We start from the raw sequence: 144,179 nt of genomic DNA on the forward strand, positions 1-144,179 counted from the left end.
GAGAAAGTGTATTCTGTATACACATGGTATTTATACCATTTAGAGACCTCAGCAAAACTATAAGGAGTATATTTGCTTCACCCAAGCCCTTAGTAAATTATCATCAAAATAACAAAAATATTCTGAAAGGTTTAGGTACAGCGTTTGGTGATTACACTTCTTTCCTATAAGTATATAATGAATATCTCACTAACCTTACATTTACCACATGAAAAATGACACTTATTTTTCAGATCAGTTTGTAGAAGAAGGCAACTGATGGTTTTCTAGAAGTCATAGGCAGCTTTCTATGTTGCAGTCCCAGACTCTGTCTGTATCTAGACTCAGACTGGGGACTGCGCTCCAGTTGCTGAGTTTGATTTTGTTGCAGCATGTTGGGAAAAGAGCTGAAAAGCATTCACCTCCTATTCCTGTTCCCTGCCACCTCTGTTTGGAAAAATTTTGAGCATGAAAACTGGAGAGCATCATGGAAGGCCAGACCTCATTGCAGAGTCTACAGGACACGTATATTCCCAAGGATATCATCTAAAGTAGCTTGTTTGGTTTGTGTCTTCTCTGCTACATTGTGCTTCATGCAGGTTGTCACCCATATTGAAGAACATATAAATAAATGAAGCAAGCTTTTTTAGGGAATATTAATTCATCTTTCATACTAGTTTGCAAATGAGAGAGAACAGCAGGAAATAGAGCTTCTGCAATTTTGACTAACACCAGTTTGGCTGTTAGTTTGGATGAGAATGTTGTTCAATGTATGCTTAATTGAATGAATTTTTTTCCAAGGAATGATGATACATAAATGTATCAACTTAACAGGATAATGACTGGTGGAAACCTCTAGGTCTGACTGAGCAAGATGTTCTCTCAGGTGAAAAGTTTCAAAAGGACTGTTTTGGACCAGGTGAGGACTATTCAGTGGGCTTCCTTGAAGGCAGTTCAAAGTCTAAATGGGGTTTTACCTCACTAATCTGCGCTTGTGCCCCTCTACCCCACTTCTGGCTTCTCCAGTTTTTAGTGAACACTTTTAAAAATATCTGTGAAACAGGAAAAGAGACATTTCACAGTATTTTATATTTTAAGAAGAGTTTAGCCTTGAGAGTTGGAGAACTATTCTGAAAATTAGCAATCATTTCTGGAGGACTTATCTTTCATAATGTGTTTATCAGCATGAATAGCTGTCATATCTCAGTAATAGTAAGGGAAAAGTCCTGCCTTGCAAAACAGAGGAATTTGCTCAAACATGATCCAACTGGTAAAAAATTCCTTGACATTGTTTTACCCTTATCTTATCTTGTTGATATATTTCAAAATTATTGCATCTTTAAAGTTCAGAGGATACTAATTATCATAATGTTTAGTCCTGGAGCAACCTCAGCTCACCATTAGAAGGCTTTAAATCATTGTTGGCATTACTGTTTCAACATCTCATGCACTTGTGCCACTGTGATGACTTTAGAGTAATTTTAACTGAAATAATTTGTTCCTAACATTTTATCTCTGCCACCAAAAAATCATATTCATAACCAAGAAGTACTTGAAATATATATCTTTATTCTTCCAAAATAATACATTTCTTTCCAAATTTTTCATATGTATTGTATTACTAAGTGGCAATCTAAAATATCCCCCCATGACCTAGTGATAATGCTTTTGTGTCCTTATCATTAACAAGGATTGGGAAGGAGTTTAAAAATCTATTGAAATTATTTATAACTGTTTCTTCCAAGCAGGAATTTCACCCAAAGTGAAGTCTGGCAGTACAATTTTACAGCTCTGGGATTTACCTCTTATAAGCGGTTGTAAAGGACATATCCTACTGGGCACAAAACAAGTGTATCACTCACTTTTAGTGTGTTTATACCACGCCTAGTAAGGTAGGCAATGTAATGCATGTTCTGCTCAGAATTGTTAGTAGGTCCAGCAATGTTTGTCACATTTTTATGCCCATTATTTCACTGGTCCTAGAGTACAAAGAGCAGTAATTTGGTCAGGAAACACTAGAACTTTAAAATGGATATATTATACCTACCTAGTCAGTAGAATGTATGACAGTAATTTTAATATTATTATTGAATTGACTTCCCTTTCTCATTCAGTGACAGAGCCATATGTGGCCACGTGGGCAAAATAAATTTTGTACTGAGTGCCAGAAGGTTTTCCTTTGTTATTCTAATCCATTTCTGGTTCCACACTGGTGGTATCTAGAGCATGAGGGCTCACTTGGTATTCAGTCCATGCAGTCTGAAAAAATCAGACTGCTGTGGGGGACTAACGTGATTACAGCAGAATGGTCTCTGCTCTCTCTTTGACATAATTGTCTCTGTGTAGCCAGAAAGGTATCCACACTTGAGACAGAATTGCTAGCTAAAGTTTACTGGCCTTGAAATAAATGCTTTTATATTAAGTAAAACACTGTTCTTTCAATTTTGATTAAATAATAATCAGTACATCTTTTGGCTTTTTTGCTGTTTTTTTCTTTGTTTGCTTGTTTTTATGTGTGGACGATTTTGGTTTTTTTTTTTCTGAAAATCTCAAGCAAAGTTTGCACCCTTACTGTTACACAAAAATCATGGAATATCCTTGAGCATTTATTGGTGACTACTTAAAAAATTGAGTGTGACACCAAGGAGGTAGCTTTTTCTGGGTTAAAAAGAAATTGTGACCATAAAATGCTGGCTATAGGATATACTTAAGTGTTAGAGAAGTTTCCCTGTCTGACCATCCAGGAACCATTCTGGCAGACACACTCACACCAGCTGAGCTGGAATCGAGGTCCATTCACAGCTACACAGGCCACACTCAGAGTCACGTCAGGCTTCCTCACCGGCTCAGCCCCAGGTGTCCAATAGCAGAGTCTCAGACATCCAGATCCTTCAGATGATTTAATCTTGGTCCAATAACTAAATAACAAAATAGCAAAATAACAACTTGATCTGGTGCCTCTGAGGAAGGACACAGAACAAAGGAACCCCTGGGCTTTTCTACCCTCACAGTCCAAGGGTGGAAAATTCTTTGGGTCTTTGGTCCTGCAGTCCCTCAGTGTCCAGTGCCCTGGCTGGGCCAAGGGTCCCCAGGCCCTTTGTTCTGCCAGGGGTCAGCTCATCTTCCTGCCTGGGGCTCCCACACAGAGCTCAACTTGCTGCTCCCACTTCAGCTGCAGCCCCAGCTACCTGCACTGAAGAGGTCATGCATGCTCCTCACAGAATTTTGTCTCTGTATAAAACATATAGACTTCCTTTGGCTGACTAATTTCTTGTATATTTGATAGCTACACAGTGAGGCAAATTCAATGGGTTCTGCCAACTTACTGCAACATTTTCATATTTTTATGAATGACAAAATCTGTTTTGTTTTTATTACATTCATATTAAAAGGAAGTTTAAATATCTGAACTTTTAGATTTATAATGCATTTACAATACATTAATGAGAACAATTTTTAAATATATACTTGTAATTAGTAACTGATAACATTTTACCTTTGGTTTAATAGCTGATACAAGGAGGAATTAAGAGCAGAAGCTACTTGAATGTATCCTGCAGATCATTTATAGAACTTGAAAGTGTATATGCATATGCCCTTTTGGATTTTGTTGCCTTTTTGTTTTTTTTGTTTTTTTTTTTTTTTTAATTTTATTTTGAAAGTAGTATATTTATCAGTTTTATAAATACAGAAATGCTGACACATACGTTTAAAAATATTTGTAGTGCTTTGAAAAACTGAGACTGCAGATGGCTGGATTTGTGAATTTTAAGTGATATGGATATGAATTATAGTACATATTGTGCAAAAGATCTTCAAAACCACTGTTTTGAAGATGACTGCAAAAAAGAGAGTGAAATATAATATTGAGAATGTAATTTATTTTCTGCAATACCAGTTAAAGATGGGGAGGGCCAGAAAACACAGAATGTCTTCAATGAAGACATTGGCACTGGGAGTATAGCAAGATGCTTTAGCTCCAGTAGGCTCTCAATAGTAAGAGAGTTTTACTCATAGGTTTTTATTTTCTAAATATTTAGGGTTTATTCCAAACTAGCTCAGACCTCCAAACACTATTCTGACTGTTCAGTTTGATCAGCTGGAACATTTCTATCTGCACATTTGCACATACAGTTATTTAAACTCATATATTTTAATCAACAAAATATTAAATAATTCAACAGAAGAAGGTATCTTTCTTAGCTTTAATAGGTGTCTAGAGAAAGAGAGACAACATTAGAAAAAATTCTCCATCTCTTCTCTCCAGATTTACCCTGTGTAAGATATGTCATTTATATGCTTTTGTCAAAGTGTGTGAAACTGTAAGCTGTGTCTGGAAATTAAGCAAGGTTCTTTTACAAATGTGGTAGAAACATCAGAACTGAATCTTCTTTACAGAGCACGATCTACTGCTTATTGTACTCATTTCAGCATAACATACCACCCACCACTTGACAGGGTGCCTTGCTTGTGCTCTTCTGTGTGCCACATATCTTTTCCTCCTTGCTGAGCCCAGTCGTGCGCTACTGTGCTGAAACTTCACCTTGACATTTGCCAAAATGCTGTGTCAGGTCACTGTGCAGCTGTTCTCTTCCTCATGTACAGATATCCTCCCTTGCTGCCTGAACCATCCACATTTGGCTGAGCCTGAGCTGCTAATCTCCCCTTGCTGCTACAGGATCTGATTTTCAGTATGTCCTTGTTGTGTTTTTAAGGTGGTCTTCTCAGTCTGCTCTGGGAGTGGTGCGCCCAAGATGTGGTGTTCAGGCTTGCAGTTGCTTTACAATTTTAGCTTCAGTTATGCTGCTTCTGTCCCTCTCTGTGAACTGTAATGGATTTCTTTGGTACTGCCTGGTAATTGTTTTGTCTGTCTGTACTACAACACCCATCAAAATAACACAGTGCAACAGGCTGTCCTAAGCCTGCATACGGGTAACTGGCAAGATCAGTCCAACCTTATGCAAGTCTCTTTCACTTAGAAAAAATAGAGGAAATAGAAGATGACACTTTCTTTTTTTTTCTCCTGGGAGAGATCACTTGGAAAGATGAAAAGCAGAACTAAGTTGCTGTACTACCCCGTGAATTATTATGGTGGCAACAGGTCTCATTCTTTAGTTGAATGTTCATGGAACAATTTTGGGTTACAAAGAGGTTCCAAGGGACCGAGATTGGACAAAAAGCGATGCGCAAATGGAACTGCTATGAAATTGAATGTCAATGAAGAATGTTTTCTTGCAAAATCTGGGACTTCCTCCAGCTTATAAATATAGCAGTTTTAGGACATGTTACCATTTCTATTATGGTATGTTTTGCTTATTAAATGTTAATATTTTCAGAACCTGGTCATTTGATAGATGAAAAGTATAACTTACAAATTGCTGGCTGTGCAAGGATGATTTGTGCCTTCCATTCTGAGCTTTACTGTAACAATACAGCTTTGACTGAAACTTTTCTATATTATCTGTTTAACTTTTCTCTTTAATGCTTCAAATTGCTTCAAAAGCAACATTATTTTTCTTCTATTGTGCACTTTGATTTCAGCTTTCTGCACAGGCAGCACCTGTGATTAATTACAGGATAGCACAATGTGTGTAAGTTTGTGTCAATAAATAGAGCAGATACTGCTGTGGTGTACCCTGATGTGGCTGCTCCTTCAGGTGAACAGGCAATATTAGTAGTAAGGGCTTGTCTAGAAAAGGCCAGCTAGGGAAGTATAATATGTAGGACATAATGTGGATCATGTCTCAGGCCTCTTGAGAGAGGGGTTAACATGGTGAGAGGAATATCACAAAACTACAACTTGCATTGCTATAATCATGTGCTATAAATCCACACAGAGCAAAGTAACTTGTGAGGTGATTTGGTCTTCCTGTAGGTCTGTTAGACTCAGGACTACAAAAGCTGCCTTCACTTAACATCCATCACCTAATAAAGTTCTGCTGCATAATTCACAATTTCTTTTATTTCTGTATTGAATTGTATTTCAGTATATGTGAACTTTATAAAATATAACAAAATGTTTCAAAGTCATATTCCCAAAATATAGAAGCCTTACCAAAGAATTCTCACTAGCTTGAAGAAGATGCCTTATTAGGTATCTCAAGAACTTACAAAACATGAATATCAAAATTTCTTCAAATGCTGCTTAAGCCAGCACTTTTTAAAAACACATTTTGGTATAATATAGCTTCAGGACATGTAACTGCAGAACTGTAATAAATTGTATTATTTCAAATGTCTTTGTTTTCCTGAAAAATTCTTTGTGGGGCCATGTTTTACCCTAGAGTGTCTCAACTTGGTGTACTTAGAGAAATTACACTGATTTGTTTCTTTACAAGAAACTTTGTGCTCAAGCCTTCTACATTTCATTATAGATTGGCAGTTTAAACAGGAAAAGGAAATTTACTGAAGAGATCTAGATCTCATTCCATCATTGTAAGCAAAAGAGACAGGGTATGCACTCAAACAAATATTACATATTCTAATCCTGATTTTCCTGAATAAACCAAGTGCTGTACTGCGAAACGTGTTGTTGGGTTTTTTAAAACCTAGATCATATCAGATAATGAATTTTATACTTCATGACAGCAGGCCCTTTTTTCTTTTTCCAGGTGACAAAAGGAAAATTAAAGTTTGATTTCTTTAGTGCTTAGACATTCCAGACAATGCATTTTTTATTGTGCCAGCTACATAAGTGATTTTCTGTGTCACCTTTTTTATATCTCAGTACAAATACAGAGAAGAAACAACTGTATTTGTAATAGTGAGAAGTCATTTTATTTTCCTCTACCCTTTCTGTAGTTGAAGGCAAGGAGGCAATAATGCTACAACAGAAAAGGCCTTTGTAGATGTACACAGATGGATTACATGGTTGAATTGGTCTCTCAGAAAGTTGGAGGCTGAGTGATAATGAAGTTGATGGAAATGGATCTTATGTTGTCTTTCATTAATTTGTGGTTGATAAGCTACTCAATAACTTACAAGGAGTGATTTAGCCACTTACAAACAAATTCCATCCTCCCTCCCAAGCTAAAGCAAACAAGCCCTCGAGATAAATGTACGAAGGAAGAAGTATTTTGCGGGGAGGGATGGGGAGGTTGTGTTTTTTATTTTGTTTTGTGGGTTGGTTTGTTGGGGGTTTTTGGTTGGGATTTTTTTGTTGTTTTGTTTTGTTGGTGGGATTTGTGTTGTTTTTGTTTGTTTTGTGTGGGTTTTTGTTGTTTGTTTGTTTTTTGTTTGGACTTTTCTCAGTATGACTGTTAACTGAAGATGAATTCTGTGATCTCCAAATCCACTTGAAACTTCTTTTGGTATAAATTGGCTCCATTTCACCTCTATCCTGTATCAACTCCAAAATCCCCCATGTGTCTTTTGATGTTCTCAGAAGGGAAAAGATACAAGACTGAGACTTTTGGGGAGCTAAGCCAGGTATTTTATGACAGGCTGACTGTTAGCCACAGGTTAACTCATTAGCTCGATACTAAGAGTATTAAACAGTTGTGGTTTTCCCACCTTTCCTCAGTAAGGACAGTGATTTGTATCTCTCTTCAATATGTAACTACTAAGCAGTTTTTCAAACAAAGTCTGGGATTTGAATTATCTACCCACCCTTAAAGTTGACTGATAATCACCTGAAGGATCAAAAACTATTCAGTAACTTAAAAATCCTGTATATTTAATTTATTTGAGAATCTAGGCTAAGAGAAAGATACCATTCTGCCTTCTCACGCTGCTGCACAATAGAAATAATAGTCAGATTTTTTTTCATCTTTCATTTCACCTGTCCTGGCACTGCCAGTGATTTTTCATGTCAGTAAAGCAAGGCTTGACAAAGCAGTAGACTGCACCTTTCGTTTGCATGTTTGGTGTGAAGCAGAAGTATTCTGTTATACTCTCACAAGTGAAACTTAAATTGATTCCTACAGATTTGAACTTTACTGATGTATATATCACTGCTATTTTTTTTTTGGTCAGAAAAACTTTGTAATACATAATATTGTAGTGATATTTATGGTGCAAGTCTGATTCTATGAAAATTACTAACTTAGTCTGTTGAAGATCACATAAGGATATGGGGTTTAGCAGAATACATAGTTGATAGCTCATCAGTATAAGAGGCAAGGATGAGAGACAGAATAAGTAATAAATGAGATACCCAGACAGGTAAACCAGAAGGGAGAGGACATAACAGAGAAAGTAACAAAGATCATATCTCTGGCCACTGATCAAGGGAAAACTGAAGAAATCACTTGGGCCTTTGAAGAAGTTAAACCAGAACTTTGTAGTTGAGAAGTAACTAGGGAAACAAGATCATTATTGGACCTCCAGGAAAAGAGTTTTTATTGGAATTTTGAGGATGTTTGCGGGATTTTAAAAACCTTCTATGGATATTCTGAGGGCATTGTGTGCACGTGGAGAACTATTACAGGGTCTTTAGAAGGGCAAAGGCAGGGAAGGGTAGGAACTGAGCTGGATCAGAGAGGAGCAAGCAAAGGAAAGGAGATTAGTGAAAAAGTTGGAGCTGCATATAAGCTGCTGATCAGTCTGCTTGTGAGGCCAAGTACTGTGCCTGACTACTGTAGTCTGTCCTCCCTTCTTACTAATTTTTTTCCTGTCTATTTTCTATGTGACCTTGTTCTCGATTCTGTATCTAGCAGAGATAGGACCTGCTAACAAATTTCAAGCCAGGATAGCTAGGGAGGAAGAGGGCATCTTCAAAGACCCAAGATCTAAACTGGTGAATGGATAAGGTATGTAGGATCCTGACAGGAATATTTGACTAACTTAGGCCATTCCAATATTTAGTGGTTCTATGAATATCAGTGTGCTTGTGAGGTGAAAATATGTGTCCTGCTAAATAGGCTTTGGTGCAGGTATTTACATTCATCTTGAATTTAAAGGTATTTGGAAGAATTAATTTCTATTCAGGTATTTCTATTCTTGAATAAAAAGAATAATTTACTTGAGGGTTTTTACTTGCAATTACCTTCTTTGCAAATGTTTGCTTGGTTTGTAAAAGAGAAAAGACATGTATGTAGTTTTCCAAAACCGATGATAAAACTTTGTCAGCTTTATGAAATGCCAGAAAAAAAGACATTTATAATATTTTGTGATTTATTATATTTTGTAGCAATATAATAGCTAGTAAATCCCTAGTAAATATTGAAAACACACATTGGAGTCTTGTTGATAACACTTTCTTAGCCGACATTCATGTTGGGTTTTGGAGTTGGTTTACATTTTAATCCTAATTTTTAATTCAGTCCATGAACTGTAGTATCTGAGACATATGAATAAAATTATATCAGAGGTTATTGGTGTTAGTCACTAAAAATCAATTCTGAACAGCCAGGTTACCTGATGAAAGTCTGGGGGCAATGAGATCTGCTCTTGGGGGCTGACTGTATCAGCCTTATGTCACACTACCTGGTAGAGAAAGGAGCAGTGCTCATCCCAGCCTGTCACGATCCGCTTAATGCGGGGTGTCGTGATGGTTCTTTTCACCGATCCCAAAAGTGCAACAAAGGCAAACAACAAGGGACTATCAGTTAATCACAACAAATGCACCTTTATTAGGGGCCAAAACAGTAAATGCGATAGTGGGGATCAGAAAGGAGATAGAAGAATAGAGAGAGAGAAGAGGAAGGATATGGGAATAGCTACCAACACAGGCGAGATCCTCAGTGGTCCGGACGATGGGGATCCGTCTGTCGTGTCGGGGAAGTCTTCGAAGTTCTGGTCAACTCGGGGCTCCAATTATAGTCCACAGAGGAAAGAGGGGGGAACAAGTGTAACAATGAAAGTCCATTGTAATCGCCCTGAGGGAACAGGTGAGTCCACAGAAACCACCAAAGCAAGACGAATACAATGAAGAATAAGTCCATTTGAATCACTGAAGGGAAACAGGTCATGTCATTAGTGGTCAGACCACCAATTTCCCCTCCTCCCTATAGCAGGGGTCTCAGTCCTTGGGAGGAGGGTTCTCATTCTTTGTTTGTCACAGTGGTAACGAGGCAGATGAGGGGTCTTCAATGAAGGACCACGGGAGTCACCCCAAAAGTTCATTTGGCTTAAGAACGGAGATTAGAAGCAGGCTGCGCATCAGGCTGTCCCGTGCTGGGTCCGTGTCAGGTCTTTGCCAAGTCCTTGCCAACTCCTTGCCAAGTTCTTGCCAGGCCTTGTTCGGAACAGCCAGCATGACGGTTCAGTGGTTGCACCTGCACTGTGTCCTGTTCTAAGCCGGAACTGCAGTGGAGGAAGGGATTCTTTCTCGTGGCAATCGGAAGGCAGAATGGAGAATGAGGGGCTTCAGACGGGCTCTTACACCACCCCGTGACTGACGATTGCCCTCGAAAGATCTTCATCAGTAGGATTTCATGGGGTCGTTGTGGAGTCTTCAGGACTCGTCAAGTGTTGGCAGCACATCCCAGGGGAAAAGGGAAGAGAAAAAGGAAAGGAAAGAGAAAACAGGAAAACTAAAACAATCACAACATATTAGTAATTAAATAATAAGCAGAAATACAATAAGTATTAATTAAATCAATAATAGTTGAACAATAAATTGTTCAGATAATAATCAATATTCATCAATTAAACAATAGATTGATCAAATAATAAACCAGTATAATCAATATTAAACAATAAAGTAATAAACCTAGTATAATCAATATTACTGAGTACAATTTTATAATCAATAAACAAAAAATAAATAAAACAATGATTAAAACATATCTTCTAAGCTTATAATCTTCTTGTGTCTACAGTTTTGGGAACATCTATAGTGTAAAGGATGTCGGCCAAGTGGTGTGCATTAATTATAGATGTTAATTTTGTTAATCGTTTCATCATTCTCCAATTTACAATAAGCAAGATTACTGATAAAACAAAACCAATCATAACTAAAATCAGAAGGACAACAATGGGATGGCACAATTTGTTCAGGATACCGGTGGCGGTGGGTGACTACCCGAAAAGGGTATCCCACCACTTGTGCTCGGCATCACTTTTCACCCTTTCTACAACACAATGTATTTCTTGCACATCATGATGAACAGTTACCAGAGTTTTCTGTCCATTCCCCTTGATTTTTCCTAGGATCTCTATTAGATCTTGATGAAGTAATAATTGCTTTACCAGAGTAAGGTTCATCCCAATGGGAGTAGGCAATAGCTTGTGAATCAACGTGAGATTGGATTCTAAAAGTTCATGTGAAGTAACTGGAGCTACAAAAGAAAAATCACATCCTGCAATTTTAGTAAAGTTGCAAGCACAATAATTTGAATGATTTTTAGTATCTACTACTGTACTTTCTATAAATACAGTATCACAAGCGGTTCTGAAGCAGGCACACCCATTGCCTGTATATACAAGGACTGTTTCAGAAGTCATGTTAGGATGGATGTCAAAATGACAGATATTTTGTTCTGTGTCTAAACAGATATCTTAAGCTATAATTGCATTACCTTTACAGATAAACCCTAGTTGTTCTCGGATAGTACAGGACTCTAAATTGACAGTTTGCCATTTGTCATTAATTTGATGGGCCCATTCTCTATGTTCAGAGGGATAGAAAATGGCTCCGTCATGATTTAATCCTAGTGCAATGATAGGGAATATCAAATGCACCGAGGCATTTCTTATGGTCAACACAAATGCTGTGGCTGTGTTTGTGCTGGGGTCATAGGTAAAATTCACTAAATTCCACCAGGATTGGAAATCTCTTTCAAAGTCAGTGGCACTGTCCCAGACTATTTTCCTAATTTCAGTAGGAAAAGTGCCTTCTTCACCTTCTCTTATAATTGAGGCAGCAACTGACTGCATCCATAATCGAGCCTGGATACAGCTAAGAGCTAAGGTGTCTTTTCCCAATTTGGTAGCAACCACTGATGTGTTCTCAAGGCCGATAAGGACGATTGCAGTGGTTGTTGTATTTTGGTTAAATCTTTAGTCATAGAAGCCAATTTATTCATTAATATGTCTGAATTGATTCCCAATCCTGTTCCCACAACACCAGTTATGTCTCTTGGCACCCGTTTTTTAGGAGGGTTCCACTGTCGCAGCCAGGTTGTCCAGCCCTGAAAAGAGGTTTGCAAAAAGGGTGAACAAGCTGGTTGTATTTCTGAGACATTGTTTTGCATCAGCAATTTGACTTGTTTAAGAGACCATAACAGATTAAACAATATCTGTTGTTGGCCAGTTTTCCTGATTATATATGGTCCAACTTCAAAACTTTTCGGGGTAAGCATAACTGGTGGCTGGGCTCGAGTGGTGGTAGTGGTGGTGGTATAAACCGTAGTAGATTGGGCTACAGCATTTATTATAAACTTAAAAGAAAGCCCTTTGGTGTTTTTTTTTTTTTTTTTTTTTTTTTTCCCATAAGCAAACCACTTCTGCAGTCTGTGTTAGTGTAAAATTGTGCCAACAATCCTGTACGCTTGGGTGCGTGCAGACCTTTTTGTGCTTAAAGAGATCCTTTCACTTTTTCTGCATGCTACCACAATTATTTCAGACCACAGCCACTCAGCTGGTTTCTGGCCATGGGGTTGTGGTAGGATGCAGAAAAATATTACCAGTTTTATCATGGATTAGGTGGTCTTCATGTCCCTCGGAGTTCTTCTGGAAAAGTAAACTCAACAGAATTCTGCCGCCGAGAGGCAGAAAAGTTAGAATGATGGAATTATCCAGCATGTATTTGTCCAATGCTCTTTCCCTAGAGCACCAGAGGCTTCCCATGCATATTTATTCAGAGGGGGTTTTAGCACAAGTGGTACTAGTCCTATAGTAAGAGAGGTCCACCAGAACAGGTTGGCCAGGGTAATGAGCTGGATTATTAGGATCATTTGGTACAGAGCATAGGAGTCAGTGTAGATGCAGACCAAAGAGGAATTCTGTGCTTCTTGTTGAAAAATACTCCAGACAGCTATCAGCTCCCCACTGTGTGTACTACCTTCTCCCTCTGTAATAATTTGCTCACCAGAGGAAAAGTGGAGGGCTTCTGCCCTATATTTCCATCCTTTTCCTTCCCCTTTAGCAGAAGCATCAGTAAACCAAGAGTTTGCTGATTGTTCGGGGCAGAAAGGAGGGGTTACTTTGATTACAGAGGCAAGTTTGTCCAAGCTCTCAGTTTCTTGGACTGCTAAAGTTTTTACAGGTCCTTCTGTCATTGAGAAGAAGTTACAGTAATGTTCAACCTGAGCATACCACTTTCTCACTGAGGCCCTCTGGGCCACCCCGTCAGGAGGGGGAGTCCCACTAGTGACTGTCTTAATAACCTTGAAGGGGCCTCTCAATACAATTGGTTGTTTTTGTGCAATTTTTTCTACTTCTATGAAAACTAAGATAACCATAAACAATCCTTTTTCCCAGGTAGTGTATCTTTTCTCAGCATCTTTGGAACCACGGGAGTAAAAACCAACAGGTCTTGTCAGACCCTCAGGACCCCGCTGCCATATGTGTACTGACAGCCCTGAGGAGGCAAATCCCCATTCCACCTGGAAAGGATCTGTAGGATGGATAGGGGTCACTGCTTGATGAGCTGTTGCTTCAAAAATCAGCAATTGCAATGCTGACTCCTGAGAAAGACTCCAATCCCATTTCACCCCTTTCCTCAACAAGTCATAAAGGGGAACAAATGGGTCGTTCTGGTTACTGGGAAATCTATCTGGTCTTTCTACAGGAGATACAGCTGCTATAGTTTTTTGAAGGAGAATTGCTGTAGGTTTGAGTGATTCTGGAAGCCCACAAATTAAAGGGGTCATTATCTTGGGCTTCACAGATAATTGCATCAGGGATTCAAAGTCAGGAATTAATTTCTTTTTGTGAGTCATTTGCAGGCAAGCAGCTTTGTGCACATTTTCCAAGAGTTGATCGGGGGTACTGATTATAGCTATGGGATCTCCCCTTTCCAAGGGGCTTGTTCCCCCGGCCCAAAAAGCTGCACGCTGTGTCAGGGACCATGTGTCACGTTTATCTCCTGTTGTTAAGAAGATACCATGTCCCCAATACCCACTGGCTTCCTGTTCAGTGAATTGAATTTGATCACCACCAGTGAGGGACACCCAGAAAACATATTCTGTTTCTGATTCATGTGGAAGGTGTCCATATTCCCTTTTAAGCTTAGCTAGCTCGGTGGCAGTGTTTAGTTGTGATGGTATGTGTTTGGTTGTGATGTGAGGTTCGAGATCATCATCACTGAGATAGCTAGACACTGAGATAGTTTTAATCAAGGGTCTCAAGTGATGGCAGCAATGTTCCCCACAATTACTTGCTGCTTCAAGTTCTTTATGAGGATAGATTTGTTTAATGTGAGGAGTTTCCTTCTCCTCAGGCTCTGTAGAGGAATCAGCATTATGTGATTTGTTAACATGTTCCTCTGTTAAGGCAGCTCGCAATGCATAGATCACATTTTTTGCTTCATATAACTGTTTTTGCAAAATTTCAACTAGATTTTGAAGGGAGTCTATTATAGCATGTTCCTCACTTCTTCGCTCGAAGCGATTTTCTATAGCTGCCATAAGACAAGCTCCTAAAACTGAGCATAAGATAGTTTTATTTTTGCCCAGTTTGAATTTTGTTTCATGTTGTAATGAACACACTCTATCAATAACATTTTCTAAGTTAAACCAATTACTCTGTGCCCATTTTTCTCCTTCCGTAGAAGGTTTGGCATTGTGTTTGGCTAGTAGTGCATAAAATTCAGCTTTAATTTCAACGCTAAGATTGTCACTCATTTTGTGAAGGGACCAAAACCACGACAGGGAGGTACAACTTAAGTTCCACAAAATTACACAGCCCTCGCTGTGTCGCCCTTCGCTTCCCTGGGTGGGTGAAAGGACAATAATCTGCCTGGGAGGCTCTGCTTAGTTTCTTCAAGTTGTCCCTTCCTTCCCAGACCAGATACACACAACAACAACAAAACAACAGTGTCCCGCCTTTTGCACTAAGGGATCCTTTATGAATTTCCAAAGACAGTATGGGTGCCTTTTCAGCTGCAACCCTTCTGTCTAGACAGAAATCCTGTCCGTGACGCCAATTTTAATGTCACGATCCGCTTAATGCGGGGTGTCGTGATGGTTCTTTTCACCGATCCCAAAAGTGCAACAAAGGCAAACAACAAGGGACTATCAGTTAATCACAACAAATGCACCTTTATTAGGGGCCAAAACAGTAAATGCGATAGTGGGGATCAGAAAGGAGATAGAAGAATAGAGAGAGAGAAGAGGAAGGATATGGGAATAGCTACCAACACAGGCGAGATCCTCAGTGGTCCGGACGATGGGGATCCGTCTGTCGTGTCGGGGAAGTCTTCGAAGTTCTGGTCAACTCGGGGCTCCAATTATAGTCCACAGAGGAAAGAGGGGGGAACAAGTGTAACAATGAAAGTCCATTGTAATCGCCCTGAGGGAACAGGTGAGTCCACAGAAACCACCAAAGCAAGACGAATACAATGAAGAATAAGTCCATTTGAATCACTGAAGGGAAACAGGTCATGTCATTAGTGGTCAGACCACCAATTTCCCCTCCTCCCTATAGCAGGGGTCTCAGTCCTTGGGAGGAGGGTTCTCATTCTTTGTTTGTCACAGTGGTAACGAGGCAGATGAGGGGTCTTCAATGAAGGACCACGGGAGTCACCCCAAAAGTTCATTTGGCTTAAGAACGGAGATTAGAAGCAGGCTGCGCATCAGGCTGTCCCGTGCTGGGTCCGTGTCAGGTCTTTGCCAAGTCCTTGCCAACTCCTTGCCAAGTTCTTGCCAGGCCTTGTTCGGAACAGCCAGCATGACGGTTCAGTGGTTGCACCTGCACTGTGTCCTGTTCTAAGCCGGAACTGCAGTGGAGGAAGGGATTCTTTCTCGTGGCAATCGGAAGGCAGAATGGAGAATGAGGGGCTTCAGACGGGCTCTTACACAGCCCCTAGAAAAAGCACTTGGATTAAGCTTTCTGCTTGAAAAATGGTAATGAGAAATTAGATATTGTGTTCATAGCAGGGAAGAGGGAGTTTGTGTGACATAAACAACAATGGGAATTTTGCTGACAAGATCAATGTTATATTTCAAAGTTCAGAGGGGGAGGTGTTTTTTGATGCATTTCCCTCCCTGTTGCTGTTTTTATTAGAGAACCTGAAACTCCAGGCATATTTTTCTTCACTTTCCCATCCCTAGTGGTCATTTATTTAATGGTAACATGTGATTTCTTCCTTTTTTTTTTTTTTTAATCCTCATTATACTGTTAGTATGAGTACATCTTTTATTCTTCTGACTTTTGTCATGTGACTTTCTTTTTCCAGGTGCCTCCAAAAATAGAAATAAGCTGGCCCATACATGAAACTGTCATACTTAAAGTTTTCTTGTTCTAAACGAAGAGAAGGTATAACAAGGACTGTTGGCCCTTCTTTTCCCTCCTTCATACCATGTCTGTCATTAGCACATAGACATCTGGTGTGATCTCCCTCTCTGGAGACATTGAAAACCCACCTGGATGCTTCTCTGTGTAACCTGCTATTAGTGTCCCTGCCTTGGCAAAGGGATTAAACTAGATAATCTCCAGAGATCATCCAAGTGAGGAAGACATTCAAACTCTGCAAAGTATTGCTAAAAATGCCATTTATTAGCGATAAAACTATAAAGACAGAATAGTATCAATAACATTACATCCCTTCAGATGCTGGTAGCCCTAATTTGTGCTGCCTAGAAAGGGCTTCCCATCAGGAACTGAAATCACTGGTACTAACAGGGAGCTGTGAACAGGTTCCCTTGTAATCATCAAAGCTAAAATTTATATTGTGCACATGGGATACGGCCTCAATGCCAGGCTGTGCATATAGCACAGCATGAGCCAGGGATGACTTAAATGGTATCTTGATCACAACTCCTTGGTGTGCAATGGTCTTCCAGCCATGGTTGCTGTAGTGCTCAAAAAGGAAGACACTCAGAGTGACTGTAGCATTCCCACTCACCTAGAAGCTGTTGTCCTGGGGGAACTGAAGGCACTATTAATGTAATAAATAACAAAATGAGCTTTCTTCTCCACAACCCTGTCTAAATAAAGAGAATTAAAACAAATTAAAGATACTCTTGTTATAAGATAACCCAATGGTAGTTACTTGAATGATAACCCAAATTATGTATTTTAGGCAGTTTTTAAAAATGAAGAGGAGAATCTAAATTAATAATGAAGTAGACTTGAGACAGTGGGTGCTGATTTCATATTAGAATTTCAAAAGACACTTATGCTTGTTGACTGATAAAAGTATTTGTTCGTACAATTCACTGTTGCCATATAGTGGTGCTCCAGCAAAAAAATGATAACTCTTACTCTGACCTCACATTCCTTAAAATTGTGCTTGTTCAGAGGTTATCTGGTTTCTTTTTTTTTCCTTATTCCTTACCTTCTCTGGAGACCTAAGTCTATGCTGAGAGCTGAGGGTCACAGCTTGTTAATTATTACAATTAACTGACTTCTGCTGACTCAGTTCAAGAAGTCTATTACAAAAGAGATGAATTCAGCAGGATTCCAAAGTTAAACTTTCATTGTGTTAATATTATACTGACAATGTCCAGGTACCTTATAATTCATACTGATTTATGAACAACATGTAATGGGAATTCTCAAAGTTACAATTTTTTTGAATGAAAGAGAAAAGTCAAATTTTTGAAATATTTATGCAAATCTTTATGATCATTCAGCATATATGAATTTTAAAAAAATATTCAGGTTGAGATAAAACTGCTGTCTGCAAAATATCAATCATAAAATTAAACAGTTATCTTCAAAGAAAAAGATTTTTTGTTTGTTTTGTTTTTGATGGGTTGTTTTGTTTCTTTCTTTTTATTTGGTTTGTCTTTTTAGTTTTTTACTTGTTGGAAGAAGTGGAAAATATAATAGAGGGCTTTTTTTCCTCAAAAATAAAATTTTAAAGTCAGTAACACTGCTATATAGGGGAAACCCTGATTCTTATAAATAAAAAAAAAGTCTGCAAAAGATAATGTAGAAATAGTGGAGCTTATATTTCTCAAAATGGTTGGACTTTACATGTGAGTATTTAGGAAGAACAGAAAGGATGTTATGATGTTTTACAAAGGGTGGAAATGTTGCCTATTTCTAACCTGTGCTCCTTTAAGCCTTATTGATCCTTCAGGCTAGCAAATACTTTCTAAAACTGTTTCACCAGTTACAAGGGTGAAAATTACAAAAAGCAGTACATCCCTCCATAGTGAATTCATGTCACAAGACAAAACCATGTACAGTGTTATTGATACTGAAACTAGATGAAATGTTTGGCTTAAAAAGGGCAAGTCTACACAATTTTCCATGATTACAGAAAAGAACCCTTCTTAGGAAAGAAATCTGTAAAATACAGTGCTGTAGCAAATACCAGTTTGATATCATTACTATGCAATGGAGGAGAATGCAAGGAATGGGCATTCATTCAATCTTCATTCTGATTGCACATTTAAAACCTAAGTCTAAGAACACTTGTGATTTTGAGCAGAAATAAAGAAGATTTCTGTTGGAAATTCATATTACTTTATTCTCCCTCAGGTGATATCACGGAACAGTTAATTATTCCAGTTTTATGGACAGGAGAGTAAAAAAAGAATTAAAACTAAAGACATCGCATTATTCCTTTTGTCTTCTATTCAAGTGTACACCAGCTGCAAATTTAGTAGTTGACATTAAATCCAAGCAGAGCCTGAAAAGTGAATTGTATTTCTTCTGTCACAATAACAGACTGGTAGATGGTTCTACTCTGAACTACCTGAAGGGAGAATTCTCTTCTACTCTATGTTCTTTTCTATCTGATTTCCTTTTTCCTATGAAAAAGTTAACACTGATTTTCTTGGTGAAGATAAATTGTGGCCATTCCCATCAACTCAAAAAGTAAATATCATAGTGTTTTGCTGTATTTATGCCCAGTGTTAATACTGAGATGGGCAAAAAATCCAAACTTCCAAAAAGTCTGGAAGCTGTAATAATGTCTTTGGATTTTGTTTGTTTCTTGGGAAAAAAATGAGCAAATTTTTCTGTTGTGGGATAATTTACTTTAGTTTTGATTTTTGTATTTTCTAAGTGAATAATCATAATGTATACCTATATCCAGCGTGCAAACTACATCAAAGAAGTATTTTTCCACATGTATGCAAAAACTCACATCCAGAAAAAATTCTGATGAGACTGAGTAAGATTGGAAGGGACCCTACTGGGTCATCTGATCCAACCTCCCAGATCAAGTAGGGTCATCCTAGAGCACATGGCATAGGATTGTGGCCAGATGGCTCTTGAATATCTCCAGTGAGGGAGACTCCACAACCTCTCAGGGAAATCTGCTCCAGCACACACGTACCTGCACAGTAATGAAGATCTTTTTCTTATTCCAGTGGAATCGCCTCCATGTCAGTTTCTGCCTGTTGATTCTCATGCTATTGCTAGGCTGAACCAAGAGGAGGCTGGCTTCATCCTCTTGACACTGTCCCTTCAGATTCTTATAGTCATTTATAAGCTCCTCTCTCTGCTGTCTGTCCTCAGGGCTGAACAGGCCCAGCTCCCTCAACCTTTCCTTGTACGAGTGATGTTGCAATCTCTTAAACACCTTTGTCACCCAACGCTGGACCTGTTACAGGAGCTCCATGTCTCTCTTGTATTGAACTCATTGAGATACACCATTCTTGAGTCTGGAGGAAGTGATCCTTGAATATCAAAAAATTTTCTTGCATCCCTCTTCCCTGCAGGGCCTGTTCCCATGGAATTCTTCCAAGAAGAGCCTCAAAGGGCTTAAATTTAGCTCTTCTGAAACCCAGATTTATTATGGATGTACAAGATACTATATCACTGTTCCTAAGAACCTCACAGATTTTTTTCCTTCACGGCAATGTCTGCCTCATAAAATTAAGTAGTACTAGTAGCTGCTGTTAAGTGAATCAAGTATGTCTTCTAATAAGACAGGAATATGCCTACTGAGAAATTTCTGTGCAGTATAAAATGAAGGCACTCTGAAATGTATTATAGTCTTTTTTATACCTTCATATCTTCACCCTGAAAGACATCACACACTTTGAGGACAGATAAAACGCAACAAAAAATTCTTGATTCTGGAGTGGAATAAAGATGAAAATGCAGACAACGAGAATGGAAGGTCACATTTATCTAGAAGATCTCCTAAATTCTTAGACAGGTGTCAACTTCTGTAATTTTTTCCTATTTGCAGGAAAATGTTAGCAAGGTATTATCTCTTTCCATTCTTTCAAATTACAAGAGAAACTGAGGAATAGACTTACATCTTAGAAACATGTAAGATGGTGATTTTTTTTTAAAATATGATTATTGGACTATTTTAAGAACTGCACAATTGTAGTTGTCTTGCCACAGATTAGACTCAACAAATCCTTGCAAACCAGCCAACTGACAAACCAACCAAAAAATCCCTAAAACATATCTCATCTAGCCAGAGTGGAAAGAGTCCTGTGGGATAAGAACACTAAATAGTTGAGTGCATGGGATTCAAAAGGTAGAATATTCTGATTTTAAGTTTACCTGGAAAATGTCAATGTCAGATTTGAAATAAGTGGAATGGAAGTCAGTCAAGGGATCAGTTGAGAAGTGAGAAACACACTTTTGCTCCCACTGCAGTTTAATGAGGTAGCTGCTCATACACAATGTCAAAGTATCTTGACTTAAAACCAATCAGGGAGTCTTCAGGTGAAATGGAAACTATTTTAAAGGTATTATGTGATTATTTAGTTGAATTGAAAAAATAGTATTATACTATATTTTGCTTCATCATTTAATTTGCTTTGCAGTGTATCTTTGTACCTGAATTGTTAGTCTGAAACCAGGCAATTACATGCTAAGTAGTTGTACTTTGTGGCTTTTTCTAAGCTGACAGTAAAAGTATTGATTGTTTTTATGTGAATCAGGCTTTTCATATGTTAACAGTGAAACCAAAATTGAGAAAGAATCTTTCTATATAAAGAGAAAAAATTTACCACTTTTCAGTAAGATTTGTTTAGTTAATTATTTTAACCAAACATTAGTATATGATTCAGAAAGCATAAAAATGCTGTGAATCTGAGCCAAAGCCACTGTAATCCACAAGAGGATTTCTATTGACCTCAGCTGGATTTCACTGTAAATTAAATGGACTAAAAGATATTTTAAAATTTAGTCTTCTTGCAAGAGTAACCCTAACCTAGTGGTTTATTAAATATCTAATAAAAGCTGTAATTCATTTTTTGTGAAATCTAGCACTGTTCCTGTTTTTAAAGAATAAGAAGTGTTTGCTAATTCTGTCTCTCCCAATCCACATGAACCCTTTTTTAATTCCTACTATTTGATGCAGGTCCTTCTCAGAGATACCAGAAAAAAATACATAATTTCAATGTGTTGCATCCTGGGTTTGGGTTCAGATTAGGGGTTCTGATCTTTGTTAAGTTTGCCAGTTCTGTGTACTCTCGTGCATCCCCCATGTTTCCACCCTGCCCCGCCCACAGTGGTTAGCTCCAGGCTGCCTGACATTGCAGTTTCCCCCTGTCACTCTTGTAACCATTCCCTGCCAACTCCTGAGGCTTCCATGTCCATCACCCCATTCCCGTGATCCCACTGGCCCCAAAGCCCCGTGTCCACCCCCGCCGTGTTCCTGCTGTTTGCTGTGGCACACGTCACTGCCACGGTGTCTATATTCATTGGGCGGGAGGACTCCCCATCCTCCCTGTGCCACCCCTATATCATCCCACTTCCCCCCGGTCCCAGGGCCACTTTCGTCCACACAAGGTTGGGAGCAGGCTGCAGCTTTTCCATCACGGCTCCCACGGCCAATAAAGCATCCAGCCGCCACGCGGATGGATTTGGACATTTTCCCTGCCTCTTTGTTTCCTCCCTCGCGCTGATGGCAAAGCACAACCAGCCTACCTGGGAGTATGGCAGCAGAAGTGCCCAGAAGTAGTGACAAGCGCCAACCCCAACGAGAAGCTGAGGCGCCCAAGCCGGGCACTCAGGAGCTGCTCAGGGCCAAGAAAAACAACACACAGTCACTTCCATGCTGCGGCGGCTACCTGCCATGACCTCAAGCAGATGAAATGCGCCCAGCTAGCTCAGTTGGTAGAGCATGAGACTTAATCTCAGGATTGTGGGTTTGAGCCTCACATTGGGTGCTGCCTGCGGTGGCTACCTGCCATGACCTCAAGCAGATGAAATGAGGCAGCTAGCACTGTCCATGTGAGGCTGGGTGGCACCACGTGAGAGGGCACCCCAGGGGAACGGTGTCTGCCACCCTGGTAGTACTGCGGTGTGGGTCATGCAGCTTTGGTAGCTTCATACACCGAGAGGAGATGAAGAGATGAGACACTTGTTTGCTAGCCCAAAGAGCTTTTATTCCCCCAGGCGTGGTAGGAACAAAGTGCTCTCGGAGCGGATGCAGTGACAAAATGCCGAAGAACAAAGAATGGCAACAGGTTAAGTAGGGGGTGGGCGGACAGGGGTGGAAACCTGGCTCGCCCAATGGGGACAAACGATAGAGAAATGACATTGATTATAACAACCAATGGTAACATAATAGAGGTGGGTACAGTGTCCTGGGGCAAATAGAAGGGCTAAGGTGGGGTGATTAAAATACAGAATTTTCTTGAAAAAGCTGGGGGTGGTTACAAGATTGCCACTCAACAGGGAGTGACAAACCTTTACTGATGGGACTAAATAAGGAGAAAACAGGGAGAGGTGAGAAGATTGACAGGTAACTGTGTCTCCGAGTGGCAGGAACTCTCAGGGTAAACAACTTAGAACAAACCACTGTGAGGGGGAAAATAGGAAAGTGCAAGGAAGAAACCATACTAACATTAACGAAACACCTAACTAAATAAAACCAACCCACAACACCATGCTTTTATATGAATTTGAGAGTGAGGATTATAAAGAAGAGACATTTCAGTAGGGTGACAGAAAACACTTGAGAATGTGAGTTAATAAATTAGGAATTTGTAGTAGGATGATAGGGGCAGAACCAACACAGAATAGGTCTGTGAAAATTATCTCCCTAGCTTTTTCACTGTTTCCCAGTACCTGGAGAAGACTTCAAAGTAGGCATAGCTTCACTGATCTTAAAAAAGTTACAGGATGAATTTTTTAAATATTTGTTAAACAATTTTGGCCAGTATTGAAATTTACTGATGATGACATACTATCTATCTTCTGAATAATGAAGCCAAGACTGAGGTTTCAACATTTCTCAAGTAATCTCGTGTATCCCAGGGTCCAACTGGAGGTACCCTCAAGTAGGGTGAATTTCTGTATTAGAATCTATCAGTTCATGATCAGAACACTTTATCATCTCTTTCTTGACAGTGCTTGAAATGTTGCTTTCTTCTTGTTTCTGTATGGGCTTCTGATTTATGGGACTTGTTTTTGTGCAGTACAAATAAATTGCTACTGAAGACTCTGGTTTTGATCTGGCTTTTATTTCACTGAAGTCAATAAGAAATTGTCACTAGCTTTAAACAATAAATGTCTGTTTCATGATTATCTTTTGTGTGTATATACTTCATAGTCGAATGTTAGACTGCTTCATATTAGGCATTTCTAACTCTGTCCTTCTACCAGTGCCTCTGGATTATTTTAAATTTGCTTTCTCAAAGTGATGTTGAATTGCTGTCAAAAATAATTTTTCAGAATGATGCCCTTGTCACTATCAGTAGTTCTAGTGAAAATACTTTTATATTAGTTTAAGAGAGTGCAATTACCTGCAAGTCATTTTGAATAAAAGATAAATGGAAAGTGTCTCTGACATGCTTGATGGAGGTTAGCAACCCTTTCAGATCTAATGAAATGTTGTGGATATTTTCATTCTTGATGCAATTTTCTTTACTTCTAATTAGAAGGAAACAGATGTTTAAATGAAGGTAATACAATTAAATTGGCTGTGGGTGAAATACACATGCCATTGTTCCCTGCTTGGAGGCTTGCTCTGTGTATGCTTGGTGGAAGTATGTAGATGTGTCTAACATGTATGCCAGCTGGAATGAAAGGACTCAAGGTCTGGGTTTTCTCAGAGGACTGTGACTGTGTTAAGGCCTTTTCAAGTACATGAAAAGCATGGGATCAGATTGATAGTGACTACAATTCATTGACACTTTAGACTAGCCTTTAAATATTTATTCAATTAGAGGTGTGTCTCTAGCAATATATAGAGGATGGATAACCTGCTGATCAGCCTTTTATGTGGCATTTAGAGGTCAGTTCTCCTTTCTGCCTGCATAGAGTCTGTAGAAAATTATATAAACCACAATTTTCAAATTGTGAAACACAGTTATTAATACTGCCACATTTATATCACTCTTGCGCATGCTTATTTATTGTTCTGAGACGCTCAAGTCCCAAAGAAGAAGAGGTCATGTAAATGGCTAAAATACATAAACCAGATAATCCTGATTAAAGGGCAGAAATAAACTTGACAACAGAGATTTGATCCTATTCAGTGTCTAGTTTATCCCTTAATACAGGGAATGAGTATCTTCTTTTGGCTTATATTTTGGAAGATATTGCTCCTATTAATTTTATTTAGCCTGTGGCTAACTGGAAAATTTACCAAAGCTACTAATTTTTTCTTCCCCCTGCTTCCCTTTCACCCTGTCCTCCACCTCTCCTTCGTTCCATGAGTGAGACAGTTCAACTAGGGAAAGTGATGGATTCTAAACCCAGAATGAGGTAACCAATGGGATATATGTACAGACATGGGATATGCACAGACCAGGGAATGAGAGGTTGGAGAGCAGTACTGCTGAAAGGGACCTAGGAGACCTGATCAATCACAAGTTAAATGTGTGTCAGCAGTGCTCTGGCAGCCAGGAGACCCAACCCAGTCCTGGGGTGCATCAGGCACAGCATCATCAGCTGGGCAAGGGAGGGAATTGTCCTGCTCTGCTCTGCACTGGGGCAGCCTCACCTTGAGTGCTGGGGGCAGTTTTGGATGTCACAATATAAGAAAAACATTAAATTATTAGAGACTGTGCCAAGGAAGGCAATGAGGATGGTGAAGGGCATTGAGGGGAAACTGTATGGGGAGCAGCTGAGCTCATTTGGTCTGTTCAGCCTGGAGAAGAGGAGACTCAGGGGAGACCTCATTGCAGTCAACAATTTTCTTATGAGGGGAAGAGGATGGGCAGACATTGATCTCTACTCTGTGGTGGCTGGTGATAAGACCCAAAGGAATGGCCTGAAGTTGTGTCATAGGAGATTTAGGCTGTATATTAGGAAAGGGTTCTTCACCTAGAGGGTGGTTGGGCACCAGAACAAGCTCCCCAGGGAAGTGGTCAGAGCTGGCAAGCTTGACAGAGCTCAAGAAGCATTTGGCCAATGCTCTCAGGTACATAGTGGGACTCTTGGGTTGTCCCGTGTAGAGCCAGGAGCTGGATTCAATGATCCTTGTGGTTCCCTTCCAAGTCAGCATGTTCTATGATTCTGTGTGAGTCTGTGCTGTCTTCCTATGTTTTAAACTGTCCTGAGGGGGAATTATTTTCTCTTTATACATATCCATGACAAAAAAAATAATTTGAAACAATCCAGTTGTAGTTAGTATTTGGAACTTGGCATGTCAGATTATTATTAAATAAAACGAAAATTAAAATATATTAGAAATTTAAGGAACAGAATAACATCTGAAGCCATGAGTAAAAATTATGAGATTATCAACTCTGTGTTCCTGAGATTAACCTAGGCTTTATTCCCCAAACCACAGTCAATGAATAATTCCTGCTCAAATAGGTATGTGTTGTTAATTATGGTGGCAGATAGTTCCATCCCAGGGTGGAGTTAAAAACAACATCTCCTATTATCTAAAACTACTTAACTATTCTAACAGCAGCTCAACTATTCTAACAGGTGGGAGCAACACTGTTCCAAATGAACAGTGGTAACAGGACTGGGTATTTGGTCTGAACATTGCACATGTGGTTGAAATAAGCAGTGGGATAGGACAGGCACAGGTAGTTCTTTGCAGAACTTATAAGAAGGTATATATATACATATATATGTGTGTATATATATATATATATGTATGTGTGCATATTTGTATATATAATATTTTATCATTATTTCTACATTTCCTTAATGGTGTAGGAAGTAGTAGGTGGGGAAGGTGAGATTGCAACTGATCGTTCTATGAACATTTTGTATTTGCAAAGATGCTTCTATCTAGTTGAGTCAAGCTGTCATAAATAACATAACAAATCACACTGCAGTCACTCTAAAATGTTTGCTCACACATTAACTAATGGGGCAGCAGTTGGAAGATGAATCCCAGCTGCATACTCTGAGGAAAGTGTTGGACTGAAGTAGGCTAGATGGGACCCAGTAGCCACTGGTGACTTCTGGGGTAGATATTCATAACGACCCTTAATCAGTCCTCTATTTCATCATAGGTATATAGACTCCTGTAGTCTTTATATGCATATGGAAGCTACTATCTTCCTGAATGTGGTCTCAAGTAGTCAACCTATTGCTGGTACTGGGTATGCTGTGGTCCTCGGGGTTCAGCAGGTTATTGGTGCCAGATTATTGTTATGAGTAGAATCAACAGTTACAGATTCACAGAATATGTTGACTTGCAAGGGCCCCACAAAGATCATTGAGTCCAACTCTTGTCCTGCACAGGACAGCTCCTAGAGTCATGCCATGTGCCTGGGAGCATTGGCCAAATGCTTCTTGAGCTCTGTCAAGCTTGCCAGCTCTGACCACTTCCCTGGGGAGCTTGTTCTGGTGCCCAACCACCCTCTAGGTGAAGAACCCTTTCCTAATATACAGCCTAAATCTCCTATGACACAACTTCAGGCCATTCCCTTGGGTCTTATCACCAGCCACCACAGAGTAGAGATCAATGTCTGCCCATCCTCTTCCCCTCATAAGAAAATTGTTGACTGCAATGAGGTCTCCCCTGAGTCTCCTCTTCTCCAGGCTGAACAGACCAAATGAGCTCAGCTGCTCCCCATACAGTTTCCCCTCAATGCCCTTCACCATCCTCATTGCCTTCCTTGGCACAGTCTCTAATAATTTAATGTTTTTCTTATATTGTGACATCCAAAACTGCCCCCAGCACTCAAGGTGAGGCTGCCCCAGTGCAGAGCAGAGCAGGACAATTCCCTCCCTTGCCCAGCTGATGATGCTGTGCCTGATGCACCCCAGAACTGGGTTGGGTCTCCTGGCTGCCAGAGCACTGCTGACACACATTTAACTTGTGATCAATCAGGACTCCCAGGTCCCTTTCTGCAGTACTGCTCTCCAGTGCTACCCTGCAGAATTTATCAGTCATTGGCCAACTACCTTTTCAGGTTATATTTTTCCTACGAAGGCTTTTCCATCCAAATATCTAGGAACACATTCATAGGACATTCACAGCAATGAAGCCTTTTGGCATCACCACTGCTCATCCCCATCAAAGTTTTTTGACATTATTTTCCCTTTTTCTGACCACAGGCACTTGATTAGATCTGTAATCATTGCATTTACTCATACATTTTTATGCTACACTGTGACCGGGATTATCATTAATAATAAAGCACTATATACAAATGTAATTAGATACAGTGAAAGGTACACTAAGAGGGGTAAAATAAAATCCCCCTTTGGGTTCCATTCCTTAAAAGCACAAGTCTGAAGTCTCCCCATGAAATACTAATAATGGTAATATGTTTTCAAGTCTTTATGCAAGTGTTCTTTTATCCAGTATGTTCTCTTTTCTCTATTAATTTGCAGAATATTAGTAGATGTACAATAGATGTCCAGTTCTTTTATACGAGTACGTATGTTAAATAACATGGTATCAGTGTCCTGTAACTTAGCTTAAGGAAATTACTAGCCATTACTGACCATCATATCATACATATGATAATGTTTGCCAAAGCATCCTCATGCCAGTCTCATTTTTCAATACTGATGACTTGATCTGACTGAAAAGTCTCAGCTAAGCAAAACTGCTTTCAAAGTTATATCTGCTTTAAATGTTTTAAAAACCTTTCAGTAAACATTACCAGATCATTTTGTACCAAGCTCCAGGAATCATCACATTTGCAAACAAAAGAATAACACAAAAAAAAAAAAAAAAACACAAACACATTTTCCAATTAAACCGCATTTTACAAAAATTTTGTACTATATATAGTATACATATACAGTATATTCAATTACTGTAGCCGTTTTTTATATTACACAACGACCTAAAATCAACATTTTCCTTCAGAGGAAAAAGACTTGTCCGCTATGGAAATAGATAGGGTCATATTCATCTCCTCTATCCTAAGGCTGGCAGTGGCTAATTTTTTCAGTCTCTGGTTACATAAATTACAGAAGGAACACTAATTTAATACTTTTTGTGCCAGTCTAAATCTATGTCAATGCCAAAACTGGTGCTACTATGGAGGGATCACCATTGCTGCTGCAGTCATTTATGAGATGCTTGACTCAGAATTCTAGCTACCCTATATTCATGACAGTAGTTTATTCCTTCCTGTGTTAATGGTTTTCAGAAAATTGCCTACCTTTGACTGTATAAAGACCTCACTTTATTTAGTATGTAAGCAATTTTTAAAAAAATCATATGGAAACATCTCCAATTTGTTTACACATGTACTCTTAAAAATTGAAAGTAAGATTTATTTTTTTTCACTGTGATTGCATGATCAAATAACTTCTTGGTGAAAATGTTCTATTGTATTACTTTACACAGCATGAGCCAATTTTAGCTCTAATTATGAAGAATAATTTAGCTGGTATTACCTCAAGACAATGCTTTCAATTTTTCATGAGTACTGTCCTGAGGTAGAAAATATATTTTATATGAGTTTGGTTAGTAGCTAATGAAGCTGAAAATTTAATGTGTAGGTAGCACTATCATTCAAACACCTGACAAAACAATTCTGAGAAAGTTCAACAGTACAGGAAAAAAACAAAAAGAGTGTGTCTGTTTTGTTTTTTTCTTTCCTGGAAAAGGAGAAGACAAGGACATCAACAATTCATCCATCAACAGCTCCAGCAAGGGGTCCCTCCCACAGGAGACAGTCCTCTATTTACTTCTCCAACATGAGTCCTTCCCATAAGCTGCAGTTTTCCCCAAACTGCTCCAGCATTTGTCTCTTCCACAGGGTACAGTCCTTCAGGAAGAGACTGTTTCTGCATAGGACCCCATGGAGAAGTCTTGCCAGCAAAGCTGCTTCAGCGTGGGGTCCTCTTTCCATTGGTCTGCAGGTCCTGCCAGGAGCCTGCTCTAACACTGGCTGCTCACAGGGTCACAGCTGCCTTTGGGCATCCATCTGCGCCTGTGTGGGCTCCTCCAGGGTCTGTAGGTGGATCTCTGCTCCGCTCTGGACCTCTATGGGCTGCAGGAGAACAGCCAGTCCCACCACAGTCTTCACCACAAGCTTCATGGGAATCTGCTCCAACATCTTTAGCACCTTCTCCCTCTCATTCCCCACTGACCCTGGTGTCTGCAGAGTTATTTCTCCCAAATGTTCTCATTCCTCTCTTCTCTGGCTGCAACTGCTTCTGCCCTAACTTCCTTCTCTTTCTTAAAGAAGTTTTCCCAGTACCACTGTCACAGGTGAGCTCAGCCTCAGCCAGTGGCAGGCTCATCTTAGAGCTGGCTGGCATTGGCCCTTTCAGACATGGGAGAAGGTCCCACCTATCAGGTGTTGGCTGTGGGGCAGAGGTATGCTCCTGCCACAAAACTACATTAATTCTGCCCTCTTTCATGGATCTTATCTACTAGTATTCATCTGCTTTTTCCTTATTAGATTAATTCAATGTGTTAGCTGTTTGTTAGCAAAGGATATTTTGTAGCATCATTTCAACTGTAGTTTTAATGGGCTATACAGATGTGGGTGATTCACAAAGTTCAGTGTGAACTTGAATTGTATTTTTAGAGCAACATACAATGCAGGGATGAAAAACATATGTTAAAAATATAGTCTCTGTGCAGACAGTTGATGGGCAGAAAAATAATCATTTTCCAAGAGTCTTGAGGTTTATTTATTTTTTTTTTTTTCCTTTGCACTGCTTTGGATTTGTAGCATTCACAGTGTAGGGCTGAAGTACCTTAATAAATTATTGACTGTTTGCATCCAACTGAATTTTTTCCCAAGGCATTCTGAAGCTGTAGGTTTTAGGAAGTTGTTTTCTTTAGGAAAAACTAAAGAAACAAAATAAGACACAGTGTATGTTCCAGACACATTCTCTAAAATTAGAATGTGCCATGCACAGTAACTTATTTTGGGTATTCTTTTTTGTTTGTTTTGGATTTTTGGTTTTGTTTTATTTGGGTTGTTTTTAAACACAGTGAATATAGAAAAGTAATTTAGTGTTTTCTCACAAATTATCTTCTCATTTCTCAGTTGGAGTAGTCACACTGAGATTGCAATTCTCAGAGCTACTGTGATTCATTCAGAGAATGGACCTCCCATGTGGGTTTCTACCCAGACAAAAACCCTTGAATTACAAAGTCAGTGTTCCAAATCCGTTTCAGTAAAGGAATTATTGCAGAGAGAAGTCACTAACAAACATTATGGCCACAGATAATTTTCTAGCAGATAAAAAGAAAGATTTGTTCTGTAACATATAATTTATTAATTTTAGCCTTCTGTATTAAACTTAGCTTAATTTTACTTTGCTCAATATGAGTAATAACTAAGGTCTATTTAAAGAATCAAATAACTTTCAACTCACTGCAAGGAAGTTACTCTTGTTTGTCATGTTTGCTGAATTGAAACAAAAGCAAGCTGAACTAATTTTTTCCATTCATTTAAGAGTTTTATTGAAAGAAAACAGGATGAAGAGTTATGTTTGTATACTACCTGTGAGAATGGAAAGGAAGGAGTTTTGGTTTGTTGTTCTGGTTGGTTAAGTTTTTTTCCTTTTGTTGCTTTTTATTTAATTTTAAGATTTAGAATCTCAGCAAGTGGTGAAAAGTAGTTTATTTTTTCTCCCTAATAAACTTTAAATCCACACTCAAGTCACCACATCTAACTGAGACGCTGTAACTGCTTGTTCTGTCTTGGTCCCTTAGGAAGGACCAAGAAAAGGGGTGGGACTCAGACTTGCACCTTTCTGCCACTGGTCTATAGAATATAACATTTGGTCATATCTCTCTCTCTCTCTGTATGTGGCATTGCACAGAATCTGAGCTACAAAATGGTACTGTATTTCTGGTAGCCTGTATTTATGTTTTTGCATCTGTAGACAATTAATACCTCTATACTCTTCCCTTATGGTATACAAAGATATAATACCGAGCAAGAAGGGCTTCCATATGAAATCTTTTAATCTGATGACCCTGAAATTACTTGTAATAAATTTATTAGAGAATGCTAGTCTGAGATGTAAATTTGGTTCCCTTTAAAGGAAATAAGGAAGCCTATCTGATTTATTAGCATTTGTCACAACTCACTGGTAGAGGATGTGATATTCGTTATGATCTTCTCAGGCTGAACAAAAACACCAGATATGTGTCAGTCTTTTATTGTAGTCTCCATAACCCCATCAGCCAGTCCACAAGGTGCTGGCTAACAAGCCCCTAAATGTATACAGTATACATCAATAAGTTCGTAACTCTCACAACACACAACCAAAGGTGCTCACAAGCCACAAACACTTGAAAATAGAGTATGGAGTAGAATATGGTATCTATTTTTTTTTTTCTTTTTGTCAATTCTTTTTTTTTTTTTTTTAGTTTTCTTTTAAACTGGCTTATATCACAAAAGAAACTAAAACCAAACCCCAAAACCAATCTAAACCAAAAACCCCACAACATTAGGGTCTTCTGGAAAAGGTTTTGAGGCTAGAAAGCTGATATTCTCTATCTTCATCAAACCTCTCAGAATGACCTCAAAATGAACTGTGTTTAAGCTAAACACATTAAAATTAGTAATTGAGCTTGAATACTTTCTATTTTAAGAGCCTGAATCTTTGCAGTTCTGTAAATATGTAAGTATTGAAATGCACAATTGCTCAGTGTGGTTAGTAATGAAAATACAGTGCACAGTCTTGTAACTGTTACAGAGATTGAATTCATTCCAAGTCATTGAAGACCTAGGATGTTCTTGATTTGCAACTTCAAAAAGCAGTGTGCTAACTGTTCTTTTTCTGGGATGCCTGTAAGGCTGCCTGATATTATCCCCCACCTTCTGTGCTGCTATGGTATTGTGTTCCCAGACAAATAAAAAGAGAATGGGCAGCAAGTGTAGCTGTGAAACAACATTTGAGTGAACCAGAACAGGAATTTTGCTAAGTGCATGGATGATGGATTCAGGCATTGTCTTGGCTCACCAGCATCTTCAGTGTCAAAAAAACGATAGGAATTGCTGATACAAGGACAGAACTAGCACCTGACTGCATTCACACTTGTCTGCTATCATTTGTGATTTAGTGAGACAGTGATTAGCATATTTACAATGCACCTTTTGCATTTAGTATGCCCATAGGATGAGTGAATATAATGAAATTCATATGAGACAGTTTGCAAGAGGTTGGAATGTACAACTGCTAAAATGACAATGGGTGATATGTATGCAACGGTATTGATGGAATTTACATGTAATTTACTTAAGTTGTAATAAGTGAGAAATCATTATCTTGAAGTTATGTATGTTAAACAGTAAAGTCTTATGCTGTCTCGTAATAATTACAAGTGTGTCACTCCTTTCTGAAGAGATACTGTATCTCTTCTACAGGGTTTGAGGAATAAAAGGGAAGACCAGATAGTTGAGAAGATGGGCAACCATTTTTTTCATATATAAATTGGTTGTAATTTATTTATTTTTATGTGCATAACAAGGTGCTTCCTGTGTCTTTTCAATATAGGCTTTTATTTTCTTCAGCCCATCATTAACAATGTTTTCTCCTTATTCTCACTTATTGGAGTGGCTTTATGGTATGTACATAATTGCAGGTATTTATAAAACCAAAATAAGGTTGATTCCTGTAGATTCATATAGGGGAGACATAGTACAACTTCAGGATATTTAAGATTATCCTGATTGAAAAAGTATACATAAAGGTCACCAATTATGTCTGTAGACAGGAAACAGATGCATACATACATTATTTTTCCACTTCATTCCCATCTTTATATTTTAAACTCAATGTGAACACGGAAGCTTTTCAATGCACCATATGGGTCACATGAATTGAACAGTCCCCAGAGAACAAGGCAGTTTAGATAAGGATGTATATGAAGAGTAGTTTTATGCTATGTTTTGCAGCTGAGGCTGTGTAAACAGCTATAAAACAAAATAGGGACTTAAAGTACCTTTGATAGTTGTGGCATGATAGTTCTGGTTCTTAATTTGAAAATAAAAAGTAGACCCTTTTGTATTTGCATAATAATACATTTTAGGAAAACTCATGCAGTATCTACAAAGTAACTGCAGTGACAATCTGTCCCTATATCCATTCAAGCAAAATGATTTTTATTTTTGTGTATTTGGTGCACATTTATCCTAAACTTTCTATTTCACTCAACTTCCCATTTAAATCAGCAAAGACTTGCATTTACTTCAGAGGAGATGGATCAGGACCACAGTTAATTACTAACAGCACTTAATATACTGTAATTTGAACTTAATGTATTAATATAGATAGGCAGATATACACATAAAGCTATTAGTGCTAGTTCTTGTTTAAATGGGCTGTGATACCTCAGGAGCAATGCACAAATTTGCTAAAGAATAAAGAATTATTTTATTCAGGAGCTAAATCTTGAATTAATGTTTAATGAGAACTATAACCTTGTTCTTCCCTGTTATGGATCAGCTCTTAAGAGAACTTGTAATACAGCAGGGAACAAGGGAAAAAAATTAAATTTCTTATTCTTTGAAAAGCTAGAACTCAGTTCAGTACATGGATTACAGCTCTGTGTCTGGTAATTTATATATCCCCATTAAAAATAAAAACTTTTGAAAAATTTCTTATCTATGAATCATGAATGAAAATTCATTTTCTTCTTAAAATGGGAGACATGGTTGTTTTTATGTGTAAAAAAAACCCCAAACTCGCAAAACAAGCTCTAAAATTCACTGCTACCAGTAAAAAATACATTTCTTACATCCCCATAGACTAGAGGAACACTGGATTTAGATGACTAAATTTAAAAACCAGTTTGACACCGACTAACTTGAAAACTGCATTTTCCCTTGCATTTAAATGGTGTCCTTAGTGGTGTTGCAATGAGTTCTGTTATCTCTGCAGCTATTTGAAAGTACTCATTTATGCTGGTTGTATGGCAACATTTCCCTTTACTCTGGAAAAGCAAATTTAATGAGATTTTGTTCTTATTTTTATCAAAAATTAAATTATGTATTTGTGCATTAGACATCAAAAAAAGTGAAGATGTTGAGAAGACACCTGCAGTCATTGAGTCTACAGAGTATATTTCTGAATTAAAATAACATGCCGGTTTAAAGATGTTGGATTTTCTGAATTAAAATAACATGCTGGTTTAAAGATGTTGGATTTGCTGTGTGCTGGTGCATTGCATGCAGAGCTTTCTGTGTGACACAGTGAAAGCAGAAGAGAAAATGCCAGCCTGAGGTCAAGTTATTAAGTAAAAAAATGTGGGTGAAGAAGTTATACCTGTATGTTCTGACTCTGGATGAAGGCAATCTGAACACATACTCACACTGTGTTTGATGTTAAAGACAGAAAGGTGAGAAAGAAATGCTTCATGTATGACTTAATTAGAATTATTTATATAAGTTGGGACTCACATAGTTGTAAGCAATCTTTATTAATTTACGTTTAAAGCTTAAAGCCCATACTGAAGTAAAACTGATGAAGAGTAATAACCTTTATTGGACAGTATTCTTTCCATGCATGGCAGTAGGATAATTTAACAAAGTATGGGTAGGTTAATCTAATCCTGGTAAAGTCCTCTGCATGAAATCCTGACTTTACTGAAGAGATGTCCTTCCATTGTGTCTGGTTTTATGCTTCACAGAGCGTTGCATTTCTGGTTATTTCTGGAACCATGAGCTGAAATTCTCCACTTCTGATATGTTACAGATTAGGCTGGAGATGAGACATTGGGCTCTTAGGTCTGTACAGCAAATTGCAAAAGCAATTTTGATTATTTTAGTACAAAATACCCAACTTAAATTTATCTCTGACTCAGCACAGTGAGCTGTTTGCCATTCAGTAGAGACAAAAAGTAGAAGCTGTCCTTGTACACCACGATATCAGAGTTAATCTGTGATCTTTCTTCACCTATTAGTGAGCAACAGCCATCTGACTTGGTGAGAAATTTTAAGAGAGATGTTGTTAGGATTAGTAATTTTTTTAACTACTCTGGAAAGTTATACCAAAACATACCTGACTTTGCTATGAAGTCAACCCATCCCAAAATAAAAATATCTTACACACATAGATTTATGTGACAGGTGCATGTTTCCTTGTACTTTGGGGAAATATGAAGCAATTTTCACACAAATATTTAAAAAGGAAATATTTTTTTCACTGTTAAAAATGGTTATAAGTCCTGAACCCAAAATGTGTATTTTGCTCCTCAGATACTCTGGAATGCTAAAATTGGAGAGCAGACTAATTCTCAGTATTTTTAGTGAGATATATGATTTTTTTTTTCCTGTTTTCTATGTAGCTTCAGTTTATCACTGAAAATTACTCTAATTTTTAACTTTTATGTAGAAAAAAAAAAATCACTCATTTGTGTTGAGTGCTAGCTTAAGTGACATTTTCTTGTTTTGCAGAATCAGATCTAAATAGAATGTGTTTTCTTTGTAACCACAGTAAGTTAACATTGCATGTGTACCTCACCTAGGAACTGCTCCTTTATTCATGAGTCAGCACCTCTTTTTATAGGTTTTGCCTTATTTTTGTCGGCAATACAAGACAGGATTTCTGTCCAAGTATCTCAGCATGTATTTAAACGCCTTCATACCAGCACTGCAATGTGCTCTGTTTGCACAAGCATGTTCTGTATAATGATAACATACTTGATGTGAATTTTGCTTCAGTCATAAGAACCCGGTATGTTCTGTTTACTTTGCTGGATGTTTGTTGGTGGTTCAAGCTTTAAATGCATATCTAAATTTCAACTCAGTAAGTTCTTTTTTGTCAAAATGGTTTTTTAAATATCTTGAAACTCAGGCTTTGCCTTAGCTTTGTGTGAATGTATTCAGAAAGACCATGAAAATGTGCAGCACTTCTGACATTGCCAAATCTATTTTGCTTCTAGAAATCAAGTAGAAAAAAATGTATTGCAGCCTTCCACTTCCATCATTTTATATCAATAAGTGAAATCATTAAAAAAATTCAAAGCAACTTTTCATGAAAAAAACCATTCTTAAATGAACATCATTACTGACTTGTCAGCTTGTTTTGCTGTAGGCATCAGTCTCCAGGGTGTTCTGAATGTCCCCGAGAAAGGGAGAACCAAATGCAGTTTATTTGTTTTCACTGGTGGGTTATTCTAAATGGAGAAGGCAACATTTGTTCAGGATGGGTTAAAAGCAGCTAAACAGCTGGGCTAAGACCTTAATTGTAGGCTAGGTATGGTACACAGATATTGAAAATGTGGGGCTCAATTTCAATTTAAGAATGCATAAATCAAAACATGTCTCATGTTACAGCACAGCTGAGTAGCAGAGACTATCTGGGACACAGCCACACAACTAAAGTGATCAATAATGGCAATTAACAGCAAGTGGTTTATGACAATTTGAAATGTTGCTTCACTTTGTGGAAATGAAATGAAATGAAATTGATCTTGCTCTGCCTTTTACTTCACCTAGCCTAGTTTAAACTTGTAAATGGTTCACAGTAAGAGAGAATTATCTCTAAGCTAGCTCTGAAAAATTTTATTGTCTGATTTATTTTAGTGCTCCACCTGCTCTCATAAACTGTCTGTTATTTTCTACTCTATTTGGTGCCCCTTATTTATCCAGAGATGTACATAATGCTTCTTTTTTGGTTCCCACATATAATCTGATGGTTCAATTTTTTGTGTTCACTATGCCTGCAATTAAATGTGCCTTTGTTGTACCTTATGCCTTATTTCAAATCTCTACAAGAATTATTATGTCAGGTTTATCTACATGCTACAGAATAAAAGAAAATAAATTGGAAAAAAGATAGTGATTTAAACTAATTCATACCTCCAAGAAGAAACATAATTAAGGCCTTTGCAATGAAAATGGCCTGCAATATTTCAAACTTGACACTTCAGATTACGAACTCTTTAGCTCATCTCAATGCCAAGATCAGTAAATGAAATAGTCTTTCAGGTGGGCACAAGGCATTCCCAACAGGTCTCCTTGGCTCAAAGGCAGACCGGGAAAGCAGGCTGAAGTAAAAAGAAAGAAGACTGTTCACACTCTCAATCTATCACAGATTTTATTGTTTGTTGGCTTGTAAAACAAGGTGCTTTTAGGTTTCTGCAGAAGGCCCTTATAGCACGCTTCTGGTAGTATACAGGTAAATGGAGAGATGGGTAAAAGATATACAACTGGTTTTCAGTTCAGCTGTTAATAAATTTATCTGACACAGTTGCTTTTTGGTTTTGCAAACTCAGTGAATTAAGTCTTGGGTACATCTCTAAGATTTGTTTAATTTGATATTGATCCAAGAGAATACCTTTCCCCTAGATATACCTCCAATTTGTTCCTAAAATCGTTTCTCATTATTTTTATTACAAATTTCATGACAGTTGTAGCTGACAAGTCACAGATTCGAAAGATGAATTGATGATAGCCTGTGATATCTGGTTTTGTTGATGGGGATTTTATTCAGATTTGGGAGCACTATGAAATTTAGTCTCTTTTCAGAGGTCTGTGCAATATATAATCTGTAATTGCAGAAGAATTTTTCATTCTCTTTGCTTCTGCATATGGAAGATGCCTCATTGTGTAAGGCATCCAAAATTAGCTGAGCTTTGTGTGTGTGTTTGTTCTTCACAAAGAAAGGGTAACTGGGTATTGGAATGTGTTACTTGGGTAGGTGGTAGAGTCACTCTCCCTAAAGCTGTTTAAGAAAAGACTTGATGCAGCCAGTGCCATGGTCTATTTGACAAGGAGGTATTAGTTCATGGGTGGAATTAAATTATCTCAAAGGTCTTTTCCAATCTATTCAGTACTGTGGTTCTGTGAAAGAATAGGCTCTTCACTTTGTCTCACGTAACTAGAATCAATCTTCTGTAACTATCAAGTTTAATAGGAAAGTAGATTTATTTGATTAGGGAAGTTGTGCTGTGCTTTTCCCGGATATTTATGTGTTGCTTTTGTGTAGGTGTTTTTTGTTAGGTTTGGTTTGTGGTTTTTTTTAGTAATAACTCATCAACAGTCTGTCAGGTCAAAGAGATTGCACAGATTTGTTGTGTTGGCAAAATTGGAAAGGTCTCCAGCAAGTGCTTGAAATATTTTACTTCATGTTGTTGACTGATGCTGCTCAACACTCTCTGGCTGTTAGTATATTATCAAACTTCAGTGTCATACAAGAAGATTTTTATAATTAGGACTTCAGTACTCAAGTTTCAAGTTTTTAAATTTTTTGTGATAATTCAATTTCAATATAATGTGCTTAACTTCAAAGTATGTTATCAACAGACTTCTACAGTATTTTTACTCTAGATGTATGATTTTATTTCATGAACTAAATGGAGTCTTCTTCATGTTTTCTTCTATACATGTTCAACTTATAATTAAAATTGGCTTTTATAACCACTAATTGTCTCTTTTAATCTGTGCCAGGGCTTAGTATGCTCCTTTGTGTGCTAATATTTTACCTAAACATTAAAAGTTGCAAAGGCCTGTAAATTTTTCCTTTTTTTATTTTTAAATTAAGTCAGGTTTTATGGTATTAATTCAGGAAATCGACCTGGCAATTCAACTCATTTTCCATTCTTGCATTTGCAGGGAAAAATTGGGATAAACTCATTCATTCAGAATCCTTGAAATTTTCCATTGTATATACAAGTCTAAATTGTTGTTGTGATAGCATTATTCCAGTCTGCATTTAATCCAGTGATGATACCATGTCGCAGTTGAGATGGACAAGATGAGCAGCAATAGCCCATCTTTCTTGTTCACAGCTCATATTTATATGGTTTTCTAAATGTATCATGTTTAATTCCAATTGGTTAGTACCTTGTTGCTACCCAGTTAATTGGGGAGTAGTTGCTAGAAGTCGTGCTCACCAAAACCTCTTTTTCCCTAAAGATGTTTACATTCTTTTTTCATGGGTAAAGAATGATTCCCACAAGTACAAATTCCTTTTCTCACAGGTACTTGTCAGGCCAGCTGTTAGCCGTTCTTAGCCAAATAGCAGGCCTGAGCCGTGATTTTACAAGGCCTTTCTTTTGTAAGGTTTTACCTATATGCAGCAATACCATAAGACATTCCTATTCTTTAATATCTTCTGATGGTTTCTTTTCTTTGTTTTGTGAGCCAATCTACTAATTTACATTACTAGCTCAATTAACTAAATTGGAATTAACTGGTAGGAGTTAAGATAAGCTGGTTTTTCCCCTTCACTTAATAGGGATATTAGAGAAAATATTAAAACATATCAATTTTAAAACAAATTTTGTCTAAAATCTGCCCAGTCTGATTTATCATGTGTATCATGAATGTTTCCATTATTTGAACTTAAATGATACAGCACCATAGGCAGCCCTCTAAAATCCAGACTGAGAAAGGAAAAAGAAAGGCAGTTACACCAGTTAAGATCAGTTTAAATGAATCAAATATTTGTGATAAAATACATTGCAATAAAGTATTTTCCTGATAGTGCAGATCTCTGGGTAGCACCTTTCATAACAATGGATCCCAAAACTGTCACATAAAGGTGTTACTTTACGTGGTGCCTGTAATACAATGTAGAAAAGCAGAGGGAAAATATAATGATGTAGTTTGTTATAACACTAAGTAATGTATAATAATAAATAATAATTCAGGAGCTGATTATAGTTTTCATGTCTAATTAAAAGTTTAATAATTTTATTCCAGATATATTTTAAATTCAAGCACTAATATTGGTGTTGAGTATATCTTACTGTAAGGTGACATGATGGTAACTTGAAAGAGAAGTGAACAGGCAATGACTTCACAGCCCCTTATACAATAAGAAATTGCAGAGTTTGTACATAGACTTTTAATATCCAGTTTAAAATAAGACACTTCATCTAAACTTAGACTTTGCTGTCACATTGGTATGACACTTGTAGAGACCACAGATGGTAAATACATAGGTTCTTTTCAACAGAAGATTGCCAGTATGGATTTTCAGCTGAGCTCTATGAAGTATCCCAGGCAAGAACGACAAATGTGGTTTTGAGGAGGAAGAGAAGTTTAAAGGGTGCTGGATGGTGAATGCGATTTTCACATATTGGAAAGAAATCATTCATCATAAAGTCTTTATCTACTGCAGTATTTCCTTTGTAAAGAATGAGAATTATTTTGTAAGCGGTTTCTTTATATTTATTAATGGAAAAGAAAATTATTAAATGCAGTATATGCATTCACTTTGTTTGTTTAATTGAATGAAAATGAAATGGTTAATACTAGGAAATGATGGCTTACAAGTGAGCATCCTGGCATTTGGAAAAATTTCCAGTGCAACTTAATTTGCTTGGCTTCCTGTCCTAGACCTGAACCTCCCATTAGCAGCAGTTATTGGGAGTACCATATATAACAGATGGTCTCCTTGGGCAAGTAAGAGCCATGCAGTGAAAAAATTGAGGATGCAGATGTGTTTCCTGGTGTGGTGTAATATGCAGGAAATGCAGCCAGCATGTACATTAAAACCTATCCCCTATATGTATGTATGTCAATAAATTGCTCCTACTTTCTTTTTCCTTTTTTGTTTTGGAACTAGGAACACATACTTAATACATATGATAAACTTGTTATTGAGGCATAGGCTCAAGATACCCCATATTTTAAAGTTCACATTGAGGCAGGGAGGAGAATAAATGGTGCAATTTCAGGAGGATTGCTAGCAGGTTGCAAGCCTTGCAATCAGCAGCTTATGGCACCAGCATTCAAAAGGCTTCTTTGCAGCTGTGTAGCAGAAAGGCCCAGGAGGTTTTCCATTCTGATTTCTGCATGGAAAGTAGAAGACAAGACAGTCTGAAAACACTGTGTGGGTGACATAGAGTTTGGTGCAAACAGCGTTCTCCCTAGGCTTTAAAATAAAACATGCCACACAGATTAGACCAGGTAAAGACCTCTGGGGACCTTGTGTGTGCTGATGAAGCTGCTGCCTCAGCAGTTGTGAAGCATCTGCAGCTCTATATAAGGAAAGATCAGGCAGTAGATGTGCAGTAGATGTGCATGCTTACAGCACAAACATGATCTTCCAGATGGCTCTGCAGTTGTTGTAGGGATGCATTAGCATTTTTCTCTGTGAAAGTGTAACACATGTTTTCTGAAGTATTTTAAAATAAATAGTATTAAAATTGATGCCACATTTAAATTTAATTTGTCTAATTGTACATTGAACTCAATGATGGTAGTTCCCACTGAAGTCAGACTTAAGTCAGCTTGAGTTTCTAACATGAGGAGAGCATCAGTACTGTGAGACAATCTTAATCTCGTTTTCTAATAATTTTCATAGTTACAGTTTAGTCATTTAATTCTTTTGCTTATAATACTCTATGCTGATAGATTTGACTGCTTGCTACACAAAGGGACTGTTTTCTGTGTAAGTAGCAGTGAATTGATAATTTGCAAAGATAATGAAACCTTACCAATTAGAGAAATAAATATCTAAATTACAAAGGAAGTTGCAGGTTAATATAAAATTTTAACAAATCCAGTTAGAACTGTAATTTGACCTGAAACTCCTTAAGATAATTGTCATAGTGTATCAGTGTATTTTGTTATTAAATGATAATTTGTAAAAAATCTAGTTAACTATACAGTTTTGATTTTATATAAAGTGTTTCTCTTAAAAACATGCATGGTTTTATCACATACTCTTATAAAGATAGCACTGGCTAACAAAAAATGCAATTGCTTTTGTTTCCTTCTAAACCTGAGTCTTCAAATGCAGAGATGCTAGTCTGGGCATGATGTGCTTTCCTTTCTCCTTATCAACACCTTTGTTTTGTGCAAAAGAAAGGTAACCAGACCCTTCTCCAGGACACCAGGGAGGAGATAACTTGGGAAATAATAGTGGGGTATGTAAGTTCAGTGTAGAATTACTTAGGTTGCTTTTTGATCTGTGAGTTTTTAAACAATAATATTTAGTGTCATTTTATTTTACTGAGTCTTTATATCTAAACAATACTAGTTTTGATTTACCTAATCAGGTTTGTGTCATGTGATATAACAATATATGCATTCTTATTTAAGAAGTGAACCCTTCTCCCTTTTCTTTCAGGATTATGCATGTGTATGGATGCTTCAGATAATAGGATTGTAATCTTTCAGCTACACATATTAATTAAGTGTATTATAATAATATTAAAGCACTATTGCATATACCCTTTTGTCTGAGGAGGGTTAGCTCACCAAGGGTTACAGGACTTTTTTTTTTTCCAGTTAATAATATTTTATGAAAGTTTAATAAATGATCAATAAACTTTCTCAATAAAAGTATTTGATAGTGTAATAGCAACAGTGTGGAAAACTACTGATTTGATTTGGGTTTTTTTTTGTCTGTGGTATAGAAAAATATATTACATACTAAACAATGTGATCCCTGAAGGTACAGTGTTCTCTTTTGACATGATTGTAGCACTGAAATAAGTGTTAAGAATCTCATTACACTGAAAGAAAGGAGACCTTACTGAAATACTCTGTTTTCAACCCCTACTGCCAAAGTGAAGCTTTTTCCCTTTTTCATTTTAGCCATTACACTGTAATAACACTTCTTCACGTTTTGGTTTTGCTGGGTTTTCTTCTGTATGCCATTCTAATGAGTTGTTCTATCTAGTATTTTAATGAATTCATGACAATTCTCTTTGGTGCTACAAAGAACTTGTAAGAACTATAAAGTAAATGGTTGCACCTAGGGAACTGAAAATGAAGCCATATTTTTATGGCCATGAAGCTGTATTATAGAGCAAACTTGAAATTTCCTTGACACTGAGCAAGGATATATATTGGTAATTTCATTTCAAAGATATTTTTTCTTTTTCTTTTACAACAATTGGTAATTGCTTAGTCGGCAAACACTATTTGATATGTTAAAATATGGAGGGCAGCCAGTTTCTGTTTTTTGATTCACAGGCACAAAACTATTTTCCTTGCATAGCACATCAGAGGAAAGATCATAGTCTTTCCAGTAGAAAGGACTCTCTAATCTTCCACAGTCTTCAGCAGTTCAAGTGACTTCAGCTTCACTATATAGGTGAATTACATAAGTAACTTATTCACAAGGGACTCAAGTTTAGTCTTATTATTCACCTAATTTATTATAAGGCCTGCTGGCATTACAATTAAAATGAGCATTGTCTGAGCAAGGAGTCTCCAGTCAGATTCTCATTACTACAATTTACTCCTGGCAAAAATAGGATTGTAGTTTGTCCACCTGCCACAATAGCTGTTGGAAACAGCTACCGCTCCTGTGCACTTATGCAAAGCAGAACTTTCTGGTAACTGTATCAACTCAGTTTCCACTCTTTTTTTCATTTTTACATAGAAATATATAGTGATCAAACACCAAGAAAGAAGGAGAAAAAGGGATAGGGAGAAAGAGAAAACTCTCTTGGCACTCTTCTGTAAATAAACTGGTGTTGCATGAAGGAATCAATATTAATGCTTTGTTTTTATAAAATAACACCTTGGAAAACACTTACTCTCTCATATGTGACTATTTAGTCAGTCTAGCAAATAATAATCTAGTTATACAATGAAAAATGTTCTTAGAGAACAGTGCTTTCATTTTTGAATAGCATGAAGCCTTATAACATTTTTAGCTATTCCTTCCCTTCTGTATACAGCCCAAATAATGAGATTCCTGTCTTTTGCTCTTAAGAGCTTTTTCATAGGGAAAAGTTTTACTAGGTTTTCTATTAAATGACAAAAGAAATAAAATTACTCTGTTGTTCAGATACTGTGGGATGGATGTTTGGTTTTGTTTTTTTGTTTGTTATTAGTTTAATAAGGAGGCTAGATCTGTGATCTTTCAGGACACAATTCTTGGTATTTTCTAAAACCTGACAATTTCCACATACATAGAAATACATAGATTCAGGTGATGTAGTCATACATAAATATATTTTTTATTTTAAATCATGAGCATTTGTTGGCTACTGAAAGTCTTTATATAACAGTGTGAGCAATTATGACCAAAACCTGTAAGAACTCCAAATTATCTTAGATATTTTAGAAGGCTCTTCTGTACTTGTTTGGAGGATGTGTTTGCTAGTAAGATATATTGATGTTGTTTTCTGATACAAATTTGAGTTTGAAACATTTAAAAGAAATAAGTTTGATTTGCCTCATTTGTCCTTGAGCAAGTGCTGCGGGTGTTTATTGATGTTCCTTTCTAGTTGAGATGAACATTGATTTTAGATATAAAATTAGGTACAATCTTTTTCAGCACACAGCTAAATAATATGGTAATGAAAATTAATCATAAGCCAGCTTTGCCATTACTCATAACTAACAATTTGAGCAGGAACATTTCATTGCCATATTAAAATAAAAGCATAATGACTGACCAACTGTTTGGTTTCCCCAAGTAATTTAATCCTGCAATTGATGACATTTGGTTTTTGCCTTTTTTCCTTTTATATGTTCTCTGTATTCTTCACACACATATTTGTAGCTCTCTAGCCTTTTGCATTGTATTAGTGATTAGATTTCCCAGTAATTTTCCATGGCTTTTCCCTAGGCAGAAAGAGAAAACAAATTCCAGAGCTCCAAGCCGCAGGGGGTACAAGGCCCCAGTGCTATCCTTGTTCTTCCTGGGAGCCAAGGTTGAGAACAACTCTTCGAGATACATTTCATGGACAAAGTTCAGTTAGTGCCGAGGGGTGGCTCCAGAGGAAGGGCTGGACCTGGGGGGAATTGCCTCATCACTGGTGCTTTTTATCAATTATGCTAATTTCCTAAAACCTATAAAAATTTACTCATCTTTGTCAGGGTGGTCTTTTGTGGCCATCTTTCCATAACTGCTCCTGAAGGCCTTCAAATAAAAATCTACTCTTGTATTATTACCTCCTTACTAAAATGATCTTGAGTTTCATTTCCAGGTTGGGCAAAAGGCAACACAATGGTAGAAGACTATGCATAGAATAGTGATGTCATATTTGTATACGATCCCTTTCGAAGGGTTTTTTTCAAGTTTGTTTAGTGTAGCAATGGCAGCGAAATGAAGCGAAAAATGCTGTTGACAGGTCTCCCCAAGAAAATATACCTGTCACGTTAACTGTCTAGCTACCTCTGAAGTCTGCATAGTTTTGTGGATAAAGTGTCATAATTCTCAAGTCATTGCATTGCTGGACAAAACCCAACATGGTTCTGGCATATAGATACTACAAAATGCAAATAACCTCTTGGGGATATATGCCAGAAATGGACATAGGATTTGTAGATGCATTGTAAGGTAGTTCTTCAGTTTTCTTCTTTGTTCCGATGCAGGAATGTAAAACTGTATCAGAACAAATAAAAACTGTAAATAAAATATAAATGTAACTGTAAAAACAAATATAAACTGTTCTAAAACAATGAAAGAAATTAGAAAGTCTGAAGTAGAAAGAAGCTTAATGTCTTTTTCAGGATGAAAAATACTTTTTCAATTGTATAATTCTCCAGGTATGATATTCTAGTCCTCTGACAGCAAATCCTAAATATGTTGCTTGCACTTTTCTTTAAAACTGCACTTCATTCAAAAATCTTGATTTTTTTCAGACAAGGTTAATGAAAAAACAAGTCCCAACAGAAGTCCTTGAGGTAACATAGTAGGAATTTTTCTCTAACCTTAATTTTCACCACTAACCTAATATTCTCTATTTACCATCTGCGGCTTTGCTTTGTTCTCCCCGGTCCTGGGCAGCCCTGGAGAGCCCGGCAAAGGCGCTGCTTCTCGGCGGGATCAGGACGCCATTTGTCCTGTGGGGCTGGCTGCGTTCTGCTGCTGGCGCGAGGGGCGAGACAAAGAGGGAAGGAATGTCCACTCTATCCACGTGGCTAGCTGGAGAGCTTTTATTGTTGTGTAGAGCTGCGACGGAGAAGCGCAACTTGCTCCCTAGCGCTGCATGGACAAAATGGCGCTGGGACCGGAGGCGCGTGGGATTTTATAGGTGGCAGGCCAATGAGGGCAGAAGCCCTCCCGCCCAATAGGGACTGGCACTGTGGTGGTGACGTGGACCACGGCAACCAACAGGGACATGACAGGGGCGGACACAGGGCTCTGGGACGAATGGGGATGAGGGGATGGGGTAACTGACAAGGAAGATTCAGGAAAGAACAGGGGGTGGTTACTGGAATGACGTGGGGAAGCTCCAATGGCAGGCAGCCTGGAGTGAACCATCACGGGGGGAACAGGGGTGTATGAAGGGACACACAGAAACGGCTAACTTAACATTATAAAACCCCTAATCTGAATGCAAGCCAGGATGCAACAACCATCTTCTTAGCAATTTTAAAATTCTTTCACTGATACACATATTCTTTGATTTAAGTAGCAATTCCTAACAAAATTTTATCACTCTAATCACCAAAATCTAGATAGGTGAGACCAATTGTATTTTTTCCAATTAAAAAATCAATTGCCTTATCAAAGGAAACAATTGAGATAAAATAATACAGTCTAATGTGGGTTTACTAGTATACTATTTCTTTCAGAATTCTGAAATAATCAAGGAGAACCTTGATTATTTTAGTACTCATTTCATCTTGCAAAGCTCCTGCTGGTTCCTGCTACTTACACTAGTCTGCTTCATTAATTGCATTCAAACAGACCAGGTGCAATCTAGTTTTCAGAACACATAGATGGCTTTTAATTGGTACTCTACTGTCATTATTGATGAGGCTCAAGTTTTTTCTCTGAATCTTTTTGCTTTTATTTCAGCTGCAAAATTTATTGCTGTTTTTGAAAGTGCTTACATTGGACTTATGGTTTCTGATGCCAGAGATGAGTTTTTTTTTCAAATTTGATATGCAGTTCAGCTTTAGTTCATTCAATGTCTCTCTCTGTTGCTTGAGATCATGAAATCATAGAATCATTAGTGTTGGAAGGTACCTAATGTTGGAAGTCATCTAGTCCAAACCATCTGCCAGGGCAGGTTCACTTTGCCCAGGTGACACAGGAACATGTCCTGGTGGGTTCAGAATATTTCAGGAGAGGGAGACTCCTGAACCTCTCTGGGCTACCTGGTAGTACTTTGCCACCCCTCAATGTAAAGTTCCTCCTCATGTTTAGGGGGAACTTTTTGGGGTTTAGTTTATGGCCATTACTCCTTGTCCTGTCACTGAGCACCACTGAAAAATGTCTGGAACCATCCTCCTGACACACATTTTTGGCATATCTTTTATGTGTTGATGAGATGTAAGGATGTTTGACTTAGACACTGATACTATGTCCTTGATGACATCCCTCACAATGTTTGTCCCCTCAAACTTTCAAGGCAGTTGTGGAATTATTTTCTATAATCAAGTCTTCCTTAGTGTCCTCTTCAAAACCATTTATGAAAAAAATTCCTATTGATTCAGTGATTTGCAGGTAAATAAAATGTTAGCTGATGTTTTCAGAGTTGAAGGAACTTTGTGATGCATTTCAAGAAATTCCATTTCCTGGGAAAGGTTAGTGTTAACTTACTGGAAAAATTTCAGGTAACTGTATTGATTTTCAGCATAACCATTAAAGCTGCAATCAAGTCTAAAGCTATCCCTGCGAGCTAATGAGTGCTGGACCTAATGCTTGGGCCCTGCTTGCTTTGGCAAGACGACTTTGTGCAGTCATCTTGCCATCTTTGTCTCAGCCTCTAGAGTGTGTGGGGCTGCATCTGTGTGGGGCTACACTGCTTCCTACACAATGCAGAAGGAAGGCATGTGGAAAACAATCAGTCATCCAAAGCAAAATTGTGCCAGGGAAGGTTTCAACAATACAGTTGCCAGTAAAAATATCCTTTTTTTTTCCTTCTGAAGTTACTTTGATTCACTCGATTCTTCTGTCCATATGAACTGTTCTGAATTTCGTAATCCATATTTCGACATGATCTCTTCTCATTTTATAGTAATTATTTATATTTGTTTTTAATTTTTAAAGTTATTTATTACTCAATAACTATGCTGTAATGACATTACAGGATGCCAAGATCATCAAATCCAACCTTTGACTGATCAGTACTTTATCAACTAGACCAAAGTACTATGTGTTGTGTCCAATAATTTCTTTAACACTCCCAGGGTGGTGACTCCACCACCTCCCTGGGCAGTCCATTCCAATGCTTAACAACCCATTCCATTAAGAAATTCATTCTGACTGTTAAGCTGTACCTCCCCTCCCAGAGCAACTTATATCTATGCCCTCTCATCCTGTCATTAGTTTTGTGGGATAAGAGGTCAATCTCCACCTTCCCAGACAGCAATAAGGCCTCCTGTGAGCCTCCTTTTTTCCAGGCTAAACAATCCCAGATCCCTCAGCCTCTCCTCATATGACTTAATCTCTAGACACATTAGTTGCTTAGGCAAAATGCTTGCCTATTCTGTGGTTATGCTATCACAGTGTTGCAAAATATAAATACACTGTTGTTGCTTGTATTATTCAACTATGTCTATATTCCAGTTTACAGCTTTTTTTTTGCTTGTTTAATACACTTACAATTTAAAGGACAATTTAAAGCTGCTAGATAGTTTTTGTTTGTTTTTTTTTCCCCACACATTCCTAGTAGATCAGGTGCCCTTCTGCTCTTTGGATTTACTCTACGGATTGTCCAATTGCGACCTTTTAAACAGCACTTACTTTTTTGGGAACTGCTGTGAATCTGTTAACATCTCCTTTCTGAGTCTGTGTAAATTATTGTAAGGGATGTTCTTTTACACTATTCTTGTCCTGTGTTGGAGCCATTTTATCCCAGACTTTTTGGGATAATTTCTTCCTTTCTTCTCCTCAGTTCTCATATCCCTATCTGAAATAGCACTGTGATAAAGCCATTGTAATCATATCTGGTATGTAAGGTCAGGTTTAATTCCACTCCTAAATAATATTCATCAGGTTTCTGCTGAAGAAGAATGTATGTAATGTAGACATATAGAAAGCTTGTTCTAACTTTTGCCATTTCCTCCATTTTAGGGCCATTTTTTCTGTCAATCAGTCTTTTTTCTCTGTTCTGATAAGACTTCTAGAACAATAATAAAACCAAACAAAACAATAACAACACATCCAGATATTTCAGCGAGCTTTCTGAGCTCTCACCTATTCTGTGCTTTCACCTATTCTGATTGTTGAGTTGTCAAATGCTCTCCACTGCACCATTTCTTCAATGTTTAAGATGTCAAGCAGACAGTATTGCCCACACAAAAGACTTATCTTGAATGAAGAAGAGTTAAAAGGTAATGTGTGTAAAAATCCATGATGGTTTTTACTTTAGGAAACCTTTAGCACTGAAGATCTGTAAGATGTCAGTAGATGCTTTGTAAGAAATGTTAATGCTAAAGACGTACTGAGAATTCCTTCTTATACCCTGCAGATAGAGCAGCTTATACTGGTCTGTTCAGATTTCAAGTCTTAAAAGAAAGACATATACAAAAGAGATCTGAGTTCTAATGTTGACTTAAAAGATGACTCACTTTTCCGACAGTAGAAACAAAAGCCTTAGCAAAGAATTAGTAGATACAGCTGTCAATAACTACCCTTTTTTTCTCTGTACTGATGTTTTCATAGTTTTACATGAAATAGAATTGAAACCAGAAGCCCTTGAAATCTTTTGTGGTATTAGCCAGAAGGTGGCGCTTCTGCTTTCTATCAGGTCTCCTGGTAAGAACTTCATTTAAACATAAAACTTCTGAATAATCTGCTGTTGAATCCAAGTTCATCCCAAAGCTAATGCTGAGCATGTTAGCACTCTCTCTTGTGTTAGGCATCCACCCAGAATCATAGAGTTATTAAGGTTGGAAAATACCCTTAGGATCTGGCACTACTTTGTTCATCATTAAACCACCTCCCCAAATGCCACATCCGCACATCTTTTGAACACTTCCTGGGATGGTGATTCTACCTTCCTGGGCAGCCCATTCCTGCCAGGGCTGTCCTGACCAATTTTTCAGTGAATAAATTTTTCCTAATATCTAATCTAAACCTCCCCTGGTGCAACTTGAGGCCATTTTCTCCAGATCTATCTACAAAGCCTTCCTACCCTCAAGCAGATGAACATTCTGGTGTTGGTCAGATGTTGATCATCTGCGAACTGAGGGTGCACTCAATCTCCTTGTTCAGATCATCAATAAAGGTATTAAACAGGACTGGTTTGAGTACAGAGCCCTTGTGATCAACCACCAGCTGGATGCAGCTCCATTCACCACCTCTTTCTGCTCCCAGTCATTCAGCCAGCTTTTTACCCAGGGATGAGTGTCCCCATCCTGGCCACAAGTATCCAGTTTCACAGAAGCACAGAATGAGACAAGTTGGAAGGTATCACAGTGGGTCACATGGTCCAACCTCTCTGCTCAAGCAGTGTGATCTTAGAGCACATTGCACAAGGTTGCATCCAGACTGTTCTTGAAGATCTCCAGTGAGGGACACTCCACCACCTCTCTGGGCAATCTGCTCCTGGGTGCAGTCATCTGCACAATAAAGTTTTTCCTCTTATTCCAGCAGAACTTCCTGTGCATCCATTTCTGCCTCTTGCCCTATTGCTTGGCCCCACCGAACTGAGCCTGGCTCCATTCTCTTGGCACCCTCCCTTCAGATACTGACAGACATGTATGTGGTCCCCTCTGTTTTTTCTTCTTGAGGCTGAACAGGCCTGACACCCTCAGCCTTTCTTCATAACAGAGATGTTCCCATCTCTTAATCATCTTCATAGCCCTCTGCTGGACCTGCTCCAGGAGCCCCATGTCTCACTGGTATTGGGATCCCAGAACAGGGCACAGCACTCCAGAAGTGGCTTCACCAGGGCTGAGTAGAGCAGGATCACCTCCCTTGACCTGTAATGCTATTCCTAATGCATCCTAGGATACCATTTGCCTTCTTGGCCATAAAGACACACTGTTGGCTCATGGACAGTGTTGTTCATCAGGACTCTCATGTCCTTCTCCAGAGAGATGCTTTCCAGCAGGTCTAGCCCCAGCCTGTCCTGATCCATGGGATTACTCTCCTCCAAGTGTGGGACCCTGCAATTTTTTTTTTTTTTTTTTGTTAAACTTCAGATAGTTCTTCTTTGCCCATCTCTCCAACTTGTCAAGGTACTGCTAAAGAGCTCCACAGGACTCTGGGGTACTGGCCATTCCTCAACAATTTGCTTTGAAGGAGAATATTGTGGGAGATAATTTCAAAGGCTTTACTAAAGTTCAAGGTACACAACGTGCTTCAGTTTAGGCATGCCTGTACATGCCTTAGTGCATATGGAAACATTTGCTTAAAATCACAGTGGCAATCACATGAACTTATATGATCAAAACCTAAAAATCCTGATTTCCACTTGTACTTTGTCAAATGCAAACAGGATAAAAATTCCCCACATGAAGTTTGTGGGGACCCTGGGGGCCATCCCTTAAGTTAAGGAGACACAAGAAGCTTCCCTCAAAGCTGTTAAAACCCCATTGGCTCCTTCCCCTGTTCCTATGTCTTTTCCTATGTCCCCGAGCCACTCCCTTCCTATTCCCTGATTGGCCCTCATCTTTGTACTGCCCCGAGACCAGGTTCCCTCCCCCGATCCCTCGGGACAGGGTGGGCAGAGCTGAGACATATGTGCTGGGGGAACTCTGAACATCTCACTGCATGGATGAATTAAACATTTGTGGACACCATGCAAAGGCCCTTTCTGCTTATTTACCCTGGATTTTACTAGCAACATTTCAGGCTGCTACAAATGGTGCCCAAACGTGAGGCCTCCCGATCAATCTGAAATTTGCTGCATAAATTTTTTATTACCTTAGTTTATTAACAATTTTGAGCATATCATATGGTGTTGCTTGATGAGGAATTTTACAAAACAAGGATTGCTTTGCTTGTGAGAGGTAAGAGTTGAGTGAATTTTTCTTTGAAAGTCTGGTAGGTGTTTTGCAGAACTAAAAAAAAAAAATCTATTGTGTGTTCTTTAGTATTAATTTCACTTACTTTGAGGAGACTGTTAAATAATCCTGGAACATGAATTCTCTTTAATTAAGATGTCTTCTCTAGATAAGTACCTTCTTTAGTAATAATAACTTTAGAAGAAAAAGTATCTTCAAATATACAGCACTGTGAGCTGCCCTGGACTGTGTCCGGTAGGGTGACCCGCAGGGTTGGCGACATTACTGTCCCAGGTCCCACGAACCAATTCCCCAGCTGACCAGTCGATGGCGCCTGGATGAAGTAAATCTTCCACGCAAGGAACAAACGGGAGCGCACTTTGTGTAGAATTCCAGCTGGGTTTTATTTGAGGGTTGAGTCGAGGGTCCACAAGGGTAGGATGAAGGTAGGCTGGGAGGGAGGCAGGTTAAGCCGGAGGAAGACAAACTGCAGGAGGAGAGAGCCAGGGACAGAGCGCAGGCAACTGTCACAGGTAGAAGCCAGTGGCAGAAGCTGTGTCAGAAGCCCGGCCAGGGGGTGGATACAGAGTATATAACCGGGGGAAAGGTAGGCGGGAACATGGTACAATAAACCAAAGGGGACAGGGGTAGAAGGAGGAGTTGAGGTGGGGTGACATATCTTTGACCAATGGTGTACCAGGAGGGGAGTGACTGTAACATGGGAGCTAATGGGGGAATGGGAAACATGGAACTTTCTGGGCTGTGGGAGTGAATCCCGAGTGACTGGCAGGTAGCTATTAACATGCGGAGCAGGGAGCCTTGGGAAATCGACACAGTTACTCACTCTAAGTTAAACAAAAGCATCCCAGACCTGCTACTCTCAACACCGACTCCCACACAGCCCTTCAAAGCAAGTGAGGAGGGAGGAGTTACAAAGTCTATGGTTGTATACATTCTCTCAGGTCACCAGTAGCTTTATGTATGCTGCCGAACTCTGACATATCTAAGATAGTCTTTTTATATCCCATACTCTAAAGGGCAAGCACATCTCGCCCTGAAGCTGGAGATTTGCATTCTTCACCAGGTTTGAGCAGGCAAAGTGCAGAGCTAGCAGTAGGGCTCAGCATATTATTCAGTTGAGTAATCAAGGGGAAATTAGTTTGGGAAAGCATGCTTGTGTTAATAATGTCCCTTGGTTGTTTTTTGGTGGTGGTGGTTTGGTTTTGGGTTTTTTGGTTTTGGGGTTGTTTCTTCCAGTTTTTTTGGTGGTTTTTTTTTCCTATTGTCTCAGAATGTTTTTCTATTCAAGCATTTCATTACCATTCTTAATCTCCTCTGGAGAGTCTGTGACACTCCACCTCCTGGAGTCCTCCTCTAAAAGGGACAGATATTTTTCTAATGATTTAATTTCACTGCTCTTGGCATACTCAGGACTCATCTCAAATCTGGTTTGAAAACATCACAGCATAGATGAGTGGGATTTAGCTGCCTTAATGTCATGTTAGATGTCTTGTGATATTTACTCATGGCCAGAGGACCGCTTCAAAGGTCAACTGTAGAATCCAGTTTTATATCTGACTGTCCCATTTGGATGTCATTAGGCATCTATATTTAGTCAGTCTCACCTACAATGTGTTCTCACTCCGAATGTTTGTCTAAAAGAAGTTGGTGGCTGATCACTAACGTCCATTTGCTCTTTGAACCAAAACTTTGTAATTTCCAATGTACCAAGAGCTTTTTTTTCCTATTATGATTCTTTTCAGTATTTATAGTGCATATTGGGCTTATTTACTATACTATTGAGCAGAACATTTGCAAACCCAGAGAAAAAATGGACTCTTGCAGATCACTACTAATACCAAGTAGATAATTATACATGACATCAAGAAGAAAAAATCAGTTGTGAATTCCCAGAAATAGTGTAGAACAGTAAGAAAAACTCTTGGACAAATTTGAGATCTTAAGAAAACACACTAATAGAAGAAAAAAAAAAAGAATACATCACAATGGCTTAATATATTGGGTTCCACTCGCTGTGAATACTGTAGCTTAGAGGAAACAAGCTCTAAAACTAATTAACAATGACAACAGCAACTGATGATTAGTATGGACAATAATATTAATGTTAATAATATTAATAATAACAACAATATTATTATTATATTATTTGCTTAAAGTCACAATGACAATCACATGACCTTAACAGATTATTAATAAACATATGATGATTTCTACATATCTCAGTGTTTCAACAGAACCTTAATACTCATAGGAAACACATCAGGATCAAAGAACAACTCAGCTGTCATTCTTAATAGAATTATAATTCATAAATATATCAATAACAGTTCCTGTAAGATTAACCCTAGCCAAAGATCAATTATCCCAGTGAAATATTGAAAGAAATATTAAGAGGGAGATCAGTGGAAGTAAGGCAGAAAATGATAGGAAAGGTTAAAACAGAGAATTTAACAATGAAGAAATTTACAAATTCTGAAGAAGAGAATGTGGAAAAAACCCAGATAGGACTGTAAATCTTATAAAACTTTAAAAAGAAAAACTCATCCAAACTGATATTTTTTCTGTTGTATGAAACAATTACAGGCTCATGTGCAATTAAGTCATGTCACTGATAACACATTTCAGTTATAACCAAGAATCAGCAGCCTTGCTCTGGGACAGTTGACACTTAATCCATAAATGGCTTACACTGTGCAATTTGGGTACTGTTGGTTTTCTAGCTGTTACTATTCATAGTTTCTCTGGGGTAAGTAGAGATTTCTGATACTTACCAGTTTTAATACAAGGAGGCAAATGAGGGGCAGCAGAAGTGACACAATTGTGGAGCCATTTTTGCAGTTTCTGATGAAACTTTTACCCGAACATTTTTTCACAGACTTTAGGGTATATTTGAAAACTTATCTGTCAGTAGCAAGGTACTTGCCTTGAAAAATGGTACCTTGTTGGGGGGCAAAACAAAACACCTGCACGTGAAACCAAAGGTTAGGCTTGCCTGTAGTTTTCCTATTTCTTATGAATGATTCATGAATATTTTAAAGCAAGCAGTGCATTTTAAGAAAGCTAACAAAGCTTCCTGGTAAAGGATGTTCACATATTTTACTGGTAGAATTTATAGTACAGTGAGTAATTCTCTGTCTCACATGCTTTTTTAAAACTGACTTGTCTTCCATATAAAGCAGATTGTATCAGTGTCATTGGATATTCTGATAGGGTGCTTACAGAAACAATGCAAAATAATTTCTCGGTGACTTTAATATATCTTTTGTTGTAGGTTGGGTTGATTTAGTCAGGTGTTTCATTAATGTTAGTTAGGTTTGTTCCTTGTACTCCCCTATTTTTCCCCTCATAGTGGTTTGCTCCAAGTTGTTTACCCCGAGAATTCCCGCCACTCAGATCCACAGTTACCTGTCAGTCTTCTCACCTCTCCCTGTTTTCTCCTTATTTGTTTCCATCAGTCAAGGTCTGTCACTCCCTGTTGAGTGGCAATCTTGTAACCACCCCCAGCTTCTTCAAGAAAGTTCTGTATCAATCACCCCATCTTAGCCTTTCTATTCGTCCCAGGACTCTGTACCCACCTCTGTTATGTTACCATTGGTTGTTATAATCCATGTTATTTCTCTATCGTTTGTCCCCATTGGGCAAGCCAGCTTTCCACCCCTGTCTGCCCACCCCCTACTTAATCTGTTGCAGTTCTTTGTTCTCCGGCATTTTGTCACTGCATCCTTTCTGAGAGCATTTTGTTCCTACCACACATGGGGGAATAAAAGCTCTTTGGGCTTGCAAACAAAGTGTCCTTCTCTCGTGCCTTCATCTCCTCTCAGCGTCTGAAGCTACCAAAGCTGCGTAACCCACGCCGCAGCACTCAGCACTACCAGGGTAGCAGACGCCGTTTCCCTGGAGTGCCCACTCATGTGGCGGCCACCCAGCCTCACATGGACAGTGCTAGCCAGTTCATTTCGTCTGCTTGAGGTTGTGGCAGGTAGCTGCCACAATTTTTATTTAACTTTTTCTTGGATGATGTATTTATTTTTATTGGTAGCATATACTGTGAGATAGTTAGGTGACAATAACCAAGAAAAGTGTTTAATGAGATTATATTAATATAGGGCATATTTGAGGAGGGCTTGTAAGCAACGTATATAAATGAAGAAAAATAATCTCTACAACAGATTTAGCTCTAAGTTAGTCCAAAACCAGGACTAGATAATTTTTGTTGTTTGAGTATTTTTAGTGGTTTCTGAAGTTTCAGAATCAATGCGTCTTTGTTTCTCTAAGACAGTAATCATTTGATTCTACTCAAAAGGTTTTCAAATTAACTCATTTTCCAGTATTTGGCATGATATATGAATTTACATATTACTCCCAAGCTACTTATATACCTTGAAAATACTATTGCTGTACATTTAATTATTTCAATTAGACTTCCAGTTTTGAACACCTGCTTAAAAATAAGAAATCCATGCATTACTGTAATACAGATTCTATAGATTTACCAAGATAAACATCTTAACATCTAGGTATTCTTCTGCAAAGGACAGTCCAATGCCTATGCTGTTTTCTGTTTGGTAGAGTATCATGCTAAGAAAAACAGTATTTTCTGACCATGTTTAAAACTTTGTTGTTCTGTTTCAGTGAAAGCTACTGAATTATCAGGCTTTTGGTGTCTTCAGTGGAGGTTTGCAAGACTGTTTGGTGGAAAACATATTTCTAAGGTCTTGGTTAGTCACCAAGTAAGTATCTTGTGGTTTTGTATAGTTTTCATTCAGGTCCAGTTAAGTGTTTGTGCTGTCTTAGATAAATAACAAAAATTACTTCACCATTATTTTGTCTATTGTTTCTATAAAGACATTTTTCTCTAATGTCTGATGCTCCTTTGCAGTCTATAACCATTTAAGTCACTGTTTGTAAGTATGTTAGCAAAAAAACCAAAAAACCTAAAGGAACATTTTCTTGGTATTCCTTTTCAGTATCTCTCAGAATGCTGTTCAGTGATCTGTATTACTCCCAAACTATGAAGCATAAGGAGGACTAAGAATTGATTGCATCATCTAAATATGTTGGGCTATTAGCCTGGTAAAAGTGGTCAAGAATGGTGTCGGGCAATCAATTAATAAAGTAGATAAATCCAGTTAAATGGTACTCAAGCAGTCAGGTTCTATTATTATCATCCACCTGACTGATTTTTTGATTTTCTCATTTTTCTTACTATATCACATACTTTGTTCTTCATACAAATATAGTCTTAAATATTTTTAATTCAATTAGATGAAAAATAAGCAACTCAGTTAAAGCAGATCCTCTTGTATCTTCTTATACTTGTTGTCTGGCATAATGTTTGTTAATATCTATTCTTTCACTTTGTTTCTAAACCTAAAGAAGAAAATTGAATCGGTGGGAAAGTATTTGAAATAAGAAAACTATAATAAAACCCACAAACTATAAAACCGCAAAATAGGGGGAAGCTAGCTGTAACATTTAAATTATACTTACATATTCTACTCAGATTATAGACTCAACCTTTTAAAAATTATGCTGATGGAGATTAGAGAATTGATACACTTCTTTATATTACTTCTCACCAAAATATAGTGATTTTGATTTTTCTCAAAGAATGCATAAATGTTATTTTAAGTTTCAGTTAAAAAATGCTTCAGTCTGAGTGGCAATGCTTGAACTTGTCTCAAAAATATGTATTTGAATCCATTTACAAAATCTTCTGTGCTTTAAAAAATCATAGTCCATGAAAATCAGAAATTCTTATTTATTTATTTGCTCTTTGATGAAATAGAAAACTAAATTTTTGTGATGGAAGTTATTTCCAATTAGTCAGTCCAATAACATAATCTTATTTCACCACTTGGCTGTATCAAAAATGAAGAAGTATTTCTCTATAAGGAACAAGTATCAAGTTTATTTATTTTAGAATTTTGTATCATTCATTAATGTTTCACTCATAAAATAAGAGAGTGAGAATTATGTCCTCATTTTACTGCTGTTTTATGAATTTAGCTTAACAAAAATAGATGTTGATTGAACTGGTTGAATTATCAGGAAGGATGGTGAAATTCAAATGTTTAATTCAGTTAGCACTCATAGAAGGCAGTATCTAACCTCAAGTTGGGAAGCAAAATTAGGCTTAAATTCAGTGAAAAATAAATCAGGATTCAAGTACAAGAAGTCACAGAAATAAAATTCGAGTTTTTAACCAGATGACCTATCTAGAAAATTTTGCAAAGCTAGTCTTTCTCTGGATTAATTTGGGATAATTGTGACTTTGTATGCCTCTACGGCTCTAAATGCAGTCTGAATGTATAGATTTATAAGCTAAATTTTTTTTCTTGCTTTGTAACAAGTTAATTCAATTTACAAGTTCAGAATTATTATATTAGAGTGCACATCTGTGTCATTCAAAAGGTTACACAAAATGCTTCCATATGCTCCATCTTCAAACATCCAAAAAAGAGAACATATTCAGTCATGTGCTTGCTCATAGACTGAGAAATATAGATCATATTAATTTTTTCTTACTCTATCCCATTATTTTGTTCATACTCTCTCTAAGTCACTGCAGTGCTCATTGTGTCAGTCATGTATGGCCAAATTAGAGAAGACTATCTTAAGGATGTGAATGCTACAGGTGTCTTTTTCAATGTCATTGAATGTCATTAAATTTTTTTATACTCTTTTAAATGTTGAATAATTTTGCTTTGCTTTTGTATTTTCTTTTATCACATTAACATAAAAGTGAAAAATCTCTTATAGGGAACAAAGCCAGTTTTTTTTTTTTTTTTTTTTTTTTTTCTGGTGTCCTAAAAAAGCAAGAGTGATTGATGTCAGTGACTCATGGTTAAAGATGTTGCTGCTTGAGTGGTGTGACACTGGCATGATCCTTTGAGTAGGTTAAAATGTAACACAGAGAGGTGGAATAAAGGCATTCAGTTATGAGGGACTCATCAGATGACACATTCCCAAATTCACGATCTCTTTGACTACTATTACAATGCTGTACATCTTCAAAACCTTTGAAGAGCTTTAGCTGTGCAGTTCCCTTTCATGTCAGCAGGAGACAAGCTTTGTTGTGGTAAGATTTAGCTGGCTCCCTTTCACATAGTTTTTTTTCTGAGCAAAACAGACCCTGATCACTTTTGTTATGACGTGCTATGTATTCTGAAAGTATGTTTAGGCAAGTAGTAGATTAATTAAGTAATGAAGCATGTAATAAGTAATCAGTGTAAGCTTTCATATTGTCTTAGCAGTCTCATTTTCATCTATAAATTTCTTTCTCTATTTCAGTCCCTGAACACTTAATAGGTTTTCAATATATCCTGGATACTATTTTGTCTGTGGTCCATATTTTCTGTTCCTTTTACTTAGATGAAAATAAGAAATTTTGGATTTGTGACCGTGAATTACTAGTTGCAAAAGCAACAAAACAACTTCCATCTAAGTTGGTGGTAAAATTTCTACTTATTTTATTAATTTTAGGGCAGAATTTTACAGATATGATACTCAGTGAACTGAAAATAGGCTGTATATGCCAAATAAATGCTCATAGTGTTTTTAGGAAAGAAATAAATAATCCATCTCTCACAAATATTTGCTTTTTTAGTAAAAACATTCTTACATTTAAATAAAAGATTATACTAAAATATGAGAAATAAAGCATCAGCTGCACTACAGCAGTACTTGAAATTTCTGAACTGAATGGAAAAGTAGCTGTTGGCCACCATTCTCTCATTTTAGTTTGAAGGCAAATGGGCCATGAATGAAATGAAAATAATGTTTTATGGTGTAGGTTTCTTGTACCATCAGAAGAATTGTTATGGTTATAAGAAATGTTATATCACCTCTGTTTGAAGGACCTCCACTGGCCAGGAAGGATGAGTTGGTCTGGGGACAGCTATCTTGGCTTTTTGGTATTGATTCAGATAGTTTGAGTTTCTTTAGGACATCTTTCCATGAACTGGTGTGTAGCTCAGCTGCTCTGTTGCATCCTGAAGAAATGTAAATGTTCTAAAAAGCAAGATGCATTTAAAAAATGTAATGGGTGAATTGTGAATACATGGTAGCACTTGTAATATGTGTTTTCAATGCAATTTGTCACAGGACTGTCATAGGATGCTACATTAGGGACTGGTACCTTGTATATGAAAACAAATGAGGTGAAGAATCTTATGTCTAGAAATAAATGTATCTTTAAAAACATAGTTCCACAGAAACATAGTGAAGGCTTAATTGAATGATACATGTAACAGAGACAGAAGACAATTAATTCCTACCCAGACTGCATCACCAGTTTGCATTAAAGGAATGCAGGCAGAGATTTTCTAATTTGCTCCTTTCTGATGATGAACTGCAAGATCCAGGCACAGTCCAAAACTCATCAGTTGATTTTACAGAGTATATTCAGCAAATGAACTTATGAAGAAAAGTAGTTAATAGAAATGTATTTAAGCTTTGAAGGAATATACCCACTACCCTCTTTTTCAGTTGGTTATAAAAATAAGAAGACAACATACTTTCTGATCAACATTTGGACCCTATGGTCTACTTTTTGGATATCATCTCTTCCACAGAAATAATGGATAGTAACTTTCATGCTTGACATCCATTAAACTTTTCCACTTTCTTAAGAATCATAATGAGTAATAATTTAGTACAATTTTGGATTTTGGCCCATAAATAATGAGCATTATTTATGGGCCAAATAAATAAGTATTTATAAAGGAACTGACTAGGATGCTAAATATTATAATTTGCAAACCTACAAAAGTGGTTATAAAAATGACAGTGAATTTTTCTTTTCACTAATCCTAAGATACAACAAGCAGGGGATGCTTCTGCTCAAATTAAGGTGCAAACGAGACCATATACCAAAGTCAACAATATGGAGTGTTTTTTTTAACAATAAATGTGAGACAGAGAGTCAGAAAGAACTAGAAAAGGGAGAGGGAGAGGTAGAAGACCTGGCAGAGTGTGGAGGAGAGAGAAAGAGGGCAGAGGGAGAGCTGTAGATGAGGCACAGAAGTGGGGAAAAGAGGTGGGGGAGAGAGATGAGAGGTATTCTCCATCACTTTGGGGTTCTTGGTGCTGAGGCAGGGGACTCAGTTCAGTCTTTTGCTGGTAGGTTCTGTTCAGAAAGAGGTGCTGAATCCACAGAGTCCACCACTATCAAATCTTTTCGCTATTTATAAATTATAGCAAACAAAGAAAGTAATGCTTTTTGGCTGCAAGTTACATAGTTATTAACTAGTATTCTATCTTCTTTGGTTAAATGATTCCCTCATTTCACCTCATTACACCTTGGGAGTAATGCCAAATGTCCTTGTGGCCCCTACATTTTGCATTCTCTGTACCCATTGTCATTCACATATCCTTCTTTCCAAGATTTGTTAACCTCTCTCTAGGTCTGAGATCGTTGAATTTCTCTTCTGAGCATCTGGACAACAGTACAACCTTTATACAGACCAAGTTCCATGTATCCACAGAGGCACGTTTGGGGGCCTGTTGTGGTCATTGGTGGTCACAGATGCCATAATTTGGGGGAATCATTGTTTGATCAGTGACATGCATATCCGCAGTTGCTTCTTTTCACAGTCTGTCAATGGGGGAAATTTTTGTCTGATTGCCTTGAAGAGGAGGAGCTAACCAGATCTCTGCCAAGCCTCTGCCAGGCCTGGAATTATCACTTTCCTATCATAAATTCCTCCCTTCTGTGGCCTTAACAGTGTTTGAGACAGGCAACTCTACCTTTTAGCTCCTAAGAACTACTGGTTAATAATTTAAAAATAGTAAATATCATTGCATTTCTCCTCCATAAGGTGCACTCTTCAGGTATTGCAATCTTTTTTGACTACCGAAGATGTGCTATTTAGATTAGAGGCTGGCTTCAGTGTTAGCTTTTTGAATTAAACAGAAAAAAAATGAAAGTTTGTATTTAGGGAAACACTTTCATGATTAGAGTTTAACATTTTCTGTAAAACTATAATGTACAAGGACTGTTAGAATTGTAAATTGCAATGATATATACTATAGTATTCTCTAACCTTTGACAATATCATTCCTTCTTCCTTTAGAAGGTATTGTGTTTAATCTTAAACTCTACTCTGCACAGGGGCAGTCTCACCTTGAATAATATGTGTAGCTTATATTGAACTATTAGAGAATGTCTAGTGAAGGGCAACTAAGATGGTCAAAGGCCTTTAGAGGAAGCCCTATGAGGGGTGGCTGAGGTCACTTGGTCTGCTCAACCTAGAAATGAGGAGACTAAGGAGAGACCTTATGGCAGTCTGCAATTTTCTTTTGAGGGGAAGATGAAAAGAAGTCTGTAGTGACCAGTGATAGAACCTGAGGGAATGGCCTGAAGTTGTGTCAGGGGAGGTTTAGGTTGGATATTAGAAGAGGTTTCTTCACCCCAGAGGGTGATTGGGCACTGGAACAGGCTGCCCAGGGAAGTGGTCACAGCACCAAACCTGACAGAGTTCAAGAAGCGTTTGGACAATGCTCTCAGGCACATGGTGTGACTCTTGGGGCTGGTACTGTGCGGGGCCAGGAGCTGAACTCAATTGGAGGCTCCTTCCAACCCAGCTTACTCAGTCATTCTGTGATATATGATTCTAAATATACATAAAAGGAAAGGTATTTGAGGTACACGTGTATAAGAACTAGAGAAGATTTTGGGTGCATTTTGAAGGCAAACTGTGTGAGTGATTAATATTCAGTGAGACCAATGAAAATTTAATTCAACTAATTTAGGTAACAGAGCATCTAATTTTCTTTTGCACTCCCAGTATAAATGCTATTTTCATCTATGAGGTGGTTCATATCAGCTAATTCCTGCATAACTGCAGCTACTGACAGTGAGTAAAACATTGTCTTTGCTCTTACAAGTACTCTTTGAAGCCTATAGAGCGACACCAGCACAGATTGTTAGTAATAATTGAAATTACTTTTCTGAAAATAACTTATCTCATCCTAACACACCTTATATTTCTGTCTGCTGTAATTTTCAGTCTTGTGTCCCTTTCTGGATATACAAAGAAATCCATAGTGAATAAGCATAGAGTGCAGGATTCATTTAAGATTGTTTGAACACCGTGCAGAGGATGTGCTCGGAAAAACACATAGAATGAATATTGATTTGTAATGTGTGTTGGGAGTGGGAAAATTATGCATTTCAGAAGAAGCTTACTTTTGGTTTTTAAAACATTCCCTCTGTCTTTACTGAAAAAAATCTGTCTGAGCTATGTATTCCTACAGGAATGTGAAGAATATTTTTAAACAATTGTTAGAAATGGATTAGCAGGAATCTGTGTGCTTAGTAAAGCATGATAACTCTAGTGTTTTTCAGTTAGAGGGCAGAAAGCAGATTTCTAGGGTTTTGGGGGGAATTGTTTTGTTTGGTTTTTAAGTGAGGTTAAAAATGGAAGGCTCCTGTTAGAATGTATAATGAAGAGAAGAGGAATTACAGCAGTTAGAAAAAATAGAGGAGCAAAGCAAAAAAGGTACAAAGTCTGCTCCTGTAGTTTTTAGGTTTCTAAAGAATATCTGCCTCTTTTGATCTCACTTTCTCTAATGCCATGGGAAACATTAAAAAAAAAAATCACAGAAGGATGAAATTTAATTTATTACCTCAAATATAAGTCAGCATATTTTTCATTACATCTTTGCTTTTTCATGCTTTTTCTGGTCCTGTGAGTCTTTGTGTTCCAGGCAGAGTTTAACAGAATTTCAGATAAAGAAGGGCCACTGTTTTCCCTCCTGGCACTGGTCCTGACTCGGTCTTTTGGACGATCAGGAAAAGTCCAATGAGAAGAATGGAAGTGAGCTAGGTTACTCTACCTGACTACTATTGAATAGGGGCTATCCATTACCACCATCATATCATCATGGATTTTTTTTCAATGTTTACTGCTTCTGAAGGACTACTTAGCACAAGAAATCATTGTAAAATTCTATTATTTTCTCAGGCTCTTCACACAATTTTTACATAACTAGATGATACAGATGATTTGCACAGTACTGATTAATGGGAGACAGCTGACTATTTAGAGATTTTGTTTGTTATTAATTATGTGCAGTCTTTATGATTAGATAATTATTTTAAACCAATTAAGTATCCCTTGATGGACTCCTGAGTTGTATCTAGTTATGATAATTGCTGAAAATATTCTTGTGAGATTGTTACAGCTCGCTGTGATACGTGCTTAGCCTTGTCTAAACATTGTGACAAGAAAATAATTAATCCTTAGTCACATAAATATACATAAGTCCTGGTTTAGGACAAATTTGGGAGGAAACCTCCAACAGGGTCCCTCTAGAAAGCAGATTTGAGCAGCCCTTCCCCCAGCTGGTTCAGGAAAAGTTTTCCTTGGAGAAAAAGTGTAAAAAACCTGTTTATTTAACAAGAAAAGTATTCACAGGAATAAAAAATGAATAATATTAAACAATAAAACCTCTTGCTGTTCTGAAGAGATGGCAAATTCAGAAAGTCCTTTTTGTGGACTGTAGCTTGGCTCGCTCAGTCTCTTATCAGTCCTTCCTGTGCTGGCAACGTTTGCATCCCGGGCCCCAGTGGGCCACAGGCATGAGCTCCTGGTGTTTTTCTGGGGTTTCAGTCCAGAGCAGGTTTGAGCAGTTCCAAGGAAAAGTAAAACCACACACCAGGCTACTTCTCTGCCTCAGCTGGCTAAAAAACTAACTAAAAGCAAAGGAGAACTCTCTCCCGCTGTCTGTGCTGCAGGCAACACAGTCTGTGAGAAGGAAAGCTGAAGGTCTTATTTTTATATTTTTGTGTACAGCTACCTCAGACAATCTGCTGCTTCTCCTTCTCTCTCCCTTCACTCTCAGATCTAGTTTTAAAGGTGCAAAACTTATTTCTGGGCTAAACAGATGAATGGAGATACAATTCAGCATCATAAAGTCACCCCAGGACAACATACTAAAGATATTATGCTTCCAAAAGGTAAATTGGTACCATCTAGTATCTAAATACTGGATGAAGATTTGAAGAAATAATCTAACTTTTCTCTGTGAACAATAATTGCAACATTTATCTGATGAAATCACTTTTCCAATTTAGAATAAGAAGCACTCTGGTTCTTGAAAAGTTATGGGACCGAGAACAAATGGACAAAAGTTCCAGAATTATTTCATTATGTTGGTATACTTTTATTTAGAGGTGTATACCTCATGCAAAATATTTTTTAAATGAGATGAGATCTACTGAGAGTGACTCACTTCAGGCTGCATGCATATGCCTATGTGTATGAATAGTTCCTAAGCAGAGTCGCCTTGGAAAACTCATTGGATATATACTTTTCTTTAGAGCCCTGTTTCTCTTCAGAGACTGCCTTTTGAACACAACATTAAGGCTGTGACCTAATTGCAAACATATTTTCATTAGCCTTCTATATTTGGTTTCTCCCAAATGCATGTTAATTTTTTCCCCTGTGTTTTTAGTAGTATGCTTTAAGAGATGCTGTATGGTAATGAGCAGTTGGTAGTGTGGCTTTCTACCCTGAAGGGGAAGGGAGAACCAAAGATTTGTAGATGCCTTTAGTCAAATATCAATGGCAAAAGTCAGAGAGTCCAGAAATACTTAAAAGTTTTATTACTACATTATGTACACAACATGGAAATTGGTATAAACTAGTCCCTTTTCTTATAGTATAAACTCAAACCAGTGGAAGCTAAATAAGGGGTAGGGTGAAAGAAAGAAGGGAGGAAGGGAGGGAGGGAGGGAGGGAGGGAGGGAGGGAGGAAGGGAGGAAGGGAGGAAGGGAGGAAGGGAGGAAGGGAGGAAGGGAGGAAGGGAGGAAGGGAGGAAGGGAGGAAGGAAGGAAGGAAGGAAGGAAGGAAGGAAGGAAGGAAGGAAGGAAGGAAGGAAGGAAGGAAGGAAGGAAGGAAGGAAGGAAGGAAGGAAGGAAGGAAGGAAGGAAGGAAGGAAGGAAGGAAGGAAGGAAGGAAGGAAGGAAGGAAGGAAGGAAGGAAGGAAGGAAGGAAGGAAGGAAGGAAGGAAGGAAGGAAGGAAGGAAGGAAGGAAGGAAGGAAGGAAGGAAGGAAGGAAGGAAGGAAGGAAGGAAGGAAGGAAGGAAGGAAGGAAGGAAGGAAGGAAGGAAGGAAGGAAGGAAGGAAGGAAGGAAGGAAGGAAGGAAGGAAGGAAGGAAGGAAGGAAGGAAGGAAGGAAGGAAGGAAATTGCACTCTTTTGTTTTCCATTTGCATGGCTGCATTTCATTTTGTAAGGTGCTGTATGGGGTAGAGTAATATTGCAAATTCAGATCTTCCCAAAACCAATGAGCACATTCTGACTCCCAGAAGTAGAAATTGATTTAAATAATCTGTCACATTATTAACATTAGTAATGCTTTCTCCTTCAATGCTCTGAAAATAAGTTGCTTGGCTTTTGAATATAAAATGCAATAAAGCAGTAAAGTGTTGAAGGCAGTATGTATTTTTAGGCAATGAAAATGTTTGTCATCAAATCATGGTTGGACAACCAAGTCCCACAACACCATTTTAGTAGGTTTATTCATGTTTTTTTTATAGCTATCACTGTGCCTTTATAATTTCGTTTTGCCTCAGTTGTGTATTCCTTCATTATCAAGAGGTAATTTAACCTTTTTTTTTTTTTTTTTTGTTCTTTACAAAAAGAGAAGATTCAGTTTTGCCCCTTTAAGTTAATCACAGTTACACTAATTCAGTTCATTCTCTATTTTGCCTGGAAGATATCAATACAAAAGCAGTGGAAATAGTTTAGAAGATTTGTCATCATCACGCTCTTACAGAATCAAACAGTCCACAATGATAAAAATAGCAATTTTGTATGTGAGGAAGAAAGGTCCATTGCTCTCCCATAAGCTCCTTTTTTACCATATACTCACTGAAACTTCAATTTCCCTCATTGTAACTTCACTAGTGAATTCAGTCATACTGGTTTGTGAACACTGTAACCAAAATCTTCACAAGCAGACCCCTGCTCATTTTGTTTTCCATAGTTTTAGTTTACTCAACTTAGTTTGAGACCCTGCATTCTAAGGTGTTTGGGAATCTATTTGCTGGTCTATTTACACAGATATCTAATTACATTGATATCTAATTACACAGATTAGGAGTAAGGAGTTCAGAATAGCAAATTCATTTACGAAACACTGGTACTCATACATGCTCTCTGAAGAATGTCCCTTATGTCTAGAATAAAGTTTATTTTCTAATGATATTTTCTGCCATAGAATTTTACTTGCAGAGAATGTCCTATCATATTGAGACTTTCTTATTTATATATTTTCTCACCAGAACTGGTTATTGTTATTCTCTACAGTGCCAAAAAACCTACTGGTAGCAGGACTTTTGGTTCTCATTACATGTTTTTCTACTTTTCAGAAATTGTTTTCTGAGACATACTTTCTCAGTCTGATGAGGCCTTTATGTCAGTGGTTTATAAGCAGAAAAAAAAAGTGATTCTGGTAGAAGGGGAAAGCCTTGGCTTTCCTGTTTCTTGCCATGAATACTCTAAGGAAAATTTGCAATTCACTTGTGAATGGGAACAGTGCCCACATAGCAGATGGCTATGAGTGAACGCATAGAGAAGACCATGTCCACACATTAAATACATTTACTGAGGGCAGACTTCCCAGGCTAAAATTTCATGTATATGCCAGGGATTGGGAGGATATGCTACCTTTAGTCATTTCCAAAAGAAGTCTAACTTGGAGAAATTACAACATTTTTCTGCATAAAAATCTGCATAAGAAATCTTCTGTGAAGACAAAGGAAACATTTTATTTTTCATATGGGATTAACAACAATTTTAAAATTTTTTTAAACTGTACATGAAAATTTTAAATAAAATCAATGATAAGTAAATGTATATAATTGAACAGAAGATTAATTATTAATTAAAATTAACACAGCTGTTTATCCCCAAATTATCACAGCATTAATAGCTTAAAGTGAGATGTATTAGTTCCCCAGATTTTAATTTGTTTTTTCTGTTGAAAAACTATTTTATTATCAGATTCTACAAAGCTTATCTGTATAATTTTATTACTGTAGAGGAACTTCCTCACATAGATATAATTGCTGAGTGTCACCACTGATTTTCTTCTTAAAGTTTATTCCTCTGTTGCTTCTCATGGGACACACTTATCATTGTCATTTATGTCATAATACTGCTGTGTCTATTGATAAAATCAGCAAACAGGTCCAGGGTAATCTCTTCTAGACAGTTGTCCTTGAATCACTTTTTTTTTTGTACCAGCAACACATGATTGTATGATTCAAAATAAATACAGATATTAAATCTACTTATAATCCTGGTCAAGTGAAACAATCAATAGGTGGTCTTAAAAATTACTATAATGTTTGAATGAGTACAGAATATTGCTTTTATGGTTTGGGGTTTTTTCTTTCCTTTTTTAATGAATAGACTGGTGTCCTTACACTTTAAACTATATGGTAAGTACAGCTAGGATGATTAACTAAAATTTAATATCAGGTTATTACTGCAGTCAAAGATATACACTATTTGACTAGCTGCATTATTGAAAGCATTATAACTTATTTTTAGTATTAGCACATATGTAATCGAAAGAAATATTTCTCAACAATTTGATTTTTGCTAATCACCTGTTCTGTATTTTAGAGCTTTTTCAACTTTGCTTGTGGTAATTTTTAAATGTATACTTAAATATATTTAATATTGTTATTCAAAAAAATTAGATATTGAAGGCTGTAATCCTCTGTTTGATGGGTTAAAGTCTGGAGAAAAAATGAAATTATGATGCTCATTTATTCCTTTGGGAAGAGGAGGCAATGTCAGCTACTTTCTTGTATACTATTGTCCATCTTTACTCTTCTTTATACTGGTGAGAACATAATCTTTTGGGGAAATGGGAATTTCATTGTTTCTTTAAGTCTTATATTCTTCCAAACACTCAAGTAGCAATACGGACAGTCAAAAAAAGCTTGGTACCTGCCAGTAGATTATTGTATAAATTATGGTAATCTATGGCAGGCATTTTTTAAAAACCCAGTTCAAATGACAAACTGGTTTTATTTTGAATTACAGAGAGATCTGCAATTATTCTGTCAAGCAAAGCATTTAATTAAAGCTGTTTTTTGGGTCTGTTAAAAAGACTCAGCAGAAATTAGTAGACTTCACAAGCTGGGTATCTGGACATAAGGTACTACCATCTGAGTAAATCTGGTAAAATCTAAAGCCTAGATAACTTAGACTACCTTAAGGAATTAATTATTTGCTTTAAGATAGGGCTTTCCGTAACCTTAAATGAGCTTTGATAGTAAAAAAAAATGCTCATTGTTTGAATTTTGCAGAAAAGTCCATGGCATCTTGAAGGGTAGGAGGGGTATGACTTCAGATACATAGAAATTTGATTTTAGGCAGGATATAGAACCCCTGACTTAATTTTCAAATTTCTTCCCTTCTTCTACTTGCAGTAACTGGTTCCATCCTCCTGTCCCCTACAGAAAATATTTGTTTTAAAAGGGTGTTGCCAATGACTTTTTATGTTGTTTTTAATCACTAGCATCTGATTACATTATAGAATGTGTGGTCTGGACTACAAAAGAATTATTTCACTTCAAATAAGACTTTAACAGTTTAGCAAGTTGTGTACATTATTTGTCCAATAAATTAGCTGTATCTTCTTGTTTACTTTATTATATTTACTCACAAATCTTTGTCTAGGCAGTGAATTATCACTGTTTAAGATGTTAACAGGATTCAACATTAATAAAATGAACAATGCTTAGTACAACTAATATAGCCTAAAGTAATTTGAATAATTGAACACCACTTTGTCTAGAGAAAACCATTTGTAGCAGCACTTGCTTTTTCAAATGAAAGCAGAGTGAAAACTACAAATGTTATGTTGATAAATGTTTTGTAAAACCTGCTGATCCCATTGCATATGTGTGGATAAGGCACCTCGACACTGATATTCTCTTAGTATTATTTATAGCTGCAGCAAAAAGCAAATGGTAAGTGCACTCAAGTGCACAGAATGTTAAGTGTATAAGATGGCAGCTTAAAAAGAGATCTATGTACTCAGAGAAGAAGCCTTTAGGGTGTTCACAGCAGGAAGAACCTGACACAGCAGATGAAAGCAGGTGTGGAAATGACAGAGTATTCCTTCTGTCCACTGAAGATGTTGAGAATTTAGTTCAAGGGATTGCAGTTTCAATCTACTCATTTTTCAGCTTTCTTTCTTTGACTTTTGCTGTAATTAGAAAAGATTATAATAAAATATTTAGTTTAAAGAAGATGCAGATTAGGTAACCTGCCATAGTGACCTTGAAGGTCTGATGAAAACTTCTGAAGAAAATACTCAACAGAGGGGGGAAAAAAGAGAGCCAAGTATAAACTGGGGGGTAAGGGGAATTCAAACCAGACAGAAATCTAGAGTGTCTCTTAAAATAGCACACTTAAACTAGAACATTACACTTTGATGAAAGATTAGTAAAATGTTAAAAATATATGGAAAAATCCCCATTTGTGTACCATACTTACTGTTGTATACAATGGCAAACAATAGCCATCAAATTATTTGCCTGAAGAAAACCAAGCAATGAATGACCCTAAGCTGAGTGGGGAATATTAGATGCCTGAAGAATGGGCTGCCATCCAGAAGGGACTGGACAAGCCTGAGAAGTGGGAAATCTCATAAGGTTCCAGAAGGCCAAGTACAAAGTGCTGCACCCAGATCAGGGCAAACTGCACTGCTAATTCAGGCTGGGGATGAACAGATTGAGAGCAACCCTGTGGACACGGGCTTGGAGTGGTTGGTGGGTGAGAAGCTGAATATGAGCTGGCCATGTGCACTCTCAGTCCAGAGAGACAGCAGTATCCTGGGCTGTAGAAAACAAAGCGTGACCAGCAGGTCTAGGGCAGAGTAGACAGGATTGTTCCTGTCTCTGGCAGGAGACAGGATCTGGCTCTGGGGCCCCCAGCAAGAGCAAGATATGCACCTATTGGTGTGGAGCCAGAGGAGGGCCACAAAAATGATTACAGAGGATGGACTCTCCTGTGAGGACAGGCTGAGAGATCTGGGTTTGTTCAACCTTGAGAAAACTTAGGCAGACTTTGTTGCAGCCTTTCAGTATCTAAAGGTGTCTTATAAGGAAGACAGAGATTAACTTTTCAGCAGAGCTAGTTGTGACAGAACAAGGGTTAATTGTTTTAAATTATATTATACTAGATTCAGACTAGATGTAATGAAGAAATATTTTTATGATGAGGGTGGTGAAAGACCTGAACAGATTGTCCAGAAAGGTGGTAGATGCTTCATCCCAGGAAACATTCAATGTCAACCTGATCTAATTGAAGATGTCCCTGACCATCGTAGGAGGGTTGGAATAAACAACTTGTAAAGCTATCTTTCAGCCCAAATCATTCTATGATTTTATTCTATGATAAAAGTAATCTCTCATACTCAGTCAACTTCTTTAACCATCTCACTTTAATCATGATGTGGCTTAGAAGTTGAACTTTATCTAATCTACCGCTTCAGCTGCTTGGATGTGTTACGCTAGTTGTAATATAGTCTAGCTACTGTCACAAGACTTGCATCAGAGCTACTTTAGGGGAATAAAGAGAAGAAAACTTCTCATAATGGTTCTATTCTAAATGTTTAAATGTATTCAAAGTAAACTTAGACTTATTTAAGTGAATTTTTCCAGGGGACATGTAAATTTTAGCATGATGATTGAAATGCCAGTATTTGCAGTAGTGTGCCAACAGAAATTCTCCTAGGCATTTTCAGAGATACTTCAAAATCATCATATCCCTTATCTCACATTAGTCTTAATTTCAAAAAAAAATATGAGTTTAGATAAAATTATGCATGTATTTTTTTACTAAGTTCACAACTAAATGGAAAAAACACATACATAAGAGAGATGGTTTTCAAGTATGAGGAAAGATTGATATTTCTAGTTATGAAAAGAACACTTAAGGTTATTTTTAATTCTTTTCTTCTACTGACTAATGAAAAATTTATGGGGAATAATCCGATCTTGCTGCTGCGGTATAATTTCAGAGGTGCTAGTGCAAACATGTGTAATACTGCCTTGTATCTGCTGTAAAGAAAGAGTGAAGTTATTGTCCAGTGAATGAACTGTTCTTCCAATAGAGTGTAATAATCACATTTTTACAAGTGTCCCAGAGTCCAATCCAATCTCCTCATCTGTGTTTAATGTAAATCGGAATATTTGCTATGTTTTTTTGTTATGGCATCCCAGATTCCCTATAGCAGTCTGTTCAACAGTGGCTAAATCCCACTTTTGTCTGTTTTCAGCCACACTAAAAAATGTCATAAACTTGATTGAAAAAGAGCTTGCATTTCCTAAGATTTCTCTCAATGTTTCTCTACACTGTACATTGTAATAGCATACAGAGAGTAATCACCCACACTGCAGGGATCATGCAACTTAGCAGCAGCAGCAGGAGGATATAATTTACTGTAAAGCAAGGAACAAAATTACCTGACAATTGCTAAGGTTATATCTTACAAGTACAACAAGAAGAAAGGACCATGGTTTGTTTTTGTTTTGGTTTGTTTTTTTAATATAATTTTACATAATGCAGATGAGCAGTAAACTGTAAAACTACGTTGGTAGTGTTAACAATTGGACTAAATCTTAAGGGTATTTTCAAACCTAAATGATTCTATAATTCTAATAGATTGCTACAAATATAATATTGTACTAGAGCTTAATAAAAGCAGTAAAGCTCTAGTGTTTTGGATCTAAAGTTTTGGATCTCTCTGCTTACAAAGGTGATCAGATCTCAGTGTTCTATTTAGTATGCACCCAGAGAATAAGGCTGATCAGTAAAAGAATCCTCAGGCAAGCTAGTGGAGGAAGTTGTCTCTATTTGCCATATGGCTGCTGCAAGGTCTTAAAAGGCAGCATGCCATGCTGTAGCAATTTCTTGGGTGCTTTATTTATTTATTTTTACTATTATTATTATTTCACTGTCAAAACATTGGAGGTTATGCATATGGATAATTTCTGGACTGCAGGTGTCAGATCTTTGCCCTTGAGGAAATAGCTGCAAATCATCACCCTCCAGAGGTAACTCTGATCATGCTCAGCTTGGTTATAGCTTAAAGTTTAGACACTGTTTTACAGGGAATCTGTGTTTTATATATATATATAGACAGAAGAATTATTGCTGAAGGCATGAGAAATATGTACTGATTTTCTTTACCGCTGTCAGTGAGAAGTGTCAAGGCAAAAGCCTTAAAAGTATAAGCAGTAACAGCTCTCAAGTTCAAGTAATAAAGGAGGGGATTTGCATTTTAGACTGCAAAAAAGGAAGGGCAAGAAGAAGAAAGAGAGGGATACTACCTACTACTTTAAAAGACAGAAAGTAGGGAAATATGCTAGTGGTCATTGACTGGAAACAATGAAAAATTAAATGTGAAAAGCTCTAAAAACTGCACTGGTCCTTAAATTTGCCCAACAACCTATGTGGAAGAGCAGAACTTGGGTGGAAAGGAATAAAAGAATAATGACAATGGTAAGAGAAATGGGAACAGAGCAACAACAAGTATGTAGCAACAGAACAGACAGGTGAGCTTAGGCAAATGACAGAAGTAGAACACAGGACTAAAGTATACATACCTGAATAGGTAAAGGAGTTATGTAACAGAAACTTTTTCTGAACATGAATGGTAGCAAAGCATAGTCAGAAAACTGCATGGTTTACTTTTGAGAAACAGGATATGGAACCAGGTTGCTTCCTGCATTTCAGGTGTTTTGGATAATAGAAAAACATGCCTTCACATTACCACTACATATATGTGTGTCTGTGTCTGCGTACATTTATGCATGTGTATACAGACATATATGCACATTTTTGCATGCATATGAAGAGTTGGATATTGGTCCAAATCTACTGTAAATTTTCATTCTTTAAATATATATGTTGGTACTTCTAAATTGAACACGTTTGTTAATTGTCCATGATTTTATTTCATTCATTTACTTCTCTTCACTGTGCTCTTACTTTGATTAAGCTTTTAGAATAATGAGGGACACAAAATCTGGGTTGTTTACAGTGAAGTTTGTATCATTCTTTTGAAGAAATGATGTGATGTAATGCTGAAACAAATGAAAGTCCATCCTGGAAAAGCTCTTTTCAATCTTAGATTCTTCTTCAATTCCAAAATAAGACTCTACTGGTTCCTACAGCCTTGTTTCCAACATTAAACTGGCAGAAATTTAGGCAAATTTTTGCTCTGCTTTCCTTAAGAAAATTAACCAATGTCTCTGGGAATAGAAATGTAATGCATGTGAGGTAATAGTTCAGAGATTTATAAACTATACCTGATTGTGAATCTTTTACAGATAGATAGTTGTTCAAATTAATAATAGGTCTAATGTCAAAAACTGTGCAGTAGCTGTATGCTTGATGGAGTTCTGCTGTGTGGAATATACCTCCACTAATATTTGTGGAACTCATATACAGCTCTTGTGTACTTAATCCATATAACGGTGGTGACATTTCTAAACTGGTCAAGTTTTGGCTCTTCAGACAGAAAGTTGTGCTGAGAGAGTTTATTTTGTTTTGCATCCTAAGGAGAATTATAAAGGGAGCACAATGATCTTCATTCATATTCATTAACAAATTATGTCAGAAAAGATGGATTTTTGGGACTAGTGTAATAATTGTAATTTTTCCTGCCTCTTGGCTCCCTATTGTACATTGTTACGAATAAATAACTCATATACGCAGATGTGTGTCATAACTTTCAGCATTATTTGTTTTAGGTGGCTTTTCCGTTGAATATATTGCCTTTTCAAAACTTCATACTCTCTGCCTAGTCTATGTAAGGTCATAGTCTTCTTCTACCTTTGCTGTTGTCTTAACTGTCTTACCACTGCTATACTTTGTTCCTGTCTTTCTTTTCCTAGCTTGTTTTTTGCCTCTATTTTTGAAGTATTCAGGGGGGACTGATAACATTTTAATACAGACTTAACAACAACCTTTACCACTATATTGTTAAAACATAATTCAGTGTTTTGTTTTTGGGGTTTTTTTTTCCTGCAGAATGACTTTCAAATTTTGCATATAAAACACTACTTTTTCCAGTGAAAGAATTTATAGGGATTATATGGTCTGCATAAAATGCTGTTTTGTCCACAAGAAAATGACTTTTGTGTCCTGTAGAGCAGTCAGGATGATTTCTGGCAACCTTTTATTTCTCCTTTGTGACTTCTCGCTGACTAGATGCAGTCTGCCATAAATGCATTCTCCTAAGAGTCTGTTTATGCATAGCAGTGTTGGAAGTAATAAGCACTTGGGTTTTCTACCATATGAGTCAGTAAATACATAAACAGGTACAGATTTATGACTCTGCACTTCAGAGTATCACGGTGCTTGATGTATAGTGCAGTCAACTTTATCTGAATGTCACAGAGGATAGTGAATATATCTGTAATACCAAGGTCATTCTTGATGTAATTAATGGGTTGGGATTTCTTTTGTAACACAGTTTCAAATAACTTAATTTCTCCTAATCAGGGTTATTGGCTATGGAATGATTGTCCTTGAAATATGTAAATTATCCTGTAAAATACAGGCATACAGATATTAAGTGCAGACTAATGTCATTTTACTAGTGTGACTATTTTAGTGGATAGCATTTATTTTGGAGATATATTCATTCTTTAACAGGTAACACACATTTCAAAGTGTTTATTCGCATTATGAGCATTAGTGAAGCCTTCTTTGATGCAGTTAATGGAGGAACTCCGATCTTAGTGGATTAAATATTTCAGTCTGCAAAACTGCCAGCTCTCACTGTTCTCAAGGTAACTATATTTTATCTCACCTTCACCACTTTCCATCTTACAGTTCTGCTGAGCATACATGAGGTACACATCATTATTTTGCAGTGCTTTGTTTTGTGCTGAAGAAATACACAATGACTGTAACAGCTACGGCAGTAGACCAACATTTTTTTCCTTTGCAAATGGGAGTGATAAACTTAGATAATATTCCAAGAGCCTCATCTACATATCTACATTGTTTTAAATGTAAAAGTAATCTTCTCAGTTATGTTTTACTTCTAGAACTAGAAGAATAAAAGTGACTTATAGTGTTTCTGATCAGTAAGCAAACCTTTTTCTGTTGCATATGTCAAGCTAAGACATTGGAAGAGAGACCTTTAATTACCAGGAATTATTTTTAGCATTCAATTTAAGCTGGCAGGAAACTTTAATAGCAACTATGTCTATATAACAAATGTGAAAGAGAAGGAAAGATCCATCCTGGGACAGTGTGTGCTACATTCTGCACAGTTGTATTAGACACATAAGAAAAGCCTGATAACAGCCCTTGCTCTTCAGAATTTTACTTAGTGCTATTCTTTGTGATAAGTCTTTAGCTGCTCATATGTCAAATCCTGCAAGCTATTTTAGTTATGAACTCTTACTGTTCAATGTCTAGATATGTTGTGATAGTCTGAGCTTGATTTGGAAATTTCAACAGAAATAAATCTTACTGAAGAGAAGATTATTCAGTTTCATTTAAACCTTAAGTAAACCTTGGATTGTGTATAATTAATTAGATTTCATTATTGTTGAATACATACCAGGGAAGCTTTAGTGAATAACATAGGCTTAGATTATCATCTCCTCTGGCCATCATGCTTGGATTTCCTGGGGAAAATTCCTTAATGATATGTAATTTTCAAATTGTTTAACTTCCAGTGTTTTCTTTTTCTTCTTAGCAAATAATTCAAATCAATCTATGAAAATATATTACCATATCATTATTTTTCTATTCATTGGGGATTCTGTCTGAACACAAGGAATAACTTATTTATTGTGAAGATGACTAAGTACTGGCAAATGTTGACCAGACACGTTGTATATTCTCTATCGTTGGAAACAACCAAAAGCTGGCTGGACCCAATGCTAAGCAATCTTCTCCAAGTGAGTCAAACTGAGCAAAGAATTGGACCAGATGACCTCCAGAGGTTCCTTCTAACCAAAACAATTCTCTGATTCTGTAATACTGGAACTGTATAAGAAAAGGCATTGATTGTCATGTTTGCATTACTTCAGTTTCTCAGTGGAAAATGTTTATGTTGTCATCATCTCTACACAAGAAATATCATTATTCAACTTTTGCAGTCCCTAGTAGAACTGACTTTTAAGAGCTTTGCATAACTTAGCTGTATTAGCAGTAGCTATTTGGCTACAAATTCATTAACGAAATTATGTATGGTGGCAGAGTTTGAACTGTCTAACAAAAAAGTATTTTCTGATATATATATATATATATATATATATATATATATATATAAAATATATAAATTATATATTCTTTTGTTTTCTACATTCTAAATAGTAAACAGCTCCCTTAGTGGAGACTGTCCTTTTCCAGCAGCCTGCTTCTTTGCAAACCACAAGTATTTAGCAGCTTTGTTTTCACTCTCTCTCCCACTCTTAAGCTGTAATGCAGACTAGAATTTATTAGGGGGATTTGCACTCATTGTTATTCCCACTGGCATAGAAATAGTCTGAGTGGGACTGTGACTCCTGGTTAGGAGGGTGCAGCAGGGTACCAGAAACAAAATATCCCTATCTATGGCAGGCAGTTTGGGTTACAAGCAACTATGGAAACTTCCATTCTTGTACTTTCAATTCCCTCAGTTTATCTATGCATCATACCCAGCAGCAGGATATATTGTGGCTGCTGGTCAGTCTTAACAGAGGAAGCACATAGAATGAAGGATGTCTTTGTGTAAATTTGTTAGCAATATATGGGTGGCTCCAGGTGGATGCTGCAGCATCAGAATGAGCTGTTTTCTGTGGAAGCACAAAAGGCACTGAAGAACGTGGAATTTTTTGCCCCTTTGCCAGAGAGCCTGAGCACTGGTGCTGTATCTAAAGTAATGAGGTTCAGCAGAAATACTTTGAGGGCTTAGATTAGTTCCATTCTCCTTTTGATTGAAAAGATTTCTTGAATTTTGGACATGGTGCTAAGAAGAGCTGGAAGATCAAATAATCCTTGATTAAGTTGAAAGGCTCCACAGTCAATAGTTGTAATGTGTACCACAAATCGTGATTTCACAGACAGATTTGTATTTAAATAAACTATAATGAATGAGGCACTCAACTTACATAAGGCTGTAAGTTCTCTGTCTGATTATAGTAGTAGTGTCTAGTGCTTGCTTCCTCATTCGAGTATAACCCAGCCAATCAACTTACTTGGGGGCAGAAGAAATCACAAGGTCGAATATTAGGATATGTGGTCATTAGTTTGGACCACTTATGATGACTACATTGATAGTTTCTGAGAACAGCTGTGACCATGAAGTTATAGATTAGACAAGCCCAAAGATTGACACATTATAGATACTAGCATCATTTTTAACAGCAACCAAAGGTTATGGCATGGATCAGATTAAGGGGAATTAAGTTTTTTTTAAATCTTGTGTGGGAAAATTTAAGAATCTCACTTGTGTCTCCACTTTTTCTTCAGCTACCTCCCTTGACTCTTTTTTCCTCATGTAATGGGGGAAAATGGGGGTCTTTTTTTGTAATGACACATTTTTTCTCTCACTTAGTTTTCTGACTTTATTGTTTACCATTAAGATTTTTCAAAGTTGTTTTCTTCTGTATGCTGGCATTATATGGTATGTGAATTGTTTCCATATTTTCAAGATTTTGATTTATTTCTTTATTTTATTTATAATGAGTAACTAAAGTTAATACCTTCTGAAAGTGGATGTAGATGCAGAAAAGACCAAACTATCTAATCACTTGAAAATTTTCAAGATAGGTCTGACTAGTGACATAAAAACTAGGAAAAAACTAGTTGAGTATGCAAAGATAAAATTAGGATAGCATACTACCAAACCTAAAATAAACAAAGTAAATTGAATAAAAATTACATAGATTAGTAACAGCATTAGACTGCAATTGAATAAATTCCAGTAGACCAGATAATCAAATTCTGCTGATTAACTCCATACATCATGTTTTTTCTTCCCAAAATAAGAACCTTCTTTTTTCAATCTTGATGCCATTGGACATTCTACCTTTATGTCATCTGTATATAGAATGATCCAGTGAGAGCTTAAAAACTACTGTAAAAAGAGAATTATTCAGGTAGCTTTCTGTTGATTGTAATCACAATTAAGTGATTCATCCAGGTCAATAACGAATGTAAATTAGAACTGATGGTACATATTAATGGTTTATCTGAATGAATAATCCAGTATTTGATGTCAGTCACAACTTAACATAGAGCATATTTGAAATTTCAGTGATATAACAGAAATATTCAGAAAAATCTTTCCTATTTTTTTTTTAATTGTAGACTTTATTGAGGGTTTCTGGAAAGATTTTAGTATATACATGACAATTACAGAAAAGATTGTGTCTTTTTAGGACATGAAAAGGCATATTACTCCTGTCTGTGAACACTGTGTTATAGTAATTAAGGCAAAGCAAATATATGTATACATATGAAAAAGTGAAAAAATTCAAGCCATCAAATAAGTAAATTTCTCATGAGTTGAACCCAAATGTCTTTTCTTCATTAAGAGACCTTGAGAACAGAAGGTTCTTATCTTTCATCTATACACCAATTGCTACTTAATTTATCAGTCCTATTTTTATTAACTTCTTTCCAAAGGGAAAAAAAAAAATTCAGTGTCTCTTCATATAAGCATTTTACATTTTGGTAGGGGCACATTCCTGTTTTTTTAATATTAATTTCCATTTTCTATGCATATTGGTTGCAGAACAAGCAAGATGTTAGGTAGTCACTCTCAGAATCACTGAAGTCAATAGAAGTCAATATTCTTGGACCATGTTTCAATGTTTTGCTTCAGTTATTCCAGAATATAAAGTATTCTTTTAATTCATACTTTTAATTGCTTTTGATTAAATGCAAGTAAGATTTAATGCACATATGCATGTTGAGAAGGAAGTCAGTAAAATTAATCATCTGTAAGTTCAATCTTATCTAGACAGAAATCATACTAAAATTAGTTTGAAATAATGTTTTTGTGGCATTATTTTTACAAAATATAGGTCAGTCATTTCTTCTTATAAATTTAGTAAACAATTTCAGGTAAAGGACAGCTGTCTGACATTTGTTTTGTTTTAATTTTTTTTGTTTATTTTATTCTCCTAATATTGTTCTTCATTCCTCAGTGAGGAATCCTGTTTGGTATAGTTATTTCAAAATCTATAAGATTTCAGTTGGGTATATTTTTCTCCAAGAATGCACAGCAAGATTTCTAGTAACCTTTGTCTCCTCACATGACTTCCTGTGTTCAAATAGTAAGGTTCTGGTGATCCCATGTTTCAGTGATGGGAACAGTCTAAAAAAGAAAGATATAAGTGAAAGATTTTATTTTATTTTATTTGTCTTTAAGTAGAAGAGAATATTGCCTTGAAATTTTATTATTCTCTTTTTGTAAATGGAAATTTTTCTTATTGTAAATGGAAAACTACATGAAGGTCTTTTTTGCTCTTTCTTTTCTTCAGTTAATTCTCTCCACTTTGTTTTCTTGATAGCTGGGCTATTTCTCTCTGACAGCAAAGTAGTACTCGATTAAGTCAAAGAATTCTAACCAAAGGCTTAGTTTAATTTAAATTTTTGGATTTCTAAGATTAATTACTCTGCATTCCTATAAAAGAACACCACATTCACTCAGAAGTTTCTGTTGGCATGGCTGCTTCATTTGTAAGCTGTGTGGATCATCTTTAGAGTGATGCTGGTTGGATTGTTGAGAATGGTGATTTTTCAGATAAAATGTCCACAAGCATATTGCACAATTTGTGACTTTTAAATACTTTGACTAAAAAATTATTGACTGTTCATTTTGTAACAATTGAATGACTCCTCAAACAGTAATAACAAATGAAAGCCTTAATTATTGTACCATTTTAACAAACAGTGCATGCAGTGCTATCTATAGCTTTAAAAGCCTCCTACTAGTTTTTATTATTGGATGAGGAAGAAGGCAGGATTCTTACAGTGTGACGAACCATTAGTTCAGGTGTTGTGAATAGCTCAGATATAGATTTTTTTAGCAGATTTGACATCAGCTTAATACTCCAGCTCTCCATCATGACACATAGCTAATGATGAATGAAGAGATATTATCTCTTTTTCTGCACTTAGGTTTTTTGGATGGACCAAGTCCAAGTGTAGACCAATAGAGAGAAGTGAGCATTACAAACAGCAAACTCACAAATATGTGACCTGTGCATGTTTAATGCATAATTTTACTCAATGATAATCTAAACTATATGTGGATGTAGGATTTCCTCTAAGACTGAGAAATCTGGTAAGATTGTCTTTCTGTAATTCTGTTTATTTTACTGTTCTATATACTAAATTGCAGTTCAACTGCCATGTCTATTTCTTTTGAAATTCATAGAATTGACATCTGACCTACACTCTCCTAGGAATTTTGTGGGAGGGTTTTTGGTTATTTTTTTCTGGAAAGTGAATTAATTGTGGTTTAGTGGGACTCCAAGATATATGCTGGATCTAGTCAGAAAAAGAAGTTTACACAATATATTTTAGATGATGATATTTCTAGTAATTCTGGAATTCATCCACAAAGTATTTTTCTCTGAGACAGATAGGTTGATAGACCTATCTAGATAGATAAATAGCTAGACACTGATTATTCTCAACATGGACAGAAAGTTCTGCACAGTGACAGAGTCAAGACACTTGCAGTAAAGGATGAAAACATTTACTTAGTTTATTTTTGCAGAACTCTTAAGAATATTTACATATATAGTTGTGAATACCATAAATCTGATCTCAAAATTAATCCCATATCTATAAATAAATGAAAAAAAAAAACAACATTGTGACAGTATATCTGTAATCATCTGGGTGGTGTGGGGTTTTTCTTCATCTGATTGTTTGTTTTTAAACCTATGTTTAATAATAGTAGATTTGAGCATCCTGAGAGGTTATTTATTTTCTTTACTCCCAATTGGGAAATCAAGTGATAATGAGTTGTCACAGAGAATGGAAATGTTAGATATGTATTCTATGAGTGTGAGCAACTTTGTAATACTTTAAAACCTTTTTTCCTTGAAAATTAGGAACGGAGAATAGTGTGGTCTTTCCCTTGTAAAACTGTGCATTGTCGTTCTTTATTCTTCACACAACAAAAGGTGTCTCTTTCTAGGCTCAGTTACCTTCAAAAACTGGAAAATAACTTTTACTTGTAACTCCAACCATACATAAAGTGCCAATGCCATAGAAAATTGTGAAGTACTTTATCAAGGCTAGCACTGCAACATTACCACTCTAGATAATCTCTTACTGTTGTTGAGCCAGAGCATGACATGCTTCTCCCAGACAACCATCAAAAAAAGTGCTTTACTTGGGATTTAGAGCTTTCAGATTTTAATTCTGAGATTGACTGAGAGCCTCACTGTTCATTGTTTGTACTGTTCATGGAGACACTAGGGCTCCTCACATTCCATCTTTTATAGCCTTTCAAGCATTTTCTGGTTTTATTCTGCCTCCATTTTGTCTGGCCTAGGTCCACTGATCAAGATCCAAAGAAAGAGACAGCTCTGCTTTCTCCACTCTTATTTCAAAGGATCAATCTTTGCAACTGTACTCTCAAGCCTTGCCCTGTCACTACATGCCCTTGTTAGAGGTCTATCTCCAGTTTTTTTGTAGGCTCCCTTCAGGTACTGTAGGGCTGCAATTGAGTAACCCCAAAGTCTTCTCTTTTCCAGACAGAAAAATCCCAATTCTTTCAGCCTTTCATTGTAGGAGAGGTGCTTCATCCCTCTTACCATCTTGGTGTCCCTTCTCAGGACTTGCTCTGACAGGTCGGTGTCATTCCTGTTCTGGGACCCCCAGAGCTGGATGCAGCACTGCAGATGGGGACTCACCAGAGCAGAGAAGAGGGGCAGAATCCCCTCTCTAGCTCTGCTGGCCACACTGTTTTGAATGCAGCCCAGGACCCATTTGATTTCTGGGCTGCAAGTGCACATGGCTGGGTCATGTCCAACCTCTCAAGTCCTTCTCAGCAGGGCTGGTCTCCATTTGCTCATGCCCCAAGTCAGGTTAAGCATCTCACATTTGGTCTTGCTAAACCTCATGAGATTCCCATGTTCTCAGTTCTTGAGCTTGTCAGCTCAATCTTATCCTTCAGGTGTGTCAACTGCACCACTCAGTTGGTGCAGTTGGACACCACTTGGTGTCATCTGCAAATTTGCTGAGGGTGCACCTGATGCCACTGGTCTGTCATGGATTAGGCTATTAAATAACACTGGTCCCAGTATGGGCCCCTGTGTGAACATCACCTGGGACTCTGAGCCATTAACCACTACCCTCTGGATGTGACTGTCCTACAAGTTCCTTATCCACCAAACAAACCTTATCCACCCATCAAACCCATCTCTTGCCAATTTAGAGAGAAGGATATTATTGGTTTTACAGAAGTCCAGGTAAATGACATCTGTAAACTTTTCCTTATCCACTGAGGTAGTCAGCTCCATCACAGAGCACCATTGGGTTGGTCAGGCAAGACTTTCCCTGGATAAAGCCATGCTGGCTGTCCTGAATCACATTTCTGTTCTCCATGTGTCTTAGCAAAGTTTCTAGGAAGAACTGTTCCATGATCTTCTCAGGCATAAAGTTGATGCTGATTGGTCACTTGTTCCCAGGGTCCTCCTTTCTACCCTTTTTAAAGATGGGTACAAATCCTCCCTTTTTCTACTCCTCTGGGACTTCACCTGACTGCCATGACTTTTCAAATGTCACGGAAAGTGGCTTTGGCAGCTACATCAATCAATTTCATCGGAACTCTGAGATGCATCTCATCATAGATTTATGTATGTTCAGGTTTCTCAGATGGTCATGAACCTGATCTTTGCTTACAGCGGGAATAATTTTGTTCTCTTTGGGACAAACAGGATTTTTCTTGAATGAGTTTACTTGTCCCCTTAACGGACAGGTCAATTAGTAAGATTTCTAATTAGAATTCTGGACACAAATTAATTTTAGTTTTCAATCCAACAGTAATATTTTAAGACTGTTTGAAAATTAAGGATGGGTGATTAAAATGTGGTACCTGCTTCTTCAGCCCTATCATCTACTATAAAATCTGTCCCTAAAGAGCAGTCTGTAAGAATAGCTTTTGTTATTCTTAAAATGATATATACCTGCTTTTACCCCTCCTTTACAGTGAAAGAATTAACAAGGTTAATGATGTTGACATTTAAAGTATCATAATTGGAATCTGATTTAGTGTCCATTAACATGAATGAGTCCTATTACCTGAAGTTATTCAGTCATTTACTCTGCAAACCTAGATAAATTACTGTATGTATAAATTAAGCATGTTTAAGTTTTTGATGTTTATAATCCTAAATCATATTTCAGATGGCTGCAGACATGCGCCTGGCTCTCAGTGGCCATGAGATGGAGTTCCACCGGCTCGCTGTCCCGCTTGTGGCCACAGGGCAGACACGCACGTGGCCACCCCCGAGTCTCTGCTGAGACTGTCGCGAGTGGCGGTGTTTGCTGCGGCGTGGGTAGCACAGCAGAGGCGCAGGGCACGAGGAAACTGAGGCAGAGGAATAAGGGAGGGATACTTGTCTGAGTCTCCAAAGATTTAATCTCTAAGCGAGGCAGAGCAAGTGGCAAATCTGAACCTGAAGGGGCTACTTTTAAAAGATAGGGGGAACACAGGGAGGACACAACCTTTGACCAATAGGAGGGCATTAGGGGAGGGGTGCAGGGTAAGGGCTCTCCAATAGAAGCCAACACGGGGAGGGAGCAAGCCCCACAACCCAATTCTGCTTCGAGGAAGGGATGAAAGACAGGGAACACTCCAGAACCAAAGGAGTGTGCTATCTTTGACAGACAGGTGTAAGACAAGGGAACAAGGGAGGTATACAGGTGGATTGACATGTGGATTGGCATACATTTTGGAGGGCAAAACTGTGGTAAACAACTCAGGACTGAACCATTAGGGAAGCTAAATGGGGTACATAGAATGAACCATTGTAAACTTGTAACAAGGAATATTAAAGCATACTACAGAAGAACAAACTGTAAAATAACAGACTACCACAGCTGCCCGCATTAGCTTATCTCCCAAAAAATGTTTTTTTAACAGATATGCAATGATTCATACACTTAATGAAAACTAGTGGTACAACACTTATCATTCTGCTTTCATAGGTGTATTTTGTAATTTTTGGGGTTTTTCATGTACTTGAGTCTCATTTTACCTCTGTTTTCCAAAAATACTTAAGAAATTGCAGCAATACTGGTTTTCAGACTTTTCTCCCCACTCTTGTACTTTCCATAATGAGCTCAAAACCCCAGTATGATAGACAAATGTAGTGAAGCCCTTTGGACTATTTAAGTGCCTGCAGTCTGGGAATTCTTATGTAGATGAGTGTTTTATGTAGTTCTAGTGTGAGTCCAGATGAGCGAAGGTGCGCAGCAAGAATGTAACTTACCATTTTCAGTCAACCTGATGTCACCAATTTAAACAACAATTAAATTAGACAACATAGAGCAGCCACCTTGTTCCACCTCTTGCATTTCTTGCCCCCTTAGGGGAGCAATGGCTAGTGGAGAAAGGACAGTCTGAAGGGAACCAGAAAACCAGGCATGAGTTGATCTGGGAAAGGTAAGGGACCGTGGAGATGTAGAACACAAATTTATAGATAATTAAGCTTTATTAATTCATAAAATAACCTCTGTTTTATTCTGAGGTACTTTGTTATATAATATTCTCAGTTAATTAAAACCTCAGGTGTCTGATTTAGTTTGAAACAGTTATAAAGTGAGAGGTCTCACAAGAAGACAAAGCAACGTATTGAAATGGGTTTTCAGTAGATTGAAATTCAGGTAATTTAGTTTTTGTTTGTCCCTCTTGCATGAACTGCAGCTGCCAAGGATCCACATTTTCCTCTTACTTAAAAATAAAGGCTTAGATACCTATTCAGATTTTCAGACTAAACATATTTGTGTAGCAAAAAGGTATTTGCCTATGCAAACCAGCAAAATGTTTCTCTGTGGCAAGTAGAGTTTTGCATGTAAATGGCTGTTGATTTCAAATGAAAATTTATGCTTATCATACAAACCATGGAAATCAGTGTTGTTTTAAACAAATATATATACTATATCTCTCATAACTTTCTCTAACTTCTCTTTTATTAAAAACTCAGAATGCTCATCCATTGTTAAATTTTAGACTTCCTTGGAAAGATGTTTTCAAGAAAAAAAGAGGAGCAGCAATAAAATGCTTTCATCTAATACTATGCAATATTAGGAAATGAAAAGGAAAGACTGTTGCTTTGCACAGAATAGATTTAAATCTTAAGAATGCAAAAATGTTTCTATATTTCATTTTATTTCATCTAACTGTTATATTGCATTCTAGTTTCTCTGTAAAATATGAACTAATTATATTTCATGAGCACTTCAACTCTTAAGTGTAGGGGTGTTTTGGAAATAAAAAAGGTATTATCCTAGTCTTATTTATGAAAAAGATTTCAATTAATACAGTTCAGAACGTGCCTCTTTGCAAAAAGATATAATGAAAATCTTTAATGAAAATTACTTAACCTATTCATTGAGACAGAGGAAGAGCCAGACCAATATTGTTCAATCATCTTCTTCTGCTAATGGAAACCCAAACAGAGAAATTTCATGCCAGTCAGATAATGGCTCATGTTATATAATGCACCAACACAGAGTGAAAAAATAGGAATGCATAACAGACTTTAGAAAGTTTCATTTTAATGATTCTGAACTGCATGATTCAGACCTTTGGTTTCCATTCTCCAGCTTCCAAGCACTGACTCATTCAATAAAAGGTATGAAGATCAGGTAAAATGTTATCAAGGAACTGGCATTACATGCTCCTACAATTTCTCTTTCTGCTATGCTGAGCCAGGTGGGGAGAGCATGACCATGTACATGTATTCCACAGTGTGTGTGAGTGTGTATATGTCTTCCAGAAAAAAGGGAAGGAGTCCTGTCAAGTACAACCATCTCAGTCACAGCTTAATGCTGTGTCCTTTTCCTGCCAGATAGGAATGATTGGTGGAGGTGCATCAAATGGAACCACCAGATATATCTTGTTGAGAGTAATAGAATGTGACAGGAACCATTATGCTGAAAATGTGACTCTTTCTGGGGAACACCTGTAAGTCTCTGCAAATGAAAAAAGTGGCTGTGATTTGCAAACAAATATGAAGAAAATAATTTTCCCTGATTACAAACAGCAGAACATTTCTAAAAATATCAGCAGTGCTTGTGCCTCAGTAACACAGCTATTATTCTAATTGCAATATTAATACTCTAATTGTAAATTAATATTCTCTTTTTTTTTGTTTGTTTTACAGTCATCCTTAAAAGACTTCTATTCTACTTTATGCATAGATCAGAGCCTCAGTTTGTACCACAACACTTTCTTTGCATGTAGTAAAATTTCACAACCTAAGCTACAATATCTATGATCTTTTATACTTTAAATTTACTTAGAGTCAATCAGCTTCCCTCATGTGTACCATATATCACATACAAGAAATCTTTTAAAACAGGGAGGTTTAGCTACAGTTTCCTAACCATGATTCATCAGCCATTCTTATAAAGAGAGTTAGTCCTATTTGTTTTTCAGTTATGGGATATATGGAAAGGTCTTGTTTGGGAGAAGTTGTGGGGAGAGAGTTTGTAGCTGAAGGTGTACACTTGAATTACATTGGGTAGATTCTAATCTGTAATTAAAGATATTAATGAAATTAAAATCTCCTGTGTCAATATAGACACACTTAAAGTTAGCATGATTATTAAGGGATGTGTGGTTTTGTTTAGCTTCTTTTGGTTTTTTTTGGTTTTTTTTGGTTTTTTTTAAGGAAATTAAAAAAAGAGGCCCAGTATGTTTTGTGTAAGGCCTGCTAGACTTTTAAATATTATATTACTGGTGTCCTTGATAGTGTTAATTTTTCTAGTAAAGAATACCATATGTTTTCAAGGTCATTGTAATATATGTAGAGTCACTAAAGGTGGCTGAATACTAGCTGTTGAAAATTATAGTAAATGAATAGTGCTACATGCTTGATGTTAACTTCTTCCTCAAATATTCTTTCTTCAGAAATTTTTCCTTGAACAGTCAAATTGCTTCCATGTTAGAAGTGTATATTACACAGTCCATGTCACATAATATATAGGTATTGAATAGAAAGAACTCACACTAGCATTTTCAATTTAAAATTATGATTATGAAGTATTCAATGTAACATAACTATGGCACCATGATGAAATTGTGAACTGAATTTTTAGGTTGGGTGTCATCTATTAAAAGATACATAATTCCAATGGCAACCAATTTTTTGTCTAATCCACTTCTCAATGGAAACTATTGAGAATCTATTGATTTTACTGTAGATTGGTTTGTTTTAGTTTTATTACTTTTATATGTTATTGAATTAAAAACATCAAACCTTATTTTTTCGAAGTAACTAGATCCAGGTGTAAATGGTGGAACACTGTACTTTGACAAAAATGGCCTGGAATAAGTTTCTACAGTAGAGAACCACAAAACCCCTTACCTTACTTAAAAAATATTAAGAAAGGTTAGGTATGTATATGAATGTCTATTTTTAATAGCATAAAGGCTTTTCATATTCTGACCAAAGTACTGTGCAAAAAGTTAAGAAGGAAATGAGACTGGGCAAATATTTATTTTCAGTCTTTATGTGACTTTAAAGTGATCATGTTAGTCTGTATTATTTTACAATAATTTAATTATGTATTGCAGAAGTATTTATCCAACCATTTGAAGTAATATTTTGAGAAAGGTCAGGTAGAAAATTTCTGGCTATTTATAATGATGAATATCTGATTCTACAAAGTTAAAATGTTCTGTAGAAATATATTGATTACATCAATATATTTCTGCAGTATCTTGGCTTAAGACCAGAAAATCTGTATGTTTGACAACATAAAACAAAAACTAAACTGAGAAATCAGTAATTTCTTACATGCATTAAGAGTTTGCAGAGCATCATTCTTCTTGATATCTGAGAATTTTTGCAGAGCTAATGAGTGGAAATGCTTTGATACAGTGAAATTAGGATCAATTTAAGGTTTTACAGCAGACACATGTTTTCTTGACATTTCTTATTCATATGTTGTGGTTTTTTTCATCTGATATTTTCTATTAAAATACTTTAAGGAAGTTATCACAATTACTGAGGAGAACAGAATGATTACCAACTTTGTAATATAACTTCTGAACTAAATGGAGCCAAAGCAAAATATCTTTTTCCCAAAGCCTGCCCTTTGGCATATAGCCAAAGAAGGTAATAATTGTAAGTATGTTTAGAGTTCAGCACATGCTACTTTGTAAAATGAAAAAACAATTTTTTCTTGTAGTTTTTACTCCTGTCAACCCCTCAAAGCTCCGAGACCTCAATGTTCTGTGTCCAAGACTGCCTGTAAACAAATGTGTAGGGAAGAAATACATAAATATGATCGGCCTATATGAATTTTTTCTGATATTGTCTCAGCCTTAAGATGTTCTTAGTTACCAGATGTGGTATCTAGGTACCTTGTTACCATCAGTGTATCTCTCTTCAATTTACTCTTTTGAATCCATGTAAATTTTATGTATCTACAGCAATTTTTTTACATTTTTTTTTTAAGCCAACTCCATGTAGCATCTACTTTTATATTTTTGGACTCTGGTCCTTAAAAGCCTCATTTCATAAACCTTCATTTCGGAAGACTGTAATCAGTCATTATCTATCCCCTAAAAGCCATACATTTATTACATAGTATGACATATCTTTTTAAGTAATTCTTTCTGTGAAAAGTTTTATATAATTTGATAATCCTTTTCATTTTTCTGTCTTCTTATACTATACTCTTTTAAAGATAGGAGACCACAACTGAACACCGATAGTTTTACAAAATCAACAATTCCTCTGAATGAAGGAATCATATTATTCTGGCTTTTTTTTTTTTTCCTTTCCTAAAACATCCTTGTATTTCTTAATATTTGAGTAGAATTGTGAATAACTGTTAAAAAGAAAACTTTTTCCTAGTAAGTTTTCTATTAAAAACTCATGAACTTGGTCCTAAATTTTTAATGACGAACTCAGCAACCATTATTTTATTTGTGATGCTGGGATTGATTTTCTTTTTTTTTTTTTTAACTTGCATTTTAAATTTATCACCATTCACTTCTGGTTCTATGATAATCATGGGGATTTGTACAGTCTTTCTGCACTTCTCTGCAGTCAATTTTTGTCTTAATTATGTGGGTAACAGCGTCAGTAGCAGACTTCCACACTTTGCTGTGCATTTTCTTTTCTGTCTCATTTACTAATTTATGTAATTTAGTGATACAGTTTATATTTTCATTATCATAAACCAATATATTTTGGATATTCTTCTTTAAACATTTATTGAAGAACAAGTGCTTCACCTTCTTTTTGAGGTGAAATACATTCTGAACAGACCTCGCATTCCCAAATTCATTAGTAAAATTACTGCCAATAACACATGACAAATTCTAAGTGAAAAAAGGTTGCATCCTTCTGCAATGCATAAGCCTTTTCTGCCCATGCTTTTCTCTATTAAATTTATACTAGCAGGGTCTGAACACTGTAGTATCAAATACTTTAAAAAGTGTTGTTGAACACAGATGTAAAACAGTTAAGATAAAAAAAATTACTTTTATTATTGCAAGTGGCTATTCCCTGTTCCAGCCAAGGAAGACAGATGGAAGAGACTGTGATTCTGGTTATGTACCATGCAACGTGTAATTACTTTTCAGTTGTCAGTCATTGATTTTATAGCATGTGATAACATTTCTTTGTTACATAATTTGTCTTCAATTGACATTCTTTCCTTCATATTCCTGTTGCAACTGTTGCACTGGGGAAAAAAAAATGTTGAGAGAGTACACCAGTCTTAGGGGAAAATATTTGACTTTTACAAGCATGTGATATACAGCTCCATCAAATTTTTATTTGCTGCATTTAAAATTGAATGATAGATTAATCATGTATTAATATTTATTATTTAGAAGCATGATTTTTAGCCATGCAACTCTTGTAGATTTTCTTGATTTTCTCACAAACATGCAAGTAATATGAAATGGTGGATAAGTCTTACTGGTTCTTGGTTTCCATGGGAAGGAAAATAGTTTTTGCCCTCTTCTGTGCCATGTGTGCAATGTCAGTGAACTTGGTAATAATTGCTATAGAGATACTCATGTTTTTTTGCAATTAATTTTAAAGCACTCTGATTCTTCAGAGTTACATATGCATGGTGTTTTTTTTGGTTTGTTTTGTTTTTATTATCACAAGGTGTTATATAAAACTGTAAAACAGTTTTGGTTTGTTTGGGTATTTCTATTATTCATTGCAAACTAAATACACATCTTATAACTGCAGTTCTGATGTTTCATTCAATTTTCAAGAGTAAGTATGAATCCCTCAATATTACATTTTTAAAATTTCAGGCAGCCAGAAACTAAGACCTTTTATCTTAAATACAAGTACTTGTATTTACTTGTATTTAAGATAAAAGGTGTTAGTTTCTGGCTGCCTGAAAATATGACCTAATACTAGTTAAGAAAAAATACAATTCAAGAGAAGGTGCCTTTGTCTAAAATCTCATATTTTAAATTAAACTGTCCTGTAATTTCTGAAACCTCACAGCTGTCAGTATTGAATGCTAAATAAAATTATGGCTGCAATTAAAAAAATAGCAAAAATAGTAGCAGGTTATTTGCAAGAAATACTTTTTTTTCCCCTACAAAATCATGCCAGTTTTATGAAATCAATTTACCTGCTGAGGAACTGCAAATGGATCATGTACGTCCTGCAAAGATAACTTCTAAAATAACTTTGAATCTTTCTGAAATATTTGTCATTAATCAACCAAAATCAATGAAGCAATTCAGTCTAAAATTTTTAAAAATTCATTTTACTGATTAGTCTTTGACAAACTTCTGCATAACTCCAAAGGTTTCCCATCCTGACATTTACCAGACAAGTGTTTAAATAATAGCAATGAACATCAGTAACAACATTCTGGATACAGCAGAATTTCGACTGCCTTTTAACTGCCTAAAAATAAATAACCTTCTGTAAGTTTCTATGTCTAGTTTAAATTTTAAGATAAATACAACCTGCTACTAAAGAGGAATATTCCCTGCTCTCAACTGTTTTTCTGCATCCTTCCTGACCAGCACTACTGCCACTGTACAGCTGAATAAGGGGGACTGCCATTTCCAAAAACTGATCCTTTATTTTGATAGTGGTTGGAGAAGGAGATGGAGAAGAGACTGGCTGAAGTTCAGGTGTTCCCTGAACTTAACTTGGCTCAGAGGAATAGTGGCCTTTCAGAAGCTGTGCTTTTCTAAAGCATCAACATGTGAATAGCCAGATGACAGTAAGTGCTCTAATTCTTGTTCCAGATGTACAGGGACTTTTTTTTTTTCTGAACCTGATGTGATTATTTTATTTCCAGAGATTTCTGAGACAAAGTTGACAAGTGCAGAATTGGCTTCTGAATATCTAATGCATGAAAATAAATGTGAATGGTGGAGTAACTGTGTGCTTGACATCTTTGTAACACTGCGTATGATGATCTTCCCTAGCAAATAGATTTTTGTGGTGCAGCAGAAATTTTTAAGAATCCAAATTCTTTCAAGTAAGTTTTCATTGTTGATGTTTATTTGATTTGAACTTCTACATATTTCTGTTATTCAGAAAAGTTTTTTTGGTTCTGCTACCACAGTGTCCTCTGCATTAAGGACAGTTAAGATCTAAAAAAGTAGAGATTTTGCTGGTTCAAAAGATGGAGGGGTCTCACACCCAACTGGCAGTTCTGAAAAACCTTTCTTAATGAATAGGGCAGCTCTCCTGGTAAGCCTGAGGCATGCCTCTTTGATGTGAGGAGCATAGAGTTAAAATTTCCTGCTATTCCTAATAGGGCAGAACTCCTCATTCTTTTGTTTTCCAGAAAAATGTAAGACTGATTGTGAAACTGTGCATTCATGTCCCTGTGGTGTTCATTATATTGGAAGACAGGAACTACCAGTCTTCAGCAGCCATTTCAGTTTACATTTGTATTGAAGGAAATATTCTTATTTTATTTAACTTTTTATGGCTAGTTTTCTCCAAGCATCCTAATTTTGCAAGACTAATTCCTGCAGGATTGTGACATATTTGGCTTCATGGACAATACTAGGCATTCCTCTTAGTCTTTGGAAATTATTAAACTGTTTAGTGGGCCTTTTTTTGCTTGCACCTTCCTGAATACCCACCCCACTAAGGGGTCACTTACAAAAGAAAAATGACATATTTTCTGAATCAGTTATTGTTTTTTATATTGCAAGAACTTTACTTAGCATAGAACCAACACTCTATTGTAATTGTGTTTCTGAAGTTGCAAATAGTTTGCTAAAGAAAAAAAAAATGCTTCTTAAATTTTATTTTTAAATGCTTCTTTGACCTTTTTCTTCCAAGTAATGATTCCAATCAGACAATAGATTATAGTAGCTGCTGTTGTGATCCTCAGTATTGTCCACAGTATAAAATATATAAATCTTCCTTTGGCCAATCCAATTCCTTGTTTTAAATTGGTTTCCAATATATTGACAGTTGGATTGAAAGAACTATGACATTTTATATTGTATGGAGTAAAACAGCTATGATTAAGGATCTACATAAGTATATTTTGACTTGGGGTTTTTGTTCAGTTTCTTTTAAGGTGAGAGGATTATGCATAATGATTCTAATAGTGTTTTGGAATGTTCTCTCAGACATTATTCTGAAAATGCTAAAGAAAACTCTGTAAAAATTATTTAAAGGAAGACATGAAAGGAGAGATGAAGTATGAAGTCCTTTTAGGTATAATTTTGTCAGTCTCAAGAGAGTCACCTGGGATTAATTCAGACATGTCTTTCTATACTGAAATAAGACTTTTTAACCTCATAAGCATCTTTATTTGCTGCTTTAAATGCTGGTTTCTTCATATGCTTATTATAATTTTAAAAAGAACTATACTCTTGAGAAAATGTCAAAATAAGTGCTATCTTTACCTCACTTACACATTGTAAATAGTCAAAACTCAGGGTCTGAAAAAACACAAACTGCAGATGGAAACAATTTAGAATTTTGTGTGACGAACCCGCAGGGACACGTTGATCCACTGTGAAAGCAGATGACAGCGTAGGCCTGTAACGCGTGTAGCTATGAGATTGTGCCTGATGCTGTAGTGTGTCCTCTCCTCACCAAAATTTGCATGATGACACCAAGAGCACCCTCTTCCAAAGGTTCATGCAACAGAGTCCTTCAAATTCCTGGCATTCATGTCCATGCAGTAACAAAAGGAAATCTACAGCACCGTGGTTTTGAAGTGTGGCCTGTCTGGTAATTTCCTCATCTTCTAGGAGAGAGCTGATGGCGGTGGACGTCAAGTTTGCCTGTTTGACCACCCAGCACTCTAGATGGCCCAATTCACCTAGAGCTTTGGCTGCTACGACCCATGGAAGGAACAGGGACACAGCAACTCTTTTTGACTTAGCCCAATGAAAAATTTCTGAATTACAATTTGGGTCCAAATTGTCCGCACTCCTCTTTTGAATTTTGTTTGCCGATTTGTTTTTGTGAGTCCATTCACCAATTAAAGTTTGGTTGGGTGTCAATACGGACAACTGCCCTATGGTCATGGCCCTCCTAAAAGCCGAGACAGAATTCCTGCCCATGCCCGATTCCCACAAATCCAGAACAATCCCTTAGGGAGGCTTTTGGGACTTGAGTGAGATGGATTGTCTGCCATAATATGGCTTATATTGTGACACCACCTCTTTGCAGTAAACTCCCCACAATATTGTCTTAGGATGTGATACTTGTTAATGTTAGAAGGTTTTGGGAGAATGGAAAAATGTATGCAGTAAGATGCAGGGGAAGAACCCAATAACTCTAACTCTTGGGGTTCCTGAGCTATTTTGGGCAAACTCTGCAACCACTCTTCTAAGGGGTTCATGATCACCACACCTTGCTTCTGATGAACTTTGTGCGGTCAGGGGGTGTGTGACTCTGGAATTTCATTGGACCTATATTTGTCCATACCTGCTGGAAACTCTCCAGCCTGCAATGGAACTCCTACCAGACAGGTGGACATAGGATTCTCTGCTGCTGCAGTGGACAGACATATGTTTTCCTGATGAAGTGTCTGTGCCAGGATCACTCCGACGTTTTGACGCAGCTGAGGGCTGCATCCATGCAGCTGCCAGGCTGTTCAGCATTAACAAGATGACAACTTGGATGGGGTTCATCACAGGGTTGAGTGGGAGGTAGGTTTTCTCTAGAAGGGAAAAACAAACATTTTTAAAACATGTTAAAAGTTTCTGTTTCTTCTGGAAGGAATTCACACCTAGGAAAATTCTCTTTCCTCCATCCGGCGGTGTCTTCTCTTTGAAGCATCAGCTACTTGCTTCTCATCCCCTTCTGTCTGACCTGGATTCTTGGGGACAAAAGGTTTCACCCACTTCTGGGGAATCCACCAAGGACCTGAGGGAGTAGCCACACATGCACAGCCACGACCCCAGGTCATGAGCTCATAGGGACCCTTGGTTTCCCAAGTTTCTGGATCCCTAATCAAGACCAGTGGACGCTGAGAGAATTTGAATTGATTGCTACTGTTAAAATGATGTACCACTGGTGGACTCATGTTTGCAAATGAACAGTTCAGGAAATTGATAGTAAACATAGCTTTGCAGAGCTTCTGCTGCGGAGACATCCACACAGTTGCGCTGCTCTGTCTATCCAAGACCTGCTTGAGCATCTGGTGTGCACGCTCAACCACAGCTTGACCTGTGGGGGAGTGAGAGATGCCAGCTTTATGTTCCACTCCCCACTGCTGGACAAATTCCAGGAACTCCTTGGACACATACGTTGGGCTGTTATCAGTTTTGATTGTTTTTGGGATCCCCAACGCTGAAAAAGCTTGCACTAGGTGCTTCTTGGCATGCTCAGACTTTTTTCCTGCGTGGGCAGAGGCATACACTGCGCCTGAATATGTGTCAATGCTTACATGAACATCTTTGAGGCAACTGAAACTAGGAATGTGTGTGATGTCTGTCTGCCACACTTCACAGCTGCCAAGGCCCCGGGGGTAAACCCCCATGCTCATCAATGGCATGGCCTGGAGCTGGCAGTTGGGACACAGTGGTCACAATGGCTCAAGCCTGACTCCAGTCAGATGACTCAAGTCAGATCAGAGCTGGCACATTTTGATAGTAATGTTGGTGACTCAGCTTTGCCTGTTGGAAGACGTCAGGGAGGCGTGCTTTTTCAACTGGTGCAGCAAGGGAGTCAGCTTGGCGATTCCCCTCTGAAATCTCACCTGGCAAATCAGTGTGTGACCTCACATGCACCACATAAAACGGATGCTCTTGGTGAGAAATCAAATAAATTAGCTTTGAGAGCAATCTGAAGAGATGTTCATTCTCTATTTCTTTGAGCACAGCCTGCTCTGCTCTGGACATTACCCCTGTGTCCTGGTTTAGGACAAATTAGGGGAAAACACCTCCAAAAGAGCCCCTTATAGGAAACCAAACCCTCCGCAACTTCCCCCCACCACCGGGTTCGGGAGGAATTCCTTCAGAGGGGAAGTGGAAAAAACTTGTTTATTAAGGAACAACAAAAAACACTCCCCAGCACAAGAGAAATAGCCCAAGATGACCACAGATGTTTTCACCAGTCCAAGAGGATTGAGCTATATCTCTCTTCGCCGCAGAGGGTACGCAGCTTCTTTCACAGACCCCGGGGGAGCTCCTGCCCGGAGTAGGTCCGATGTCTTTGGGGGGGGGGGGGGGGGGGAAGGGAACAACGGAAACCGGGGAAAAGGAAAAAAAAAAAATGGCAAAAAAACAAGCCAGCGAAAAGCAGAGAAAAAAGAGAGGAAAACAGAGCCAGCAAAGCATGCAGCCAGCAGCAAGCAAAAGCAGCAAGCAAGCTAAGCAGCAAGCCAGCAGCCAGCCGGGGCGGGGGGGGAAGGAAGACAAAACAAACTGAGAACAGGGAGCAGAAACCACGATTGGGATAATGAGCATGAAAATGTCCTGTCCCCACAACACCCTGCCACATAGGCAGAGTCTGTTACCAAATTAATTGGTTCTGAGAACCTCTCAAAAGATCTTACCACTGCAGCCAGTTCAGCCACTTGGGGGGGTCCCTCCACAAACTCAACATCAGCTTCCCAATGCTGAGTCTGTGGATTTCTCCAAGTCATTACTGACTTGTGGGAAGCCCCTGATGAGTCTGTGAACACTGTGAAAGCTTTGAGTGGTCTCCAATTCCTCTTCTCCTGAGAAATAAGGTGGAATTCCTCATTGAACAACTTGTGAGATGGGGGGGCATGGACTGATATTTGTCCCCTGTAGCTGTCCAGAGATAATTGGAGACTGGCACTGTGCTGGAGCAAATGCTCAAACATCTCTTTTGTCAGTCTCTCAGGAGAGTTCTTCCCCTCCTCAGAAAGTCTGACCGGAAGGTGAATACATGCAAAGTCACAACTTGCCAATTCACACAATCTCACCCTGGCCTTCCGAATCAGCTGAGTTATTAACTCTTGTAGTTCAGTGATGTTCTTGGATCTTTGATGGGAGAGGAAGACCCACTCTATAATGAAGAGTGAATCCTTCTGCCCCTTGATCCATTGGAAAATCAAACCATGCAAATGTGGCAGCTTTCTTAGAACAATGAAATGGAAAGGCACATTTGACTCACACCAATGAGCCTGCCTCTCTGACAAGGCCTTCTGTACCTTTTCGATTTCCAACTTTGCCTCTGGGGTCAGTTCCCTGGGAGAGACCAGCCCCCTCTCCCCCTTCAATAACTTGAATAACTGGGCCTCATTTGTGAGGCCTAGCCAGGGTCTTACCCAATTCAAAGAACCACACAAAGAGTGGAGATCTGCTAGTGTTTTGGGATTGGAATCAATTTCCAATTTCTGTGGAACAACGGTCCTTGCAGTGATTTCCAAACCCAGGTATTTCCAAGGTGGCATCCTTTGAACTTTGTCTTCCTGCAATTGAAATCCAGCAGAGGTTAAAACCTTAACCACTAGGTCAAGCATGTGTTGGAGTATAGAGTCACTGGGGGCACACACAAACACATCATCCATGTAGTGAAGGATGATGGCATCCTTGCTCTCTATGCGTACTGGAGATAGTAATGAGGCTACGTATTGTTGGCATATGAAAGGACTCAATTTAAGACCCTGAGGCAAGACCTTCCAGTGATAGCGCTTCATTGGGGCTTTCCGATTGATGGTGGGAACCGAGAATGCAAACCGTGGGGCATCTTTGGGGTGCAATGGAATTTGGAAGAAACAGTCCTTGATATCTAGGACAGCCAATTGCCAATCTCGAGGGAGCATTGTTGGACTAGGCATCCCTATGGAGTGGTCTCATGTCCTCTATAATTTTGTTTATTTCTCAGATATCATGGAGCAACCTCCACTTGTCCTTTCCCAGTTTCTTTAGTACAAAGACTGGGAAATTCCAAGGGCTATCTGTCTCTTCTATGTGTCCTTGAGCCAACTGTTCTTCCACGAGCTCCTCAAGTGCCTTGAGCTTCTCTTTACTCAAAGTCCACTGTGCTACCTACCTTGGGGTGCTATCCAACCACTTTAACTTGTGAGTAGGGCGCTCCACAGCGACTATTTCCAAAAATCCTGGGATGTCTTAGGAATGACCAATTGGACTCCCCACTGGGACATGGTGTCTCTCCCCCACAGGGGGGCCTTATAGTCTGCAACGAATGGATGGACCTTTGCCAATTTTCCATCGGGTCCCTCAATTTGCACAATGCTTTTTGAAATCTTTGCCAATGTGGTTCCTCCTGTGCCCTGAAGTTTGCCAGCCACACATTGCAATTCCCACTGTGATGGCCACATGGTCTTAGGTATTACCGTGATGTCCGCACCCATGTCTAGAACACCCTCCACATGGAGGCTGTGATTTCTCCTGGAACAGGAATGGCCTGGGCAAGAATTTGCCCCTTCTCTACGTAAAATAGTGGGTGCATACAGTGTGCCAACAACGTAAGGCCTGTTATCTTTCCCGTAGTGGTCATGGGAGCTACCTCAATCTCCAAGAGTGTGTGTGCTGTGTCCCTAGTAACAATATACTCACTGTCCAGTCCCTTGTGGTAAACTGTCATGTCCTATGAGATGTTTGACAGGTCCACTATAATGACTTCCCAATCAGTAGATCTGAAATGAAAACCTTTGGTAGTCACAAGCCGAAATCAGCCTAGCGGCTCCTAGTTGAACATTTGACATTTTTGTTTTTCTGCCCCCCTCCCTCCACCGTGGGTCTTGCTCTCCCTCTTTGTTGTTGAGAGAGAGGCATTTGCCCATGTGGGTCCCGCTATATTTATATCTTTGCACGTAGTTGTATTAACAGCGGTACACTCCGTAAATTCAGTTTTTTTGTTTGTTGAATTTTTTCTGTTTCTGGTTTAGGGGGCGGGTTCTGGCGAAATGTCTTGGTTTCTTGCAGTGGGGGCAGATGATGTGCTGCAGCTGGTCTGATGATATTAGTTGCCTCCTTGGACCTGGTACTGCAGCTGCCGCAGGCTGTGGGTATGGCAATCCTGTATTTCTGTCAGGAGTACTGAACAGTTCTGCTTTCCTGGTACACACTTCTGTCATCTGTGAGAGACTAGGTGATGGGTCAAGGGGAAGGCTGAGAATGATTCTACGACAGGTCTCATTAGCATTCCTCTGAGCCATTTCTTTAATTAATTCTGCCTGCACCACTGGATCTTGTACTTGTCTCTCCACTTGTGTTCTCAGACAGTCCACAAACTGCAAGAAATTCTCTGAAGGAAACTGTTTAATGTTAACATAACTGCCTTTAACTTCAGTTGTTGATAGCTGATAAAATGTTTTTTCTGCAACATTACAGATCTTATCTGAAACTGACTTAGATAACACTCAAGTTTGTTTTTCTGGGCAGTGCCAGTCACCTTCACCACACAGGTGACCCTGTGTAATAGGGTTTCCATCACTGTCTTTTGCTTCATCAGGAGTTTGTTGAATCTCCTGTAATAGTGCTGTTAAAGCCCTTTTCCACCTGCCTTCCCACAGATCATACTCTGAGGGAGTTAGCAAGCATCTAAACAAATCTTTGATAGTATTAGGTAGCATCTCATTTGAATTAAAGGTTGCCCTCATCATTCCTTTGAAAATCTCACTCGATCTCCCAAATTCTCTCTGAATTTTTCAGATTTCCTTCGTATCTTGATAGGATAATGGCTGGTAAGCCCTGGTGCCGTTTCTCTTACCAAGATAAGTGACAGGTGCTACCAAGAGTATGCTTTCATCAACATTTTTCTGAGTTGCTAAAACTTCTGCTGCTCTTCCAGTGCCCAGAGAGGCAGGGGGTATGACTTCCCCCACCCTTTGGGGTCTGGCAAGAGGCAGCTCTGGTCCCCTTGCTGCAAGGAAATCGCCCCCTCCGCCAGGGCTGTGGACTGGGCTTGCCCCCCCTCCACACCGCCATCCAGCTTAGAGGCTGCACCGGGGCTGCTCCCTATCCAATTTTCGTGGCAGCTTGGAGAAAGGCACAGTGAGGAAGGATGGGGCTGGACTGCCGAAGGCACAAAGGGATTGGGCAAGGGATATGGAGTGGGGGAAGGGATTGGTGGGAAGAAAGGATTATGGGAAGAAGAAGGAAGCACATGGTGTTCTCCATCACTCTCCAACATATGCTTGGCAGTTCTCAGGGACCCTGCCACATTGCCAGGGCTCTGGGAGGACAGCATTTCACCTTTGGAGCAGTTAGAACTGTATTCTTGAGAGTAAACAGGTGTGAGAGAAGGGTAGAGGGAAGATGATCCAATTTCAGAACTAGGATACCGTGGGGGAACAGAGGAATCAGGAAAAGGATTATTTGGAAAATTTATCTGTGGCTCTGTGCTTTTTTTCGCTTCTAAAAGCTGCTTTTGAGCTTGTAAAAATATTGGAATAAATAGAGAGGCCTTTTGATCCCCCTTTTCAACTTTCAAGGTTAGTAACTGTCCAATTTTATCCCAAAATGAAACGGAATTCATATCTTGAATGGTATAATTTGGTAATTCAGCTGTCAGCCAACAGACAAAGGGGACAAGTTGCTTATTTGGAAGTCTACCATTAATTAAAATATTGTTAAGGTGTTTTAATGTTGCATCTCAGACTTTGGGTTTAGATCGGGGTTCTGATGTGTGTTAGCAGATTCTGTGTACCCCCGTGTATCTCCCGCATTTTTCCCCCGTGTGACCCCGGGTTTCCTCCCCACAGTAGTTGGTCCCCGGGCTAGCTTACCATGCAGGCTCGGTACCCATCCCCCCCGTCCCTTCCTGTGGGTCCTTTCCTGACGTTAACCCTCCCCCGTGGCTAGGGTCACCCCAGCCCCAGTGCCGGCCCTGGCTGCATGCCCAGTGGCCCCCCCGGTCCACGTCACACCCCCCACGGCCGCGGGGCCGCCCCGGGCCCCGGCGCCACCCCTGCCATGCCCCTATTGGTTCCCCCGGGCCACGCCACACCCCGGGACCACCTCGGGTCCCGGTGCCGTCCCCTACTGCGTCCCTATTGGCTTCCCCAGACCACGTGACACGCCCCACTCCACCCCCGATAAAAGCCTCACGTGGCCCTAGCCGGGCAGCCATATTCCCCAATACAGGAATTGGGAGCACACCAATAAAATGCTCTCAGCTCCTACCATGGGGAATTTGGTCCTTCCTTCACCCCCTTTATCGAGGTCCCTTGTGCGCGGCGGTAGAAACGGCCAACCCACCTTCCCGGAGCCCGTGGTGCCCGGGAACAGTGGCGGGACCAGAATCAGAGGAGCCGCGGTGCCCCGCCGGGCACTGTGGCTGGTCCGGAGCCAGGAGAGACAGCAGAACGCCACATTTTAATATACTATTTTTGTGGACAGACAACTTTGTGCCCATGATACTGCTATTTTAAAAGTTGTTTGTCCAAGATCTACCTCCAGACACAATGCAGCACGAATTTCCCGCTTGCACAGAGGGCGGGGGGGGTGGGGAGGAGAAGCCGCGGTGCCGGGAAGCACAGCTCCTGCCATTTTTTCTCTGCTCCCAGAGGCACGGGGGCATGTCCTGCTGCCTTCCTGGCTTCAGGTACCTGTCCCATGCTGTCCCCACCCCGAAATGCAGGCTCTGTTGGCTCAGGGCAGCGGAGCCGCCCCGAGGCTCCAACCAGCAGAAAAAAAAAAAAAAACACACAAGCCCGCTTGTAACACAAACTTTGCTGCTGGGTTCTAACTTACCCAGCAGTCACTGTTTCCACAGCCACAATGGTAAAGGTTCCCCTCCCAGCTAGGGATTTTTCCCGGGATAACATGGAGGGGTCTTACTGCTCTTATTGGACTGTGGTAGTCGTGCGTAGCAGCGTCAGGCGTCCTTGCCCTGGGTCAACTTCCCTCAGGCGCCAGCAAGCTCCCAACCTCACCCCCATCACTTACAGCCACACAAAAAGCAGCTAAAAAGTAACAGGGTAGTTGAACTTCCCAAAGAGCTTTGGAGACCCTCAGGGGCCTCCAGGTTCTGCGTGGGCTTTTAATATTTCATAAAACACCCACGTTGGGAGCTAACTGAAATACTTTCCCCCGCAGCCCCCTGGAGTTATTTTAGGCTAGCCCAGATCTGAGAGAGCTTTGGGGGAAATATTTCAGGGTTAAGGCAAAAGATTCCAAAAGAGGCTCTAACCCCCAATGTGGTCCAAGACGTTTATTCCTGGAGGTTTCCAGGGGAGGAAGAGGGAAAGAGAGCGAACAAGGAAGGAACAGGGCACTATCTAGACTCTTGTTCAGGAAGAGATAATTGGGTCCCGGCCAATTGGGTCCATAAAGGAAGGAAGGGTTAGACTAACATGATTACAGCTGCAGGGGTCTCTGGGGCGGGGCGGGGGGGAAACCATTTCCCATAGCAATGCAACATGTATATAAAACCCTGTCTTCATTTAAGCATCTGAGGCATTTTCTACAGTAATGATGCTTTTGAAGATAAAATGGTTGTGATTTCATTTTTGTTTTCAAGCTTCTGCTGTAAAAATCTACAGGATGTGAAGAGAGCACAGAGAAATAATGTCTCAACTTTCACATCAAGATTTGGGCCTTTCTACACTGCCATAGTTGTGCCTTGCATGGTATAATAAAATACATTGAAGATGTGATGTTAGTACTATTTTGAATCACATTTGGAATTAGGTGTGTGTAAATTGTCTTACAGAATAAAATTATTAGCTTCTTTAGCCTTTTAAAATTAGGTTTTGGTTGTTTGCTAAAAGAAACCTGCCCAGAATATTCTACTAAAAGCAGTTTTATTTTAATTTTTTAATTGTTTTTAAATTAATAATCTCAGTTTTTACTGTGCAGTTGAGTTTTGTGCTGACAATTTTTAACTTGTTTGTAGGAGCTGCAAAGAAAGGCAAAATTAAAAGCTGGCAAATGTAGTGTTTTAGTATCCAGTGAAGTCTAAAGAAAGAAAATTCCACAGAAAGGGTTAAATGAGTATACTTATGTTCAAATCAGTACAATTAGTATATTCAAGAATTAAAATGTTTTAAATAAATACAAAACAAATATTAGGATTCATGGAATAGACAGTGGTGACTTCATTGTAGACCATTTGCAGATTGAAATAAGTGGCTATCCAGGATTTCCTTCTATTTCCTAAAATGGCTTATAAAACATGACTGAAAAATAATATTCACAGTCAAAATTTCAATTTCTGCTGTCAAGGAGAAGTAGCTTTCTGCACAGAAGAGCTGATGCTCCAGTAAATGGAGTGTTAGTGGTTGTTTTGTTTAGGATTTTTGTTTGATTTATTGATTGATTTTATGGGTTTTTTTTCATTTATTTTTTGGTTGGTTTTGTTCATTTGTTTGTTTGGTTTTTAATTTTATTATTTTCTGTTTGTTTTGGGTGGGTTTTTTTTGTTGTTTTTAAGTATGGCTTCAACCTTCTTTATATGAATCAAAGAGGAGCTAGATTTATCAAAGGCTTGGGGCTGCTGTAAGGCTGAATATGCCCACAAATTTTGTTGTGTTGAGCAGAAAGCAAGTTTCCTTTCTAAAATATGTGCACAGATGTGTGCATGCACCTCCTTCTCTCAACAAAAAAGATGGGAAAGAGACAAAAAAGTTGCTGTTCTTTTATCTAGAAGGCCTCTGGTTGTATTTAAAAATGAAGATTACTGTCAGACCCTGTTCCTTTAAACACAATTAAAGATTAAAATTTCAGATATTGCAAGGTTAAATGTGAGGGAAAACAGTTCAGAGAAGACTGACAGTCGCTTTAAAAATATTTGGGTTTAAAAAAAAAAATCACATTTAAAGCTACTGATATCAGGTGCATCTATGTTACTGCATAATACTGAGATGAAAAAATACATGAACATTTATGGAGTAATTAAATACATGGTTCTTTTTTTTTTTTTTTTCCCTTTCAGAGCAGAAAGAAAGGAATTAATGGGATCTCACCTTCTATAAATTATTAAAGTAATCATGTTTTCTCCATCTGGGAAAAAACAGATGAGCATTTACCTTCATCCCAGTAGCAACATGAAAATTTCATTTAAGTATTTTGGGCTAAATTTGTAGAAAACAAAGGAAAGTATATATTTTCAGAATTTTAAATGCTGTAATTTACCACCACAAAAATAAAGATAAAATATATGTAGGGGTAGTATATGGCATTCTCTTTTACTTATATGATTTATTAGGGCTGTTCTTATGTAGAACATAACATACTTTGGCCAAAACTGCTTTGTACTAGATTTTGTGACTATTTTGAAGTACTTAGTAGAGAGAAAATACATCTAGAAGTTTATCCTAAATAAAGTAGGATTGAGGGAAACAAAATGTGGGACATCATCAAGGAAGAGTAAAAGAAGCATGAGGCAGAAGCATGTCTGGGAGCAAGTCATCATAATTTCTAATCTGTTTCAGATTTTGGTCATTTAAAACCATAACTATTGTGTGCTGTTCTGGTCTGTGCCTGAAAATCAAGTGGTGGAGATAGAGCACTAAAATGTTACAGCAGAACCTGCACCAGAGCCAGGGCGGGTGAGAGGTGGCACAGGGGAAGATAGAGGAGAAAGAATATCAGAGACCCATTGTCCTACCTGAAAGAAAGATGAACATCTTTTACTTTCTGGAGATTAAGGAAAATGTGATGGGAAGAGGAGATGAGGAGGAAAGGGAAGAAGTTCATACTCTTTACAAACTTGAAGAAAGATAGAATAATCTCTTTGCTGGAATGGGAAGTATTTCCCATGTCTAAAAGAGTAAGTTCTTTACTGCTAAAACCTATAATACTTTGTCAATGCTTCTTTTGCATATTGCAATACTAGAATAATCATGGTGGGTAGGTTTACATGGGATTTATTTTCGTGATTAGTTCACACAAGCATAGCTCTTCATGGTTAAATGGTATAATTCACTATTCATGATTTAATAGTGTGTATTCATAGTTACACAACAGCATTTTGTGAGTATTCATAATCAGTTGGTTCCTAGCAGAGATATTTGGAATTAGTAATGTTTAATTCATATGAGAAACACAAAAATATTAAGAAATTTTATATATTGGTAGTCCAGAATCTTATAGTCTTCTTCAGTTTGCCACTCAAATTAAAACTTTTTTTCTATTTTGCACAGTATCAATAATTTATGACTTTTCTTAATATTATGAAGCTTGAGGAGTTTTCTATTGAGAAAGCTGAGAAACATGTAATCAAATATAATCTCAGATATAAATGCCAAAATACCCTTCTCTATCCTTTTTCTTCTGCACCTAATCTAAATAACTGAAAATTTCTACCAGTTTTTATTCACTGTCTTCTTTTGATATTCCATCATTAATACTATTTGAGGGAAGAAACACATTTGATCTACAAAAATCTACAATCCAAATGGATTTGTATGGATGCAAATATCCAATATCTAATAGTAAAGGATGAAACTAAGGGTTCTTCATTTCTTGTGGTGCTTTTTAATTATCTGGACCGGGATTTTTTTTGGGAATTGAGAAAATAACACAATCAGAATGTGGGTATGTTTAGCTGAGCATAACTAACATAAGATAGTGTTGAATTCTATGGTCTATGACAAGCATAATACACTCAAGAGTCTTAATGTTTTTCTACTTTGTAGTTGGCCTTTAAGATTTATTACTGTGTGATATTTAAGTAGCAAACACTACTGAACATGCAGAATCTAATAGGAGTATTGAAGGAATTTAATAAAGTAAATAATTACCAAAATTAATGAAGTGCTTAGAGTAAAATATAACTTCATTTGGACATTTAATTCAGGAGGAAAAAGTAAATCTTCTTGTAATGTTTTGATAAGTAAAGTAATTATACTGTTGTATCACAAATGTGCTACATTCATCATTTTGTTTTACCTGCATGTTTTGTCCCTGTTGAAAACAATTATTATTTCCAGTGAAACACATACTGCAATTCAGTTATTTTTCTGAGGATATGCTGTCTGCTCCTTAACAGTAAACAATTTTAATTAACATGCTTAGTATTTCATTGAAAATTAGAATAATTACTAAAGAGGACAATAAATGACATTCAGTGGTAGTCAGTTTACATGCAAAATATCAGTCAAGTACTGTAGTAGAAAAATAATGAAAATCACATGGCTCTAATAAAATAATTTATCTTCTATGCAGGTGAATGCTCATTTGAAGTGTAATATGTTCTCTTTAAACCAATTATTTTATATTAATTGTCGCATACAACACATACAACACAGAAACATAGTTCATATTAATGTTACTCTGAGTATTTTCTTTATGACTGCCCATTGATATGATGAATTGTGTGCATTGCTTTAGGACTTTTATTCCTTTGGAAAAAAAATCTTCCTAGATAACCAAGAATTGTGAGGAGCCCATAAAGATGACAAGAAAATGCTAATATCTGTCAGAATTTTAACAGTTTACTTTTAAATAGAGGGTATAAAAATGCTAACTAAATTTTCTATTGATGTATGTGCTGTCTTCCAACACTTACTGATCATGGGAAAAATTTTTACACACTCTGTGATTTCAATTTCATCACTGTGACAAAAGTTTACTGGTATCATGTGATGAACAGTCACACATAACCCCATTCTTCCTGGTCCTGCTTTCCAAAAGCACATCATCTGCCATGTTTCTGAACCTATTTGGCTCTGAGTAACAGAATATATAAAGTCTCAAAGGCCTGTATCTGTTGGGACTTATATCATATCCTAGGCTTTTTGTGAATCCCCAAAGTCTCCATTGCTTAAGGAAGGATAACTCTTCTTCCTTTTAGTAATTAATAGACTGTTTTTTCACTGCTGTGGAAATTAGTTTGTGATTATTCATGAAATATATTTTTCTTCAAGGTGTCTTGTTTTGATTTTATTTGGATAAGCATTTATTTTGGATAAGGACTTTACCCATTACAGCCTTCCCTTTAAATGAATAGTTTTCCTATTATCTTCTAAATATGCTTTGGAATTCAAACTATGTTTATGTAGACAGCAGCCCTGTTGGATTTTTTAGCCCCTTTAGGTATGTGCCTCTCAAAGAGGACTGTCAAAGCAACACTGGCTTTTTGAACTTAAACTTATATTTCAGGTTATTACAGTCATGTTGTTATAGCCCAGCCCTGCGTCTTCCAACAATAAAGAATCTATTATTTCCATACAGTTTATGAGGTAGATTTGATGACCCGTATTGCTCCATTGTTTAAAAAACAATTAAAGATTAAATTTATGTTTACTTAGTAATAATATAAGTAAAATGTACTTGACATAAAGCAATATGATTTTTAATATATGCAGTTACCTAGAACTTCTGGCAAAAAGGATCATAGAATCGTATAGTTGGAATGAACCCATCAGGATTATTGAGTCCAACTCCTGGCCCTACACAGAACATCCCCAAGAGTCACACCCTGTGCCTGAGAGCGTTATTCAAACACTGATAGAGCTCTATCAGGCTTGGTGTTGGGACCACTTCCCTGGGGAGTCTGCTCAACCACGCTCTGTGGGAAGAACTTTTTCCTATATCCAGCTTAAACCTTCCTTGACTCAGCCTCATGCCGTGATGAAGGAATAGCAACTCTTGGAAAGATGCTAGAAAAAAATTAATTCCTGACTATTCAGCTGTGGAGAGGACAGAAGTTAGCCTGAGGATACAGGTTATCTATCTATTACCTAGCTCGGCTCTACTGGTTGGACTTGATGATTGTAGTGGTCTTTTCCAACCTTAACGATTCTCTGATTCTATAATTTGGCAGTATTGGGTAAAACTTAGTGTAAATTCTAATAAAGGTATTGTAGATCTTCTGCCCTTTTTCTTGTACATAAAGGCAGCAAACTCTTTTTACTAATGAAAATATTTACAAGTTCTTTTTCTTTATTTGCCGCTCTTTATTTGCCAAGTGTCCAAATTATTTTTACTTGGTCTTTTGGTTGTTTCTTTTCTCCATATTGCACTTTGTTTTGACTCTGGACTTTATGCAGCCTTTAATGGCTTCTCTAAAGCAATACAAATTTTAGTACCATAAACAGACATAAATTTTAAAAAGTGCATAGATGATTCTGAAATAATTGTTAATAATATTTTCAATAAACTTAAAATCTGACACTTAATTTTCCTATGGTAACTGGCCTCTATTTATATGTGTTATTTGTTTAGTTTATTTCATTATTTGCGGCGTGGGTTTTTGCTCTCCCCGGCTGCACGCAGCTCTTGGGAGCCCGGCTGTGGTGTAGCTTCCACGTGCTGCTGGGGTTTTCTGCCACGAGTTCCTGGATGCAGCTCCGTGTCTCGGGTATATGGGCTGGCCAGCCTCTGTTACCGTGCGCTGGGGATCCGGTAAAGAGGTAAGGAATTTGTCCATTTACTCCGTGCTTGGCAGGAATGGTTTATTGGTCACGTAGCGCCGTTCGATGGAAAGACGCGACTGCTCCCGGCACTCGCATGGGAGAAAATGGTGCCTGGGTGCCGGCGGGGTAGGATTTTATGGAGGGGCAGGGCGAGAGGATCCATGGCCTGCTGCCCAATAGGGGTGGCTGCCGCAGCGGTGACGCCAGCAACAGCGACCAACCAGAGAACCCCGCAGGGGCAGGCACCAAGCCTCGGGCTGAGCGGGATCGTGTGGATTGGGGTGGCCGGCACGGGGTTTCCCAGGGCCGGACGGGGGGGATGGTTACAGGAGCAGCAGAGGGGTAAGATCCAGCGGCAGGCAGCGTGGGGCCAGAAACCGCGGAGGGGGGGAAACGACACTGGGGAAGCGTAGGGGTACACAGGGCTCTGCTAGCTAACACAAATAAGAACCCCTAAAACCCAGGATGCAACAATTCCCTCTTTTTCAAAAGAAGAATGGCTGCTTGATCTTCGCTCAGCTTCTGTTCTTGGTGTTTCAGCTGCTGCAACCACTGCCCTTTGCAGATGGAGAGGGCCTGTTGCAATGATGCTGGGGTGGTTTTTCCCTGGGTGCTTGGGGATAGGGGAACTGGGACAACTTTATTACAAACATGGGGATTTGGGACACACGCAGACTGGGGTGGCTGGAAAGTTTTCCTGGGGCTTTGGGGAAAAACATTTTTTAAGGAGATCGTAGGGTCCTTTTTCTTTTTGCATCGCCTGCGGTTTGATGCAACCCCCCGATTGGTGGGGTCATCTGCCACACTCATAGGCACCCTGATGTTTTGAACTACCACCTGCACAATTACTTGATAAATCACAGCTCCCCTTAAGGTGCTGTGGCCTGCCTTACTTTTATCTTCACGCGAGGCAGGTGCGCGTTGTTTCTTCAGTTTTTTGGGGGAATGGGGTCTCCCTCCCCCCCTCTCCCCCCTCCCACTGTCCCTGGGGGTGCCCTGCCCAGAAATGGACATTGAACAACAAAATGTCCTCTCTGATCACAGTGGAAGCACTGGTGTCTTGCTGGAGGCTGCTTTGGACCAGCGTTCTTTGGAGGCACAGCCTCCAAGGCAACAGTGTTCATGGATGCCGTTTCCAGGACAGACCTGTCCTGAACCTCTGATCCCTCCACATGCCTCTCAGCTGTCAGCTCGACCTGTTCCATGGAATCTAGAAAATGCTCAGACACCCACATCGGCTTCCCCCTCCCGCTGCTTCCCTCCCTCCCAGGTCTCCGGGAACCATGGGACTGCAGAGTCGGGGGCTCTTGTTTCCCCCTCCCTCCTCTTCCCTCCCTCCCGGGTCTCCGGGAACCATGGGAATGTGGAGGCAGGGTTTCCCGTTCCCCCCCACCTCTTCCCTCCTACCCGGCTCTCCAGGGCCTATGGGAAGACGGGGGTAGAGGTTCCCCCTCCTCCCTCCCCCCTCCTCCCTCCTGCCCGGATCTCCGGGACCCATGGGAAGATGGGTACAGGGTGCAGGCAACAGGACGGGGGCTGCCTCCCTCAGGCAGCAGGGCGGAGATGGCAGAGCCCTCCCCGGAGGGAGAGGGTGGGGTAAATGACTCAGCAGGGAGGATATGCAAAGGACTCGAGGGAACGCCCACACAAGGGAGAACAATGGGTGAGGGAGTAACCTGACCTCCCGAGGGGGCGGCGCCCACGCCCACAGGGAGGCAGGTTGGGGTTGGGTCAAAGGCGGGGACACCAGGAACAAAGAACAGAAAGGGGTTGTGGGAAGAAGAGACCCTGCCATGTGGCCGCCCTCCACCTTGGGAAGACAAAGGGATCAACCACGTGGCCTCGGCCTCCTCAGAAGAACAAAGAAAGGGGTTTAAAGAAACAGAGCAGTGCAGGGTAGTGCCAAAAAAGGTATTTTCAACTGGGAAAAAGGGATTGGAAAAGGGTTTTAGGGTCGTGGCCTCAGCAAATCGACCGATCTCGCTAAGGTGGGGACGCCGGGATGGTCTGGGGGAACCAGGAGCACGGTCCACATTTGTGGAGCTGCCCTGCATCTCAGATCGATGGGGTGCCCCTCCCCGTGCACCCGGGTTAGGGGAAGAAGGGGTAGGAGAAGGGGATGGGGAAACGGATTCAGAGGGAGTAACAGATTTTCTGGATGGTTCTTTCCTTTCCCCAACCGAGTTTCGCGCAGGGTATGATTTTACCACATCTGAGATCAACAAATGGAATTTAGGGAAGCAGTAGTCTATGGAGGGATCCCTACCAATCCCCTCTGCTAGCCTTTTTCCCACTTGCTCCCAAAATTCTGTTTTGCGCGTGTCCTCGGTAGACAGACAGGGGAAAGCAAAGAACAGCCACCGGACAAATTTCTTAACTAAATTTTTTGGGTAGGGGCCCTTCACCAAAAGGATTTCTTTAACTTGGGAATAAAATTCCTTTTGTTGGGCAGATAGCACAGTCCCCATGCTTCTTCCACCCAACCCACCTCACCCCTGGGGCAGTAAAAAAGAAAAAAAAGGCAAAAAACCGCAGGTGACTCCAGCGGCTGCCGTTCGTGCTGCGCACCGCACGTCCCAACCTTGGGAACACGGCCAGCCCTCCCCGTATTAGCTGGACACGTTTCCACGACTAATACTTACCAGACTGAAGTCTCTGCAAAGGAAAGCTGCCACCAGGGTCCAGGAGTCCTGAGAAGTGTCCTTTCTGCTGCCCTCTTGGCTGCGAAAGTTTGCACTTCCTGTCCCACGCAGGGCACACTGTCTGGTCCCCCGTGGGTGATGGAGACTTCACTGACGTACTTTGGAGAGCCCCTGCTCTCGGTTTCTGTCCGGTACGGAGCGGTGATCCGGCGTGGACCGCTGCCCACTCTGGCTTGGCGGCGGCGCTCCCCCCTTGGCGGCGGCGCGCAGCCCCAGGCCGGCGGCGGCGGCTCCCGGCGCTGTTTCTGGAGCTCCGCGGTGAACCTCCGTCCACGCGATCAGCTCAGCGCTGGCCTCGGCCCCGCATTCGGGCGCCAATTGCAGCGTGGGTTTTTGCTCTCCCCGGCTGCACACAGCTCTTGGGAGCCCGGCTGTGGTGTAGCTTCCACATGCTGCTGGGGTTTTCTGCTGCGGGTTCCCGGACATGGCTCCGTGTCTCAGGCGCGTGGGCTGGCCAGCCTCTGTTACCGTGCGCTAGGGATCCGGTAAAGAGGTAAGGAATTTGTCCATTTACTCCGTGCTTGGCAGGAACGGTTTATTGATCACATGGTGCGGTTCGATGGAAAGACGCAACCGCTCCCGGCACTCGCATGGGAGAAAATAGCACCTGGGTGCCGACGGGGTAGGATTTTATGGAGGGGTGGGGCGAGAGGATCCACGGCCTGCCGTCCAATAGGGGTGGCTGCCATGGCGGTGACGCCAGCAACAGCGACCAACCAGAGAACCCCGCAGGGGCGGGCACCGAGCCTCGGGCTGAGTGAGATTGTGTGGATTGGGGTGGCAGGCACGGGGTTTCCTGGGCCCGGACGGGGGAGGAAATGACACGGGGGGTGCGCGGGATTACAGAACTTGACTTATTTTAACATAAATTAAAAACCCTAATCTAACCCGAACTCCAGGATACAACAATTATTTATTTGAAGACAGCATTTAAATAAACATAAATGATGTTTCTGTTAAGCTATTTGGGCTTATAAAGTAAAATCAGGCCAGAAGTATCTGTAAATAATATAAGAAAATAACTGAGTGGTCTTTTAAGTGCGATCTTCAGCAGACACACATTAAGGGTTTAACTCAGCAAACTTACTAGGTCACTTGAACACTATCGCAGAACATAAAATACACTCTAATGATAGCACTATGTAATTTCGTTAGCAACATAAGACCTGTAATAAAACAACAGAAGTCATGGGTATTTTGTGGTACAGAAAGAAAACAGCAAGGGCTGAAGACATCATGGGTGTACCTGAATGCACAAAGACCTTGCACTGCCAGATTTCTTAAATGTAGGAGAAGGTAAAAATCATCCATGCATTTCTACAAACTGCATCTGAAAGAGAAATTCTTTTCTAACATCCAGTTGTAAGAATTGATGTTTAACTTTAGGAGGAAATAAATGTGGGAACAAAACACTATTTATTTGTTTTTAACAGTACTTTTAGGAGCTAAATTGACTCATTAGAGAGTAAAATTCATTCCAGATTAAAAGATAAAGTGATAGAATCTGTGTATTCTTATTTAATACAGGATATTTTTTACAATATTCAATTCAGCAACTGGACAATATTTCCCCCCTTAAGTTTTTGGTAGGTGAATAGTACAATTTGAATGTCATTAAGTATTTTTGAAGAAATGATATGATGTTCACCTGTTTGTTTTCATTCTAAAGATCAGATACAATTAACCTGTATTTCACATCTATGTTTATTTAGGCATACAGGTGAAGATAGAAAAATAAGCAAGCAAGTCTCAGGTGGGGTTTTTTTACATTTTTGGCAGGGGATGGGAATTGTTTGTGACTTTTTTCCACAATGGTGACAATCCCTACTTAAAAGAGCTCTCAGCGACAATCCTAAAATTACTTGGTGAGAAATTCTGTCTTTATTGAAGGTTATACCTGAACTTTTTGCTTATTTTTTGCATGAGAAGATCATTGTAGCCAGTGTGTGTGTGGGAACCCAGGTCATCCCTTTGGCTGTCTTGAGACCCTGGCAGGGGGCTCAGAGACCTTGGCACGAAGTCAAAAACACCTGTGGCTTCAATTTTAGCCCATGGAAAAACCTGACAACTTTGTATGAGGAATTACAAGCCACAGGAGTTTGAGTAGTGTGGTAGTTGAATTAACACAGGGTGAAAAATTAGAATTTTGGGGCTTTTAGAATGGGGTTCAAGGGGACAAGATGGAGGGATTTGGGTGAGTCCTGACCTCCTTCTCCTTCTTCTTGCCCTTCATGTCTTGGTGTGATGGTGACACTTTTCTATTGGTTTAAGGTAGAGACACACCGTCCAACATAAATTATAGATATTTGCACATCATTGTAAACACAGTACACGTAGTTTTTAGTATAAAATGTAAGCACCATCTTAGAGGGCAGACAGAATGCCATAGACGACTTGCTGGACAGACCTCAGCATGTCAGAGAAATAATGTTATAGATAAGAGAAAACAAACAACCTTGAGAAGCCAACCCTACCCATTCAGACTTCTTCTTTGGCTGCGTGGGCTGGGAAACAAGGACTTTTACATTCTCGGGGTCACCTCGACACCCGGACCCCGAGATGTGTGCTGCAATTTTTTTCTAGCATATATATTTCTTAAACCTAATATCATTCCTTTCTAAAGATGTATGAGTTATGTATTCTGGGGGGAATAATTTAAATAATTATGGTTAAAAAACTCTCAGAGCTGTTACACAGTACAAGCAGAATGTGACCAAGAATGTGTGAACTTTATTTCCTTTTTCTAAGTGGGAAATATTATTTTTGAATATGATTGACAATGAGTTTAACTCATTGGTGATTCTCTTCTTCAATGCAATGTGACAGCCATTGCATATACCTAAGTGATGATCATTTGACTTTTCTTATTTCTAATAATATTTCATGTGGAGTATTATGAAGACAGCAAAGATTACTATTGCTAATAGTTAGCTTGCAGGCTGCAAGGTCTCCAGGCTAGGACTTGCAGGTTTGCTTTGCCTGGACTTGCTTTAGGCTTTTGCCTGAATATTGGTTTAGCTATGTTAGATATTGTCTAATAGTCAGGTAACTGTACCTAATTTGTTCACTTTTAACTTAGCCTTAAATGATCATATGGTGTAACATGTACTGTTAATAATCTAGTTGGATTTCTGTAGTTGTTAAATAACATTAACAAAAGTTATTTCATTAAGAATATTTTTTTCTATGACCTGTGAATAAAAATTCAGGCTAGAGGAATACAGATATGAAATTGAGTGTCCAAGGCTGTGAAACGCTCACCAGTGGGCCATTACTGACCATTTAAGGAATGTAGCCTTGAAAAAAACAGATTTGGAAACCAGAGATGTAATGTAAGGAAGTAACGAGTGTATGTCAGATATGCTTTAAAGTGTACATTTGGATGTCATAGAGAAATGTGGATCAGTGAATAAATCAAGGTGTATAGAACGTTAGAAATCATACAGAAATAATCCCTAGGGGGTCCTAGAGTGAGGAGGAAGAAGTCATTTGCATAATTCCAAAAGGGCCAGAGGAAGAATGATCTTAATGTCAAAGACTAAGGGATAGAATGCAAGACAGTATCTGCATATGAAGTTTCACTGTGTCACTGTCTCAATATTTGGGTTTTTTTTATGTAACAGAAATCTTTTCTTCATAATAATAATAATTGAATGTGGGGTAATCATAGTTAGTTAGTCAGAGTCTTTTTAAGTTCATCCACTATCAAATTCTTGCCTTGCACAGGAAGTGGGTTTCTTTGGCCCACATACACTGCAGAAGTCAGAGTACAACAAATCTGCAGAAAGCAGGAAAATTAGACCATAAAATTTATATGAAACAGAGCATTATGCTTTAAACAGCTGAAAGCAATTTAGAGATCATACACCTGAACACAGTGAGAATGGGATTTAAAAACTATCAGTTGATAAGAAAAAGCTGGAGGACTTGCATTTTTTCAGTGTTAAGCAGAAAACCTTTAAAGCAGAACATAATACGGATGTTTTGAAATGGTGATATGAAATTAATATTTCCACTGTTGGTGTTTCTGGTAGTCACAGCATGCTGGTGCACAGCAACCTACTGAGAACTGATGGTACAAAAAAATTAATTATCAGTAATCTGCATATTTACTGATAACAGGACAAGAAAAAATGAACTAAAATTTCAAGGGAAAAAATTATTTTTACATTAGGGAAAACTTTCAGTGTGATAATGAACATTCACATTATCTAGAAGCTGGCTAGAATCCTCTTTGCTGGAGATCAAAATCTACCCAGTAGGTCCACTTGCCCTAAGTAGCATGGCAGCTGCTTAAATTCACTTTTAGTCATATGTTTTTAGGTTTAATGAATGCATCTGTTTTGTCTCAGTTTCACTGAATTTTATAGTTGATTACAAGTAGTGTTAGGGTTATATGGGCACTTTGCTTTTAAAAAGTATTTTAAATATTAGACTTATTTTTTGTTGTCATTCAAGATGTTGTTTTTACAGACAATATCTAAGTCTCCTTTGAAAAGAAATTTAAAACTCAAGTCAGATGAGCATTTAAGTAACCAGGAAATATGTTTATTTTTCTTTTTATTATTTGATGATAGATTTCTGGTGTGTACTAGCTCGAAAGCAAACCAGTGGGTGATCTCAGTCAGAAATATGATTGAATAGGAAAATTAAAAAAAATGCAATAATACAGAAACACTGACAGTGTCAGAATGCATCCTGATACCCTGTTGGTCACAGTGTTAGTAGCAGTCCGATTAAATGGTGGCTGCAATCCTCTTGGAGTGACAGATGTGGTTCTGTTGAAGCTGTGATCCTGTAGAAGGTTTTGATCTTCCTCTGAAGATCCAGTGGTGGTTATTGAGCTCTTGTCCTCTGGGAATTCAGTGGATAAGGCTGTTTGCGGTGTTCTAAATCTCAGATTATATCCAAGTAGGAATGATTGGTTCCTCCCCTGAGCGGAGCATCTCACAATGGAATGACGTAATTTTGCAGTCATGCAGTGAGGCTTGATTAACAACCCATTAACAGAAGATACTCTCTTGGAGGGAGTTATAAGGGATGGGTCATGGAAAAGATAAAGAACACCACCCCACCTGGTTTTAACAGATGGTGGTAGAATACATACTTTTGGTTACATCTTAAATTGTAACCCAAGGCATGGTAGCAGACTTTCATATGCTTTAACTTACTTGTAATTTGCAGACCTGCAGAACCTCAAAAAATAAAATTTCTTCTTCCCCTATAACCTTGTCTTGCAATAAGTTAACCTGAAAACACAGATAATACTGCCTGAGTTAGTAGTATTTGCAAAACAGTCCACAGTGTTGATTTCTACTTACCTGAGAAAAAAAGGAAGGAAAATACTTGGTTTTTTTCTACTGTCTGCAATGTGATTCTAAGTCATGCTAGTTCATTCTGTTTCTGTATTCAGTTTTCAGACTGTTCTGAAGTCCACTCCTGAAGCTGGTAGGCTCTTCAAGGCTTTCCTGTTGGTACATAAATTTTCAAAGCAGTTTGTTACACAACTACATAGACTATTAGGTAATTCAACATGTATCAGGTGAAAATCTTCAGAATCATGTGAAACACTGATATATTTTTGCATGTTTGCAATTGGGCTTCACTTTCCCCACTAATATGTCTCCAAAAAACTTTTGTTGGCTTCTTAGTCAGTTTTTTCCCTTTTCTAGATTTGCCAGAATTATTTATTTCTGTTGACAAAAGTTCAACTGAACATTATTTGATGTCGATGGTTTTGTTTAATTTCTACTGAACCCAAAGGCACTATGCAGCATAAGTAGTCTGTTATGTTCTGATCTGTTTAAATACAGTTTTCAAAATGTAAGTGAAAAGAAATACAGCAGCGGAAGATAAAAAATTTACCAGTAGCATCCAGTGGTCTCATTCAATAACACAATAAAATTACAGTGGAAATATTCACATGCACAGAGTTGAGTTGTTCTGATGCTTTAATAAAAGGTTTTATTTTTTTTTGGTTTGCCTTTTTTTTTTTTTTTTTTTTTTTTTGTGGTTTTGTTTTTTTGTTTGTTTTGAATTTGGGGGGTTTTTTTTCATAAAAATGGGTAGTGACTCATCACAGTATTCATACTATCAGATAGGTTTGTGCAGTTACGAGACAGACATTATAGAGAAATACACATGTCATAATTAGAATAGGTTGGTTCAAGTGTGTGAGAATGAAGTGGTCACTGTCTACCTCTTTTAATACATACTATTTGTGTATCAGTAAATCTAGTTTATGCTTTGCTTCCTTTCTTGCTGTTTATGTGGTTTGAATAATTTAAGCATATAAGAATAAAATTGTGACCTAAAAGTTATCATCCATTCTTTTACAAAAAGTAAAAATATTTCTTTCACAGCTTTGGCTTCTCATATAGCTGTCTGTGGCAGACAGACTTACATAGAGTTTGCACCAGAAGCATGCATCAACTCCCACACAGTAGTTTTTTAGACTTGCTCGTGTTGCTTTTTTAAAAAAAACCTGCTAAACAGAAATGTCAGAATTCATGTCACATTCAATTGTCACTTTTTTATTAAGATTGTGTTCTGTGACGGAGAAAACAGTGTGCAATATATATATAAAAAAAATCTTTTTTTAGTCCTTAAAAGTTCCCTCTTTTAATTATTTATCTGCACATTTGTTCCCCTTCATAAGTATTAATGTTATTCCTGATAGTGTTGCCTCTTGAGACATGCTATGGTGGAACCAAAATTCTTTGATACTGTGAAATCTTCCATGTATATTTCTGAAATGGCTGAAAACCTTCCTATGAGATGTGGGTGGGGGGAAACTTTATCCAAAATAAAAGCTGATTATTCCTAGCACTTAGGGTCCAATTGTGATATATACCAAGGATCTATTTCTACAAATTAGAGCACCAAGTTTAAATAAAATTTATTGGTGAAAAAATTAGAAATTTATGCATATGGATAAATATATATCAATGATATAAATGAATGTTTAAATTGCATACTGTTTTTATGCTTGTTCTTGAATAAATTAAAAAGAGACTGTTTCTTCAGAAGTTCAATAAGATTCCAGTAAAAAAGTATTCCAGGAATCAATCATTGATTGATCTCTGACACATAGGGACAATGTATCTTGCCCAGAAAGAAATACCTTTTGTTAAAAACAAAATAAAACCCACATAAATTGAGACTATCACTGTCCTTGAAAATCAACTACACCATTAATTCAAAATTTTCTCATTTTTTTTAAATTAAAACTTTAATCTAAATTCATATTTTGTTGTGTATTTTTAGCCAAAAGTACCAATATGCTATGGGGAGATTGTAGATGAGAATCAGATCAACAGAATAGAAAAATTCCTCATTTACTAAATCTAGGAAAAATATGAATGGGTGTGTGTATTATAGAATTACACAGTAATTTTGTAAGGATGGATGATTTTTTTAATATAAAGAAGTTATTTCTATAAAAATTTTAACGAGATAAATGAAGAATTTAAAAATAAAATATGGTTTTTTGTACATCTCTGCTTTCAGAGATTCTTGCCCCCTTTACTTTACAGTTTTGTATTCTGTGGCAATAGAATATTGCCAGGTATGGTTATTATTTCTGTCAGAAGTATATCTTTCATTCTGATTCTGAAATGTCAGGCAGATAAAAAAAAACCCTAAGTGTTCATTGGGGTTTCCATTTATATACACGCATTCATTAATACTAAATACGTAGTGGTTGCAGGTATATAAAAAACAATTATGACTTTGTCTTTAAGACAAAGATTAATGATATGCCTTTTTCATCTGTAGACACACACCCAACAATATCAATTGGCCTTTTGTGTGTATTGAGACTGGTATGTAATCATAAGAAAATAAGGAGTGAAAGTGATGCTGTTCACATACTGAGCAGGATGGCAATATGACTGGAAATGGTCAATTCCACACATTTCATTTCAATGTGTGATTGCAACATACAGAAGACGGTTGCAGTGCATCAGTGACTGTATAAAAGCTGTAAAACTATTAAAACTGTCTGGGCCCTAAAATCAAATGCAGACTCAACTTCACGTTTTTCAAACAGATATATGTGGTTATATAGAAGCAGTAGTAGATCCTACAAATAGGAAAAAGTGATTGGGACCACTAATTTAGTAAACGTACATTGGGAGTACTAAGGAAGATTTTCATGACCACTTGAAATAAACACTAATAAATACCAGAAGCAACAAGACCATTTTGCAATCACTGCAGTCTCCATGACTTCAGGCATTATTTGCCAACAGACATTCAGATCCCATTTAGAGGTAAATCAGATGATGTGCCTGATTTCTGGAATGTTGCCTTGATATACCAGGTCCATGGGAGAAAAAAAAAAAAGTGTCTTTACAGTCTCTCCTGTAGTTAAATCTCTCTGTCATGAAGTTCACATTTTGCAAATACTACATGGAGTCAGAAATGGCAGATGAACTTTCTTGCATTATTATAGTCTCCGTTGTTTCAGATTGTGGAATTCCTGTACACTGAACTTTTCCCCTTGTTTCATTTATATGGAAAAATTTGTAATTAATTACTGGAAAGGTAATTTATTATCATAAAGACATCAGTATATACTTTCAAGTTGTATCCACTCGATATTGATGAATATTATATTTTGTTTTATTCAAGTCAAGTATTTATCTTCACTTATTCAAAATGCATGGCTTTTATGTTATTTTACAGTGATTTGTAGATCCAGATAGTAATAACATTTGCACTTAAGTTATATACATGAAATTTATTTTGTTCTAGCTTTCATACCATTTTACTGTTTGGGCTTTCCCTTGGAAGACAAAGATCAGCTATACATATCTACTGTTGCTAGAAGTAATTTACTATTTTTTCAAGTCTTAGATGGAGTTTGCCTTGGCAGAATTGAGAGAAAATTATATCTTGTTCTGATTTTAAATACCTCCAGCACTGTAAGGTGCTGAATGAATGCTTCTTTTCTGGGTGGTCATTAATTAGCAGGGGTTTGATTGTTAGTTTTAATGTTGAGTCTATTTTTCTTTTGAAATATTTATAATGCTGTTCTTAGATCTTGTGTATCATTTCTGTCAATGCTACATTTTCTGAGTGGCAATACTTTATGTCTTGTATTTTCTGATAATTTCTTCACTTTTTGATTTTCAAGTGCTTCTGAGACAATGGGGTGAAATCAAGCAAAAATATCTCATTACATCAACTCACTGTGTTTATTTCAGCATATGTTGCCAAAGGTATCAATTACAAAACTCAAAGTGCTGTTTGAAATATTTTGCAAATTATCTTTTGCTAAGTTGATAATTTTAGACCTTTTTGCTCTGGACATTTTGTTAGGCCATTTCACAACTAAGTGTAGAAATTTTGGTTATTTGTTTAAGTGTTCTGGCTTAAAAATAAATGGGTAAGCCACTTCTCTGCAAGGAAGTGAGATTTTTTTTCTTTTTATCCTGAATTATAGAACTATTATTATTTTGTGGGCTTCTCTGATAATGGTGGGATCAGTGTCAAAAAAGGTATCATCAACCTACCTGTTGCTTGTTAATTTTGTTTGTTTGGTTGGATTTTTTAAATACAGCAATAACTTAATTAATGTTGACTCAGTATTATGCCAAAGCTTATTCAAAGCTTTTCTCAGATTTGAGAAAAATGAGCCAAATTCATTCATAATTAAAAACTAATTATTTTTTGGATGCAAATGATTTTGTTCTGTTTTGCTTGGAAATAAATATTTAGCTCTAATTCTAGTGGAAGGTTATTTTAATGTTGTCTGTTCAAAAAAAAAAAACCCACCAAAACAAAACATATTTTTGCTGTTCAGTAGGGTCTGTAAAGGATAACAAGGATGAAAAGCAAAAGCGACTGAAGACATTTTACATTGGTCCATGACCTTATATTTGCTTACTTTCATCTTCCAGTTTAACTGATGTTGATTTTGAACTCAGTGGTTTGACCATCAACTGTGGAACTTCTAAGGGAATCCACATAGATACATATTCCTGCATATTACCTCTTACTTTTTCAGACTCTATCTGAGCACCTTGTGTCTGTGCCAAGCTTTAATGCAATTCCCAATTGATGTCCAATAATCACTATTGGACAGTCCTTAGTCAAGCCCAAATATGCTTTTATGTGAGACAGACAAAGTTAACTTACAGATCTAAATTTAAAAAAATTCAAGGCCTTGTTAGACCAAATTATGAATGAACTGAATGCAATTTTAGCTCTCGTCATGAAATTTCTTACTATAAATGTCAGATTCTCAATATGAAAACATTTTAATTTATATTTAGTAGTCCAGTGTCCTTCTGTGACAAAATTTAAAAGGCTATGGGAAGAAAATATTATTTTCAAACTGTTCACAAAGACGTGCTTCATAAATTTTAAAATTTTCACATTTCCCTAAATATGAATGTACTCTGAAACATCAGATATAACTGGGAGCAATAAAATGAACTATTGGTTGGCAAGTTGGCATAAATCCTATCCTACTTCAGATTAAATGCAGCAAGGATTTATGTGATGTTGACTTATTTTCTGATACTTAAAAGGAAATTCTAGAGATCTATGTCTCTAAGTCAGCAATGCACTTGATACAATATACTATAGGAAACAATTAGAAGGAAAAAAAATATCATAATGTTATAAAATAGCTAGAAATGTAGAAATGTCTAAAGGTGAGGCAATATGTTATGCTTTAAGAATAACTACTCTGGAACACTGGAACAAAGTTAATAGTATTGTTCGTTATTTAGGAGATCGTTAATATTTTATTTAATGACTGCCTCCATAACAAGAAGTGTGAACAAATATTCATAAAGTATTTTCAGATATTTTGGCTAGAAATGTGACCTGGGATATCATTTGAAGAGTGATAGCCCTGGAGTTTGAAACAATTGCAGTGTAATGAATAGGAGAAAAAACAGTTCTGTTTTTTAAAGTTAGAAACAATCACATTTTTAAAAAGTCAACCCTATCAGCAGAAGAGGTAGAGAAATACAATTCTTACCTTCCTGTCTAAGTTAGCTGTTACTATCTCTATATTCAGTTGTAAAATGATTATCAGATAAATTGAACTTTTGTCTTTCCAGTTGAGTCTTTTATTATCCAGGCTAGAAAAAATATGGCAAAGGGGTAAAATATTTGCTCTCCTTTGATACCTGGAGAGTAACCAACTTTTTTTCATGTTATTTTCCCCCCCTGTTCTGTTGAGTAGGGGGAATGGGAGAGTGTCTGGGTGAGTGCCTGGTAGCTAGCCAAGGTAAATTCATCACAGGCCATCAAGCTAGAAAAAATATCTGATTGATTTTGGTTCCAGCTTTGGCAATACTTTAAAATACAATTAAATGCAGCAATATATATATACCATAAATCTAAGTATTCAGGAAAAACATAAATACTAGGCATTTGGAATAACATGGCATCAGGAATAACATAATACTAGGTTATTTTTAATGACCATCAAAGTTAGAATTTGGTCCCCTTTGTTAAACAACTGAAGGAAGCACAACAGTTTTCTTAGTTTTTTCCACCCTCTGCTACCTTTTTCTCTGAATCTCAGCCTCTTAAATCTTTATCAATACTAATGATGACAGAGTATATTAAATTTTCCAGCATGTTACAACATATTTGTCTGAGAATAGCACATAACTTCAGAAGCTGCTTTTTCTAAAGAAAGTAGAGTGAATAATCCATTGTGAGCCCCTGGAAAGTCTGCTGAGTGAAGTAGTGCTGCCTAGCTGTCCATAGGACAACTGCCAATTTGTAATCTCTGTTGGTTTTTATAATTTATCTGAATGGTCTATTGTAGCATTGCAACTGAGGAAGAAGGTATATGGGAATCTACTGTTAGAAATGGCTTTTATACATAAATAACAAAAGACTGTTCACATAAGAAGGAACAAGCAGCAATTATAACCTCTGATATGTCCTAGCTGATACTCTTTGAGTAGAAATAAATTCAGACTAACTTTCACAGAGGACAGAAACTAATCCTGAAAATGACAAGTTTATGAGCTGTGACAAAATGAGAATAGAGATGCTCTTCTTTGCTTTAAATAAGCAGAAGGAATACAGCAGTACTCATGATTTGCTATGTGATTTTACTCCTGTTTTATGAAAATACTTTAGTTAAAGGCTGAAAGAACTTTGCAAGCAATATGTCCACATTGATTGAGATGTATCATAACCCACCATTACACAAGAAGGACATGGACCTGTTGGAGTGAGTTCCGAGTGGGGCCATGAAGATGAGCACAGGACTGGAGCACCCCTCCTATGATGTCAGGCTTAGAGAGCTGGGCTTGTACAGCCTGGAGAAGAGAAGGCTCCAAGGAAACCTTACTGTAGCCTTCCAGTACCTATAGGAGCTCTACAAGAGAGCTGAAGAGGGACTTTTGACAAGGGTGTGTATGCTAGGACAAAGGACAATGTCTTTAAACTGAAACAGGGTAGATTTAAATTAGATATCAGAAATAAATTCTTTAATGTGAGAGTGGCGAGGCACTGGAACAGGTTACACTGGAGAAGCTGTGGATGCCCCAGCCCTGGAAGTGTTCAATGCCAGCTTGGATGTGGCTCTGAGCGACTTGGTCTAGTGGAAGGTATCCCTGTCCATGGTAGGGCCACTGGAACTAGATAATCTTTAAGGCTCCTTCCAATCCAAACCATTGCCTATTTCTATGATTACTTTAATTACTATTAAATGAATGTTTTAACATGCACATTCCCTTTTTATTTAATTTTTTATGCTTTAAAAGTTAATGTGAATATTAACTGCTGCAAAGTAATCTGCTCTTATTACCTAATCATCTGTAAGAGAAAATTAATTTTCTTAATGGGATGGATGTAGCACTTTACTATATTCAAAAAGAGTTACTTTGCATACCAAGTCCTGTAGCAGGCTTGCCCTGTAAACACCCAATGCACGACATCTGTACAAGCATATCCTTACCAGGATAGTGTAACAAAACTGGTCTTGGGGCATGTTTCACTTTAAAATAATGTAAACGCTTTTAAAAAAGGCCATGTTTTCTTTTTATATTAATCTTTCTTAGTATTGTAGCAAGCAGCAAAAAAAAAATTCTTTTGGAAAAGTAATTCATATGTAACCAACAAATACTTTTCTACATAAGGACACTATGTAGACACTATGTATGTAAAGCTCAGTGAATAGTGTGTTAATGAGTGGAATTTTTAAGGTAGGTAGCAATTCAACTCTTCATAGCAGACCCTGGAATTTTCCAGGTGAAGGTCTTATCAAAGTTCTTTGTGAAATTTCTTTCAGGCTCAGCAGAATATCAATGCAGAAGTATGTTACCCTGTATCACTGTTACGTGATCTGAATGTTTTTTGAGTTCTTTATGTAGGAGGGGGTTAAAGCCATAGAGTGGAAGTGGGAAGTTATTTTGCTTTCAGCTTAAGAATTGGTGAAGGCATCAAAGAATGAGTGAGTTGAAGGACTCTCTCCAAGACTGGTAGAGATTGATTCATGCTCTAAACAGGACACATTGTTTGCAAACTGAAAAAGCTAGGTTGTGATGTAAAGAAATAGGAAGGCTGGAGGAAAGTACTATAATTTTTTACCACTTCTGAAAGACTTTTGAATAAATGAGTATGAGGTGCTTTGCTCTTTTCCAAGAATTTCTTGCTGATGTTTAGATTACCTTGTGTCCTAGACCTCAAGCATTTCTTACAAAGTAGCTTTGTAAGCTACTATAAAACAAAAAATTCCTTTGTATCTTCAGAAACTTCACGAAGAAATGTTTTCAATCCTTAAAAGAAGAGAAACATTCATTTGAAGTGCATTTCTCAGAATATTTATTCCATCTAGAAGAATAGTAATTAGCATTGCTTTTTATGATCAGGCTTTTTATTTTATACTGCATGTTTTTCACAGATAAGTATTTTTGTAGTGGAATACAAACAAACAAAATGCTTTGTATTATCCTACCACATGAAAGATGTTTACTGCTGTGATCCTAAACTGAAGTTGAGACTGAAACTTATTCATTTTTAGTTGGTTAAGTTGCATTTCATTGTGAACCATTCCACCCTCATATTCCTTTCCATCTGTTTTCCCACTCTTTCATCTACTTTTATCACCTAAAATGTAGCAATGAGAAACTTTACTTTAAAAAAAACAAAACAAAACAAAACAAACAAAAAAAACCAAACCAAACCAAACCAAAACAACAACAACAACAACAACAAAAAAAATAATCACAAACCGAACCATAAAAAAAAGCGGAAAAGTGGAAAAGTAGATCACATAAGAAAACAATGGCTTCTTTTAGGCTTTTTCTGTGCTTTGTCCAGAAGAAGTCAGAATTGTGGAATCTAAGATGGCATTAGGTAATAAAAATAATTCTGGTGTATCTTTAAAAGTGAACAACGGTGAAAACTACAGTTGTTTCTAAGAAATGTGAAAATGCAGAAAATAACATATCTTCTGCAGACAAAATTAAACCATACTACAGTGTGATCCATGGTCACAGATCCACAGGTTGTTTGATTAAGGTGGAAAAACAACTAGTTTTGTTTGCTGAAATTTACCTAAGAAAGATACACCTTCTTGTGGTGCTGGATATGAAATAAATGGCTTTGTGTATTACCAACAGAATCTTAGCACCTCTTTTAGTTACAAAAAATATGAAAGATCTGTCTGAATAAGCATAATTTATTTCAGATCACTGATGCCTCCTTAAAAACCTATCAAAATATTAGAGACTATTTTATGTTGAAATATAGGTTAAAAATTTCAAGCCAGCAAAGAAAGCACAGACAGAATATGAATAAGATTTGTGATCATAGCCTAAAACTGATATGTTTGACTTTGTGAGAAATTACTCCATATATAAATTACCAGAGAACTATAATGAATATTTGCTTACAGTTAATTGCTCAATTTCTATAATACACAATAGAGGGAAGTACAAATAGATTCATCATTTGATCTTGAAGGTTGTGTAATCAAAGTTTTCAATAATTTTCCCCCTCCTGCTTAAACAGTTACAAATTTGCAGGAGATATTTCATTTTGAAAGCATTGAATGCCAAAAAATAATGAGACATGCCCCTACACGATGATTATACTTTGGAGATGAAGAAATCATCAACTATAGCTCATATAATAGAAGTTATATTCTTTCATTGAAAAGTACTTGCCCAGAGACTCTTTTGGCAATGAAGGAATTTTCTTCTTTTTCTTTTTTTTTTTTTTTCCTTGACATTTAAAATTAGGAAAATCTTACTTTTGTAGTTATTACTGAAATATTAAATACTGTGGGTTTCATACAGAGGTTATAGTCATGTTTCAAATAGTCACTTGTTATGGAAAAAAACCCTCCACAAAGCAACCCCCTTTTTTATATTTTATTGGCAAGGGTACTTTCCAAGAAATATATAATATTTAAAGTGAATGAAAATATTTCATTAGGCAGCATGTAAACTGAGTGGATCACTGTCACAGGTAATAACACCTAGGAGATTTCTAAGTAGATATGAGGATGTGTGTGAATGAAAGCAAAAAAATCTCTGCCAGTCTTTGTGTGAAGAGTGATAAATTTGTGCATCACTGATATCTGGAAGAGATTACAGCTGTAGAACTATGTGTGGCTGTTGGATGCATTATGGGCTCCTTCCTAGCATTACTTTCTAAAACTATTCTGTATTATTAATTTTTTCAGTACTATATGCATTATTGATCTTTCCCATACTGCATGTCTCACATCCCAGCTTTTATGGAAATAATGGAAATAAGTGTTAGAACTGGCATTACTACTGAGTGAGCTAGATGGTTTCTTGTATTAAATGGGTTGTTGCTCTGTTGGTTTATTAATAGATTGATATTATTATAAAGAGAATAGAAAATGTTTCCTAAACCAGACTTTGCACATCTGAGGGTGGTTTTTCCTTGCCCTAGTCTTCCACAAATGTAAAACATAATGATATTTTTAAGAGGATCAGCTAATTTTTCCTCTGTAACTGATAATTTGACAGTCACAACAGAAAATCTAAGAATGAAACTTCAACACAATATGATACAAAAAATATTGGAGCATATATTTTGTATTTTAAGAATTCTACGTCATTATCTTTGTCCTTGTTTTGAAGTTTGTCAGATACTGAAATTCAAAAAGATCCAGAATTTACTTCATGCCATATGGTTGTATTTTGTATGGTTGTATTATAATTACCAAAATGGATGACTTTTTGAATATTGCATTGATATTTAGTGAATTTGAGGTTTACACTTGATTAAAAGAGCTATATTTACCAAATATGTCTCTGTTGTTAATTTGTTTTGGAAAGATTTGCTCTGTGCCCATCATTAATTTATCTAACTTAAAGATATATAGGGCACCTGTTTCATTTAATGACAGAGGTTGCACTAGAGAAGATATAAATAGTTTGATAGATAAAATTTTACACTCTCCAGCTTTTGAGGCATCAGTTTTTTTTTTTTTTTTTGGTCTGCAACTATGTGAAATGTAAGGACTACCTGGAAGTACTGAGTACAAAAGGCTTGATTGCAGTTCCCCTTATAGCTAGAAATAGGATTCTCAAATCTCCTCAGAATAGTCATAGATTAGAGATTGTGAGCAATATTACCAGTTTATGGATAAAAATGTGATCTACTTCAATTCCTATTTCAGTTGAAAATTTGTGAAAAGTCTTATTTCTTCTAGATTCACCACTATGATGTATAGCTTGATTTTCATGTCTGTTGTCCTTCTCTTTCATTCAGTAATACTGATAGACAAACAAAAAAATACTTTTAAAAATGGAAGAAAGTTAATCTCTAGGTGTTTATATACAAAGTTCAGTGTGTACCTGACTGTCTTCTGGTGAAACAGCTCTCCCAACAGCTCAGTTTTCATTGCTGTGAGATTTGTCTGCTCTTCCAGAGTGTTTTTTGTATGTTTGCCTTATGGTGTCTCTAGATTAACATTTCCATTTGCTATTGCTCTCATTCTCCAGCACTGCCTGCCCCACTGCCTGCAGCTGAACTTGGTTTTCCTCAGTTTTCCTTGGTTTTCTGCAGTTAGGTGCAGAAAACTTTACAAAAGATTACTGCATCTCTATGGACCATGACCTGCTTGCACCAGGCTTCCATACATGCCATTTGCCCAAGGAAAATTTTTCATGTATATGAATATTTGGAAATATTATCTTTACTATTTTATCAGCTATGTTCTGAATTAATTTTTGAAATGTAAACTGAGTAATGCATGTGCTTCTCAATATCACAATGCAATATTATTCCAGCATCTTCTTTGTATAACTGCATTTTATTAATTTTAACAAAAAAGTTAAATTTTCACTTATTTTGCTTAATAAAATTAATGACAGAATAGTTAATTTTACTAGAATTCAAAGGATTTTACTCAGAGCTTCAAATAACTATAATTTAAAAATATGAATGTAAGTCTTTAAAATAATTTTGTGATGTCAATATTTAGATACAATTATGAAAACATTTTGTTGGCCATTATTAAAGTATAGCAATAAAGAGAGCAGTATATTCATAGTGAGCAGTGAGCATGTCAAGCCTGAAAGTGATCATGAAGTTTTTGATAGACAGAGAAGCAATTTCTTGGTGTGTTTTTTTTTTTTTTTTTGTGTGTGTGTTTTTTTGGTGTTTTTTTGGGGGGGTTTTTTGGGGTTTTTTTTGTTTGTTTGTTTTTTGGTTTTTTTTTTTTTTTTTTAATTAGAGGGTTGGTATTGGTGCCCTAATTGTATATTGTTCTGACTGATTATTCACATTTTTACTGCCTTGTGAATAATTATAATAATAGGATTAAAAGGAACACTTCTCAAGTGATTGCAAGGAGGACCAGGACAATGCCACCTTCAAATTAGAAGTACTGAAACATAAGTTCAGTTGATTTACCCTTCAGCTAAAATAAGAAGGTAACCGTAGATTTGGTATTAGGTCCTGTGTAGAATACATGATCAAAGATAGAGACAGAATTCTAATTTACATCATCTGTGTTTCAGGTTCCTTCATCTTTCCTATATATCAATAGAAAAAGAATGTAATATAGTCATCATTTATTTCTGTATTAGTATTTCTTCAGTATAGATACTACTTTTCAATTCGCTGTAATGTTTAAAGTAATTTGAAACTTGGTTTATTGGGTGGGATTTTAAGTTTTTCAGATGAACACTTGGATACTTAGAATGACAATTTGTATCTTCTTGCAAGAACTCTTGTTTAAATTTTGTCTTTTAAAAATACCTAAAAGTATTTTGTTTTACATTATACCTTACACTTGTGGGTTTGATTTTGGTTTTTTTGGGGTTTTTTAGTTGTTGTTTTTTTGTTTTTTGTTTTTTTTCTCCTTCCTTTTCCCCTTTCTTCAGTTGGAAAATTTGGGGGCAAAAGGCTGATAAAATAAATAGATGGGGAAAGGTATTTAAAAGTATGTAAAAGCAGAGAGATAAAAATGGTTTTGATGGACATAACGTTTTAGGTTATAGATAGAAATCACACAGACACAAAACCAGTCAGTAATTAAGGCAGGAATCTCAGAGTCAGTTTCAAGTTCTGTACTCTAAGTCAGAGAGAATGAGGATCAGAACCTGGACTTTTTTCAACTTTTTATCGAATTTGGTTTTCATATTCTTGTTTTCATACTGTGTGCTCTTTCCATCCAAGTTGTCCTTGCTTCTGACCTTTTCATTTTGTATAGCATTATAATAATTCTACTGAGCAATAATCAGGAAAAAGATATAACTTTATGTTCCAGTGAATAAGAAATTCCCAAAGTAATCGCGATGCCTATTGATTTTGGCATACCAAAAGAGGCAGGCAAGTATTTGAAATCAGAGTCCTTTGCAGGACACTTTACTGCCTCAACCCCTGTCAGTTTCTGGAGTTGCTTCACTTTTGTGCTTATTGCAAATATAAAGTTCAGAAGCTCTTGTTGTTGTTTTTGGGGTGGTTTTCTTCGGTTTTTTGTTTGTTTTGTTTTGTGTTTTATTTTCCCTTTTTTTTAAAAAAAAGGCTTGAATTGTAGAGCTACCTCAGGATATGGCCAACAACTGGATGTACTATTTGCTTTCTGTGATAATAAGCTTTATGTTACAACATACTGTACTTTAAACAGAAAAAAAACCTCCACCAAACCCTATGCCAATTCTGAGTGGTCTTCCTGTCTAGCAAAAATTTATCTTGCTACATGGAGAGTTTTACATTTTGTAATGGAAATATGTTTAAAATTATAATCTGAGTCACTAGGAACCCTTCCTCCTCAATATTTTTACCTTCTCGTACTTTTCTTTAAACGAAGTTCTTCTCTAACTTGCACAGTATACTTGACAAAGACTGAAAACAAAACCAGTGTAGGAGCAATGACAGCTTACCTGTGATTCTGCTGTAACTAGATAGTGTGCTACACTTACCATCTATGTGTTTCTAACTACTGAAGTATTTTATTTATCCCAAGAGAGCAAAGAACAATAAATTAATTACTTTACTAATCATGATTGACCTGTGAATGAGGCCTCAGTGAAATAAAAGTCATTGGTAATAATCAGCTCAAGTTTTTATACATTTCCAGGGGTTTTTTTATTATGACACTTCAGTAATGAGAACAACAAATATTTGATTTTTTTTACCTTAATCTGCATTAAGTTACATCATTGTGCCTGGCCTCCAGTGAAGCAAGAAAACAAGCATATGAGGAGCATGAAAACCAGCTTCCAGCACAGCAGCCAATGAAAAGAGAATGGCTTACACTGCCAGAGGGAAGTGTTTGGATTACTTGGTTCTTCACCCTGGAGAGTTGGGGATTTTTTGCTTGAGTTTTGTTTTGTTTTGCTTTTGAAAAAAATACTTGCGCTTGAGAATGAACAAATTGTATGACTATAGAACCTGCTGGCAAGCTGACAAAGGGTAGCAGCTCTACAGGCAGAGCTCAGATAAGAAGAAAAATATTCAATAAGGCTTTCTATTGAGATGTTTGTGTTTGCTTGGAATTCTGTGCATGTCTGGTTTTGTTTCAGTTTCCAGGAGGCTTATTTTATGTAACAGAACTTCTGCCTGAGGATTCAAAGATCATAGAGTAATGAAACTTATAGATCATTTGTGATAGGAAGAAAAATCACTGAGTTCAGAGTCTCAAATTGCCTTGTTTTCCAAGCTGTGGGTGGGAAACAATAGGCATTTCTACCCTTTCTTTATCAGTAAAATGAAGAGATGAAAATCAGCTTCTGCCGACATTGGGAAAAGCCAATTTAGAGTTTCTGCTCTCCAGTTCCTGTAGGGTACTTAATTTTGGTGTTGCTGCAAAGCCCCAGTCTTTCTGGAAAATTATAAATAGTTTTGTAGTTGTTGATTTTAAGCTACTGAATTAATTTTTTTTTTTTTAATTTTTACTTTCTGCAATGCTTGATATGCTATTAAAACTAGTTGTCTTCCAGGTATGAACCATTTTATATCATTGTCTTGCATCCTGCCTCATCTGAACTATTCCTTGCTTTTTTTAATTCATGTAGTTCAAAGTAGCTTTTAAGTGTATTTTTGTACCTGTTCACTCAGACCAGCAAAACATTTAATCTCTACATGGAATCTACTATCAGAACAGAGATCAAAGATTGGGATGGTTGAAGTCATCATCATCAGTATACAGAACTAGCTGGGCACACAGAAGAGGTCTCTGCGCTGAGTGGAACACGTCAGTAACATGGAGGGCTGTGATAGCAAATAACTATTGCAAGGAAATTGAGATGCACCTTTAAGCTGCTCCAGTGCAGCCTCCTGAGGGTGGGTTCCTGCTGCATGAAATGAGGACAGATTTTGCACAATTCTGGGGGCTGAGTTATCAATCAAGGGCACCAAGGTACAAGCTGTAGAGCTGTAAGAAGATAGCAGCTTATATAACTAATTTCATAGTAATGGAATTTAAAGCCAGTGAAGGCCATCCAGAAGGCTGTTGCAGAATGATGGTGTGTTGTAGTAGTATGCAGGATTACTTCTATAAAGGGAAGCATTGTGAAATTCAGGGCTTCATGAAAATAATAGTATCATATTTAAAGATGTCAGTGTTCCCTTGAGTTAGTGTTGACACAGTTTGCTAGCTATTTAGACATTCAAGCTCACAGAAGTACACTTTCAAAGCAACACAGATCCCTGAAATTCTGAAAGAATCCACAAATAAGCCAGGCTGAAGATACTCTTATTTTCTACAGTGCACTTGAATTTAGAATAAAGGCTTGTACATTCTCTGAAATTTAATGAAAAAATACATAGAGTGTTCACAGTTCCTTGTCAAAAAAAGAATAAAGGTATTTATGTATTTAATGGATTGGATTTGCTGGATTTTTGCTGTCATGTATGTTTTCTACACCAGCCAAGGTAACTAAAGAAAAGAAGTGGGGAGTGGAAAAAAAGTCAATGTTTTTGACATAAATGTTGTTTTTATCCATGTTTGGAAAAAGAAATTATGCTTTTTAAGAACCTCTGAAATAGTAATACTGCAGGTTGTTCTTTCAGAAGAAAAACTTTCCATTCAATTTTGCAATTTCCTTTTCTTCCAATAGACTGCCAATACTTTGCATGACCTTTGCCTAGAAAACAAAGCTGGTTTTTAGTCAGAACTAATAAATTTCATTTGATCATGTTGTCTCTTGGCCCCTTCTCATGATAAAGTCCTGGATCTCTAGCAATAACTTCTTTAGCTTGAACTGTAGATGTTTAGTGTTTTGTGACAATGACTGACTTATTCCCAGGGATGATTTGTGGAGTAAGTAGTAGTAAAAACAGACACAGTATTTTGAAAGTTTCCTGAAGACCTTTGTAGAAGCAAATCTTAGTCATGTTCCTCATATTATTCTGCTTGCACTTCCTTTCTTGAGGCAACAAAAAGAATGTGTTATGGAGATACAGATATTTATTTAGACATTGCATTAAATTTTTAAGTTAGCACACTTCTGGGAGTTTGTGCTAACTAGCAATGAGGTGGCAACAACTTTTATTATGCCTCTGTAATCAATATAATATGTATTTTTGTAATGTATACAATACATAGAGTTCTTGTTCAATTTTTCTTGAATCATATGTCTCTTAAAAGAACTTAACTCTTAGGAAATGCTCTTTCTCCAACAGGGTGATTATCCTTGCCAATCTTTAAGGCTCTACTGTCTACAATAAGGCCTGTGGTAATCTGTATATGTCTCATGTAGTTTGGCATATAATCAAGCTTTGGTATTTCCATGCCGAAATAAGAGAATTTTAGATGTAGATGCTCAACCTTTGTGTGTAGCTCTTCACAATATTGAGCAGTGAATGCTTATAACTGTTAATTATGTTTTTGTCCTTTAAAAAAAATTGATGGTAATCCAGACATATTTTTTCCCTCTGCTCTATCAGTAACATTATACAGTTATTGTAGTGTATCTGAAGCAAAAGCCGCAGCCTTTAAACAGCACTGTGAAAATGCTTCATCTGAGCAAACAATATGTTCATGATGCTAATACATTGTTTTCTGTGTTTCAGACTGTCAATTACATTAATTACCCAAAATGAGTTTGCTGTTGAAATCCTGATTGTCAAATCTAATTTGATTTTAATTGCTAACTGCTCTGACAGTATAGACTGGTAACTTCAAATAATATTATTATTTTCTCTCTAAAATTGGAAGTTTTAGAAGCCTCTTTGGATATCTTTTTTAAAGTATATAGATTGAGTATTTCAGCAGTAATATTAACTTTTCTGTTCTACTGACAAAATCTGTGGCTTTATTCTGGAAACTTTGGTTACTTTAATCATGAGGACACCTACCGATCACAAAACATCTAAGGCTGACAATTTTTATGGACTGATAATCCTATTTTTATAGAGTTGGATTATGATTAACTTTTCAATATTGTTGATGAGCACTGAACAGGGTTTTTCAGGGAAAAAAACCACATTCCTTGATTGAATCATAGTCTGGCTCCCTGTAAAATGTGTACCTCTGCAAAGTTAAAATATGGTTTTGGCATGTCTGTCTTGTGTAATGAGCGTCCTTCAGAGATCTCTGAAACACTGGTAATACAGAAACTTATTAACCTGGGGAGGAGCTAAACTGGTTTATATCGAAATGTGCCTGTGGTGGTCTCCCATTTGAAAAGTTAAAAGTGTATGAGGCTGCGAATTTGCTGAATAACATTTGTAAGAAAGTGACATGACATTAAATGATATGACATGACATGACATGACATGACATGACATGACATGAGCACAGGAGTAGAAATACAGCATAAGATTTGTCAGACACTGTCAAACTAATATTACATGGGAGCAACTACCATATCTCTGGCAGTGACAAGTTTCTAGCGATTATGGAAGAATATAAGAAAAGAACATGGACTAAGGGATCTTCCTCATATGTTGTCTTTTACTACTTAGCTTCTACTAACTTCTGTAGTTCATACACTCTTAGGCTTCTATGAAAAAGATCCATCCCATTAAGATAGTGTTGTCCTTATGAAGCTGCATACATCTGTGCTTTTGACCTCCTAAATCTCTTGTGGCAATGAAACCTATATTAGCAATCTCAGATTTAATCTCTTTCTTCTGGAGCAGCTTCATTGTTTCCGTGCCTTCTGCTGCAGCTTGATAACTAGGATAAAACCTAGTATGAGATTCTCAAATATATTTTGTAAATTCCAGGATTTGATATGTATGTTTTAGAGTATGGGTTATAAAATACGACATTTATTTAGGATGATTTCATACTTAGTAAAACAGAGGCATAAAATAAATAAATATTCTGAGGTTGAAAAATCATTAAAACAAGGGAATAGTTTTAAAACAGGTGTAGGACTTAGGATTTTAGATTCTCATAAAGTGCTGCTTCTAGTTCTTAACATAAATATGTGTTCTATGAGCATCTTATAAAAGTTGTATATACTTTTGGTTTTAGATAAATAAGTTTTAAGGAATGACGATTAAATGAGTATTAAAAAAAGGAGGAAAATTGGTAGAGAATATACATGACTTCCATACTTTATGGCTGGAAAGGTGTTACTGAATGAAAACCAATCTGAGGGAAAGAATGTCTTACATCTTAAAGTATTGGTAAAAAGAGAGGCAAGAAATCTAGATGCAGGTGAACCCATCTATATTCTTTCATTCAAGGTTTCAAATTGAAAAGAAAAAAAGATTTTTTCATTGTCTTTTAATTAAGAACTTGTATACTTGCATTGCTTTTGCCATACAGCAACTGTATGCTGTATACTTGCCCTTGCAGGGAGTAGATAAATACAGAATATGTGAACATATTCCTAAGGGTCTGCAGAAAGGAATTTATCAAAAAAGTGTTTAGGACCTCATGCTCATACCTATGTTCATTTATTCCTCTCTGAGTGTTTCACAGATCAATGCTGTGTTTTGTGTTCCTGGAATATATCATCATAGTTTTTATTACATTTAGATTGTGATTGTAGTTAGATTGCAACAAGAGAAGAAAAGAATTGGAACAATTCCTGATTTTATTGTTTTTAGGACCGATGATCAGATTTTTAAATGGAAAGCCATTTAAATGAGTGAGTGGTTCAAAGAAAGATGAAATATTTATTTCAACACAGTATGGGTGTTTTTTGCTTTCCCGGTGAAGACAAGATTTTTAAAATTAATATTTAACTTTAAATAACTTCCAAAATACATGTAAAATATTCCATTATATGCAGGACATGATTGCTGTCATAAAAAAAATATTTTGTCCACCTCTCATCAGACTCTTTGGCATCCTATCAATTTAGGTTGAAAACCATCTTGGGCACAGGCTCAAAGGAATACTTAAGCTCAGTGAAATGTGAGTTTTGATTTCATGTCTTATGTACTGGCACCGCATATTGGATTGGAATTCTTGTGGAACATGAGTCAATGTGTAGGAAAGCAAAACAAGCACAGCAGCACTACAACTGAGCTGTACTTCACCTTCCATTTTTTTTAAACATCATATATGTGCCGTTTAACAGCTGCAATGCCACTCTGTGGAAGCTATTTTCAACAATTAGAGTTTTTTCCTGTATTTTATGTGTTCTTAATCTTTTACTTTTTACTCTTGCAGGTATATTTTAACATGGAGAATTGTTGATTGAATACTCTCCAACCAAAAAACCTAATAAAATTCTAATACTAAATGATCCTAAAATGAAACCACTATAAAGAACTTTCATCTGAACAAGCTCATATCACAGAATAGCTCTTCTCTGGAGCAGAGAAAATGTAATAAGCACTATTGTTTTCCAGTACAGAAAACAACCCAAAGATGACTATTTCAATGGGACTATAAATGGAGAATAATGGGAATATCATTAGCCATAAAAGTACCTATTACTGTTGACACTTCAAGCAGGATAGGCTATTTTAAAGATTAATTCCTAAAACTGCATACATTCCTTTTTAACTAACTCCATTAGGGCATTCAAACATATTCCTGAGGATTTTGAACAAGGAGTAAAACTAAAATAGTTATGGCATGTTGAAGAAAAAAAGAAAGAAAAGTTTTTAAATGAATTTTACTGAAAATAACCTTTCTAAGTAAATAAAGTTTGCACTTATTTTCTAAAAGCTAAATGTAGTTATAGAAGTAATTGTTTTATACCAAACATGTAGGTTTTAAAGTACCTATTTTAAATGTATATACAGAAAATTTACTGCAAATGGGTTTGAAAAAAAAAATTATCATATTTTTATTGCTAAATTTATTTTAGCAATTGTGAACTTCTACAAATTGTGAACTTCTGTGCCTATTTGATTTGCTACCTTTGAAAGAGTTACTGAGCAAATCTTACTTTATAATTATAATAAAAATATTAACACATTAAAAAGGCAAAATTAACTGCCATCTGTTCTGATCAACAATACAATCTCACTTTATCTCATATATACTTCAAAAGTAGAAAAAAAAGAAACTTTGCATTTGAGCACACTCAATTTAGCTTTGTACATTTCATACACACAGTCAAGGAAGAGTCAAAATCTAAACTTTAGAACTCAATTATTTAAATCCATTAAAGGAATCTCTGAGGACAGAAGAAAGTACATCCCTGAAGAAAAGAAATCATGCAACACTTAAATGAGAAATACATTTCTATTGGGACAGGGAGAAAAATCAATGTTGCAGCCCAAGTTTCATGCCTACACGTGCATATAATAAAAAAAACTGCCCTGTTCAACAGATGTGAAAGAGTCACAGTTCTTCAGGGGCACTGATCATTTCTTTAGTTGCAGATTTATTGAAGTTTCTGATGAGAGGCCAATCTCAAATGGAAAAAGAAGCATTATGGTGTACCAGTTTTGAAGATGCTTAGACATATATAATTTCATTGACTAGAATATGTAAGAAAATATTAGTTGCTTTTTACTATGGGGGTTTTTAGGGTTTATTTTTTTGTTTTCAATCCATACAGGAAACCAGCAAATTTTATTACACTATGAAAAAGTCTGATTTTCTGAGTTCATAGCAGCCAAATTCCTTATCATGTCATTATTTCAAGGGGCTGCAGCATCTACTGCCAAAAACGCAGGTTGCACAATCTTCATTATGTCCCTGTTCATATGGAGAGCAACCATTACAAATTCTATTTGAAGATGATAACCTTTAATACTGCCTTGCAAACCTAAAGCTCAGTGTTGGCTTGGTGTGATGATTTTCTGTCACTTACATAGTTTTCCTCTTAAATTTTGAAAGTAGTGTTAGAGGCTTTGAGATAAACACCTGCTTAACATCTGGGTTTCTCACCATAGAGATAGGGACTGAGGCTTGAAAACCTGTATATAAAATATAGAGATAGGGACTGAGGCTTGAAAACCTGTATCACCAGTAGGGTCTTTCAATAATTGCTGTTAGTGAAGGATTAACTACTGACATGACACATCCATTGGCTTCAACTGCCTTTGTTAATGATCTCAGAGGAGTACCTTCCTGCAATTTGAATGACCCAGTTCTCACATTAAAGTTCCTTACTTTGCAGCACTGAATTAATCTGTGTTTTAGTAAAGAGGAGATATTTCTAAAAATTAGTCATGTCTTCAGGCTGTGAAATTTTATGAACTTTTATCCGTTGACACTGAAATTTGCCTGAAATATTCATGAGCGTTTCCATAATTTCATTTGAAACAATGTGTTTGGTGTTTTAGCTGTTAGATATTGCTGAGTTAGTTTGGTTTTTTTTAATTCATATGAAGATACAGGAATCTCCCCCAGTAAAAAAATTATTACATTTATTGAGAAAAAATTGTCTCTTTTACAGTAGCTTTATTGTTTCTGAATGTAAAAAAAAAAAGATTTTTTGCTTATATGGAGTTATAAGGTAAATGAAACAAGATATACCAGATGCCAGGAAAAAAGTTCAATCTCAGTGAACTCTGATACTTAACTTTTTAAAATATAATAACAACAAATGAAATGAAAGTTGACTATATATGTTGTATATATATGTTCATCCTTACAGTATTTGAACTTTGGCCACATCATCCTTCTTCCCAAGTTTTTGGTTTGCTTTGTGTGTGTTTGTTTTCTGGTTTTGGGGTTTGTTTGTTTTTTTCTTTTTTTTTTTTTTTTCTTTTCGTTGTGACGATTGTGGCAAGCACATTTCTCTCTCTCTCAGGATTTTTCATAAAGGTGCACAGAGAGAAATGAAAGAGAAAACGATTTCTATTTCTGCTCCTTGTTTTTCTCTTGTGGAATGTGTTTGGAGAATTGTTTACCTAGAGTGAGCGCTTGGTTGGATCATTGTGGATTGTTTGGGCCTGATGGCCAATCAAGTCCACCTGTGTCTGGACTCTCGAGAGAAAGTCACAAGTTGTGTGGTAGTTAGATATGATAGTCAGAGAAAGTAGCATGTAGTTTTTAGTATCCTCTTTTATATAGTATATTAATGTATTATAGCATAATTATAATAAAGAAATCATTCAGCCTTCTGAACTGGAGTCAGACATCATTCATCCCATTGGGTTCGCCGGCATCTACAACAGACGATGACTGGAAATTGGTCTGTGTGGGATTTTATTCCTTTCCTTGATGGAAAATTTCTCACTCATTGTGACTATGAAAAATATGAAGTGTTGCTTCCACAAAGTTCCTGAAAATGCAGTAACCTCACTAAAAATTTTTTTGCGTCTGTCAGGAAGTAGTCCTTGCAGCACACTGCCCTGATGCTTCCTGAGTACAAAAATGTTTGGATGCCTCTGTCCCATTTTCAAGCTTTTGCTTCAGCTTCTATCATTCAGCTTATTAGCAGTATCCTTCCCCTATAAGAGCCAGTTTTGAAATGGAACCATGACTTTCTCCACCTCCCAGTACAACCAGATACCTAATTCCCTAAGCGACTGGAGCAGCATAGGAACAAATATGTGTGATAAGACAGTTAGTAATGATCAACATCTTAGAAGTATTTAAATTAATTGCTTATTTCAAGCTATAACAAATCAACTATGTCCTTAGCTTATCAGAATAAAAGGGTCTTCATTAGAATAGCGTTGATATAGGAAAGTAATGTAAGACAAAAAGAGAAGTTATCAGATATAGATAAAGCATTGCAGTATTGTCATGTTATTACTTAGTTTAATTATTTTTTTTATCTCTGTAAGAAGACAATTGAGTGGGAAGTGAAAATGATAAGTATAAAATTGTTACCAATCCAAAGTTTCAGATTAGCTTGCTTCAATTTCCGTCAATTGGAGACAAGTGTTGTTGAGTGCTATAATTTAATTTTTAATCTAACAAGAATATTGTTATTATTATTAATTGAGCTACAATAATGCTAAAACTTGTGGTTCAGTTCAGTATATTCTGTTAAAATGAGATACATACAAAACTTGCAAGAATGTATCCCTTTTTATGATGTTCTCATTGTCCTCGCCCTGCCCGTTGATGTCCCAGGGCTCACTCTGCATGGCTGAAGAAGGACTGCAGACCAAGAGGACACCCTTTGTGATTTCTCCCAGGGATGAGATTGAGGTTCATGAGCCCACAGGTTTCAAGGAGTATTCTTTTTGACACTTTTTGAAGGTGACTGCAACACCTATCTCTCTTTTATCTTTTCTGCCAATCTATGTCCAGGGTTCTTGTGGGCAGATTTGGAGAGGTTTAAGGCCTTGCCTTAAGCACACGGGGTGGATTCCACAGTTATCCCAGTGCACTTCATGCACGGCAAGGCAGGGCAGGTATTTGACTGCAGAGCTGGAGAAAGCGTGCAGCAAAGCCTGTATGCCAAGGACAGTGGGAAGAGAGGGAAGAGATGCTGGGGAAAAGTGTGTTTCACTATTGTACTGACATGGGCAAGTTGCCAATGGGTGAGCAGCACAGAGTGAGAACTGTGAAATCAATACTCAAGTCTGAACTAGATGTGGCTTCAGGTGGATATGGGAATATATCAGTTTAATCAAGAACACTAATATGTTGTTTGTAGGTGTCCAAGGGGTTTACCTAGCCAGTGGATTACTTGAAGTGTACTTTAATGATGACATACCTAACATTAAAGGCTATGGCTGCTGGCAAGAAATTGTCCATGTAGAATTCTGGAAGACTCTGTTTGTGAGAGATTGGGAGTTTTTAAGTCTATTTTTAGTTACTTTTAACTATCTTTAATTTCTTTTACTTTGAGTAGTTTTCTGCTGTCCCAAATCTGTAACACTTAGAAAATTTCTGGAGAGCAATCATTTCCCTCTTGGCCTTGATTTTGTTAAGTTCTTTTAGTTTTCTTGTATGAAAAGTCCCTGCAATTCCATTAATATGTTACTAGTTTTTCTAGGCTTTTCCTTGAGTTCAAATGCATTGGACAGCTTGAGGAACACTTTATATGTTATTCTAGACAAAACACCAGTGAAACATCAACAGTGTTTTGTGTAGACACTGGTTATTTTTACCCTTTTTTTTTTTTTTTTTTTTTTTTTTTTTTTTTTTTTTTTTTTGCTGGTATGCTTTGTTTTTTCTTTAAGGTAAAGTGTCTTTGAATAAAATAAAGTAAATCTCTTCTAAAAAAAGTTGCATATAAAATGAGAACTGGTCATGAGCACAGTAGAATGATATTGCAAACTGACCAGAGTACTGTCAGGTTATGCTCAGGTAGAATAATATGCTATTCTTTTATACACAGTGAAAATTACACATTTTTGCTTCTCTTCCAAATCATTACTAAAATGTGTCTTGAAGTAATTCTAGATATTCAGTGGTTTTTTTTTCATTCATATCATAAAGAATGACCTTTACTGGATAGCCGGTTTCTGCTTAAATTTTTGTCTCTCTGCTTTTGTGTATCCAGCTCATTTCTGCAGAACTTCAGTTTATGTATCAGGGCAAGCAATGTGATTACTGTTTTGATGTTCTGCTGATATATAATTCTGTGTTGTCATTAGAACAGCTTTGCATATGTGAATCTTAAAAGACCTATATTTCAACAGACAGTTTGTTGTGTATCAAAATAATGTGGATGAGCTTGAGAAAAGATTAATCATTTCAGCAAAGGATTCGTTTTCCACAGTCAGACCACTATGTTACTTTATACATACACTTAAATATTCAGAAGTATTTGAATAATTATGTCTGAAACTCTGCATATAGGAGGACACGGAAATCTTTAAGTTCTATTTTCATGATTTTTGCTCTTTTCTCAGAAATTTCTATACTTTATCTGAGTGCATATGAACTGCAAAAAACATCTGTATTTGGTTAAGGAGAGTCATACTAAGCAATATTTTTTTTCTGTTTACATAATTGACCTATAAATTTATTAAAAGTCTTGGTCCTGACTTGTTGTGTAACCTTTTGTTTCCATTTGGCAGTTTTGTGGAGTTTTTGAATAAGATAGTAGTGGCATTTCTTCTGAGAAAAGAAATCAGGATCCTTTAAAATCCATGCCAATCTGTTCTATGAACATTGTAAAGTTTAACTGTAGCTCCTCTCTTTCTCTTAATAGTTGGTTGCTTCTTGTAATGCAACAGGTAAAAATGTAGGCGGAGGAATGCTTGTCCCACCAGAAACACTGTTGATATAAAAGAACTTCAGTGTCACTGCCGTCAGAAAATTAAGCAGCTGCAATAAGCAAACATCTATTTGAAGAGAAATGGGAATTAATGAATTGAACAGATTGCTTAGGGCATATTCAAAAAGTCTACAGCTGGTAAATTTAGAATTAATTAAAGTGTGAACTAATATCTAAAGAAATTATTTGGATTTTTTCTAATCAAATGATAGCTACTCTAATTCTGTTGTGGTTCACAAGTTACTTTTAACAGCTTTAAAATTTCGGTCCCTAAAATACTTAGAAAAAGATATTTAGGTGTGATAAACTGTCAAGTGAGAGTCACTTGAAGATTGGGAGAAGATATCATGTTTATTTTGGCTACAGAATTTTTTTTTTCACACTCTTATTGTCTTCAAATATCTGTGGATGTGCAAAACATATTTTACTAATTTACTTGGCAAGGAATTAATTTAGGTTCATAAAATGGGTTGTATCAGAGTTTTTCCTTAGTTTTATCTTTTCTTTACAGCTTTAAATTATTGCATAGATTATTTCAAAGATTGTTTACCAGCCATGTAAATTAACCTGTAATTTAAAATGCACTAGGTTTGGGGTTCAGAGTCACAAAACGTAGAGATTCAGGGACACTAGAGCAAAAGCCTTCAGCCCTGGAGTCCTTGGAGCTGTAGAGTTTGTGGATCTCTTAACTGTAATGGCAGCTTGGATGCAAGACTGAGGTGCATTTGAGGCTGAGTTCCTGTGGGTGGCCCAGATGAGAAAGGTTTGGAGAGAGCAATGTTGGTACAGTGGCACACTCACCTTGGCCTGCCTTCTGCACCCCCAGTGTCCTGTGATAGCAAAACAAGCTGCTACAACATCCCCTCCCTTTCATCCCACATAGAGAGCACCAAAAAAGTGCAGTTCAGGAGTGTCTCTTGCTTTGAAGATGCCCTGGCTTCTGGGAGAATTCTGTGTTAGCTTTCTGCTTGCTGGATGGGGTTATGGATATTTATTAAAATAACTGTTAGTATCTATGATGAACAGGAAAGGATATACTAGTCTTCAAATTAGCCTGGATATGTAGACTCCCAGTATCTTTGAATTTATGCAAGAAATGTTAATATTAAACAAAGGCCATTCCATAATGTCATGTTTGTGACGTTATACAATTTTTATAACTAGACAAAAATGAATGACACTAAAAATACAAATTTGGGACCACGTAACAGTGTCAAGGACATGTTGTTTCTTCAGACCTTGAGATTTTAGCTGGAAGGGTAAGAATTTTCTTAGGTAAGTAGAGGCCATGTTAAACTAAGCTTCAGTTAGAAAATAGGTATTAAAAAATTGAAGTAATAGTTCCAAAAACTGGTTTGAAGTTATATTGTTTAAAAAAATCCATCTTAGGTATAAAAGATTTTAGTAAGCTACATGCAATTGTTTATTTATTTCTGA

This window comes from Vidua macroura, chromosome 1, assembly GCF_024509145.1.
Source record: "Vidua macroura isolate BioBank_ID:100142 chromosome 1, ASM2450914v1, whole genome shotgun sequence".
Lineage (NCBI taxonomy): Eukaryota > Metazoa > Chordata > Aves > Passeriformes > Viduidae > Vidua > Vidua macroura.